Source organism: Eulemur rufifrons, chromosome 6 (genome assembly GCF_041146395.1).
Source record: "Eulemur rufifrons isolate Redbay chromosome 6, OSU_ERuf_1, whole genome shotgun sequence".
Classification (NCBI taxonomy): domain Eukaryota; kingdom Metazoa; phylum Chordata; class Mammalia; order Primates; family Lemuridae; genus Eulemur; species Eulemur rufifrons.
The window spans coordinates 17137091-17254637 of record NC_090988.1 but is presented as its reverse complement, the minus strand read 5'-3'; the positions used below and the strand labels follow the sequence as shown (position 1 = coordinate 17254637).

Sequence of the window (117547 nt, the reverse complement as noted above, 5' to 3'; positions counted from 1 at the left end):
TGCTGTTAACCAGTTCTTAGAGCTCAAGGGTCCTTGGGAAAGCCCCATATCCCAGTGAGGAAGAAAGAGGCTCAGAGAGGCAGAATACGTGGCTCAAGGTCACCTAGAGTTACTGCTAAAACAGGGTTAGAACTTCCCCCATTGTTTGATTTCCCGGTGCCACACCCCCAGCTCTCCTCTAAAGAACACTCGCAGGGCTCTGCAGCAGGGCAGAAAGAGCGCTTGAGAAATGCATTAGTGGCTGGAGGATTTTTACATTTATAGAGCACTTTCTTCAAAAATTCTCAAAAACCTAGGCCATTGATCTAGCTCAGAGGTTCCTCCCAAGGATGCCAAGATGTGGGTGGGGGTGATGAGTTTGAGTTCCTGCTCTCTCCCCTTTTGAAAACAATCTCTTGGAGGAACTCTCCCTGAGTTAGCTCCTCTTCACTCAGCTTAAAAGCCCACGGTCCCTGAGTGGGGACAGGAGGAAGCAGACACCACACCTTTGCCCCTGCCCCTGCCTTCTGCTGGAAGTCCCTTGAGCAAGGGCAGGGTGATGTCTTGGGACACAGCCCCCAGGTGTGGCCCCCCTGATTCCTGGTGATGGCTCTGGGGTGGCCTGGCTCGGAAATACCTTGATGAGCAAGTTTTCAGGGATGCAGAGATGGATTGGGCCCTGGGCCAAGGAGCTGTCAGAGGACTTTACACTCTGGAGGAACAGGGCCTAGATTTAAGGGGAAGGAGATCATTTCCTTGGGGATTCATGCAGGATTCTTTGCAGCAGTTAGACCAACAGACTTTTCAGAAACCAAGGGACCAGGCAACTGACTCAGTTGGTCGCCTCCTCCTGCCCTCCTAGGGAGCCGGACTGGAGCTGGGAAGGAGAAGGTCCCTGTTTCCCAGGAGGGGCCGGCCTAGAAAGGAGTCAGCGTGTGGTGGGAACGAGGCAGAGCTCCAGCTGCCTGCCTCTGCCAGCTGCCCTTCCACCGGAAGGCACTCGCCCCTGGAGGAGGATCACCTTCTACAGATGACCAGGGTGGGTACGTGGAGGGCTCCCTCCCCTGCAAGTCCTCTGAAAGCGGCCAAGACCCTGTGTGGGGCAGGAAGGGAAAGGAGAGCTCTGATGAGGTCTCGGGAGCTATTTTGAGAGGAGTTCCTCCTAAGTAACAAGAGCCTGGCAGGGAGCCTCCTCCCCCCCTGCCTCCCCCATTGCCCTTGCCTGCCCGCCTCCCTCTCCCGCCTCCTCCCCCATAAACCCTCGCGCTCCTTGGGGGCATCGCAGGTGACGGCGGGAGCTCCATGCGGCACTGACTCGGCTCCAGGAGCCAGAGGACACGGGGCTCTGCAGGGAGCGCCCCCCCCCACCTGCCGCCCCCCACACACCCACCTCACAGCTCCTCTCCTCTCTTGGACCAACACCAAGTGCAGCATCTGCTCTTCACCTTCCCTGAGCTACCCTCGGTCTCAGGACAGTGGACCTGCAGGCAGGAGATTCTCTGCCCTCACTAACTTAGGGTTAAATGCCCTCAAATCCTTCTGCCTCTGGGGTTGGGGGCATTTAACCCCAACTGTCTGGAACTTTGGGAGCCTCCTTCTAGGGCACCTAGGTCTGTCCTCTGCCCTCCCCCACTCCCCACCCCCTCCCTTGAGCTCAGAGTGCCGGCCTGTCCCCAGCCACAGTCTCAACATCCACTGAAGTTTGGCAGGTGCCGAGGGGGTTAACAGGATAGCATGCACCAAACCAGCCTGCAGGCACGTGGCTTAGCGGTCCAGCAAGGAACCGGGCACTGGCCGCTCAGCTTGATGGCTCCCCAAACCTCACATCAGCAAGCTGGAGTAAAGATAAACTTTCCAAACCCTCCTCCCAGGGGGAGTCGATCACTTCTCATTCATCTCCACTTTCTAAAGGCTCTGGACACAGGCAGGTAGGCAGCCACCTCCTCTGTCCCCTTCCTCTCTTTCTGTTTTCTGCCAGGTTCTGTCCAAACATCCCTTCAGGCAAAGGGAGTTAGGGAGCCCCAGACGGATGAGCTCATTGGGAGGAGGAGGGCAGAGGGAGGAGGGAGCTGAAATATCCTGACCAGAGAGATGCTCACCGGACAGTCCCAAATTGGAGAAGGTGTGTGCCCACTGCCAGGAACAGGCATATGCTTCCCCTGCAGGAGCTCGGAGATGGGGTGAGTCCCAGGCATCTCTTTGTTCTGGGCCATGGGTCACCATGCCCCACTGCCTGCCCATCCAGGGAGGATGGGGGCTCAGGAGGGCTGGGGGCTGGTGGCATTGGGAAGGTTTGTCATTCATTGCAGCCTGCTGCTCATGGGACTGCCTTGTCAGTTGAATGGCCAGATGTCCTCCTGGAACCCTAGACCTGGTCTTGCCCCTGAAAGGGGCACCTGAGACAGATTGACCAAGCCAGAAGCGCAGAATGGCATGGAATACCAGGCAGGGGAACACTGTAGTGTGGGAGCAGTGCGTCCTGCAGAGTGAGGGGCCAGGAGATGTGGCAGGGGCAGGGGAGGGGGAAGGCAAGGGAAAGGACCGTGGGAGCAGAAGAGAGTTGTCCTGGGGTAAAGGACAACTTGGAGGAGTTGGAGTGTGACTCAGGCTGAGAAGGAGGGGTAGGGGCAGGGCGACAACTGGCCAGTAGGTGAAGAGGAGGATTCACAGCCTTTGCTTCCGAAGGGAGAGGAGCCAGAAGCCAGCAGGGCACAAGGTGGCCAGCAGGGGCTGCCACTGTTTGTACAGAGCTGTGCAGTCAGGGCCAGGTCGTGCAGGGATGGGGTGTGAGGGGCCCACAGGGAGAGCTCGGCCTCCACTCCAGGACACTTTTGCCCTTACGTTATTGTCCATGGTCATTTTGAGGTTGGCTCCAAGTCACCCTTCCCCCAGCCACCCCTAAGCCTTGGGATTGCAAGAGGCCAGTCCACCGTCCTTTCTCAGAGTCTGATGTGATGGCTTTGGCTCCACCTGGCCCTGAGTGTGAATTTGGCTCTGCTGTTTCCTGGCCGTGTCACCCTGTTTGTGGCATACTTAGTCCACACATAGGAAAGATTGCATATTTTGGGGGTTTGTCCTGAAGATGAAGTAAGCTGACACACAGAGAATACCTAGCTCCATGCCAGGCACAGAGCAGCCACTCAGTAAATAGTGGCTGTTCTTACTGGTCTAGCCAGCTGCCCCTCCCCCATGCCCTCCAGGCCCCTTCAGGCTGGACACGAAAACCACGGCTCAGCCCTTCCAACGGGGCAGGCTCCAGTGGAGAGCCGCGTGGGTGCAAGCATGCTATGGGCAGGGATGGGGTACTGCAGACTTTGGCAAAGCTGGGAGGGCTCAGAGAGAGGGAGGCAAAGAGTCTAGACTGGAAGGACAGGGGAATCTTTGCCCCGGCTGCTGGGCCTAGGAAGGCAAGTTAGACTTGGCCTGATCTTTGGAAAGAAGCTCCCCAAGGACACCTGGCTTCACATTTCCCAGCCTCTCCCAGCCTATTTCCTGCTGTTCACAGGGGCTTGCCGACACCCCTCCCACATGCCCTGCTGTCCATAAATCAGGTAAAGGGGTCCCAGGGAACTGATGTGGCCTGGGGAAGACTGAGTAAGAAGGCAGAGGGTCGGGAGTTTGCTCATGTAGGTGTTATATTTATCTTCAGCCAAGCAAGAGTTAATCCCACTTCTATCATTTGAGCCCTAAAATAAGGACTGCAGAGGGCCATTGCCGGTAAACTTAAAGGCCATCTAAAGTATGCCATGATATATGAATCTTCTTGACAACACCCCCGAGCTATGCTTGAATGTCTTCTGGGATGGGGATCTCATTACCTCAAGAAACTCAACCCTCTGCACCACTCTGACTTATATTGGATCAATATCTGTCTCCACATGCCAGTCCTAATGTTTTGCCTTGGAACAGAATGGGACAAGTCTAATCTTTCTCCCTGTGGCCACAGCCCAGGCTACTGTATTGGCCAACTGCTGTGATACCCACTTCCCCTCCTGGCCGAACACACACTCTTTCTGCCCATCTGCCCACAGGAAAGGCTCTCAATATGCTGAAGCAAATAGTTCCTAGTGCCTTTGCCACCTGTTCACAAGGAATATGTCCCAGTGAGACGCAGAGGCAACTGTGGTTGGGATAAAGGTGACTTCACCAGGGCCATAAGGGAAAGCCCCTCCCATGGAATCTCAAGTAGCCAAGATGAGCGTTCAGTGTCCACTTGTCCTCCCCTCCCCAACACCTTCTGGACTCTCAAGGTCATTGTAGCAGAGAAAAGGAAAAGCAGCCTCACCAGACACCCATTCCCCCAGCCCCGGCTCATCTATTCCCACCACCTCTGTCCCCAGATGTCTCTGTCTCCCTTGTCTCCTAAGCTAGACCCCACTGACCTCCCCTACAAGTCTGTGTGCTGTGTCAGGACGCCAGGATGTGGTTCTCAGCTGGGCTTTCTCCCCCCAGACCCTCTGGAGTTCTCATCCACTGTGTGTCCGGAGCCCATGCTCAGAAGTGGCTGGCACCCGGGACATCAGCATGGGAGCAGGCAGCCAGGAACGACTGGAACCTGGTGGGCTTCGGGCTGAAAGTCTGTGGGAAGGGTGGGGGACAGCGCTACCGGGCTCTCTGAGAAGGGTTCCTGTGGGGCCCTTCCAGCATGGACCTTCTGAGCCCCCAAAGAGCATATGGAGAAGGCCAGGAAATCCCGTGGGGCTCACCCCTCGTCCTGCCTCCGCCTGCCCAGACTGCATCCCACCAGGCTCCTCTCATCTGAAATTTTTTCCATGCTATCCCCCACCCCTGCAAGATGGGAGGGAGATAAGTAGCCTAAGAGGGTCTGTGTACAACCCAACACGAGGCAAGTCACACCAACAGTGTGGGGGGAGACAGGACTCTGGGAGCTAGTGGCTAAAGGACCTGAGTCTTCTCGCCCAGGGACATCAGGTCAGCCCAGGGAAGGCCTTTACCGGGGAAAGAGAGACTTGGATTCCAGTCCTGGCTCTGTCATTAGCCAACTATGTGACTTTGGATAAATCACCTTCCTCTCTGAACCTCAGCTTTGAAAACTGAGCCCTTAAGGAAGCGCAAGTGCTTCTTTTAGATCAACGCAGGCCCAGCTGGCGAGGGTCAGGGCAGGAGCCTGGATGGTATGTACTGCTGTGTCGAGCATGAGGCCCGGTGCCAGCTGTGGGCTGGGAGAACAGCAGCCCCCGAGCCTGATGCGAGATCCTGTCTTTGCGCTTCATTCATCCTGCGGCCTTAAGCAAGTCACTTCCCTGTTCTGGCCCCGGGTTTCCCCTTCAGGGCAGCGAGGAGGTTTGACCAGGTTTTCCTTGGGGTCCTCCCATCTCTGATGTTGCGAAGGTTTACTCTCCCACCCCACTCCTTTTGGCAGCCAGCCGTGAGCAGGCCGATGGCTGTCCCGCTGGGGTATCCCATGGGTGGGAGGAGGCTCCAGTGGGAGTTGGGAGGCTCTTGTACAGGTGCTTCTACTTCAGCTGAGGGGCGTAGGAAACCAGTGACCAATAATCCTGAGCACCAGGGAGGGAGCTAGCCCTTTCCCCACAAGGCAGCTCATTCCACAGTCAAAATCACCCTACCCAGCCCCAAGCAGACTGGGCCAAAGAACATCAATCAAGGGGAGGCGCCTGAGCCACATCCAACTCTCCCAGAAGCCAGGCCCAGCTCGCGTTCTCGCTTTTTGGAGAAAAGCCCAATGAGGAAGATGCTGCTGCCCTGGCCGGATATCAGGCGCCTGCGTCTACCCGGGAAGGAACCAGCCAGAACCCCTGGTGCCTTCTGCTCGGTCCACATTTCCTGCCCCAGTGTCCCTATCTGTTAAGTAGAGAAGCACCCTCCCTGACGTCCCATCCTTGGAAGGACTCAGAGGCTCCCGGGGACAGACATCTTCTTAAAACAAGGGATCTTTGGTTTTGTTAAGTACCAGCCACCTTTGTTTAATGCTACCACCTCCTGTCTGCCTTCTAAGGTGGCAGCTGTAACCCTTGCAGGCATTAGGACTACCCGTCAGGACCCTCCTGGAATATTCCCGACCACTAACTGCTGGTGAAGGCTCCAGGTCACTGGGGAGCAGATGGAAATGAGAGAGAAACCAGGAGAAAAGTAGGAACCAACTGCTTAAGCATTTCCTTGCCATTCAGCAAATTGAGGCTTTTCTTGTCTGGCAAGCCTCCTCGACTTGTGTGTTGTGTGTGTGTGTGTGTGTGTGTGTACGTGTGCAAAAAAGAGAGAGAGAGATGCAAAATGCAAAGAGACAGAAGAATGGGGAGCAAGAGAGAAAAAGGGCAGAGTGGGTCCTGGATAGTGACACCCCTAGCCAGGGGGGTGGCTTTGGTCCTGAACTTCTTAGGGCTGATTCGGCAGCACATACATAGGATCCAGCAGTATGTAGATGGGAGAGGAGTCACCTGACCCTTCCCGCCAGCCACCTTCCTGCGTGAAGTTACACAAGGACAGACTCTGTCCTCTGTTTTTCCTGAGCCTGGAGCAGGCAAGAGAGACGTCTGTCTAATCAGAAACAGGGAGCAGATTCCGTCCACAGAGAGAATAGGCCATGTCCACATAACAGCCTTGGGGGCTTGCAGGATTGTCTTCATCGCAGAAATAATCAAGAGCCCACCAAGAAGTAGGTGTTCAGCCACCCTGTCCCAGGGTGCTTTCCACAGTGGGTAAAGTCCCCAGGGGCTTGGGGAAGTCAAAAGGATGAAACATCTGTCAACAATAATGAGGATGACCTCATCCTTGTGAGGCAAGAGCTTTGAGGGCCTTCGGTGGTGGCGATCTGGAGTGCAATGGGGTTCCCAGGAAGGGAGGCCAGAGGTCAAGATCCTGGCCAAGCTTCCCCCGACCCGGCCCTGCAACCCTGGATAAAGCCACACGTGAGGGCTGTTCGGGGGAGACCGTCTGTTTATTGTCACCAATAGATCCCAGGAATAAGACAAACTGCAAAAGAAACTCAGTCTGTGCCCAAAAGCAGACACATGCAGCAATCGGGTCGCAGAGGGCCATTTAAGTTTCTCTCCCCTTCCAACCACCCCTTCCAAACCACTACAGCACATAAAACCTAGAAAGTGCATAAGTAGTTGGGTTTCCCCTCCAAGCGCACAAAGAGCAATAAGGACATTCATTCCAGGATTTGCCTTTGGTGAATCAACTCAAAACATTGAGAAGTGATTACACCTCCCCCCCCACAATGTAACTTTTGGGGCGGGTGAAGTGAGATGTTTTATATTTGTATATATAATATATCTATAGCTCTATATATAGACTATGTACAATGCATCAGCAAGCTTCAAAACAGGAAGACATCAGCAAGAGACAAAGCAAGAGACACAGGCTGCCTATCCTTAAGACAAGTAGGAAGGAAAATTTCTTGATTCATCACCTGTTAACTGCACCAAGCCATTCCTGTTGGCCTGGGACTATCCTTTTGGACCTGGCCAGTATTTTCAATTGTCTTTCTGCTTAACCTGACCTTGTAAATATTTACCAGCCCAACCTCCTGAAGGAGACTCACAGAGAGAAATATGGATCCAATCAGCTTTTCCTTTTTATAAATTGGGAATAACTGGGATGAGTCCATAGCTAGGGGCGGATACCTATTTCCAAAGCCAGTTCCAAGGCACCTCAAGGCATTTCAGTCCTGAAAAATTGTGCTTTGTTCTTATAAGCTAAATCCCATGGGTTAGCCAGCCTGTCTCTCTTTGCAGTGGCCCTTAATGAGGAGGAGGAGAAGACGGGGGGAGGGTACTGAGAGACCTGGGAGAGGCAGGGGCGGTGGAGAAGCCAGCAGACTGGAACCAGCAGAGCACAGTGGTGAGAACATGCAGCCAGAAGTGGGGCTCGAACCCCACGGTGCAGGAAGAGGAAAAACTTGTCGGCATAAGGTAGTTAGAAAGCAGGGTAGAGAAATGCCGCTGTGGAAACGTCTCCCTGGTTTTCCACCTCTACTCACAGACGCCCCATTCTGCTCCCAACCTCACCGCCCTGGGGGAGGCAGCTCTGTGAGACCCCTGGAGGAGACTCCAAGAGGCTCGAGAAGAAAGTACATCCAAGGGCAGGGCCAGCACCTGGGCAGACACAGCTCCTGACCCAGCCCCGTCTATCGGAGAGGCATTGCTTTCCTTGGGCCCCACTCCATCAGGGCAGAGAAGGAAAAGACCCCAGAAGTCCTGGGCTTCTTGATGGAGAGTTAGGACTTCTTAGAATGAAATAGGGAATCTTGCAAATAATTCCCCCAAATGTTATGAGTCCTGCAAAAAGAAAAAGTTCCCAATATCAGCACAGATCCTCACTCATCCTGGGAGAGGAGGGCACTTAAAGGGTGACCAAAAAATGAAATCTGCAAGCTGCAGGAATGTATACAACCACCCTGGGTCTCGGCTGGCATGAGGTGCCCACCACCCACCTCTCGGCCCCCAGCTGGTCAGCTCAGAGGATGGGCAGTGTCCACCTGCTCCAGGCGTCCTGGTGGCTTAGCCCACCCCAGTTGGCAGTGTGTTGATTGGCAGTTAGGTACTGAGCTGATGAGTGAGAACTTTCAGAGGGGCTGGGCTCACCTCACCCAGGTGATATCAGTCTGGGTGCCCATCTCCCCTGGTCCCCCGTGCACACGCTGCATGGCCTCTGCACTCTCACCCCTGTTGTATCTTCCTTCTTTCCTCCCTTCCCAGGGCCAAGACTCTAGAATCTCTTCCTTCCCCCCAACTCTAGCCCTGGAAGCAGTGGCTGCAGAGGTGGAATTAGATGCACCAAAAAGTTAATCTTGGTCCCTACTTCCTACGATGCTGACCTGGCAGTCTCCAACTCTGTATGGCTTTGTGTGCATCCTAGCACCTGGCACGGTGCCTGGCACATAGCAGATGCTCAATAAATGGTTGTTGAACTGAAGTGAATTAAGCGGAACCTCCCATACACTATTGCTCTCTCCCCAGATTGGCCATCTGATAGGCAGAGGCAGGATTGGTCCCTGAGACTGTCACAGTCCTGTTTCCACTCTCTTTCCCCAGACTTGTTCCCTGCCCTGGGCACCTAACTCCCTGAGCAGGGGCAGGGGTGGGGGTGAGCTCTGGGAAGGCTGGGCCATGCTGGGGCTTTCCCGCCCCTGTCCTCCCTCCTCCTGGTCCAAGCCCTGAGAGGCTCCTGGGAGAGGTCAGGGCTGGGCGAGCCCACCCTTCACCTCACAGGGAAAGCTATGGCTCTGTTGATTCAGACTGGAGATGGAGGAGCCAGAGAAGAAAGCAGGACCCTCAGTATCTGTTGGTTGGAACCTCAGTTTCCCCACCTGTAGCATAAGTGACTTAGCTAGTTGATCTCTGAGAGTCTTCCAACGCGGTATTCTCTGAGTCAGCAGTTTCTGTCTCTGCCTTTCTCCCTCTCTCAGGCTTAAACAGTTCCCTTGGAATGTGAGTGTGGTGGCAGTGAAAGTTGGCTCCCCACAGATGCGACTTTGGTCCCCTCAAAGGGAGCTGTGGGCAGGGGAGCGTGGAACATGGTTGCAGATGGAACAGGGCTGGCTGCAGCTCTCGGAGGCTCCAAGGCCTCCCCTCCCCATTGCCTCGGGCCTTCCCTTCCCTGCTGTCTGGCCCACAGCCAGCTGGAAACCCCACTGAGGGCAGCTGAGAAAGTCCACACTGAGGGTGGTCTACACAAACCCCGTCTACGTGGAGCCCCACCCCTCCTGTCCTCAGCTGACTGTGAAACTGGTCTCCTGTTGGTGGTACCGGTGGTGGAACGTGACCCCTACCTGGAGCCGTTCTTCCAGCACTGTCCTCACCAACAGTCCCAAGGGACTAGCAGCCAGCAGAAGCCAGAGGAGGCTGCTGGCCATGGAAACGAGGCCAGAACAGAGCTCCCTGGGCCAAGGCCCCAGCCCTGGATTTCCTTCTGCGCCCTGGAAATGCCTAGTCATCCCCTTAACATGCCTCCCCACCCCCAAATTTTAGGGACCCATCACCACCCCCAGCCTGATGGGGCTGTTCTGGGAGCAGCAGGAGGAGCACAGCGATGCCACCCCCGAGGCCTTCATGAGGCAGCTCTGGTCAGCACAGGACAGCCCTCCCCTCCCCACCAGGTCCTCTCTGAAGCCACCACCAGACCAAGCACTGGGCAGGCTGGACAGCCGGCCTCGTCCCCCACCACTGCGCCTCCTCCCCTTCCCTCTGGGGACCCTCACACACGCCTCCTGCCTCCTCTCGAGGACTGGCAGGTTGGAGCCCCTTCTCTCCTCTCCCCAGGGCCCACACGTCCCAGATGCCATGGCAGGTTTCTCAGATGGAAGAGAGGTGGTCGCTCTTGGTGCAGGGTGGGGGATACGAAGTGTGAGGTTCAGGATGCCCCCGGCTGGCCCTGGGGGTCTTGGTCCAAGGGAAGCACACCAAGAGAGGGCAGGCAGGGTCACTGTACAGGGCGGAGAGTGGGAGGAGACAGGACACAGGAGGCTGCAGGGCGGCTGCCGCTACTTGGCGCCATCGTCCGCGTTGCCCTCGCCGTCGGTCTTGCCCTCTTCCTCCGTCTTCAGGTCGTCCGTGCTCAGCTTCTGCTCTTTTTTCCTCCTCACGCACTTGACCACCATCAGCACCAAGATGACCACAGCCAGGAAGCCCCCCACGGACGCACCCACAATCACTGCCACCGTGGAGTCCCGCTCGGGGGGCTCTGGAGAAAGAAAGGAAGCAGAGCCACTGGGCACTAGGGCTGAACAAGGGGCCCCCTGCTCCCCACAGCATGCGTGGGGTGGTCCCGACTTTACTCTCCTCCAAGGACAGGACTTTTGTCAAAGCCAAAAAGCAGCCCAGGCGACTGACCTCTAAGCACTCCCACCCTAAAACCTCAGGGCACACAAAGCCCCCAGAAGAGGCAGTATAATGGAGTATTTACGAGCATGGACTTTGAGATCAAACAGATCCATTTTGAGTCCTGATTGTACAATCTATGAATTGTGTGACCTTAGGCAACTTATCCTCTCTAACCCTGGTTTCCCCGTCTGTAAAATGGGGATAATAATAGTGCCTCCCTCATGAGGTTTTTGCCTGGATGAAATAAGATCACACATGAACAGAGTTTAGCCCTATAAAGACTGAGATATGGTAAGTGCCCGGCAAATGAAAGCTGCCATTATTATTGTTAAGGTGTGATCACCATCAATATGACTACCAGGACTCTCTGGGACATGTTGCAGGTGCCCAGGGATGAGAGGGAAGAGCGGGTGCCTTCCACCCAGCACACGCCGTCGCTCCCAGCGCCAGGAGGGTGCAGCCTCCCCAGCGGCCCTGGGCTAATACCATGGAGAGGGGGGTGGGTGGGAAAGATCGGGGTCCCCACAGCAGCTGCTCCCCACCCCTCACCTTCCATGAGGACCTGCAGGTAGATCTTGCCGTGGCCACGGTGGCGGTCGGGCGGGTTCATGATGTAGCAGTTGTAGATGCCCTCGTCCTCCAGCTGCACGTTCCTCAGCGTCACTGACACATCATACTTGCTGGGGTTCCCCGAGAACTCCACGCGGTCTCGGAACCGCTCCAGCTTCAGGTTAATGATCTTCATGCGAAACTGGAGGAACTGGGGAGTGGAGCAAAGGAAGGACAGTGGGGACACTCCCTCCTCCCCTGCACCCATTTACCAGGGAAAAGAGGCAGTCACCTCCCGAAGGGCCACCCAGGCACAGCAACACACCTTGTGCCAGAGCCCTCTGGGGCAGACAGCCCAGCCAGAGGCCTCTGGGGCGCTGGCCCGGTGCAGGGGCAGGCGGTGGGAAAGGGGCCTCCTCCCACGCCCCCACCCCAGGACTCACCATCTCCTCAGAGCAGTTACTACACTCCTGGTAAGTCCAGTTCAGGGAGAACTGCTTGTGGTTCACTGTGTAGCAGGAGTTGAAGGTGCAGGGCAGGCGGGCATCAGAGCCATTGAGGACATGGAGGGTGGTAGGTACTGTGACCTCCATGCTCTGCCCTGGTGGCACTGCAAACAAAGCCACAAGCTGGTGAGGGTTCTTGCCGACAGGGCCAGGGAGAGGCAAGCCTCTGTACTTGGTGGGGAGTGAGGCAGAGCAGAGCTGTGGGCAGCAGCTGGGTTCCTTATAGCCACAGTCAGTGAGGGGGTGGGGGGGAGTGGGCACAGCACCTAAGGGCCCCAGATGTGGCAGGTGGGGTGGAGAGAGACCAAGTCATCGGTCAAGCAGGGACAGCCAAATGACCCCAAGCCTTTCCCAGAACCACTGCCAGGCAGCCCCTCCACCTGCCCCAGACCTGCCAGTGCCACTTGCTAGCTAAAGACCGGGGACAAGGGGCTTCAGTCTGCTTGCCTCCATGTCCCCTTCCTCTGCACCACTGTTAGCCACCTGTGCTAGGCCAAAGCACTTCCAGCTGAAACCGCAGGGCCCTGCATGGAGCAGGCAGCCTGAAGACAGAGGGAGATTCAGAAGGCCACACTCTCCACAGCCTAGGGACAGAGCAAAGCTGTGTTCCCAGCCCAGCCCAGCCCCCTTACCTTCTCCAGGCTTCTGACAGGCAGGAAAGAGGGCAGATGAGCCGTGGGAGGGAAGCGGTGCCCCAAAAGAAGAGGCACCATTCCAAGCACCAGCTGTTGGGTCTACAGGGACAGGAGTCCCTTTTAGAAATGTCAGGCCTGGAGACACCACAGCAAGGAGCTGATACAGGCTGGCAGGGTGGCAGGGTGGGAACTGCAGGCTCCGTGGAGTCCTTTGAGGAGACCTGAGAGCTGGGGCTGAGAAAGGGCTGTCCCACTACCACTCTAGGCAGGGCAGAGTCTACAGGGAGGCGAGCAGGGTGCCTGTGACGTGACATCTGAGGGCATCTACTCTTAAGGTCATGTGAACACCTCCTTAAATGTCACACCCTAGCCACCTCACTGGACTCACTCTAGCCCTGGCCTTATCTCCAAGATTTCTCTGCCAATATTGTCAAAACTTTATCTCAAAATATTAGTTTTCTGTATGGAGGATAAATAGCAGTGTTCTGCATCATTCACTCACTCATTTACCAAATATTTGCAAATCACCTACTATGTGCCAGGTGCTTAGTCTAGGCCCTGGGGGTTAACTGCTGTGAACAAGACAGGCAGAGTCACTACATTATGAAGCTTCCATTCTGGGGACGGGCATGTCCCTATTCTGGGGACAGACATGAACAAGGAAAAAACATTGAAATTGTAGGTAGCGATGCATGATTACAAGAAATAAAGCAAAGGGTGCTGGTTACATAGGGTGCCCAGGGAAGACTGCTCTGAGGGGGTGACACTCAGGCAGCACCTGCCTAAAGAAAGGGAGCCAGCCGTTCGCAGTTCTGAGGGAATCGCGTTCCAAGGCAGGGGAGGATACGGAGCGCCCAGACCCAGTGGCGGGAATGAGCTTCATGTATCTGAGGCAGAAGGAGCACAGTGGCCAAAGGGGCGAATGATGAGACCTGCAGTCAGAGAGGTAGGCAGGGACCGGGTCACCAAGGGCCTTGCGGGCCAGAACACGGAGTTAGCAGCTTATTCTTCTGGGCATGATAGGAAGTTACTACAGGGATTGCGGGTGGAGGACGCAGCTAGGAGGCTGTCCGGGCAAGAATTATGGCTGCTGATATGGGAATAGCATAGACAGGGGATCTGATTAGACGTGAGTTCAATCCCAGCTCCGGCGTCAATCCACTGTGAGAGCGTGGGCAGGCTCCTTTTGCTCTCTGAGCCCCAGTCTCCCCCTCTGTGAAACGCAGATGATGACACCTACCTCTCAGGCTTGTCACGATGATTAATATAAGCGGTACGTGCTCAGCAAACGGTAGCTGTTATTATCCTAAATTCTATTCAAGTTCTACCTTGTATACAGGAAGGGCTTTGTGGGCCTGATGGCACCTTGGCGACAGACCCCTCAAGCCAGTTCCTTGGAATTCCCCCAGATCTGGCAAACACCCAGGCCTGCAGGGCTCCTGTTTTTCAAACTGATTTGTTGTGCAAAGCTGCTGAGCCCTGCCCCAGAAGCAGCAGCCCAACAGCCTGCAAGCAGGGAAGTCAATCTCGGTTCAGAGCCTCCTGCTCAGCCCAGGAGGGTGAGTGACCAGGGCAAGTGGCAGGACTTAGGAACAGGAGATGCTCTGAACTGCTCTAGATGGAGGGATAGGCTTGCAGACCTCACCTGCAGGGCCGAGGAGTCCAGGTGTGCATTTAAGTGCTCATTAGGGTAGTACCAATTGGGGAGGCTGAGTGGGCCCTGCCAGAAAGAACAAAGCCCAGTGCCCGGCACCTGCACTTTCACAGCCGTCCTGACAGCGCCTGGCCCAGTGCCAGGCCAGGGGGAGGTGTGCAGAAAATGCCAACACCACCCCCACGCTGCAGAGGCTGAGAGATCTGAGAGAGGGCGCTGACAGCAGCTTGTCCCGAGCTGACCTCCCATCCCAGGAGTGCTCTGTCGTTCTAGCCCCTTCCCTTGGAAGGTCTGCCACCTTCCCACGCACCGCCCCCCCCCCCATCACCACCAAAAAAAAATAAGCGGCCTGTGAAGCCTGGCTGCCCCTCAGGGTCGCGGTCCTCCGCGGGCCTGTCCCACCCCAGCCCAAGGCCGCACTCTGGCTTGGAACTTAAACCGCACCATCTGGAAGGGGACAGCAGCACCCTGCGGCGGGGAAGGGCAGAGCAGAGGGAGTGCGGGCCGTTTCTGGCTGGAGGGAGCGGGACGGACAGGTGCAAAGCGGACTCCCCCGCGCCACCCTGCAGCGCGGCTTCTGCAGAAGACACCATGCGGGGCGCGTGCGCCCCCTAGTGGTCACAGGGGGCAGACGCCAAGTCCCAACTGCAGAGAGGGGAAGAGGGGGAATCGCCGCATCCCAGGAAGCCGGAGCTGGGGCAGCCCCATTGTTCTAACGAAACAGAGGCCAGGGGAGAGAGACACACAGAGAAAGGGGCAAGCTGAGGCCAAAACCGTGGCTCCTGACCCCGATACCCACTTCAGAATCCCAGAATCGGAGGCCTCCCCAGAACCCCAGAGGCTCCAGGCTGACGGGCCTTCATTAAAGATAACGGAACCATTGCTCAGCAGAGTCAGAGGAGCCCGCAAGATCCTGGCCTCCTGATTATCTCTGCTGCCTCAGGAACGTAGCCAAATCCACAGCCAAGGCCACAGAAAGGATTTCATAACAGTCACAAACTCTCACAAGGTACTCACCATGTGCCAGGCACTGTTTAAGCCCTCTACGTATTACCTCATTTAATACTCACAAAAACCCTGTTATCACCTCCATTTTCCAGATGAAGAAATGGAGCACAAAGAAGCTAAATGAATAGCCCAAGTTCGTAAGTGACAAAGCTAGAATTTGAAGCCAGGCTGCCCAGCACCAGATGCGGCTGAAGGGTCAAAGGTAGGTGGGGACGTGATTGTCATTCCAAGGCATCCCAGGGACCAGGTCTCCTGCCATCTACCTGGCAGGTCCAGCCCCATCACTTCCAGCCCCCAGCTCCAGGCAGGCTCGCCAGCAGGGAATGGTCCTTTTTATAGAAGCCTTCATCCAAGGGGAGCCCACAGTCTTCCTGGCTGTCCCACTTGGGACCCTGTCTGGGGCCTGTGTCTCTTGATTGCCAACTCACAGAAAAGAAATGATGTTCAACAGGGCTGTATGAGGATGTAGCTTCTGATCTCAGTTCCAAAACATCACCACCCTCTGTCTCTCCAAGGCGCAACTGGCCCCGCATGCCCCATGTCATCCACTGTTCTAAGTGGCCCACCTTGCAGAAATCATGAAATTTGCTTATCTACCAAACACCATCTCTTGCAGAGACTGGAAGTTAATCTCTTCACTCCTCTTTCCAACCTCACAGCAACCTATGAGGTAGGTTATTTTCTTCTTGGTTAAAAAAACAAAACCCACACAAAAAAAAACCAAAGAATGTCTAAGCAGAGAAATTGTCTCTGGGGGAAGAAGCCCCCACCTCCCAGGTGAGAGTGGCATCCAGCCCGATCTCCTCACCTGCACTGCCTCACCGGCCAGACCCTGCCAGTCCGGTCCATCCCCACGCAGCCAGGAGCAACCCATCCTCATCACTCCACATCTTCCTCGGCTCCCTGCAGTCCAGGCTCCTGAGCATGGCCCCCCTTTGCCATCTGGGAACAGCCTACATCCCAGCCGCATCTGCCGGCTCCCATCCCCCCATGCATCCTTCACTCCAGTGACCCCGGTTCTGGCTTTTTCTGAAAACACTGCCTTCTTCCCCTCCTCCATGCCTTTGCACACGTGTTTGCTTCGGGTTGGGAAGCTTGTTCACCCTTCTGTCCCTGGGGCCCACCCACTTATCCTTCAGGTCCCAGCTCATAAGGCATAGCCTCGGTGACAGTTTCCTCAGTGTTCTTGTTCTTGCCCCAGTCCTGCTCCTGTCTCTTCCACATGACTTGGAGCCACATGACTTGGAACTGCATTGGGGCCAAGACCAGGGCTCTAATGCCCTTATCTTAGGCAGGATAGTTAACATTCCAGTGCCTCAGTTTCCTCATCTGTAACATAGGGGACAATAAGAAGACCTACCTCATAGGGCTGTTATGAGGATTAAATGACTTACTACGGATATAAAGCTCAGTGTGACACCTAGCACAGGCAGCCCTTAAAAGAGTTAAGGGCTATTCTTACTGTCATTATTACTGTTATTGTTATTACAGCACATACAATGTTGTATTATTGGTTTATGTGCCCCTGTTCCTCAAGAGGCTCCGGGGAACTGATTCTTATTCAGCTTGGTATCCCGAGCACCCAGGACAGTATATGGCACATAGTGGGCTCTCAATGAGAGTCTATTGCTACACAGCAAAGGAAACCATCAACAAAGGGAACAGACAACCCACAGAATGGGAGAAAATATTTGCAAACTACCCATCTGACAAGGCCTTAAGAACTAGAATATATAAGGAGCTCCCAAACTCAATGGGAAAAAAATCAAATAATCCAATTTAAAAATGGGCAAAGGATCTGAATAGACATTTCTCAAAAGAAGATACCCAGATGGCCAACAGGTATATGAAAAAATACTCAATATAATTAGTCATCAGAGAAATGCAAATCAAAACTTCAATGAAATATCATCTCACCCCAGTTAAAATGGCTTTCTTCAAAAACCACAGGCAATAATGAATGCTTGTGAGGATGTGGAGAAAGGGGAACCCTTGTACACCATTGGTGGGAATGTAAATTAGTGCAATCACTATGGAGAACAGTATGGAGGTTGCTCACAAAACTAAAAATAGAACTACCATATGACCCAGCAATCCCACTGCTGGGTATATATCCAAAGGAGGGGAATTCAATATATGGAAAAGATATCTGCACTCCTATGTTTATTGCAGCAGTATTCACAATAGCCAAGATCTGGAATCAGCCTAAGTGTCCATCGATGGACAAATGGATAAAGAATATTATATAGCCACAAAAAGGAATGAGATCCTGCTATTTGAAAGAACTTGGATATGGAACTGGAGCACATTATGTTAAGTGAAACAAGCCAAGCGCAGAAAGACAAATCTCATGTGTTCTCACTCATATGTGGGAGCTAAATATTAAAAACAATTGACCTCATGGAGACAGAGAGTAGAATGATGGTTACCAGAGGCTGGGAAGGGTAGCAGGAAGGCAGGGATAAAGTGGGGATAGTTAATGGGTGCAAATATATAGTTAGATAGGATGAACAATATTTGATAGCACAACAAAGTGACTATAATCAACAATAAGTTAGGGTATACTTTAAAATAACTAAAAGAGTGGAATTGGAATGTTCCTAACACAAAGAAATGATAAATGCCTGAGGTGATGGATACTCCAATTACCCTGATTTGATTAATTCACATTGTATGCCTGTATCAAAACATCACATGTATCCAATAAAGATATACAGTTATTATGTACCAATAATTTAAAAATTTAAAAATAGAAGATAGGCTGATACAACTATTAAAATTTTATATATTCATTTGGCAAAAAATAAATAAAATCAATAGATAAATAATCAGCCTGGAAAAATTGGTAATGTTGACAGAAAAAGGTTTATTTGCAATGATATTAAGAGAAGAAAATGTGTTAACAAGAGAAAACATATAACTCAATTTAAAAATGGAAAAAGAATATGGGAAAATCATTAAAAGAAATAAAAAGTCCAGTATGTAATGGCCACATTAAAAGTAGACGGGGAAATGCCAATTAAAATGACAGTAAGGCAAAATATTTTATTAATTTTGGTGGAAGCAAAAGAAAACCCTAATTACTGTTAAAATGGAGGTAAAATAATACTCTCATACTTCGCTTATAGCAATTTTAGAAAATATAATAACTAATGATCTAAAAACAGAAAATATTCCAAAATGGGATGATTTTATTTGGTCAGAAGCTGTTAAAAATTAAGTTGAAATGAAAAATAATTAAAATTTAAAATATTTTTAAAATATATTTTTTAAAAGTCTATTGAAGGGAGGGAAGACACCTTACCCACCATGTCTGAGTCCCTGCCCCAAGCAGCAAATATGTACAGTGGGCTTGAGTGTGACCAGGCTCCACTTTCTGAGCCTCCCCTAACACAATCTAGACTTTGACAACGAGGCCGGTGACCTCAAAGTCAACAGTCTTGAGAAAAACTCTAGGGAAACCCAATCATTCATCGCTTCTAGCTAAAACCTAGTTTCACATTCTTCTGCCATGTGTGCAACCAGTTGCCCACCTCCCCTTTCTTTTTGCCAGCTCTATAGTCATCCCAAGCCCAGCCCTAACACTGTCCCCTCCCTTGTCACTTGTGGCATCCCTCCTCCATCGTGGGGATCTATGCTACTACAACCACCAAAGTTCCATTGTCCACTCAGCCATGGAGTGCCAGGGACGTGCCTCATTACAGCACCAATCAAGGTCAAGTTCAAGGTCCCCATTCCTGCATCCTCCACCACCACCACCTCCCAGCCCCTTCACCCAGACCTCTCCATCCCAGACTCCATCTTCCCCTAAGCCACACCCTAGCCCAGGGCTCCTGGTCCTGGAGCCCCCTTTCTTCACTTAAATACGGCTCTCACCAGGCTGCCTCCCCTCCCCCAAGAAGCTCTCCCTAACTCCTGAGGGAGGGTGCCTGTCCTCCACCCTGGACTTACAGACAGGCCACACAGCCAATTCCCCTTCCTTTGGTCTGCTCTTGAGAGCCTTTGATCAATTCAGTGCAGTCTATATAGCAGTACCATTTCTTGAACGTTGGGGGCAGTAGAGTCCAACGTCAAAGAGAACATGCTGAAGTCCCACACATGGAGTTCAAATCTCAGCTCTCTTTATACTAGTCATGTGATCTTATTGGACAAGTTACTTAATTTCTCTGTGCCTCCTGTTTCCTCCCTGTAACATTAGTATAACAATAGTATCTACCTCATGCCATTGCTATGAGGACTAAACAAGATACACAGTGTGTGGGCTCACGGAAAGCACTCATAAATTAGCCATTGTTGAGCCCAGCTATGTATGTGTCAGACCCCAGACAGGCCAGGCAGTAGGCATTCTCCAGTGCTCCCGTGAGAGAACTGAAGCTCAGAGGGGTTGAGTAACTTGCCTATGGTCATTAAATAAATGACAAAGGTGGCTTTAAACCCAGGTCCGATTCCAAGGCTCATACTCTTTCTACTGTTGTCAACATGCCAAGTAGCTGAGCAAAGCTGACAGGCCTTACCCTGCAGGCTGCCAGGGGCCCTGCACTGCCTCTGTCCAGCAATTCCTGCCCAGCACCCAGCACATCACACCACAGAAAAAGAGACAGAGACTTTGAGATGGGGAATATCCCCACCAACAATCCTTGGACTTTTACCCTCAGTTGCTGCATCAGCAGTAAGTTTAGGAGCAAGCATGAAACTATCGATAAAGCAGGCTTGCAAATAACTTTCTAGCCCACCAAACCCCCAGGAAGTCTATGAGTGGTCAAATACGAAATTAATATTGGAGCCATTTCAAGGCAATCTGTAAGGCTGGGCTGGACAGTTCTGAGACTGGCTTTAAAGGGCCAGAGCCTCGCTCAGCCCATGGTTTTCACTTTTTTTTTTTTTTCCTATTTCCCTAAGTCCCTTCACCCTACCCCTCCTCCACTCCACCTGGCCCAAGCCGGAGGTGCCTTCTCCATCAGTGCCTGGCTCAGCAGGTCTCCTCCCAACCCAGAGATCGTTCCCCAAGCCTGCTTCCCACCTCCTCCCACACACATTCCAACAAATCAGTGGGACCAGGATTGCCAGGAAACCAGACTGACCCAGACTCAACTTTCTGCCCCCAGCTCCTTCGCACGCTCTCTCCTAATACCCTAAATCCACCAGACTCCAAGCATCAAGGCTCGCAAAAGAAGCCCCTTAAGGGAGCACGAAAGCCCAGGACCCCACGTTTGCAGCAACTAGAAAAAAAATCCGTGAAGAGACCCTGCAGATCAGTCTGCCCTCTGCCCACCCCCGCACACGTCCACTTCAGGGAAATCCCGAGAAAAACACCTCCCTTGACTATTTGCACCCCCGGAGCATCACTCAGATCCCCTGACTCAACATTGCTGTGACCAAGTCGTCCCGCCGGCGTTCTGCAGTCCCCAGCTACGTCCCTCCGGCCCCAGCACCTCCCACCCCAAGGACACGGAGAGAAGCGCTAGCAACGTCTTCTTTCCTGTCCCCTGCCCCCATCCGCTCCCAGCTGCGGCTGCACTTCTGAACCCTCGGGGAGCATGCAGATGTGAGTCTAACTTACCCAAAGAGAAAAAGAGACTGAGCCCCGTGAGACTGAAGGCAGGGCGAGGTAGCCAGGCATCTCTGTGCATTTTCAGAGACTGAGATGTTAGTCGGGTGGGCTTAGGGGAGAGCGTGATTAGAGGGGCTGAGGACTACGAGGGAGGAATGGTTAGATGCTAAAAAAAAAAATGCACAGATGTACTTCAAAGACATATACAACATTAAGGAGGCTTTATTTCCATCTCTCTAATATGGCCGGCTTGTATGTAGCGGCTAAAAGCAGAGAGAGAGAGGGAGTGTATAAGGGAGGGAGAGAGAGGGAGAGCGAGAGAAAAGGGGGAATGGAGTAAATATTGTGGTTGGTGGATTTCAAAAAGCAGGTGGGAGGGCATAAAAAAAGTCTTTCTGAAAAGAACAAAATCCTCAGAAATTTTTACCCTCTAAAACAAGAACCAAAGCAAATCTTGCCCTCCTACTACACTTGGATGATTGTTGGATTTAGAAAGCTATCAGAGGAATCCACTTATTTCAAAGCAGCTGTAAGGGAGGAACTCTCTTTTGTCATTAAAGATACTCCCAAAAAGCCCCCCCCCCCAAAAAAAGCGATGCTTGTTTTTGTGTTATTTGGAAAGGGTTCAGGGAAGTGAGTTGGAGAGACTTTCAGGAAGTAATGACTTCCTCATTCTAGCATTTCCACTGGAAACAGAACATGTCAAAGCAGGCTGGTGTAAAAACACCAAAGAGATCTTACAATCGAATGTAACACGAACCTTGTGAGAATCTTGATTCAAACAAATCAACAGGAAAGAGACATTTTTGAGAAAATTGGGAAAAAGTTAAATATGGACTGGGTATTCGATTGAATTAATGAATAATTGTTAATTTTGTCATGTGTCATAAAAATATTATGGTTATGTTCTTTAACATCTTTATCTGTTAAAGATATACACTAGAGTGTTTATAGGTTAGATGATATGAGGACTGAAATTTGTTTTAAAATATTTAAGGAAAAAAAGAGGTAGGAGACTTAGATGACACAGGACTAGATATCATGGTTGATTGTTGAAACTAATCGATGAGTATAAAGGGTTCATCATACAGTTCTCTCTTCTGTTGTTGGAAACTTTTCCTTTTGAAGAAGGAAGAAAAAAATCAGCTAATGTCACAAGTAGGAGAGCCTGGGGGTAGAGTACCAAGGTACCCCTGAGCAGAGAAGGTGACCCCATCCCCCAGTTCTCATGCAACAATCACATGCACTGCTCAAAGGCCATTTATGGCCAGGCACGGTGGCTCACGCCGGTAATCCTAGCACTCTGGGAGGCCGAGGCAGGATCGCTCGAGGTCAGGAGTTCGAGACCAGCCTGAGCAATGAGCAAGACCCCGTCTCTACTAAAAATAGAAAGAAATTATCTGGCCAACTAAAATATATATATATAGAAAAAATTAGCCGGGCATGGTGGCACATGCCTGTAGTCCCAGCTACTGGGGAGGCTGAGGCAGGAGGATCGCTTGAGCCCAGGAGTTTGAGGTTGCTGTGAGCTAGGCTGACGCCACCCCACTCACTCTAGCCTGGGCAACAGAGTGAGACTCTGTCTCAAAAAAAAAAAAAAAAAAAAAGGCCATTTACGTACCAAAGAAGGAGCAACTAATATTTTTGAGCATTAACTCTGTGCCAAGCACTTTACATGTGATATGTTAATTTAATCCTAACCCTGGGATAAGTGATTTTTTTGTTTTGTTTTTCTTTCTTTTCTTTTCTTTTCTTTTTTTTAAATTGCAGATGAGGAAACAGAGGCTCTTAGGGCTCAATCCACCCAAGTTGATATATGACAGTTAGGGGCAGAGTCAGTGTCAGGATTCACACCCAGGTCTCCATGAAACCCTGGGTGTCTCCAGTATGCCGCGTTGCTTACCACCAAGGGAAGGAGACGTAGAGCCTACCCACCCTCAGGTCATTTAGAGAGGCACTGGGAAGAGGAGATTAGCTAGACAGGTAAAGCCGTCAGCTTCTGGGATGACATAGAGAAGGTGCTGAGGGGCAGGAACAAGATGAGAGTCCAGCACAGCGCCTGGCTCAGAGCAGACACCCAATAAACAGGCGGTGAATGACTGCACAGAGGCATGCCCGAATGAATTAATGAATTTGGCGAGGGAATGGGGGAAAGTAGACACCCTGGGGGGGAGGGAAATCTAGCTGAGGCCTCTGAAGCTGTTCTAGGCTGGGGAAGAGCAGAGAGGGCCAGAGCGTCCAGGTAGAGTTGCCAGGAGGCAGGGGGTGGATGGTCTAAGCGCCCTCTGTGGTCATCCATGCCCAGACCATGCAGACTCTGTCCCCAAGTGCCTCTATCACATTGCTAGGGTTTGGCTCCGCTGGCTTATCCAGAGAGCACACACCCCACAGGATGGAACTGCAAGGAAGGAGAGGGGCTTTGCTGCCTGGGGAGAAAAGTGTCCTTCTGTGGCCACTTCCAGGCCCCGGTCCCCACCGCCCTGGGGCTCTGAGGCCTCGTCCACTGTCAGCAGCTCATAGATGTGCCCAGAGGGTTAGACCAGCACAAGCCAGGCCCCAGCTCCAGCCCTGCTGCCAAGTCCCAGGCTGCAGCACAGCCATCCATGCTGCAGCAGACACATGTCAGCCCAGCCCTGTTGCCAGAGATTTTTGGTTTGACGTAGCCGGCCTCCTCCTTTTTTCTTCATGCAGCTGAGGGTGCCTGTGAGGCCCAGAAACTGAAGGAAGCTGTCTACCTACCTTTCTCACTTGGTCTCACGTTGGATCCAGAAGCTTCTATTTTGGAGGCATCTGAGTAAAGAAATGGAGCCAGAAGTTCCGCTTCTATCCAGAATTCAGCTAAGAGAAACCAGGTATCCTGACTTAGAACAGCCTTTGTCCAATTTAGCCCTCAGAAACAAGGGTCAGTAGGAGCCAGGTCAAGGCCAGGGCCCTGGCAGGGTTGGAGGGCGAGGAGACAAGGGGAGAGTAACCCCATAACCCACTTGGGCCTCCAGATGCCCATTTGCTCTGAAAGAGTGAGCCTTCCTCAGGAGCCAACAAAAGCCTGGGAAGCAGAAACTCAGAGGTGTTTTGCAGAGTGAAGACACTAGTATCAAAGCTGGGCTTTGGGGGGAGTGAAGCCCTATGGTTTTGGCATTTCTGCCCAGTGCCATTTATCACTGAAGATTTTATTAGACAGCACTCAGTTACCTATGCTGCTGGGAGAAGCAGTGTTCCGATAACCCAGTAGAAGGTAGTTTCCTTTTGCCTTTGGAATGCCTAGCTGAGGCTATAGAGAGCCTCCCTAGTTACATTTATTTGCCTTTTAGAGCCTCACTTCTCAAAGTGTGGTCCCCAGACCAGCATCGTAGGTGTCACCTGGGAGCTGGTGGGAATTGCAGAGTCACAGGCCCCACTCCAGTCCCAAGGAATCAGAATTTGCATTTTTAACAAGATCTTCAGGTGATTCTTGAGCAATTAAAGTTGGAGAAGCGCTGCCTTCAGCCAATATTAAAAGGTTTTGCATACTATGAGCAAGGGGCAACAGAAGCTAGGTTCAGGGGCTCAGGGAGAGGGGAGTGGTCAGCAGAGCACACAGCAGTCTGCTCACGGGTTGCAAGGCAGGGATTCAGGTCACTCACCTCTCTGCTCTGCCCTGTACCCTTTTCAAGCCATTCCATACCAGGCGAGGTTTCTCTGACCTGACATCCAGCTTCACATCTCTGTGTCTTTGCCTCTACAATTTGCTTTTCTAGGAAGGCCCTTCCTCTCTGGCCTGCTCAGCAAGCTCATAGTCTTTCTTCAAAAGTCTGCTCCAAAGTCACCTACTCCTGATCTAAATACCTCTTCTCTCTGTGCTCCTGTAACCCTGGGAACATTCACTCATTTATCAGTCAAGTCTCTCATCCAGCAAACCCAGATATCTGGTTAGTAGCCCCTACGTGCCAGACATTGGGCTAGAAACTAGAGACCCAGAAATAAATGAGATACAGCTAACTCACTGAGAGCTCACATTCTAGATTGGGAGATAAATGTATAAACTCACAATACAGCATGACGAGCACAATCCCACCCACACAGGAGGTATGGGAACCAAGATGCACCCAGTATTGCTTGGGTCTGTGCTAACAGAATCAGAGGGTATTGTCATTATTTACACACCTGACCTCCCCAACTAGTAACTCTCTAAGGACAAAGATTGGATTTTATTCTTCTGAGCATGCGCTCGGCCTCTACTGATCCTGAGTGGATGAGACTGAATGAATGTCTATTTCACATCCAGATCCAGAGAAAGGGCAGAAATTCCATCGGCCTGACCTTGCCCAGCCAAGGTGTGGTAGAACTGGGACAGGGAGCCAGGCCCAGCAGCTCCCCGTGCATACGGTTCCCCTCCGCTCCCTGGGAACTTCATTCAACAAGAGATTGACTCACACGGGTCAGATGCTGCAAGGATTCCAGAAAAGGCCTAAAGCAGGATTTCTAAGAGTTTGAGATCTCTAAGAGAAAATAAAGCATCATACCCATAAAATAATTAGAGGACAATGGAAGATAAAATCTGATCAAGTGTAGAGACATCTAGGAAGATGTGAGAAATAGGAGATTACCCAGGAGGGACTACTCATGAAGAGGCTTCAAGGAATGTCAACTGGGCAGGTAAGAAGGGAAAGGGCATCCCAGGCAAGAATGCACCAAGAGCAAAGACTCCAAAGCAGCAAAGACAAAAATATATGGAGCAGAGTGTTCCTGTCATGAAAAAAAACAAAAAAGGGAAATATGGACGGGCAGACAAGATGCCAGCGGCACACAGAAGGCCATGAACATACGAGGCAGAGTTCAGATAGGTGCCTTTGAAAGTTCTAGGACAGGTATGTTACTATTGCTCTCACCATCTATAAAAGAGGAAATGTCTTAGCTTTCTGAGAAAACTCCAAGTTCCCTTATTTTTTGATGAAGGAGAGCTGTTTTGAGAGTCGGGTTTTACAGAAGTGGTGATGGATTGCCTGACCGCGCTTGAAGAAGACCGGATCGCATCTGCAAACCAGCTGGCCAGAACAGGAGGTCGGTGGTCCTGAGAAACTGTGTTTATGCTTAGTAAGAGGATAACTGGTCTGTGTTGAAATAAAACTTACAACCAAAGCTCTTCGGCTCTAAGTAACTGAGCTAATTCAGTGCCAGCATGACCTCCCCTCACACACGCACACGCAGAGCTAGTGTCTTATGAAAGAAAATTGTCAATGACCAATGTAAACGTGTGAGCATACTCACTAGTCAAGAGGGGGACAAATGGAGTGGCAACAAGGAACAAATGACAAAAGGGCTGGCAGAAGGCTGCGGCCTTTTAAAGTGGGCTCATCTTCTCCTGGTCCCCAGTGGATAGGCTGAACTGTTTTCAGTTCCAACAGCCAAATTCTGAAGCTGCTAGGTTCTCCATTATTCATGGGCGGCCCCACTCCCTCCACCCTTGGGGCTGCTTTCTGGTGGCAAAAGCCTGTGCACTTCTGGAAACCTTCAAATATGGGAGCATCTGGTAGTCTAGAGACCTAAAATACTGCAAACGCAAGTACCAAAACTGCTTGCTAAAGGATCTACGACAAGAATCTCCAGCAGCTTTCCCACCCCTCAGAGTTCTGCAAAGCCCTTGTCTAAGTAAGCTCAACTTCCTAACTCCCTCTCTCTTTGGATGGGAAAAGGGACTTAGGTATTTTGGTAAACGGCTTCCTGCCCATAGAAATCAAAATTAACAAGAGATGGGGACTGAATCACCAGAAGATATTGTCACCCATACTGCTTAATTATGTTATTAAGATTGAGTAGCACAAGCGGCTAGCATTAAACAGAAGATAAAAGAACCAGTTCCTGAGTGGCAGCGCTAAGAGCTGAGACGATAAATCCACCTGGGGAAAACACACTGGAAAGGGTTGGAGGGCTCAGACCAGGCACTATTCCTCAAACTACCTCATTTAGTCCTTGTAAAAAAAAAAAATACCATAAATCTCCATTTTATATATAGGGAAAAGGGCCTCAAAGAATTTAAGTAAACAGCACTAGTGAAGAGTAAGAGGCAGAGCCAGGATTTGAACCAGGCCTGTTTGACCTTGAAGGCCATTCCCTACGCCATACACTTCCATGCTCCTGGATTTCATAGACAACCCCCTCCAGAAGGAGGGCGTGAGAGGGCAAGCAGATCTTTTTCATGGTCCCCCACAGGGCTGTTCTGCCTTTAGCCACAGCTGGTATTTAACAGCTGTGGACCCTCAACCTTGACTTCACGCCTGTGTGTAAGAGGAAGGTTTGTGGGGAGGTGGGATTGGAGCAGAGAGGTAGGCTTCCTCCTTCCCCTCCCCAGTCACAACTGCTGAACCCAGAATGGGAACTCAACGCTGAATGAATCAAGTTCAAATTTGGGCGTACCTACATCTCCATGGTCACAGTGCCTTCTGAGGATCATGAGGGTAAGCTGTCCAGCCCACCCTCCAGCTCTTATCCCACTTACTTTCTTAGACCCAGATAAAAGATGTGAAATCACCATCCATCCATTTAACTCTGTACGCTGAAGGCCATCCTCCAATGTATATACTTGAGGCAGTAGAAAGGCAGTGTCCCTTATCAAGGAAAGAATGTTACTTAGTAGCCCAGAAATGAAACCACTTCCTCTCCATGAACACTTAGGATATGAAAGAGCCCTCCTCCTCCTCTACGTATCACACCAAAGTGTCCCTGGTACGTCTTAGACAGAATACTGCCTTCAAGACGCATATGGTGAATCAATGACATGCTCCTCATTTAAAGCAAACAGGTGAGAAGGAAACATTTAATGACTCTTACCCATGGCTAACCCAGAAGAGTTGGTAAAAGAGAAAGAGTTCATAACGGGTGTGTTATGAGAGGTTCCTAATGTCTGAAGAGCTAAGGGAATTGTTCAAAAATGTAGCCCCATTTGAGACCGGATAAGATACCAGAGAACCAGAAAAGACCTCCTGTCCATGCGGGCCCGAATGGCTAAGTGGGAAGAAAGTGCAGCAGAGAACGAGAAAGAGCTGTAGCAGTCAGGAAAGGGGGCTGGCGCCGAGTCCAGGCTGACCCCGGAGGTGAGAAGTCATTTAGAACCAAAGGACTTTTAAGACTAAACTTACCAAATCTTAAAATAGTAACTAAAAAGTATAGGAACCTCACATTTCGGACCAAGAATTAAATCAGTGGCTGTCCACTCTGGCAACCCATGAACACCACTTTTGAAAGACAGATGCCCAACCTCCACCTAGAAATTCCAAATCAGGAGTCCCCTGTGGGGAGGTCCAGCAAGGAGCCACCAGCAATGCCAACCCCCAGCAGGAATGAAGGGCCACTGGGTTAAATTCCAGAGCTGTATTCACACCCCACTTCCCACCCATTCACCCCCCGGACCTTTCCCAGGACCTAAACCAGCCTCTAGTGTGTCGAGTCACCGTCTGACTTTCCTCCAGGAACTTCAGTTGTTCCAGAAGTTCCTGACTGCAAATTCCTCACCAGGACTCCATCTGCCCCTCAGCGGGGGCACAAAAATGGGACGATTTCCACAAACCACATTTATTTAGAGATGATATGTACCGAAGGAATTGTTTGGATTGGTTTCTACATCTGTGATTCTTCCCAGTAATGCATCCACAACGAACACCACCTGCACAAAGGGTCTGATCCGATGGAGTGCTTGAGGCCACTGCAGCAGCTCAGCCAGGTCCCCCAGAGCTAGTGTCCCATTCCAGAGGGGCCACATCTGTGTTCCCCTCCCCTCATCGAGGCCTGTTCCTCCAGAGCCGTCCAGTCTTCCTGCAGGCTCCGAACGCTCCATCTTCAGCCCTCTGACCAAGCAAGGAGGCAGGAGGACAGCTGGGAGGGCAGAGTGTAGAATAACAGGCAGAGCAGCTCAGGACACACAGAGGAGAGAGTCTCTGTTACCCCAACAATGAAGGGAACTCTCCTTTCTTCTCAAAATGCTTGCTCTGTCTTTGGCACTCCCCCAGCTGACTTATTTTCAGGTGGGTTTTTCGGATCTGATCTCTGAGAAGGCCAGACCGGGTGCTGTGGGGAAGAGAAGAAAGAAACAAAGCACACTTGTAAGAAGCAGTGCAGTGACAACAGCAGCGCCATTCACTGAGCTCTGTTCGTGAGCCTGGCCCAATTCTGAATTTCACACGCACTCTCTCATTTGCAGGTATTATTATTCCCATTTTAAAGGTAAAGAAACTGAGGCTCAGAGAGGCTAAGCTACCTGCCCAAGACCATCCAGCTGTTAGGTCACAGACTCGAGATTTGGACCCAGGTCTGCCCAACTACAAAGCTTGTGATCTTAGCCATTGAGTGTATGGCCTCAGAAAGGAGAAACAGCAGGGTGCTCACTATATTTCTGTAAATTCAATCAATTCAACCACAAAAACAAAGATGGAAAGTCCTTTGTGCCCCCCAGAGAACACCTCTATACCTGAAGTCTCAAGCGGCCTACAGTCCCGATTCACCCATAGGCTTATCTAACTTGACACAGAGTGTTTTAAAGTAATCTGGCCAGCCCCTGAAGGCCTTTGAGTTTGTGGCCTGGGCCTCTTACCACACTCCCTCTATTGGATCCACTTCAAGAGGACAGAGATGTTCTTTTCCACAGAGTCTAAACCACAAGCACCTAGCACTGAACCTGGGAAAGGTAGCTGGGAAGACAAGTGTCACTCCTATGTCCTATCTACCTCAGAGACTTTCTGTAAACAGTGTCACCCTGGCTGGTGACACACTCAGCAGTAGCCACAAGGCAGCTGTATCAGCAGGTTTCTAGAAGCCAGGACGAGGCCTAGCAGGTGACTGCAGCATCACATGGCAATGATGAGGGAAGGATGCAGGGGGGAAATGCCTCTATTCAACTGCAGCTGCAGAGTGGAGCTCACGTTTCACTTGGCGGATCCAGGCCAGGTCTCTGAGCTCACACTTCCCTGGCAGACCTTTCTCTGCTGCAATCAGCTGGGAGTCATGTGTCCTCCGTGCTGGTGCGACAGGAACAAACACAGCCCATCATTCCACAAGTAGAGGAGGCCAGCCTTCCTGAACCCAGTGGAACCCTGCTCCTTAATGGGCTGGGTGCCTATAATTAGTCTACAAATAGCGTCAAGCTCATTGCCAGCTCACTCCTTTTGTCCCTACCCCTACTCACTACACAGGCGAGGTGCTGTGCTTCCCTGGGGAGCTACAGAAGTCGGAACAAAGTGAAAGTAGAAATCAGACTCCATACTCTGGTATGAAATCCAGCATGAGGCCTGCCCGGCAGTTAGATTACATGAAGGTATGAAAAGTCACAGATTCTAAAACCTCTAAGAATTGGAAGGAACTTTATTTTGACCTTTTGACAGGAGGGAAAACAATTCCTTGCAACACAATACTTGCCCCAGGATTTTCTCATACTCTCTTTATTAGGTTTTGTTTAATCAGGGCTGAACTGGTGAGGCAGAGGCGTCCTTCCTCCTCATAGGGAAGGCCACTCTTCACCTCTTTGCACCATTAAAATCAATAATCTCGGCAGAAGACCTTTAATCCTCAAGATTGGGAAGGAAGGCAACAAGTTTGAGAGACGTACTCTTCTCTCCAGCACAGCTGTGGTTTCCCAGACTTTCCTACTGCTTAGAAAGATCTCTGCCCTCAGCCGCCTCCCCAGGTGGCCTGGCCACATCCACCACCCACTTTTCCAGCTCCTTCCTCCACCTCTAGACACCTGGCTCAGCTGGGGCCGGAATCATCCTCACCATGGTCATGTAGGTGGCCTCTGATTTTCCATTTGGGTCTTCTTCCTCGATCACCTCCCGTGTAGCTATCGAGGTATAAATGTGTTTCTAGAGGGGGAAAAAATGGTACGAAAGATCCTAAAAATCAAGTGAATCTTATATACCAGAGCAAAGGCTCCCTACTCACTGGGCATCAACCACCCAAACTGGTAAGTTCAGAGGGTTACTGAGGGCTACAGAATTATCATCAATAATGATAATTTAGCCTTTAGTCTTCTTGAAAATTAACTGTCAGCAAAGAGCACTATTTTAAGAACCAAACTCAAGGCTTCAAAAGCCAAACATCTTTGTTTAGATGGGTGTCTAGGTAGCAGCAGGAAATCCTTATCTTGCTAAATTACTTGTATTCTGTGGTTATTTCCTTCTAATTAGAGTCATGGCAGGATAGCATTAATCAGCGGCTAATTGTCATCATCCCCCTCAGAGGGTTTACATGTCTGGGCCAGCCCTCGCTGAACCTGGCATCTCTGAGGTTGGTGGCACTTTGTGATTCACGGTCCTGTCACGCTTCGGGAAAGCAGTATTATTCAGTGACAAATTCTGGGGCTTCTGGGGGTCCCCACACCATGTTGGGAAAAAATCCTACTCTTGGGACAAACATAGCCCAAAAGATAGGGGAAAATATTCACAGAGGAGTTTTAAAAAATTAAAAAAAGAAAAAGGAATAGGAGTTAAAGGAAATTAATCCATTTCTCAGTCACTAGTAGCAAAGTCCCTGAATATTTAACTTTAACCATTAACTTCTTAACTCCTGAATGTAGCATGATTCTTTGTTATATTTACACAGTGCCTCATAGATTACAAAGCATTCGCATATCATCATTTTATTCGAGCCTTACAACAACCCCGTGAGGCAGGCTGGGCGAATGTGCTTGCCCTTTCCCTCACTTTGCTGGTGAGGCTCAGGGAGGTGGCTCAGGTTTCTGACTCCAAGTCCAGTGCTCTTTCCGCAGCCCACTACCAGGACCTGCTGCCCAGGGCTGGGCTGGCCCCGCCCATTCCCACCCACTCTACTCCTCAGAGGCTCTCATTTCAGTGGTAAAGCTTTCCTGGGCCCCTGTTCTGTGCCCATCACTGGCCTACGAGCTGAGACATACTTTGAGGAAGACACAGTTTCCAGGGGATGCTGACAGCCCAGGCCCGCATCTACTTAGTGTTTGGTGCTGAAGCGTGTGTCCACCTCCCTCCCTCCTCCCGTGGCACAGGGCAGGACAGCAAGAGGGCAGAGCTATCACCTACCTCTGGATTAGCTTTCTTTGTGTTCTCCAGGCTATTCAACGAGGTTGTGGAATATACTGACCTGCAAGGCGGGAAAAGCATATGGAATTAACCAGTCTGCACTCCTTATTCAAGGGTGCCTACCTGAGACCCCTACCTAGCTTGGTGAAGAGCAGCCCCCAAAAAAGGAACTATTTTCTCCAGACTCCTACAGCCAGTGCTACCTGGCTCACCTTGAAACCTGAGAAGTGCATCTCTCCTCATGAAGAACAAGAAGCATTCTGGAGATAGTTTAGGCTGAAAAACAGCTTCAACTTCTCTGTTACCGCTCTAGCAACCTTCAGTCCATAAAGGGAGACGTCATTTTAAGTGAACGAGCAGAGTAGCATTTACGAGGATGAGGGAGGTACAGCCGAACCAGCAGGGGGCAGCAGAGGCTCAGCAGGACCCCACTCCAGAGGGCTCCTGGGCTCTACCGGGGGCCAAGCAGAGTTATCCCCACAAACACCGCCCCAAGCTGGGAGTCTGGCCGCGCCCCGGTCCAGCCCTTGGCCCTTGATCTCTTGTCCGGTTGCCTTCTGCATAGGCCACCTTTTGGCCTAAGGCAAAGCTAAAAAAAAGAAGGAAAGAGACAGAGAGGACTGGAGAAGAGAGGAGAGGGGAGAGGGGAAAGGAGAGGAAAGGAACGGGAAGAGGAGAGGGGACAGGAAAGGAAAGGGAAGAGGAGAGGGAAGGGGAAGGAAGGGAAGAGGAGAGGGGAAGGCAGCAGAGGGGAGGAAAAACTAAGGGTTAAAGCTTAGAAAAGAAACCATACATTTTTTGGGGGGGGGGTCTCAAAGTGAACTTTTCCCCCATATTTTCTGATGATAAAGTTGTATATTCTCGTTGTAAAATAATTTAGATAACACAGAAATGTTGGAAGTTGAAGCTCTCAGTAAACCCCTCACCTCACGGGATCCCCCTTCTCCTTTACCTCAAATACCACTCTTGGTATTTTAGAATTATCCTCCCAATCCTCTCTCAGTGCAAGCGTACGTAAACTCACATGAAATATATTTAGTATCTATGTTGCTGAAGTGAGCACTATATTATTTTCTCTTTTATAAAAATGAGATCATACTCTATATTCTGTATTATCACCCCTTGGCTACCTCTCCATGTCATTACATACAGGGCTGTGCAGTGTGTCATTGAGTGAAATGCTGATTCACTGAATCACTGCCTTTCTGACAGGCACTGACGATGATTCCAATTTTTAATTATAAGCGATGCTGCAGTGACCATGTTTATGCACAAATCTCAGTGTCTTCATCTGATTATTTCTTTAGAATAACCTACTAGACATGGAAATGCTGCCATTTCTTTTGAGGGAAACTGAGGCCCAGAGAGGGCAAGTAAGCTGATAATGGAACCCAGTTTTCCAGCTCTCCATTCAGTGCTGTCAGCGTGCCCAGAGCAAAGACCCTCAGAGAGGCCAACCACGTTCAAAACCAAATCAGAGAGCAAATCAGGACACTCAAAAGTCAGCATTATTTCATGGAGTACCTTTCCCATTGACACATTTCAACAAGAGGGTCAATCTGCCCTACTGGCATATGTCATCAACAGTTGGGTCAACTGAGGGACAGGGATCTGCCAACAGCCAGTGAAATACTAGTGTCCATGTCAGAGCATCTGAGTGTCCCCTAGACCCTGGGAGAACTGATGAAATTCAGGCCTTTAAAAACACATTTCAGCAATAATTTATTTAGAACCTGAGGGCATCCATTCAAAAACAGCCTCTCATAATTGGAATGTGGTGCTTTAAATAAAACCACTGGCAACCCTCAAGATCCTAGCTTCTATGTGAAACATACAGTATGGATAATTCAAACATCATTTGTGTCAGGCAATGAATGGTACCATGATAACTCTTGCATAAGATTTATACTCTTAATTATGTTCTACATAGAGCCCCACTTGGAAGGGAGTTTGTAATCTTTGCATAACACCAAAGTGAATGAGGTTGGTGGAGGAATGTCCAAGTATTTTCAGGGGCACAGTGAGCAAAGGGGTTGGGGTTACTATACAATGACATCTAATGTGGCAACCACAGATAATTCCATTGAAAAATCCCCCTTCTGTGAGGATGGCACAGTTAGGACCCTATACTCTCTTCCACTTAGCGTTAGAGGCAGCCCTGCACCCCCAGCCTCCCAACCCAAGGGGTGAGGGCAGCCCTGTACCTCTTATTCCCATGGGTCTTCTTCACAATCAGTATCAAAACAGGGAGGAGCAGGATGGTGCCACAGACGATCCCCACGATGATCACCACATGATTACCGCCCAGGACCACAGGCCCAAGGGCTGCTGGGGTCACCAATGCTTGGGAAAGGAGAAAAGCAACAAGAGGGTCTCAATACCTCAGAAAAGAGCTGGGAGCACCATCAGTTCTATACCAAGTAGCAACAGCCAGGTCAGGAAGCAGGGGGAGAAGGCCAGACTCCACCTTGTATCAGGACAGTGGGGATACTGTCTCCATTAGTTTGAGAACCAAAAGTCTGACTCCCTTGCTTACCCCAAAATGTAGATTAAGGTGGGTGGGAGAAGAGGCTAGCAATTCATCTATACCACAGTCTCCTTTTACATCAACAATTCTATTTTAAAATTTAGTTTGCCAAATGACCTAGAAATAACAGGCATCTTAGAGGCTGCTGATCTTTCTATAGGCAAGTGATTGTATTCAAAAGAACACGTGCTACAACTCTCAGCCCCATAGTCATGATACCAAGTAAAGCCTTCAGAGGCACTTCTGCCCATATGGTACCCTTTACTCATCTCCTCAGTTCACTCTAAATATATATATCAAACACCTCCTCAGTGGCGGCCAGCACTAGGCACAGAGGATTCAAAGATGAGTGATGCCTGGTCCCTGCCTCCAAGGAGGGAAGCAAACATGTAAACAGAAAACCACAGGCTGCCATAGGTATGACAGAAGTCTGTGTGGGGCACAGAGGGACACAGAGAAAAGGGTGCTCAATTCTACATGGAGCAGAAGATGAGAATTTGCCAGCAAAGGTTTTAAAGTTTAACCTGAATCTTAAAGGGAACATCCAGTTTTTTTGGCAGACAATATGGGGAAGGACAGAGGGGATGTTATGCACAAGGTCTGGAGGCCTGACGGGTGGTGCTTTTAGGAACTAGAAACAGTTCAGTGGGTCTGGCACAAAGGTTGCATCTGTGGGTATGGTGGGGAATTAGGCTGAAGAGATGACAGGATCCAATTTAGGAAGGATCTTGAGTATCTCAGCCAAGAGTTTGGCTTTCTCTCTGTACGCAAGGGAAAAACCACTGAAAGATTATAAGCTGTGGAACAGAAAGTTCTGATTTGTGATTTAGAAAGATGGCACCAAGAGCCATGATGAATGGCATGAAGAACGAGGGGCGGTGGCTGAGATTGAAGGCAGAGATTTGTTGGAGGCCTACAGTCCAAGACAGAGACGGCCAGAACTGAGGTAGGGGCAACGGACTGGAAGGAAGACAGCTTCAGGAGTGAGTAGCAGGAATGGAGGGCTTGTAGACCTGTTAGATTAGGGGTCATGGGAAGAATCAAATCCACCCCCAGGCATCTGGTTAGACAACTGTGTACAGGCTGGTGCACTCACTGACACTGGAGAGATGGGCTGGGGAGAGGGGAGCGGGGTAGGTTTGGACTCACTGTATTTGGAGGGTTTATGGAGAATTTGGGTGGAGTTCATACACACACACATAATTGTGTCCAACACTGAATGTATATATGGTGTCCACTACTGCCGGGGTGGAGAAGCCTGAGGATGGTAATTAGAATGCCACTGGTGATGTAGGCGAGTGCAGAGGTAGAAGGAGCCAGAATGCAGCACAGCGGGGAGTTAACGGGAGAGGGACTGGAAGACAGGAAGCATAAGCTATCTGGCTTTGTTGAGAAAGAAACACATACCTGGTTAGGGGGATGGTTGTACACTGTGAATATACTAAAAACCACTGACTTGTGCATCTTAAGTGGGTAAATTGTATGGTTTGTGAATTATATCTCAGGAAAACTGTTTTAAGAGAAAGAAAGATATAGGATGAGAGCTGAAGTAAGGACATAGGTAAGAGGAAGAACTGGGCAAAGGTACACGCTGAATTACAGAAGCCAACAGAAAGTGAGAGCTTTAAAGAGCCATGTGGTGAGGTTCCTGAGAACAATGCCACCTGAGCACAGGGGCCAGATAAGCCCAGGGAAGAAGGGACAGAGGTAGGAATGGGGGAGGTGTGGATATGTTTGCGGGTGGGGTATTTTCTCTATGAAGAGAGGGGAAGACTCCTGAGAGTAAAGCACACACAGAGACGATGGTTCTTTAAGAAACCCACCTGTCCTGCTTCCCTGTGCTAGTAACAAGAAGGTGCCTCCATAGATTTCAGCCTCTGGCCTGGGGGACCGAGGTATGTTCCACCCTCACCCCCATCTCCCCGGCCCCCAGCCAACCCCTGAAGGCCCTAGCGAGAGGCAAAGTCCACAGGCCACATCCTGACTGCTAACTGGGTTGTGGTTTAACTTTAACCCCTCACTTATCAACCTCTCTCCGTCAACACAGTTGAGTCTTTATTCTCCTGCATGCCACTGGCCTTGATGCACACTGTTTGCTAGAATACAGAACCTTTGGCCAGAAAACCCCTCCATTTTTGGTTCTGGTACCTTCCTCTTTTCTCTCTGTCCCTTGCTGTCTCCCACCAGCTCAGGGTCGCTTTCCCTTCCACTACAGAGCAGAGTGTCTCCCTTAATGCCAAGTAAAATGACTGCATGTCAATCAACCCCAGTCCGTCTCTGAGCTCCTGTATCTTCATATCAGTTGACTACGCTGGCAATAAGTGGCGTGTGGGAGAGGGTTGGTGTTCACTAAATATTAGCTCCCTTTGCCTTGGCCTAGCAGCAGGGCCAGAACTAGGGAGGCAGGCAAGGCACCTACGGAGCCAAATATAAGCAGGCATCACTCTCAGGGTTGTGCGTGTACAGGGTCAGCACCTGAGTGATGCCCCCTTCCGTTCTGCATCCTAGGAGCTCTCTGGCCTCACTCTAGTCCTGGCCCTGCTTACCAGCTAGCAGGTCCCTCAGCCCTCCCCGACCAGATGTACATACGTTGAGACTCTTCCTGCATCACATGCAGCACAACAGTTTTCCTGAACACCAGGTTCCCCAGGTGGATGGTGCAGGTGTAGGTTCCTCTGTCAGACTCCTTCACTCCTTGAAGCATGATGGAACCGTCATTTTGGGAAATGTCCCCCAGCAGGTTTACACGGTTCTGGAAGCGGCCTTGGTTCTGGAAGTTGCCCCAGTTCTGGGGGGACCCCACAGGTATCTTGAGTTTGTGGTGATAGCGTAACACTGCCTCCTCCTGGAAGGGAAAGGCAAAAGGTATGCGATGGTGAGACTGGCCGGGGGAGCAGGGAGGAGAGGGAGGAGGGGGGCTCTCAGGATGCACAAGGGCCTGTTGGTGAAGGCAGGAAAGGTGTTACCAGAAAGCATCAGGTGACACACAGTCACCACACACATACGTGTGTGCATGCATGTGTACTTGTGAAGGACATCACCAAGCCACGAACAATTGTTCCATCTGGAGAGACGAGTATAAAGTGGCAATGAAGGACTTTCGCTTTTTGCACTTCTCCAGTTAAAAAAAAGAAAAAAGTACACTTTTACTTTTCATGACATTTCCAGTTGGATTTCCACAGGCACCTGAAACACATCTAAAACTGAACTCATTTTTCCCCCAGACCAGTTCTTTCCCATCCATCCCATTTTAGTAAATGGCAGTGCCTTCTTCCAGATGCGCAGGCTAAAAGTCTTGGAGTCATCCTTAATTCCTCCCTCTCTTGAACAACTCACATCTAACCCCTCAGCAGATCCTATCACCTCTACCTTGAAAATGCGTCCCCAGTCCAGCCACCTCTCCCTCCTCCACTGTCAGCATTCTGGTCCGAGCCACCTCATCTCACACCTGAGTCCCTGCAACAGCTTCCTGACTTGTCTCCTGCCTTCTCTCTGCCACAACCTGTTCTCAGCTGATGAGCCTTTAAAGACGTCACGTACATCATGTTACTCCTCGCTCAAAACCCTTCAACAGCACCCCCATTTCTACTAAAAGTACAAGGCCCTACTGATCGACCCCGTGCCCCTTCTCCTCCCTGACTCCATCTTATCTTCTACGTGCTCTTCTCTCACTACTTGAGTCACTTCACTCCAGCCACGCCGACCTCCTTGCTGCTCCTTAAATACTGGCCAGAGGACCTTTGTACCTGCTACTCTCTATGACTGGAACACTCTTCCTCCGAGACATACACAGGTTCACCCCCTAACTCCCTTCACACCTCTGATCAGTGTCACCTTCTCAGCGAGGCCTCCCTGACCACCTATATAAAATAATAACCACGTGGCCGGGCGTGGTGGCTCACGCCTATAATCCTAGCACTCTGGGAGGCTGAGGTTGGAGGATCGCTTGAGCTCAGGAGTTCGAGACCAGCCTGAGCAAGAGCAAGACCCCGTCTCTACTAAAAATAGAAAGAAATTATCTGGACAACTAAAAATACATAGAAATAATTAGCCGGGCATGATGGCACATGCCTGTAGTCCCAGCTACTCTGGAGGCTGAGGCAGAAGGATTGCTTGAGCCCAGTAGTTTGAGGTTGAGGTTGCTATGAGCTAGGCTGATGCCACAGCACTCTAGCCGGGGCAACAGAGTGAGGCTCTGTCTCAAAAAATAAAAATAACAATCACAAAGCCCTGCTTTGTTCTTCTCCACAGCTCTATTACCTGATGCATTGTGCATTTATTATTTTACTGTGTATCTCCCTCCATTTTGACTGCAAGTCCCCTATCAGGACAGGGGCTTTGAGTAGTCATTCGTATAACCAATGCTTAAAAAAATACTTGTTAAATGAATGAGTATTGGAATTTTTATAAAGGTATGCAGATTAAAAAAAAAAAAAAAAAAAAAGCTTTAACTAGGAGCAGCGGCAGCAGCGTGCACCTGCAGGGCCAGCTGCTAGGAAAGCTGAGAATCATTTGAGCCCAGGAGTTCAAGGCCAAGCTGGGCAACATAACAAGACCTCATCTCTAAAAGGAAATAAAAAATAAATAAAACAGCTTTTAAGAAAAGGTACTGCAGATGCAGGTGCAAACCCAAATGGAGAGACCTGGCCCCTAACCTGTCTCTTGTGATTCAAATTTAAAACCTCAAAATGTCAACCCTCATCCTATTTTCTGCTGTGAATCACTTGATGGCTGACATTTAAATGCATGACAAGCTCTGAGGGCTGAACTTGGAACTGCATATAATTCCCCAGACTCCACCATCACGCCACCCTTTCTGCCCCACTCGGACAGCACATAGGAATTCTTACGCCTCGCCCATCGCTTTCCTGGCTAGGCCACAAAAATCATTGCCCTCATTCTCCCATGGACTCTATAAAGAGAAAAGGGAGAAAGAAGGAAACTAAAAGGCAGTGGCCAAGTCATGGACAGAATGTTTTGCAGGTACAATCTCATATCAGCATCTAAAAGTTAAGTATCATCATCATCATCATCTTTATTAGAGTCATCTTTCTAACCAGGAAGCTGAAGTTGCCCAGCTAAGTGGCTGAGCTAGGAGAAAACCAGTTCTGAGAAACTCCAAAGCCCAGGCTCTTGCAACACCCCCTCATGGCACCTGATGCCTGATTCTTCCTCCCCTGTGTGTCCTGATGCCACCAGCCAAGGGCTTCGACGACACAGTGACGTTTCCTCCTCGTTACCTTAGCAGGCTCTCCCGGTGAGAACATCCAGTCTACCTTGGTCACTTGTTTCTTGTCTGTGCTCTGGAAAACACATCCCATCCGAGTCGAATCACCCACATGGACCGTGAACTCTGAGGATAAAAGAGTAAATCAAGTCAGGCCCAAGGTATAATCTAGAGAAGTCAAAGAATTTCTATAAAAGATAGTATTTAGCCAAAGACCCTCAGCAGCAAAAATCACTGTTGCCACCAAACACTGCACATATTCCATCCGTAGATGACCCAGACGGGTCCATGTGGACAAAGCACTCAGAGGCTCCTCACTCAAACCAACATGGCATCATCCCCAAGGGTGACAGAATACCCTCATAATGCCCACACATGCCAAGCCGGAGGGTTTCTGCAGTCTTCATAATGCAATAAACATTTACTGGTCCCCTTTAATTCCCTCCTCTTTCCTCTTCTCCAGAATTCCTCCCATGAACCCCAATTCCACATCATGTTTGTGCTAAAGGAAGTATGAAAAATCTCAAAGCCCCCGCTTTCTGTTCATCAGCTTAGATACCCATATCTGCTTAGCATAAGCAGGAAGTGGAAAGTTATAAAACTCTCATTCTTACATGTAACCCACCAATCCTCCTAACTGAATCATGGGTGACTTTCTTGGACTTCTTTTATTCCTTTTACAAGTTGTCTTAGGACTTGCTTAAGACTTCTGGCTTCAGTGCAGGTCATAGGACTCCTTGCTAATTAGTCCAAGACAGTAGACAGCTCTCTCCTGACTTTTCTTTCTGTTTCAATGCTGCCTTCTCCTGCTGCACCCTCCCCACATGACCGCCTTGCCTGCTTCTGGCTTCCCAACTCCTAGGCTCTCCCGCTGCCGATCTGTATAAGCAGCTGACCCGTCATGTACCTAATGCGTAACTCAGAGGTCCCTGAAAACAAAACGAAGTAGAAAGAGCTTTCTGATTTCTCAGTAATGCTCTGCACAAATCAACCCTAAAGTTGATTAAGAGATGAAAGGCAGGATGGTGTACAGGGACACACAAGCCTAGGTCTTAACTGGACAGAGTCCCTTCAAAAGACCATTCAGCAAAGCTCATGAGGGAAGGAACAGAGTGCATAAACCGGCCTTTCACCCAATCTGTTTCCCTGGGAGAACATTAACTTCCTGCCCAGCAGGCAAGATGCAAAGTGGGAGGAAAACAAAAGAAAATATTATGAACTCTAAACTCTATGAAGAGAATTATTTTTAAAGCAATAAAAATGTACTCCAAAGAATACAAGAAAGGAAAGAAACTCCCTCTAAATCCACTAGCACATTAAGAACTAAACTCTATTTTTAAAATGCAATAATAATAACTGAACATTCTGAGGGCTTTCAATGCACCAGGCATGTGCTAGACACCTTACCCACAGTGTATCAGTTAGTCTTCACAATATTTTGAGATATGCACTATTACTCTCCCATTTTACAGAAGAAGAAAGTGAAAGAGCCCAAAGCGACGTGGCCAGTAAAAGGTAGAGCCAGCACTCAAACCCAGCCCTGAGTGCAAACAAAGCCTGAGTTTTCTCACTCACTAGAATGTACCACGTCACATAAGCAGAAGGATGGCTGATTCCAGAGCAAAAGTGTAGGAAGTTAATATTATTATTATTTTGACCTATAGTATTTAGAATAAGAACTAAGAAAAAGGAATTAAAGTAGTAGAATCACAGAAGAATTATATATTGATGAGTAAACTTTGTAGAGAAAATTATAGATGACTGCAAAAATGGAGTTTCCACAAGGACGGAGGCTACCTACGTAAAGTAGGTTGAACAACTTTGCGCTAGGACACGTGGCAGAATTGTCAGGGGTGGGACCTATTCCCACTCTGGCTGGAAGAAAAAAATAAATACAGATTGCTCACTAGCTGCTGAGGAAATGTCTAATTACCCCTAACATTGTTCTAGACTGTTTCCATGGATTCTTCATCTCTTAAAAGTAGCTCCTTTGGTTTCTTCTGTGTCACTTCTAAGCAAGAAAAGGCTATGCTTGTAAAGACAGGTGTTCAGGCACGAACAAAGGCAGAAAAAGGAAGCATAAAGACACTCCTTCGGAGAACAAAGGCATCTGATTTAATTCCTCTTCTTGGAGAACCACAGCTTTGGAATTAAGAGGAAAATGGCAACAAGAAAAGTAGAAAAAATTCAGAGAGGGGCCGAGGTCACCCTCTACAACACTATTTTTTAGAAATCAGATTCAAGTGAAGGATGCTGATTCAATAATTTCATTCATTAGACAAATGTTTATTGATTGATTACTCTGTGCCAGGCACTGTGGCCAGGGCTGGCCAGGGGACAAGAACATAGCTCCAGGTGAGCAGGGAAGACACAACTGTCTGCGTGTGAGGAGTGTCATAGAAGAGGAGGTCAGGCTGCTCTGGAGGGTCTCAGCAGTAGAGCTGAGAGGCTGAGGCCCTAAGCTAGCTGGGAAGAGGAGGCCCCAGATTCTAGCTCCCTAACTAGACTGCAAGCTTTGCTGAGGCCGCAGACTGTTCCTTCTATTCCACACCCTTAAAGAATGCATCTAGGCAGGGCTCGGTGGCTCACACCTACAATCCTAGCACTCTGGGAGGCTGAGGCAGGAGGATCGCTTGAGGTCAGGAGTTCAAGACCAGCCTGAGAAAGAGCGAGACCCTGTCTCTACTAAAAATAGAAAAAATTAGCCGGGCACCATGGCTCACACCTGTAATCCTAGCACTCTGGGAGGCTGAAGTGGGAGGATCTTAGCACTCTGGGAGGCCAAGGCGGGAGGATCGCTTGAGCTCAGGAGTTCGAGACCAGCCTGAGAAAGAGCGAGACCCTATCTTTACTAAAAAAAAAAATTAGCCAAGCATGGTAGTGCATGTCTGTAGTCCTAGCTACTGGATAGGCTGAGGCAGGAGGATCACTTGAGCCCAGGAGTTTGAGGTTGCTGTGAGCTAGGTTGATGCCACGGCACTCTAGCCTGGGCAACAGAGCAAGACTCTTGTCTCAGGGGAAAAAAAAAAAAAAGAATACATCTAGTTCTGTGGCTTGTAAACTTTTTTTTCAGTTATAATATTTGTATTATAAATGTTTATATCAATACAGCAAAATTAAATTTTAGAGACACTGGATGTCATTAATTTGGATGTCACTAGTTGATTATAAAAGAGAGACATGGAAATTATTTACGTGATGAAAGATTTCAGAACTTCAGTGGAGTGGACGGCTTCTCATGAGGCCACTTCAATAGTGATTTCAGCCTACATACTTCCCAAGAATGTCGCCATCTCTAAATAAGAAATGATCACTGTCATCTAGAACTACTTTGGCACCTCCATAGTCTGGATTCTGGGAGAAGAATTTTATCTCCAACTTCCACGTTAACCGGTTGAATCTCTCCACCCTTTCCTTTAGAGCCTGATCCAACAGCTCCTACTATTGCTTGTAATACTCTTCCTTGAGATTTTCTTGGAAGCATCATGCCCCTTTTGGTTAAAGTCTCAACTGCATTCCTTTCAACTAAAACTCAGTCAAAGAGGGCAAAGAACTTGGGCCTAACCTGCCCTGCCATGACTTGGGCCACCACAGCTCATACGCTCACTTTTAAACTGTTTTAAAGCAGCATGAATCCTTTCTTCAAACAGAATCTTACCTGACAGCTCAATTGAATTAAGCAGGAAAAAGGAAAAGGACTTCAGTTGCAGTGGAGGTGGGAGCCTGGGGTCCCATCTGAGTCTTCTACCCACCCTGCCCTACCCTTTGTGCCACTGAGGTTCCCTGGAGCTTAAGGGTTGTGCAGAGCATGATGCTAAAACCACCCACCTACCAGCACCACGCCCTGCATTCACAAATGGGAAAATGAGGTGCAAAGAAGTTAGAAAGATCTGCTCATTTCTTTCATAACCCCTAGAACACCTAACACGGGTATGTGGCATAAAACATGGATGGGGCGTCAGTGTGAACAACTGATGGGAGTATCAGGGTTTAGTAAAAAGAACATGGACTTTGTTGTCAGAGAAGCCAGGATTCCAGTACTGGTCGTGCCATTTAATAAATACGTGTCCTTAAGCAAGTCACTTAACTTCTCCAAGCCTCAGTTACCTCATCTGTAAAATGGAAAGAACAATGCGTCTTTCACAGCACAAGGCTTTCGTGAGGAGGAAATATATTTAAAGTAATGATTAAATAATAATTATTCTTTTTAGTTAATAAAATAATTATCATCATTTATTGAAGACTCACTTTGTGGTAAGTACTTAGCCCAAAGGCTGGCATTTGCTTAACAAAATCAGCACCTTTGCATCCTGCACGTCAAATCTCTTGCCCGTCGGCCCCTGTCTAAGGAAGCATCGCGGTACCTTTGGGCTCCTCTGGTAGCACATGCAGCACCACTATTTTCTTGAACACCAAGCTCTCCCCTTTGAGGCGCATTTCACAGGTGTAGTTTCCCTGGTCAGCCTCTTGCACATCTTGGAGCAGGAGAGAACCATCATGGCGCGAGATGTCCCCCACCAACCGCGCACGGTTCTGGAAGCGCCCCACAGATACGTTAAGGTCGGCATAATAGTAGAGCACATATTCATCCTGGAGGGCAACACGACATTGGAGAAAATCAAAGGAGGTGCCAGACCTAGGAGTCTGGATCCAAAAGACCCTGTTTTGTGGAGGCAGCATAGTTATCATTGTCATGATGATCAAAAATACTCAGTACTCAGTTCATAGTAATAATGTACCAGGCAATATTCTCACTCGCACAAGGTCTGTGACTCATTTTCTACAAAGACGAGTGGAGAGATATGGTCCACACATTTTTATTTCTTACACTTTGAGGTTAAATGTAATACCCACTCTGAAGATCACTCTGGGGTTTCAAACTCACAGCCTTTGAAAACCGTCTTTCATTTTCACCCTGTTTTCTGCAGTGGCCCCAGCTTAGATGTCATTCAAATGCATGATCTACCCCTGGCAAGGCCTGCTGGCAGCGTACCATTAACAGAAAGAAGTCATCAACAGGAAATGATTCCAGGCTGGGAGGGGGAGTCCTGGGGAATTCTTATTTCTACTTGCACCATGGGTCTATTCCTCTTATAATAATAAACAGTAATATAAATTTGAGTGAGAATAGCATTATAGGGATCGCTTGGAATATGCTCTAAACTACAAAAACAATATTTCATTTGCAAATGTCAGGACTTTATTGTTAGTAACAAAGTACTTGCAACATATTTCACAAATGATCCTGACGTACAAGTATCTTCACAGAATCTCTGATGAGGGTGAATATGTTGTTTCCTACTCCAAAGAGCTCTATGAAAGAACCTCCCCCAGCCACGCTGCATCTACAATCCTGACAATTCAAGCAGCCACAAAGGAGAAAAAGACGATTCTGTAGCACATACATGGGGCAGTAGAATGCTGAAAAAACTCGTCCTCCTCCCCACCCCAAAATAGATAACTGTGACATTGTTCTATGCCTAGGTGAGAGCTCTTCTGTCTAGACCCCGGGAATCACCCCCTTCACCCACCCATGCTACTCTAGAAAGGGCAGAAGGTAGAGGAAGGAAACTAAGGGAACTTCATGTGCATGTCCATAGGCCCCCAACCACCTGAAAGTGAAGCAACATCATCGTTACTATTACCTTTCTCTTGGCAAATCAGGAAGCTGAAGCTCAGCGAGGTTGAGTAACTTGCCCGGCTGATTAGGCAGCCAAGTGGCTGAGCTAGGAGAAGGCCCGATTCTGACAAGCTCCAAAGCCCAGACTCTTGCAACACCGCCCTCCCCATGGCACCTGATGCCTGGTTCTCTCTCTCCCCACTGTCCTGACACCACAGGCCAGGGGCTTCTACTACACGGCGATGTTTCCTCCTCCTTACCTGGGCAGGCTCTCCCGACGAGAGCATCCAGTCTACCTTGGTCACTTGTTTCTCTTCTGTGCTCTGCAAAACACATCCCATCAGAGCCGAATCACCCACGTGGACTGTTAGCTCAGAGAGGGAAACAGTCAAGTCATTCAGGCCTGTCAACGGAAAAGAAGCCAAACTCTGTAAAATGATTTTAGAGATTTATTCTGAGCCAAACTTGAGGACCATGATCCGGAGCCACACCCAAGAAACCTTGAGCAAGTGGACTCGCTGTGGTTTGGTTACAGTCTGGTTTTATACATTTCAGGGAGACAGGAATTACAGGTAAAGTCATAAATCAATATGTGGAAGACATACATTGGAAGGCATACATATTTTGGCCCAAAAAGATGGGCCATCTTGAAGGTGGGAACTTACGGGTTATAGAAGGGTTTAAAGATTCTTTGACGTGTAATTGGTTAAAGACAAGAAGCTTTGTCTAAAGGCTTGGGGTGTTTTAAGATAAGCAGCTCCGTTAATCAGAGACAGGCCACAGGGCATATATTTGGTGTGTAAATTGAGGACCTGCAGGTTTGTCTGGCATACCCTTAGGCCTGTTAATGGGTTACAAAGGATGTCTCCAAAAGGGAGGGGGGCATGATGCGGCATGTCTGACCTCCCTTGGCATGTCTGACCTCTCTTCCTGCGTGACAGGCAATTTAGTTTTAGGATATCCCCTTGGCCAAGAGGGGCTCCATTTGGTCAGCCAGTGTGGGGGAGCCTTAAGATTTTATTTTAGTTCACAGGCCCAAGGAATAATCTATAGAAGTCAAAGCCAAAAAGACATATCATTTAAACAAATACCCTCAACAACAAAATCAATCACCAAGTACTAAACACCCCCTTCCCTCGAGAATCCAACATAGACAAAGTACTCAGAGGCCACTCACTCAAACCAACACGACATCCCCCAGGCTAAGAGAAACATCCTCTAGTTACTCATTTGGCTTAAGTCAGAAGGGTTCTGCAATCTTCATCCTGCAAACCCTTCCTTCTCCTATCCAAACCCTTCCCCTTTTCCAGAATTCCTCCTCCGAACCTTTCTAAAGAAAGAAGGGAAACCCTGAAGTCCCTCCTTTCTGGTCATCAATTTAGAAACCCAAACCCACTCACCATAAACAGGAAATGAGGTGTTTCTTGCTCTTAATTTTCCCATTGGTTCCCTATTTGAAAAGCCAATTCATGGTACCTTTTGTTTACTTCCTCCTTTTCCTTTCTTTAGTTCCTTTACAAAGGCAATATATGTAACCAAAATGTTTGTACCCCCATGATATTCTGAAATTTAAAAAAAAAGAAAAATTAAATAAAAATTTTTTTTTAAAAAAAGCTTATCTCTGCATTTGCTGGCTGCTTTTGGCGGCAGTGCAGTTCCCTGTAATTATTAGGCCAATACAGAGCACAGCTTTCTCCGCGAATGTCCTTTGTGTTGGCCCTCTCCCCCGTGGTTCCCCTCTAGCTTTGCCAAAGTTGCAGCTTTCCAGCCTCAGGGCAGCTCACACATGGACCTCCGTCCTTATCTGCATGTTGCCCAAGCAATTTCAAGAAGTCACTAAAAAAGCAAACAATTACATTTCTGTTTCCATGCAAAGAGACAACAAAATCAAGAAAGACACATTTAGAAGCTGCCCAGCTCATATCAAAGAAGAGCCAAGGGAACACATTTGGGAACTAACAGAAAATGTACCCGAATTTTCATCCAAGCTGTTTCCCTGAGAGAAGCGAGTTCACTTCCTGCCCAACAGCAGGCTCACCCAGCAGGGAGGACGCAAAAGAAAACATGAACTCTAAAGCCTTGGGAGGGAATTATTTTCACAGAAATCAAAATTAGCTCCAACAACTCTTTGGAATTTTCCATGAGGAAGAAGTGAGTGAAAGCGGTTAAAAGTGTAAGAAACAAATTTCACTGAATGTTAAGAGCATTGTATGTAGGATTAAATGGAGGACGGCCAGAAAGCAACAGCAGCAACCACAGCGAAGAGAACCTGATGTCTGAAGGGCAATCTCAGCAGAGATACGGCTGGAGAAAATGAGACTTTCTACAGAAAAGGAGAACCTCTCCACACAGAAGTACAAACCCTGATGCCACTACGCTGCTATAGACAGAAGTAGGCCAGCTCTCTGCATAGAAGACAGCTTGCAAAAAACCCTGCAAGCTGCTTCCCAGACCTCTGGGAAAATGTCTAAATACCCTCTGAGATCATCCTTCCCCTGCTTCTGTGGGAAAAGTTCTCCAACACGTACCATTTTCACGTGTGTGTGTTTTGCTCCTGGAATTGGAGCAAAGGCAACCCGTTTGTGTACTTTGCTGAGTCAGTGGTTAGCTCACCATCCACAGTTCAAAAACTAATAATAAAGAGAAGAATAACAGGCTATGAGCAAAACACCTACGAATTTTTTCTCCCTACAGAGCTGTATCCATGGAATAAAGAGAAAGACAGCGAGGGAAAGGATGAAAACGTTAGGAAGACGTGGAGATGAGCAGTAGTAAGCGGCCCTGAACCCTCAGGTAAGGTGTGAACAGGAGACTCCAACCTGGTCTGAGCAGGCAGCCAGGAGAGGCTCCGCAGGAGGAAGAGAGTGTGAGGGAAACCCAAGGATAAGGAAGCCGTGGGCAGCTTGCTGGGCCGGCTTGCTGGGGTGAGGTGTCGGAAGGAAGTTTGCAGGCAAAGGAAACCATCGCAAATTGGGAAAGAGTTCAGTGCATTTGAGGAACCACAAGAAGGCCCATGTGACTACAGCACGAAAACAATGACAGGGGCTCTGGGCCTCTCTTTCTCTCTTTAATTTCAGTTCCTTATCTGAAACCAACTGCGGTTTTTAAAGACAGCAATTTAAAGTGCAGGAATGCCATAGAGAAGCTTCCTTTGTGTCACAGAAGAGGGTCCTAGAATACCTGCTAAGGACCCAAAGGCATTTTGTTTCCAATAGAAACAGAGGAAAATTCGGCTTTCCAAGAACATGGATGTTAACTGGCTTCTAAAACAGCTATTTCAGCAAAACTATGAAGTTCCACGTTAGGGTTTCCATTTTCAGCAAACCCAGGGGAATTGAAAATATGTGTAATTGGCTTTTAAAAATACACAAGACTTACAAGAAATCAAATACCCACCCCTCAGTCCCTTGGCTTCTACTTACCCAGTAACACTGGAATCAGGATGAGTTTCAGTGGGCAAAACATGCTGCTCTCAACTTTTCAATCTTAAGATAAAAGAACAAAAATCAGAAAATCATGTCAAGATGAGTTCATTAATTTAACAAACCAACAGTGAGTGCCTGTGTGGGCCAGCCTCTGTCTGAGTACCAGGATGAGCACTGAACAGGGAAGACAAGGTCCTGGCTCACTTGCAGTTCACATGTAGGGGGAGATGGGAAAAAAATCAAACGAATGAATGAATATGAAAATACTGGATGTCAGTAAGTGCTATGACGAAACAAAACAGTGGTGTTTGGAAAGTCACTTGGGGGCTGCTTTAGATTGGTCATAAGGGAAGATTAAATGAAAACTGCTTTTCAAGAGAAAAAAAGCAAATGATTACAGGAGGCCCTTGAGATGACAACCCTAGACGCTCCACAACCTGCACATTTCACGCCAACAAAATATTATGGATACCTAGCCTGAAATTTTCACCCATCTCTCCAACTAAATTAGAATGACTACTTTTGAACATATAAAGAATGTTCAGGCCGTGTGAGAAAGGACATACAACAAATAAGGGGAAATTTATTTATTTATTTATTTATTTTCTTTTTTGAGACAGAGTCTCACTCTGTCACACTGGGTAGAGTGTAGTGGCGTCATCATAGCTCACAGCAACCTCAAACTTCTGGGCTCGAGTGATCCTCCTGCCTCAGGCTCCTGAGTAGCTGGGACTACAGACCCGGCTAATTTTTCTATGTTTAGTAGAGATGGGGTCTTACTCCTGACCTTAAGCAATCCTCCCACCTCAGCCTTCCAGAGTGCTAGGATTATAGGTGTGAGCCACTGCACCCAGCCAATAAGGGGAAACTTTTAAACTCAATTAAGGTATTAACTAAGCTCTATGACACAAAAAAGCCACATGAAAGGTCCCTAGTGAACTTTTGGTTTTGTTTTGTTTTGTTTTTTTACTTTTTTAGGGAAGGGCAGCATGGATAGAATGAGAATTTGGCTGTGTGGTGGCAAAAGTATTTCTTTAAGGTCTATCTTATCTCTGTGGTACTAATTTCACTACATTTGCCGGCTCCTGGAAAAGGATTCACTGATCTACACAATGCCCCCAAATTTTCTTAGCCCAACAGAAGAACCCTAGCTCTGAGTTACAATTCAACCAGTCTTAGGTTCCTACCTACTACTGTGCTGGTCTCAGCCATGATCCCTGTACCCCTAGCCACCCTGCCACTGGAGGAATTCCACCTCAGAATCTGCTAAAAGGAAAGGTCTCTTTATTGCCTTAACGTGAAGGTACCCCACCTGGCTCTGTTGGGACATCTGGTACATATAGCGGCCATTTGAATTTGTAAAAATTGATTACCTAAGAGATTCCCTACCTGTGTTTAAATCAACAAAATCTTCCACCTGGAAAACTAGGGTCAAACGGTTCCCACTTATGCAAAGAGGTCAGTTGAGTTTGCTGGCCTCAGTTTCCTCGCCTATAACATGGGGATAATAACACACCCAGGGAGTTGGTTGTGCTCTCTTCTCTGCCCCCAAATGGCACGTAGCCCTGGGGCATTTCCCCCAGCAGCTCACCACCTGCATGGAGCGGTAACCACTGACTTACACATCTGCCACCAGCCCCTACTCGAGTCTGCCCGCGCTCAAGGGCAGCACAGGATGTGTCTTGTTTATATTTGCGTCCCATTCCTCTGCTACAGCACCTATAAAGTGCCTGGCACATACTAGATGAAGGCTCATAGCTGCCAATGTGACCATTAAACTAAAATCAACTTAAAGCCATGCTGCAACTCCGCCACTCCATTCTAAGAGGAAACCGGCGACTCTTCAAAGATTCTGAATGTCGTCACCAAACCCAAGTTGCTCAGAGCCACACCCAAGCCATCTTCAAAGAAATTCTAAGAAATGTGCAATCTGATAAATAGAAAGTACCCATTTTCAGCCCTGAATAGTCAAATGCACCATTAGAACTCTGCGAATGAAGAGAGAAACAATGATTTTAGCAGAAAAAGCACTGAATCAGAGTTTTAAAAAAAATTCACTTCTGGGCTCCGATCTTTCATTAACTAACTCTTTGATCTTTGGGAAAATCACTCAACCTCTCTGGGCCTCATTTTTAACATTAAAGGATCAGGCCGGGTGCGGTGGCTCACGCCTGTAATCCTAGCACTCTGGGAGGCCGAGGCGGGTGGATTGCTCAAGGTCAGGAGTTCGAGACCAGCCTGAGCGAGACCCCGTCTCTACTAAAAATAGAAAGACATTATATGGACAACTAAAAATCTATATAGAAAAAATTAGCCGGGCATAGTGGCGCATGCCTGTAGTCCCAGCTACTCGGGAGGCTGAGGCAGTAGGATCGCTTAAGCCCAGGAGTCTGAGGTTGCTGTGAGCTAAGCTGACGCCACGGCACTCACTCTAGCCTGGGCAACAAAGTGAGACTCTGTCTCAACAAAAAAAAAAAAAAAAAAACATTAAAGGATCAGACTGTTTTTTCCTCCTAGTTAATAAAGCAGCACACTAGAAAACCAGCGTTGATACGTGATAAACCAAAGGTGATCATATGCCAGACACTGTCTGAGTGCTTTACACATTAACTCATTTAATCCTCACAATAACCCTAGGAAGTTTTACAGATGAGGAAACTGAGGCACAGATTGGCAAAGTGACTTGCCTAAGAACACGCAGCAAGTGGCAGAGCCAGGATTTAGACCCAGACATTCCGGATCTGAGCCTGCGTCTTTGCCACACTATACTGTTTCTCCATGTTTGTGAATGTAATCAATGTTTTAGAGCAAAGCTTCTCTGTCTGAACTTTGTCAAAACAAGATAAATCTGCTCCTTCTCCTGTTCTTCCAGTCCCCATTGCTCACGCCTTCACCCAGTTAACTCTACTCAACGCTCAGATCTCAAGTTCAATATCATGTCCTCGGGAAACCTCTCCTCAACCATTCATCCCAGGTCAGATCCTCTAGCCACATGTCTTAATGGTACTGTTTTCCTTTCCTTTGGGCCATTGGTCACAACTTCTAATTATCTATTTATTTGTGTGCTCACATGATTAAGGTCCTCCTCCCCACCCCCACCCCCAAGACTATAAGCTCCAGGAGGCCAAGAGAGGTGGGTGCTAGGAGCCACCACATCTCCAGGGCCAGCATGGGGCAAGGTACAGGGAAGCGCTCAGCAACTACTTGTCAACTGAGTTCATAATACCTTGGACATTTACCGAGAAAACTAGTCAAGTTTAAATTTCCTAGTTAGTTGGCAAATATTTGAAAATTCCTATCTATATATCTAAACACACAGACACAGATGCACACAAATTCTGAACTTTATGCGTATATATATATCTGAATAAAATTGTGATTTCATATATATAAATAAAATGAATCTGTTTTTAAAAATCCAACAAAAGCATTCAGAAGGACCTTAAGCACCTTGAAAATAGACATCATTTAAATTCTCAAGTTCTACGCTGCTTCCTTCTCTTTCCAGATCCTGATTTATCTCCTCAGCAGATGTTCTTGAGATGATACTGCATAGTAAATTATCTCCTATGTTGGCCAAATATTTTGATGTGAGCTCATGGCTCTTTCATAATATAACTCCTGGCAAATATCTTATATCACTTCTGGGGGGTTGTAACTATCAGGATCCCCTTTCCTATAATTAATAGTGTAGGGGATTAAAAATGGGCAAATGATCTGAACAGACATTTCTCAAAAGAACACCCACAAACGGCCAAGAAATATATGAAGAAATGCTCAATATCACTAATAAGGGAAATGCAAATCAAAACCACAATGAGATATCATCTTACCCCAGTTAGGATGGCTATGATCGAACAGACAAAAATAACAAATGCTGGTGAAAATGCGGAGAAAAGGGAACTTTTATACACTGTTGTTGGGAATGTAAACTAGTACAGCCGCTACGGAGAACAGTATGGAGATTCCTTGAAAAACTACAAGTAAAAGCACCATATGATCCAGCAATCCCACTACTTGACATTTATCCAAAGGAAAGGAAATCAGTATAGAGAAGAGACCTCTGCACCCCATTATCGCAGCACTATTCATAACAGCCAAGATATGGAATCAACCCAGTGTCCAACAACAAATGACTGGATAAAGAAAATGTGGTGTGTATAAATATATATATTTATACACACACACACACACACACACACACACAATGGAATTCTATTCAGCCACTAAAAAAGAATGATATCCTGTCATTCGTGGCAATGTGGATGGAACTAGGGGACATTCTGCTAAGTGAAATAAGCCAGGAACAGAAAGTTAAACACTGTATGTCTCACTCATATGTGAAAGCTAAAAAAAAGTTGATCTCCCAGAGGCAAAAAAATTGAACAGAGGATACTAGAAGCTGTGTGTGGCGGGTAGGGAGAGATTTGTTAAAAGATATAAAATTACAGTTAAATAGGAGATAGCTAGAAGGAGGATATTGAATGTTTCCTAAACAAAGAAATGATAAATATTTGAGGTGATGGATACGCTGTTTACCGTGATTTGATCAGTACACATTGTATGTAGTGAAACATCACTAGGTACCCTATAAATATGTACAATTAATGTGTCAATTAAAATAATGTAGGAGAATCCTTTATTAAAAGGATTTGTTCTGTAAAATTTGGATTCAGTCAAAAGTTCACACTCAAGGATCCAGAAGGCCACATGTGGCCCCAAGGCCGCAGGTTCCCCACCCCTGAATCGGTCTTTCCTGAGGTCAGGGCTATTGTCAAGGTGTAACAAGTATGGACAATAGTCTAGTTCTCTTGGGAGATTTAAGTTCCTGGCTTCTAAATGTTAAATACTGGCTGGTCTAGAATGGGGAGGAGGAAAACAGTGGGGTAACTATGTGAGATAATGTATATGTCAGTCTGCTTTTTACTATCTATATGTACCCATAACACCATGTTTTATACCTTACATATATACAATAAAACTTATTTAAAAATAAAACAAAATAGTCTGCTCTAAAAATAAAAAAGAAACACAGTGAAGAAACAGGCTCTGCCATGAGTGCAAGGACGGCCAGTCACAGCTCTAGCAAAAGCCACAGCAGACCTAAAAGCTAAAGCCTCATCATCCTTATCATCACATACTCTTATTATGAGCAAACCTGGCTCCTCTTTTCTCTCTCTCTTTAACATAGGTTACTCTACACTATAGAAACTAAAACTGCACCCACTAGACCACCTTGTGACAGTCCCCATGCAGAGATTGTGCCCTCAAAATCCTAAAGAATTGCCAATGAAAGCAGCCTTCCTCTGAGTGGGACCCAGCCTTCAGAACCAGCCTTCTTCTGAGTGAGGAAAGTCTAAACAATGTCTTGAGAAATAAAAGCACGCACTTACCCACGATGAAGAGTGCCTAGGAGGGGCAATGCGCTGGAATCTTCCACAGCTGCAGTTCCCAAGCCCAGCTAAAGAGACTTCTGTCAGCACACTGAGTCAGGCTCAGAGTAAACGGAATGCGTGCCTTCTGAGGTGGCTGCAGAGATGCAAACAGGAACCTCGAAATCAAGGTTCTCGTTTCAGTGGTCTGGCCCCGTTACCCAATTTTATTTATACTTTCATTCTAAAAAGAGTTAACAAACTCAACTTACTGGGGCATGCCTCACACTCCAGACCTCTGCGGGTATCATCTCCCCTTCTAGATTGCAAGCTCTCCGAGGGTAGGGTCTTGAGTGGCATCAGGCAAACATTTGCTGAGAAAGAAGCCAGCGTCATGCAAACAAAATATAATAAATTCAAGATTAACACAAAACATTTGCCTCTGTGTTTAAGATACAGGAATCTCTCTTAGTTTTTTCTCTCAATGCAGAGGTACAATATAGTCAGGCAACCACCCAATCTCTGCTTCCAAAGACGCCTGCCCCATCCTCCAACTCATCACTACATGTGTAGATTTCCTCTGACTGTGACATCAGCATTTCCAGAATACATCCAGCAATTTATTCCCTCTAGAGAAACCCTTGGGTGACTTGGACATCCTAGATAAGAACTCATGGCTTCTTCACTTCACGATACCACTCAGTCTTCAGTCACCACTTCAAAATAAGTGTTTTTAATATACACGCCTTCAACGCTGGCTAGACATAGGCATGGACAGACTAGTCGCATGCAACTTGCCTGTATCATTTGAAAAGCGGTTGAATGTTTGCTGTCCTCAAGGATTATGCTGCAATGTCCTTGAGAAGTGATAAACCAGCAATTTGCATGTAAATATTCCCATCATGGCCTATTTTGAGTTATTAACAGTTTAACAACTCGCTCGCAAAACTCCTAAAAATGTAATACAGGTGGAGTATCCCTTATCCAAAATGCTTGGGACCAGAAGTGCTTTGGATTTCAGATGTTTTCAGATTTTGGAATATTTGCAGAGTACATAACAGTTCAGTATTCCTAATATGAAAATCCAAGCTCTGAAATGCTCCAGTGAGCAATTCCTTTCAGTGTCACGTTGTCACTGGAAAAGTTTCGGATTTCAGAGCATTTCAGAGTTTGGATTTTCAGACTAGGGATACTCAACCTGTAATCAGCTATCTCTATGTGTGTGCTGGCTCCAGCATACCACCAAATCTATGCAGGTTCTTCCTGGGGTACAGCTCAGACGTGACTAGTTGGGTGATGCTGAAAACCACAATCCCCCCTCTCTTTCACATGACAACTCACATCAAATATGTAAATACGTAGACATCAAAAGGTAGCCAGAAGATGCAAGGAAGTTTATTAACTGTAGTAAAGATACAAGAGTTACAATGTCTGTGTATATGGCCCAACAGCGCATATCCTCCTACAAAAAACAAAAAAGTCAACGAGATGCAGCAGTTAGCAGTCCAACACTGGTGTCAAAGGAACGGAGCTGCCTCTTCTGGCAGCAAAGTTTTGAGTTGTGCAATTAAATAACAGTCTTGTTCCACTCCTTAAGGGTCTTCTTACAGCTTCCCTTTAGAACCATAATTCAGTGACAGTAGAATATCCATATTCAGGATTTGGCCTCCAGAATATTTTTAAACAAAATTTTTTAAAAAATTCCTCTTCCCTCTTGAAGTGTCAGTGCCCGATTCAGAAGCTGCAGAGGACTAAGATGTTCCCCAAGCAGCCCGAAGTAACAGGTCACACGAGAAACAAAGCACTTTATAAGCTCACATTTTGTAGCAGAATTAAGAGCCTAATGCATAAAACCCATAAGGTAATGTAACCAAAAGTAAAGACTTCAGCAGCCAAAGAAAAATTCTGAAAGGCATTTAACCCCTTGTGAATTACATTCCCTTTCTAGATAAGGCCAATCTCTGTATGGGGTGACAAAAGTTCATGGAGGAGCAAAAAGACAGAGAAGGAGAGAATAGCACCTTAGAAGATATTAAAATAGCAGGTTCAACAAACAAACAAAAAACCACTCTATCTTCCTTCCATCCTCTAAGAATGCAGGTGTCCACATCCTGCTTTGCGCTCCTTTGAAGAAAAAAACTGCAACCCAAACCCCAATATAAGGGATCAAGAAGGAAACTGACATCAGCCCATGACTGGGATGTGACCACAAACCCACGGAAGAAACTATTAATAAGTTATCAACTTACGCCCTTATCATAAAGGACTCTATTGTTCCGTCATTTAAAAAGGAAGGCACTGGTTCAAATCATGATTAAGGCTACACAATAACACGACTGAGTATTCACAGAGCACCATTTACCTAAAATGACAGACATACCACACTGCACTAATCCTCACAGCACACCTGTGAGGAAATTGCAAGAAGGCCTGGCCAAAACTGGTTCCTAAATTAACGGGATGTGGCTTTCAATGGGTTCCCGGAATATCTTTTTTTTTGGAGAAACAAGAACCCACAAAAAGTCACTCTCACAATTCAATCTCTATCTTCAAATCTCTGAGAGCTCAAATTATTTACTGTCATTGCTCAAATTGTTTTCTTCTCTGGGTTCAGGTGTCAGCACTGGTTGTGTTAGATTGGCCTCAGACAACCACATATATCACCAGGGGCCCAAAGAACTGTGAGTCTAACCACTGGAGATGTAAACTGCCCATCCTGTCTCTGCCTCCTCTGCTTCCTTATGTGACCAGAGGTAAATCACAATGTCTAGCAACTAACCAGATTCTCTAATCTGTGGACTAGGTTAGCAAAGAGGCCAGGCCAAATCTACGAGACAGATTTAACAACTCAAATTTTAAAAATTGGATCTTGGCAAAAAATATGAAAGAAAAATGATTCTTAAAATAACATACATAGTCTATAATGCTGTAATAAACCTCTTGAGCCATCTGATGGAAAACCGTAGAAAGGGACCATCCTGTTGAAAATCTAAAGATGGGAGGGGGATAATTTTTGTCTCTCACAATTGAGATGTGAACCCTATCACTAATACAGAGGACTACTTAAGTATAGACTGTCAATCCTTCTTGACATGTCATACATATGTCTTAATGGCTTACAGAAAATCCTATAGAAATTAAAATTTGAACTAGGTTAATGTAGCAAAATGAAGGAGCCTATTGCAAGTATTGAGAGAACAGAAGTGAGAAGTATAGGTTATGTACAACCTCACTTCCTCATCTCAAATATTATGTAAAAACCGCTTGCACATACCATAGTTTTGTTTATTCATAGCAGGTATATTTTAGAAATAAAAAAAAGTTTTGAAGAACAAGTAAAAAGATGATTTAATTGCAATGAATTGCTAAAGTATTCCATAAGCCCCCACTAAAAACCTTTTGAAGAGTTTTTCTTGCCTCTAACCTGAAAAGTGAAAAAGGAAAACACAGATTTTTCAGCTATAAGAAAGTAAAATAACAAAGATTCCTTGGCCCAAATTGCACATAACAAGACAAGAGAAAAGAATTCCTCTACCTCACCATTCCTTTCCCTAATTGCAAATTGATGACATTTATTTAATACTTTAAAAACCTAGTCAAAGCAAATCAATGACTCCTGATCTTACCAACTCTAAGGAAATTAACACATTGACTGCCACACTAGAAAAAAATTTTTTTCCCCTGGGGCCATGGTGTTTTATTAAAACAAAATAATCCTTTCTAATTCGTTATTTTTTATTGTTTTCTGTGCATTAGTTATATGCAATGCAATCCGCATTTTTAGAATTAAATTGTCAAATTAATTGTAACAATAAGAACATCAACGAGTAAGACTTTTACAAACTAACTTCAGGGTTTTGCTTCATGCAGCCCGTTGGCTCAAAACTAGCCTGAGTTAAATACAACTCACATGGCAGTCAATGTGTTAAGGTTATACACCCAAATACAATTAAGGATGAGACCATTAAACCAATGAGTACACGTTTTATACTAACTCAAAATTGAAAATGTACATGGAGCAAAAAACAAAGAACACCTATCCCAAACAAACATTTTGTTCAATAGCATATCCAGAAGCTACAAGCTCCATTTTATTTTTAAAAAAAAAAATTATTTTGGCATCAGTAGTGTGGCAAACATTTAGAATTCTCCTTCAAATAATTGGAAGAAAACATATAATACATTCAAGAGCAAAGGAGAACCAAAAAGTATCTTTTTGCTCAGGAAAAGAGCAACTTCATTCGGTCAGAGCATAACTTATTAAAAGGGGAAGTCATGGTTCTCTTCTGAGAGTTTTTAAACAGTTTATAAATACAAGAACATTTCTTCAATAAATAAATGGTTCCTGCTGGGTACAGTGGCTCACATCTGTAATCCTAGCACTTTGAGAAGCCAAGGCAGAAGGATTGCTTGAGGCCAGGAGTTCGAGACCAGCCTGAGCAACATAGCAAGACCTCCATCTCTACAAAAAATTTGAAAATTAGCTGGGCATGGTGGTGCATGCCTGTAGTCCCAGCTACTCAGAAGTCTGAAGCAGAAGGATCACTTTGAGGTTGCTGTGAGCTATGATGGCACCTCTACATTCTAGCCCTGTTTCAAACAAAAAAAAAAAAAAAAAGGTTCCTAAAGTCTTTACTGATGATCTCCAGGATCCTCCATCACTGCTGTTCAGGCCAGCTTCACTTCTCTGAGAGGCTTTAGCTGCCAGTGGAATGGGATGTTTTCTGTTGTTATGTGATTCTTCTTATATCACGCAGACTTTCATCAATATGTCTCTTCATAGTCTGAATCCTGGAGGGGAAAGAACAGTAGGTGTGGTGTGTATGTGAAGTACAATACCACAGTCAGAATTTAGGTGAAGACCACAGGTTAGGATCCTCCAAATGGAACTTGGCTTGGGGAGACAACGACAGTGAAATGCCACTGGCTCAACACATCTAAATTCCCATGAAGCATCACAGGACCTCAATATAATCAGTGTATATTGGCCAAATTTCTGCTTTGAAGCCCTAGCGGTTTCCTTTTCCTTGGTGAATATTTTTTAAAACCTCAACACACAAGAAAGGGTGCCTGTCTACAACAGAATGTGCAGGATTGTGGTTAGGAGTTTAGGCTAGGAGTCAGTCCATCTCTTAGTTCCACTTCTTGCTGGCTGTGTGACCTTAGGTAAAGTTATTTAACTTCATTACGCCTCAGTTTCCTCATCTATAAGATGGGTGTAATAGAAATACATCTCATAGGACTGTTACGAGAATTAAATGAGACAATATACGTAAATTACTTAGCACTGTGCCTGGTACTTTATAAGCACTCATTTAAAATTACCTCCTATTACCATTATTCTTATTCAAACTCATATTCATTATTTCTAACATCAAGTGGGCCATTAGCTCTACCTGGCATACCACATTTCTCTAGTCCATTCATTCTCCTATTCTCCTAGATGACTATTTCATACCTTTCCCTCTTTCCCCAAACTTCCAGCACCTCGTCTTCCCATCATTCTCAGCTGATGGCCTTGCTTTCTCCCGTCACTGAGAACAGAGAAGCAGTTGGTAGAGCATTTGCACAAGCTCCATCATCATTTCTGCCCACTCACACGCATCTGGGCCCATCGATTTGGCCTTCCCTACCGTTCTTATGCACTCTCACTGCCTTTGCTAAGGCCATCTCCTCCTGTGTGCTAGAGCCTGGTGTCACTCTCAGCAATTCTCCCCTCTCTTTCCTGCAGCATCAATTTTTCCTTCTTTACTGGATCATTCCCATTAGCATACAAATGTGCTCAATTTCTCCCATCTTAAAAAGAAAAGCAACTCTTGATATGCACCTTCCTCTGGCTAGCACCCTATTTCTCTGCATCTCTGCACAGCAAAACTCTGGAAGAGCTGTTTATACCCACTGTCTCCAAAGCATCTTTCACAATCTTTCTTGACCCTCCCCCAGTCAGGCTTTCATCTCCACTACTCCACTGAAGCTCCTTTTGCCAAGGTCACCAGTGACCTCCACATTACCAGATCATGCAGTAATCCATTCTCAGCTCTCATTATACTTCACCTGACTCAGCAGCAATTGACAGTTAATCACTGTCTTTTCCTTGAAACACTTCCTTCACTTGGCTTCCAGAATACCAGACTCCCCTGATTTTCTTCCTAACTCACTGACCATTCCTTCTCAGCCTCCTTCACTACTTCCTCTTCATCTCCCTATCCTAGAAACCTTGGAGAGCTCCAGACTCAGTCTTTTGACCTCTTCTCTATCTACGCTCATTTCCTTGGTGGAAATGTCTCTATCAGTCTCTATCTGCTAATGGCTTCTAGATTTTTATCTCCAGTCTAGACCTCTGTTCTGAATTCCACGCCCACAGTTGCCTACTCCACATCTCCACTTGGAATTTTAATAAGTATTTCAAACTTAGCATGTCCAAATCCAACTCCTGATCTTCCTCCTAAAGCTTGTTCTATCACAGAATTCCACATATTAGAAAGTGGCAACTCCCTTCTACCAGTGGCTCAAGTCAAGAATCTTGGAATTATCCTTGACTCCTCTCATTTTTTTCACATATATGTATATGTGAAATATCAGTAAATCCTTTTGGCTTTACCTACAACCAATTCTTACACTTCTACCAACACCACCACCACCACCACCACCCTGATCCAAAACACCAGCACCTTCTCCCACCTGGGTTATTGCAAACACCTCCTAATTGGGCTCTCTGTCTCTGTCAGTGTCCCTTACCCCTCATTCTCAACACAAAAGCCAGAGTAATGCTTTTAAAATATACATCAGTTCACAGTGCTTCTTTTCGCAAACCCTCCAATGGATTCCACTTCATTAAGAGTAAAGGCCCAGCTCATTATAATCTTCTATAACATCCAGATGCCGCATTATTGCTCTGATTCAACAAACACTATTCTTTGACTTGCTCTCTTCATTCCTGCCACGCTGCCTCCTTGCTATTCCTAGAACATGCCAATCATGGCCCCTCCTCAAAACCTTTGCACCTGCCATTTCTTCTGCCTGGAATACTCTTCCACAATAACCATATGGCTTGCTTCTTTTAGCTGCTTGCTCAAATATCATCTCACTAAGGTCCCTAGCCATCCTATTTAATATCACACCCCCTCTTCCCAGCCATCCCTTCCCCCTTTGTTTTATTTTTCTCCATAGAATTAAGCACCATCTGATATATTAATACTATATATTTTACTTATTTTTAAAATTTAGTTAGTATTTGTACTCTAATTTAAAAGAAGGTGACATTTAAAATAGTTCTTAAAAGATGAGAAAGAGTATTCCAGGCAAAGAATGTTAAGTTCTTTGAGGGTAGACATTTTTGTCAGTTTTGTTCATTACTGTTTCCTAAGTACCTAGAATAGTGATTATGGCACATGTCAGATGCTCAATAAATAGCCATTGCATGAATTAATGTCTGAAATGTGAATAATAGCCATACAAACATTAACTTGTTTCATGCTATCAAAATATTCAAACCCCAAAGGGTTGGTATTAGGCCCTCTCTACTGGCACTATCAGCCTTTCTCTCATCTTACCTACAATGCCCAAGTACATGAGAGAAAAAGAAACAAAGAACATGAGCAATTGCGCTGGGGTCATCTGGCCAGTGCTAAGCTTGGCACTAAGTACAAAGGCAGCTCAGGTTTAAACCCTGCAATGACAGGTATATTTCATATTAGATCATAAGTTGCTTTTGATCTATTTCCAACTTCACCACCTCAGAGAGTCTTTCCTCCTTCTAGGATCCTAGGACAGCCACACAAGCCTGTTAGTCACAGTAGGTACTCAAAGCGGGAAGGATGATAGCCTTTTGGAGATTTAAGTCAAAACTTGGGCCTTCCAATGTGGTATTTCTTATTGATAAAAGGTATCAAGTTGCCTAAAAGGTTATATCACTCTAACTCCCTGGAAAATACCAAGGCTCAGCAGAAAAGTTAAATTCAGGGTCTGGGTCTAGCCAGTTGAAGTCTCCTGGTATGAATTCAGTGGCAGACGTTCCTCTTTCAGGATTTTCTGTCAACCAGCATAGACTGCTCCACACAGCCCCCTTCCCTAACCTAAGAACACCACTCTATGCCCACGAGACAGAAAACAAGGTCATGGTTAGAACTAGTAGGGGTCCCCTGAGACCAAAATGCTTTAGAGGAAGACATTGGTTCATACCTGGCTTAGAGCTACCTGCATATTCTCTGCTGCCTTGGAGGGCAAAGGATCAATCCACTTAAGCACGCAGGAAAGTGAGATATCAACAGTAAACAGAAGGAATGGCATGGACTTACCAGGCACTCAGCACAACGGACACAAAGCCTTCCCATGCACGTATCTTCTTCCTCCTGGTCAGTGCTGTAGAAAGAGGACAAACCAAATCTGAATCATCACTATCCTCAGTATAGTATAGACAGGTTTGCTTTTAGATTCCAGTTCTGCCACTTAGTAGCTAGGTGACTGGGCAAATTACTTAAGTTCCAGGAGCCTGTTTCCTCATCTATAAAATGCAGATATTACCACCTAACCTTAAAGCATAGTTGTTAGAAGTAAGTAAAAAATAAACACGTGTGAAGCACAGACCATAGTGCCCAGCACATAGCAAGTGCTCGATAAATAGGAGCCAGTCATACTCATTCCTTCAGAAAGGTACTGAGTACCACAATGTCTGAGGCACTGTGATAGGCTGGGGCTAAAGGGATAGATAAACCTGGGCTTGTTTAGAGCTCACAATCTCCTGGGATGAGAGACCTGTTAAAATTTAACCAGTATATTATAATACAATGTGATAAATGTTTTAATAGAATTATGGTCAAGCCACTGTGGCAGCAAAGAGCAGGGAGTGACTAATTCTCCCTGGAGGACTCAGGAAACTCAAGAGAAGGGGCTATTTCAGCTGGGGCTTGAAGGATAAGAAAGAATTTCCAGGCAAGCAAGAGAGGGTGTGAGGGCATACCAGGCAAGAGAGAAGGATGGTGGGGGGTGGGGAGAAAAGATTTCAATAAGTATAGTATGTTTAGGGGGGGAAATAAGCTCTCTGTAACTAGAATGTGGGGAGAACAAAAAGAAATGTCAGGAAACAATGTGACTTAGAAATAAGGTCATAAAAGTTTTGTGAACCATGCTTAGAAACAGACATTAGTGTTTTTATCAAGAGCTGTCCATCTTTTTTGGGCCACAGATTCCTTGTAAAAGGTACAGGGCACTCTTTCCATTAAATAAATGGGCGTACACACACACACACACACACACACACACGCACACACACACACACAGGGAAAAGAAATTTTGCAATCTCTTAACATAGACCTTTCCTCCCCAGGTTAAAAACCCCTGATATAAACAATGGAGAACCAACAGGGGTTTTACATAGATTTTTGCTACCATTTTAAGTACATTTGTTTTTAGGGAATACACTGGATCATGCCTATTCACTGGCAGAACGATGTTCAATAAATCCTTTTGATAACCACAATCCATTTAGCCCCTCCTTTCAGAACATATGCTGAACAAGAATAGATCCTGCTTATTCAAATCGTTTTTGCCCTCCACAGCTATTCTTAAAGCCTCTCTCATTGCTTAGGCATTTTCTGTCAGGAGATATCAGCTCAATGCCAAAAACAGAGAGAAAGGGAAATAACTGAGTTGGAATTTCCTTTTAATCTTGAAAGAATGAAATATCTACTTCAGAATTTATATTCAGAACCTTGACATTGTACAATTTGATTTCCAAAGCAGAAGACTAGGACCACACTATCAACTCCTCCATCTCTCTCCTACAAGTTTCGCTTTCAACCTTCCTTTTTCTTACCCCTTGGCAGAACTATTGTCTTTAAAAGGAAATTTCACCAGCAGAACTAAACTTGTCCTGGAAGAAAGGAAGGCGTGGATGTAGGGGTCTGGGTACTGTCCACAAAGCAGGGCTCTGAAGAGGAAATGGGCTCACTGCTTAGGGCACCAGCTGTACTTACTCATCTGAAACCTCAATAGACGACTTCTTATAGCCAGACTTGCTCCTCTTCTTGAGCCCGGCGGCCTTCCGCCCCATTCTCACCAGCAGCAGAACCACCACCACTGCGGAGGGCACAAAGACGAGGATGGAAAGGAGGGCCACAGAGGAGAGCATGGTGCCAAAACCTGGGAGTGGAGAGACAGAAGGTGAAGGAGAGGGATGTGCCAAAGTGCTTCCTGCAACATGAGCTAGGTTCTATTTTGCATTCGTATTTCTTCTGATTACAAAAGGAGTGTATTCATTGTGAAAATGGCAGAAGAACACAAAAGTACAATGAGGAATAAAAGTTTACCCATAGTCCCACTAGCCAAGAATATCACTTCGGCATCTACCTGTTTGATCTTTTCTCAAGAGGTATTGGGTATGGGTGTGCATGTGGGGGTGGGGTGTATATTTTTGGAAGTATGGATGGTATTTTACATACTATTTTTAACCTTTTAAACTTACGATATGATACATATTTTAATGATGGCTTCCAGATGTGATGGTTAATGGCTGCATATCATTCTACCATATTGAATAATTTATTGAATCAATCCCCTAATGATGGACATTCATGTTGTTTCAAATTCTTTGAACCTATAAGTCATATTAGGATGACAATCCTTGTACATAAATCTTCACGTTTAGCTCTACTTCTTTAAGATGAAATTTAAAATGGAATTACTGGATCAAAGGGCATACACTTTAAAGGCACTTGATTCATACTAACAAACTGTCTTCCAAAAAAACTGTATCAGTTTCTATTCCTGCCAGCAGTATGAATGTGCCCATGTCTTTGAAACCTACGAGTTACTGTCTTTAAAAAAAAAGAAGGAAGAAAGAAAGAGAGAAAGAGAGGGAGAGAGACAGGAAGGGAAGGAAGGAAGGGGGAAGACAGGGAAGGAAGACAAAGAGGGAAGGAAGCGAGGGAGGGAGGGAGGAAAACTTGAAAAAGACTTGAGAAGTGATAAGGCATCTATAATGAACCATAATGTATCTCTAAATCTTTGGTTCAAATCCAATTAAGCACTAGAATGACCACTTAATAGCCACCAGGGAATAGTGAAGAAAAAAAGATCAGTCCTTAACATATTTGCCTCCTATTTCACACTAAAAGGAATCTGCTGCTCTTTGCAGCATAAAAGCAATGCACTACCTCCCATCACTAGAGGGGTATCCTTCCAAGACATAGGCAAGAACACTGACTCAAAGCTGGGAAACTGGAATGACGTCTATTTCACAGAGACAACAACCCTACATTTACTCAGGGGTTTGCCGTACATTCCACAAGACATTTGGTCACCTAAAGTTAAAATGAAAAGGCGATAATGGAAAAACTATGACAATATTTGAAAATAAAATTCAGTTTTCAAAATAAAAATAAAAAATTCATCCTAACAGACATATCAGGATGGCAGAAAAACTATTTTGACACAATGATCCAATGACCCAACTGGCTTACAAATATAGATAGCTTTGCTTATCACTGAGCTCTCCAGCAAGCACCCTAGCAGACACAGAGCACTGTGGAAGAAGGTTGTTGGCAGGTAGCTTACCCCTTTCTGTGACTGTTAGCTCTGTCACGGGAATATTGTGGTGCACATCTGGGGGATTCTTCACAGCACAGCTGAATGTCCCATTGTCCTTTATGGTAGGGTTGCTTATGCTTATAGATGCATCCCCTTTGTATACATTTCCAACCCAGGAAATCCGATCCCGAAACGTGCCTGCTGTGCTTGGGTACTGGAAAGACTGGTAATGAAAAATCTAAGAAAGCAACACCATGAGAGAAAAAGTCAATTTGAAGAATGCAACGAAAAAGTAAAGCTAAGCAGGTCCAAAATAAAATACAACCGTATCATTAGGGTTTTTTTTTTTTCCATTTGGGCAATTTTTTAATGCTTTTTCCACCTGCATCCTACAGGTAAAAAGACAGCTCAATAAAACTGGTATCAGAAAAAGGCCTGATGAGAGAATCCTGGAATCCTAACCCTTGAATCTCTTCTAAGTTCTCCCTGAAGTCCTAAAGCACTAGTTCTCACCCAGAGGCAGTTTCACCCTCCGGGAAACATTTGGAAATATCTGGAGACATTTTTGGTTGTCACAACTGGGGAGATGAGCTTCTGGCATCTAGTGTCCTACAATGCAGAGGACAACTCCCCACAACAAGAGTCATCTGGCTCCAAATGTCAACAGTCCCAAGGTGGGGAAACCTCATTTTAAAGTAACATCTAATATTTGTGTAGCACTTTAGAGCGTGCAATGACTTCCACACATCCACTCACTTGAGCCACATAACAACACTGAACTACATGAGGCAGGTATAATTATTCCAAATTTGTAGAAAAGGAAACAAAGCCCAAAACAAAAACCTAAGTGAATTACTCAAAGGTACACAACTAGTGAGTGTCAAATTGGAGATTTTTTTAATTCTTAGAATCATCAAGAGGGTATAATACAATTCAGCCTTTCTCAAGTGATCTACCTTGGCCATTAATATAAACCCTAAGTCAAATGCATGGTAAGTACTCAATGAATGTATGTGGAATCAAAGCAAAGCTGCTTCAGACTTGGTGACCTCAGACCCTTCATCACCAAAAGCACCTAATTATATCTGGAGGTAGCCTGAGCAGGTACACAATACAATGACTTTTCTCTCTTATGCAAGATACAGGTTTTCCTCTTTCTTTGTTTACTTGGGACCTTCCCACATAGGAACCCAGGCATTTATAACCACTGAATTGCTCAATTTTAAAGAGCCACTTCCCAGAGAAGATGCTGAATCACTTATTGGTTGAGTTGTTCATGAATTCATTCAACAAATATTTGATACACACCCATAATGTGCTAGGCACTGTGTTAAGCAAAAGGATATAGTGGGAGCCACACAGGCGCAGTCTCTACTCTCACAGACCTTACATTCTTTTTTCTTTTCTTTCTTTTTTTTTTTTTTTTTGAGACAGAGTTTCACTCTGTTGCCCGGGCTAGAGTGCCCTGGCATCAGATTAACTCACAGCAACCTCAAACCCCTGGGCTCAAGCAATCCTCCTGCCTCAGCCTTCAGAGTAGCTGGGACTACAGGCATGCGCCACCATGCCCAGCTAATTTTTTCTATATATTTTAGTTGCCCAGCTAATTTCTTTCTATTTTTAGTAGAGACGGGGTCTCACTCTTGCTCAGGCTGGTCTCGAACTCCTGAGCTCAAACGATCCACCAGCCTCGGCCTCCCAGAGTGCTAGGATTACAGGCGTGAGCCACCGCGCTCAGCCAGAACTTACATTCTTGTGGTAAATACAGATAATAAGAAATAATATGTGTGATGATTGTTCCAAAGAGGAAGGGAAGGAATGCCTACCACTGATGATCAGCATCAGTGTGAAAGAGTTTGAAACTCCTTATTGACAAAACAAAGCCTGTGGTGTATCTTTAAGATGAATCTAACCTGTAAGTTTCATGTTAAATTCATGATACTCAAGTCCTTGCTAATTGATTAATCTGACAGAATCCTGACTGACAAATCATATAACTGCAACATGATGTTATGTGACTTTAATTCCAACTCGGGTGAGTGTGCCGATTCTCTGACCAGCTTCACTGAGAGTAGCACTAGAAGAGAACTGCTGTTTGCATTTAAGGTTTCTGACACAACGAGCTCCCCAGTGCTTGCTGTGTCCTAATTTGGACCAAGGAGGCAGAGCCAAATAAGGCCAGCCACAGTTTCCTGACCGCTCAGAATAAAGTGAACTATTTCAAGCCTAAAGAAAAAGGGGCCATGAATACAACCTAGCTTTCTTCACTGGAGTCACCTACCTAGCTCCAAGCTATGTGGCATTCCATAATGGCTCCTAAAAGAGAATTCAAAGCTTATACACTACAATCAAACAGAAAGTTTTTCCCATGAAGGAAACAGGATAAATAAATGAAGGTTACTTTCAAAAATACAATCTTATATACAGCTATGACATTCACATTCTTGAATAACATCTGTCCTGAGCTAAGGATACCGCTGGAAGCATAAAGAGAGTTTTTATAGCATTGTAATCTTCAATTAGACACCCACAATGGGATGTGGACCATAAATGTGTTTTATATGTGTGACTAAAGTATATTGCAAGACCATCTGTCACCAACAACATCTGACGCCAACACAGGGTGCCCCCATTTCCTTCAAAAGCAGCTGTATAAATCAATGCAGATGTTTACACACAGAGAAGATGCCAAGATAAATCTACAGAGCACAGATATACAAACAGGCATACCCACTGAGACAACTTATAACAGAAAACAAGCAGCCTTAAGAGAAAGGATGTCTGTGACTCGGACCTATAGAATTTTCCTATCTAACAGTCCTGGAGGTGCCCTTTTTAGCACATCAAATCTGAAAATGAGTCTATGAAACCATGTCAAGAAACGACAAAGAGGAAACAAAATTAAACCACATTTCCTCTGAGTTTCTGACAATTTTTTTCTACAGCTTATTTGCAAGATTCTTACATAGAAGAAGAAAAAGCCATACATGACCAAAAAAAAAAAAAATGTCACAGAGGGTAAAAGCTCATCTCCTTCTCTTTCAGTTGAAACCCAACTTCTACTCTAAGATGAGAAAGCCTCACATGACTTCCAATAAAAGGATTCCGGAACTGTTGACCACAGGAGACTCAAACTTTCTGAAAAGCACCCACTTACTGATTCTGTGCGACTGCTGGTGGGAGGGCGGTATGTCCAGTCTATGGTAAGCTTGTCAGTGACAGCTGAAGTCGACTTGAAGGTACACTTCAACTTGATCTTTTCTCCAACATAACCTTGGACATGGGCATCTGCTTTAATCTCCAAGGAAAGGACGATGTAAACACCTAATAAAAGCAAGCCCAAACACTTAAAATGCATTCGTTTGGGTGGAACATACAGATGTGAGTGAATAATACAGATGCTATTTATCGTTTTTAAGACTCTCATCAAAAAGACAGAGAAATAACTATTTCTTTTTTTTTTTTTTTTCCGAGACAGAGTCTCACTCTGTTGCCCAGGCTAGAGTGAGTGCCGTGGCGTCAGCCTAGCTCACAGCAACCTCAAACTCCTGGGCTCAAGCGATCCTACTGCCTCAGCCTCCCGAGTAGCTGGGACTACAGGCATGCGCCACCATGCCCGGCTAATTTTTTCTATATATATATTTAGCTGTCTATATAATTTCTTTCTATTTTTAGTAGAGATGGGGTCTCGCTCTTGCTCAGGCTGGTCTCGAACTCCTGAGCTCAAACGATCCGCCCACCTCGGCCTCCCAGAGTGCTAGGATTACAGGCGTGAGCCACCGCGCCCGGCCTAGAAATAACTATTTCTGAGGCAAGCCGACAAGGAACAAGGAGCTGATATAGGCATTAATCAAGGATAGTATTTTTATCATTTTGCAATCATAAATCACAGACTGAATGCTTGGATAGAAATTTAAAACCTGGTCATACCAGCATTTTTCCAAATACAGACTTGTGGTTCAAATAAGTACAAACAAGTGGGTCTGCCCACAGCAAGCTAAAAGGCAACGTCCCCCACCCTTTTCTACCTCCCCAAGACACATACACCCACACACACACACATATACACACATACACTTGGGAATTTGGCAGCTTTTGTCATCTAAGGCAGCAGACCCCAATCTTTTTGGCACCAAGGACCAGTTTCATAGAAGACAATTTTTCCACAGATGGGGCAGGGGAGGGGGGACTGGTGATGGGGAACAGTTATAAATACAGATGAAGCTTCACTCCTGCTGTGTGGCCAGGTTCCTAAGTTTCAAGGAAGACAATTTTTCCATGGAGGGGAGGAGTGGCAGGTGTGGGGGGTGAGGGGGGAGGGGCGGGAGTTGGAGCTCCAGCGGTGATGCGGCCAGGTTCCTAATAGGCCACAGACCAGTACCGGTCGCAGGTCCGAGGGTTGGGGACCTCACGCAGGTCTAAGGGACTTATCCTAAGTACAGCATGGTTGCAACATGAAGCTACCACTGCCTCAATCACCAGCAAAATGAGAATAGAACGTAAGAATGGCAAACATTTTTTCAAAGAATTTTTTTTAAACTGCCCCAAGGTTCTATCTAGTTTTCCTCTTTTTTTTTTTAATTTTTAGTTTTTAATTATTATGGGTACATAATAGTTGTATATCTTTATAGGGTTCCTCACTTTCTTAAAGCCAGTTAACGAATCACTCAACCATTAAATCATGGGAAGGAAAATAGAATAAGTAAATGCATTCTACAATGTAAAAATAAGACATCGTTTTTAAACCCTCTCTAGAGCATTTAAAAGTAAGTCTCTAGACTTACTCTTTCCAAAATGACTCATACATCCAACTTGACACTCCATCTCTTCCAAAAGAGCTGGTGAAATAAGCAACTGGCAGGCACTGCTTTGGGCATTGCTGCAGCATTGCCCCAGCATCGCCTAACTGAGTCAGGAAGTCTCAAAAACAAAGTTTCAAATTGCCCTGATAGAGGATGGAGGCAAGGCAAGTTCCAACCGGTTAGAACCAAGATGGTGGAGGAATAGAGGGTGTCCCTCTGATTCCAGGAAAAACACCGCCCCTGCCATGAATATTCCTCCCCTTGTTAATTAAGCCGTAGTTTAAATAGAGGGGCAATAGGAGCCTGGGGACAGGTTCTCTTCTGCATGGAGAACTTGCTTCTACTCTGTCTGTGGAGTAGATTTTCTACAGTTTCTGAATAAATCTCACTTTGACTTTATACCGTTGGCTTGCTCCTGAATTCTTTCTGGCGAGAAGCCAAGGACTCACTTGGACCTCAAGTAGCTCCCAGCACTGGGAGTCACTTTCTTGTGTCGCTGGTACTTTCTTCTGTCCAATCCCTTCTGCTTTCAGAGAACAGTAAATGGAAACTTGTCTTCCACTAAGGAGCCATATTTTAGGAAATTAAGTCACCAGCACTGTGTTTTTCCTGCTTCCTATCCACCTCAGTAAGCCACGATTCTCCTGGTGACTTCTGTTGCCAAAGGTAAACAGAGCAGCAAGATTTCAGAAAACAGCAAACCCACACACTGTCCTGAAACCCAGTAGTCCCTCTGGCACAGACAGGATGGTGTAGTGATTGAGCACACAGCCCCCTAAGCCAGAGGGTCTGGATTCAAATCCCCGCCCCATTACCTGCTGGTTCTGCAGCCTTAGCAAGTTACTGTCCTTCTTCAGTTTCCTAACCCAGAGTAATTCTCAATGCATGTTAGATAGCATCATCATCATTGCCACCTCTTCGGTTCTGCCTACACTCTTTCAACCTTTCCTGTCTCCGGCAGTTATGAGTCATTAGTTCTACTGCCTTTACCTCTGCCTGCTTTGAATTATTTTTCCAGCTCCTGTCTAGATAATCTAGTCTGTTCACATTCCTCTTAAAAGGAGGATCCCAAGACTGAACTCACTAATAAGAACTCATAAGAATCTGACCCATCCCAAAGACAAGGATTACTTCTGGTTCATCCATCACACCCTTTCTGACTTTGCCATGCTAAACTTGTCATTCCTTCTACGTCTTCCCAAATGCTGTTCCTCTGCCTGAAAAGTCTTTAACCCCCAGTCCCCATTCTCTTAAGCCCTCACTCCGAAGCCATCCATGTGAAAAAAATCGTTATCCATCACTCAAGATCCAGCTCTAAAAACTGGAAGGTGGAAATGAATTTAAGGAGATTTTAAAGTACAGATTTAGAATTTGCCAGACCCGGACTTGAGTTCTAGCTCAGCTACTTTTGGGCTGTGAGACCTCGATCGCAGTTACCTAGCCTGTTCAAGCTTCAATTTGCTCACTTGGTAAATGGGAATAGTAACAAGACCTACTTCCTTGGATCACTGTGAAGATCCACTATAATTTGAAAAGATAACATGTGAAAGCTTAACACAGCACCTGGAATAAAAACTTTCAATAAATGTTTGCTTTTATTATTAAAATGAACACTACATATCCAAAAGCTTTTAATAATTCCCTATTGGGCTATGAAATAAAATCCAAATAGTGACAATGTGGCTCCAAACTTCTGCCGCTCTGCCCACCTACCCGTCCCATCTCCTTCACTATGCCTGGAATGTCCTGCCATTTCCCAAATGTTCTGTGTCCTTTCATGCCACTGTGCCTTTCCTTGAATATGGCTTTGTCTGGAAGGTCCTTCCCATCCCGACCAATCCTGTCTGGGTTGTTCCCCACCACAGCACACCCCAGGTGCTCATACACCTCCAAATTTCAGCCCCCTTTGTGATGCCTTCCCAAATTTCCTGAGATAGTTCATTGCTCTTTCTTTGCCTAAGTACACGATGTTACTCAAGCACATATGCCATTGATTACACCTAATTTTTAAGGGCTAGTTCCTCCATTAAGTGCAAACACCTTCAGAGCAAAAGTTCAGAGGGAGGGGAACAGGCAGAGAGAGACTGAGGAGAAAAAAAAATGGCCAGGTCACCAAAAATTCCAATATAGGAACAAAGTGTGCTCATTAGCCACTCACTCTGTTCCTATCATCTTTGTTGCTGTATTTCAACACTTTTAACTCCCTTACACTCCTCTTTCCATCGCACCCATGCAGGCAGTGCTCAGCTCTAGATGACTGCTCCTAGGCTGGGCTGATATACCCTGAAGGAGAAAAATCACACAACTGCACAGAAAGTTACCATCAGAAATTCATGAATTTCACCCACAACCAAGCCGTCAAGGAGACCTGCCTGGCAAATCTTTAACTGGTCTTGCTTAGCTTCCATTACATGATTCCTCAAGCTCTTGTCATTCTCTTTTAATCTATGCAACCTCCAAACCCCTCATTCTCAGAAGAAAATGTCCCCTTTTACTTGTTCAAGAAACTTAAAGCCATACAAACCGCCCAGCTATACACCTTCCTACACCTGCACCCATCCTTACTTCTGATCTGAAAGGATGTGATGTCCCTTTTCCCATGCAAGGCCAACCTCTTTGCTCTGCCCTTGATCTCTCCCCTCCAAGCCCTGCTTCAGCACAAAAATCCTCTCCAGTCTCCACCCGCTCCCCTTCAGGAGGGGGTCTCTCTCCCCTTGGCCTCTAAACACACAGAAGTCTCCCTTATCCTTAAAAACAAATAGCAATTTTTAAAAAACAATCTTTCCTTAGCCCTGTAAAACTATTCTAGTTGCCAACTACTGCCTTCTCTGTCCTTTCTAAACCAAGTCTGTGAAAGAGTAGTCTCTACCTGAGGTCTCCATTTCCTCTCTTCCCATTCACTTTTGGACTCTACAGTACAACTGGACTCCACTACCACTTCTGGAAAAAGTCTTCACAGATCTTAAAACTTCAAAATCCAAGGAATGAAATCGCCAATAGACACTTTTCTAGCTTTATGTTATTGGATCCCTCTGCAGCTGTGACTACTTCTTCCTTGAACTTCTCTATCTCGAGGCTTACATGACAATACTCTCATTCATGCACTTAGTCTTCAAACATACATTTATTGAGTGTCTGTTTTGTGCCATGCTCTGGGTTTGGGATTGAATGTGAACAAAATAAATATGCCCCCTTGCATGCTTGAATTACAGCAGAAGTTTGATACATTAGTTAAATAACCACAAAGACCAATAACCATAAAGACCAATGCACACCATTACAAACCCTGATAACGACTATGAAGGAAGGATAAAGAGAGTGACTATGAGAACTGCACCTGTTATGGTGGGGGAGAGGGGAATGGTTAATTAATGCTTCCCTGAAAGTTACTTTTGGGCTAAGATCTGAAGGAAGGGTAACAAGTTAGGAGAAGGAGAGCATTCCAGGCAGAGAATATAGCATATGCAAAGGGCCTGCACCAGGAAGGCAACCAGTCAGTCAAGGGACTAAAAAGCAGTAAGGCTGCAATACAGCATGAAAGAGAGACAGACAGAAGGATAAGATGCAGGTAGGAGGTAAACAGGAACCAACCAGACAGGACCTTAGAGATTTGGGTCTTTATCCTTAGGGTAATAGGAAGTCATGGAAAGTACTTAAATGTGGGACTAAGAAGAGACAGGATGAAATTTGCATTTTTAAAATATCACTTTAGAGAAGACACTTAGGAGTCAAGAGTGAATATGGGGAGGTTACCTAGGAGGCTGCTACAATAGTCAAGTGAGAAAGAAGGGAAGCCTGCACTAAGTTGGTGACAGCGGACATGGAGAGAACTGGACATGAAGGCAACAATACTTACAAAGTAAAATCAACAAGCATTGGTGATAGAGCAGATGTGGAATGTTGGAAAAGGGAGGTGTCAAGGATGACTCTGAGGTTACCTACTTGGTGATGCCATTCACTGAGAGAGGGAAGACTAGAAAAGTACCAGGCTTGGGAGGGGAACATGAGTTTGATTCTGGATGAGGTTAAGACGCCTTTGAGATACCCAAGAGTTAAGGACAAGGAAGCAGGTGGTTTAGGGTAGGGGTCAGAAAACTACAGCCCACAGGCCAAATGGAAGCACATGGATCTCATGGGAGGGGAGCAAACTAAAAATAACTAGCAACTGATCCTACTTTCAGCTCTGCTGGTAACCAGATTGGCCTAAACTGATCATTACATCCAGTGGTCTCCTGGCAAACAGCTAAAAAAAGGTACATCATCTTTTTGTAAATAAAGCTTTATTAGAACACCTCATGTTCCTTTGTTTATGTATCGTCTATGGCTGCTTTTGTACTTTTTGCAGAATTGAGTAGTTGCTACAGAGATCGTGTGGCCCACTAAGCCTAAAATATTTACTTTGTGGTCCTTTTTGGAAAAGGTTTGCCAACCTCTGATTTAGAGCAAAGAAGAGATCTGGGTTAGAGTTATAAATCAGAATCTCCTTAGTCTCCCTCCAACCAGCTCTCCACACTGATAGTATTACACACACACAGACACACACACACAAATTCCACATCTATGACAGTTTCAAGCAAATCTGTTTCTAAGGCTTCTCCTTTCCTACCCATCCTTTAAACACTGGTATTCCTTAGAGCTCCATTCTAAGCCCATGGTCATTCTACAAGTTCTCCTTGGACAATCCTATCCACTTTTATAGATTTAGCAACCACTGCCGGAGGTAATGGATACCCTAATTACTCTGATTTGATTACTTCACATTGCATCCCTGTATCAAAACATCACCTATACCCTAAAAAGATATACAACTATTATATACCCATAATAATTAAAAATAGATTTAGCAACCACTAATAGGCTAGTGATTTCCCAATCTATATTGCTAGTCATGACCTGCCTCTGGGTGTTCAAACATTACTGGATATATCCACTTGAACATCACCACCACAGAACCTCACACTGGATGTAGTAAACATCTGTTTGTTGCCAGATTAATATCCATTTCCCCTCATCTCCTTTCCTAACAATACCAAGATTTTCTCTGGATGGCTACCATATCTATCCTTTCCCATGTAAACCAAGCAAGGGGGAAGATGATCCTATCAATCAGCATCCAGACAGGAAATCAAAGGCACAATCAGCTGAGATTCTGAAAGATGTATGGGTCACTTTTCAAAGGGAATTTTCCCAGGGTCAAGGGAACCAATAAAGGCACAAAGCCTTTACCAACCGCAGGCCTGAAGGGGTAGAGGGAAGAAATGGTGTTAGTGGATCCCGGCGAGAGTAGGAGCTGTATACCACGGGATGGGAGCTGTAGTCTTAGAGGGATATAGGCACTACAGACCATGGCACTAAGACAAGGCGGGAGCAGGGAAAAAATACCTGCCTCTCTCTCCTCCTGCCCTCCAGTCTCCTGCTAATGTCTCCCACTGGCCAAACCAAACTGGAAGCCAGAGGAAGAGAGGCTAAATGACAGTCTACAGAGTCAGCTTTCCAGAGAGTAAAGAACAGAGGGGGAAAAAATGAATGAATCTGCTGGGAGGGAAGCAAACTGAAAATAACTAGCAACTTATCCTACTTCCAACTGAAGCTGAGAGAGCTTGGCCTAAACCAGTCATGACATCCAGTAATCTCCTGGTAAACAGCTAAAAAAAAAAAAAAAGCCCAGATATGTAGTGTTGAACAATTTCTGTGGTGCAAATACATCTACCATGGTTATTTTCAAGCTACAAAGATAAAGTCCCTGAATGCTGAATTAGGAAGGGATGCACTTAATTGGCCCTTGAGAGTCAGAGGAACTGGTTCCAGCACACCATTCTCCTGATCAAAGAGATAGGTTCAGGGTCAATATGTGCTCTAAGCTAATTCAATCAAAGTAAGTTTCAGAAAACTTGCTTGGAAAGTTTTTTAATGCCTCCATGCCTACTGTATGCTCCTTTCTACCTAGAACTTTCCTCTCTCCCTACCTCTCATGAACTCTTATTCCTCTTTCAAGATTTAACTCTGGTTATACCTCCAGGAAATCTATCCTTTATCCTCATGGCAGATGAAGGGCATCTCCTCTGCATGCCCATAGTTTCTAGCACCTTCCTTTCTTAGTACCAAACTCTAAAATTATTTGTTGACTTATCTGTCTTCTCCAATAGACCCTAAGTTCATCAAAACAGAGCCTAGCACATTGCAGATGCTCAGTAATATTTATTCAACTAGACCAAACCAACAAAAATTGTTACAAAATAATCGTAAAAATTATACATTCAGAGCAAATTTGGTTACTGAATTATAGTAAGTACCATCAGTTAACCTACTTACCTACCAACATCTTCCTTGTTAATATATCTGAACTCCATATTTATGAGCATGATTTTGCCACAAAGTAATCAACATTTAAAATCATTTTGTTGAAATCTAAACACTGGATAAGTGGGCCTTAAATGTATAGTAACAGAAAAGTAAGATCCACAGATGAACTAAACTAATCTACACTTTTAGACATTAGGATTTTGGCTCCTGTTGGAGGAGAAAGGACAATGACTGGAAGGAAGCACAAGGAAGGTTTCTGTAATGTCAGGAATATTCTATATATCCTGATTTGGGTGCTGGTTACCCAGGTGTGTTATGTTTCTGAAAATTCATTCAGCTATATATACTTACAATATGTGCACTTTTCTGTCTATGTAGTATACTGAAATTAAAAGCATTTTAAAATCAATAGGTGTAAGAGAGTTTGTTTCCTCCACTCACAAAAATAAAACAGAAGAAAAAAATACCAGTCCAGTGTTAATTCATTCAGAACTGTCCATCCTAGGCCTAATGTCCTTACAGATATTTATCTTTTCATCTAAATAAAAAGGTATTCTTGCCAGATAAAAACAGCCAGCTACAGAAATATTCATAATAATTAACAAAAAAAATTTAATCTTTGGAAAAACAAGAAAATCAAATTTTGACATAAGTAATTTTATACATGGAGGAACCTAAATATGTCAAAACAAAGCTCCCAGTTTTGTACATCCCATTTCCCAAAACATAAGTCTCACATCTTTGATTCATATAATTACACACTTAAATGGAAAAGAAAAAAGTGTAAGAACCCTAGGCTCCCTCATGTACTGTTTCTACATACTTAGACAATTGACATAGCAGGTCCAGACTTATAACTTCAGAAGAATTCAAATAAACTAATAATTTAAGGGGCCCTATCTTTGAAAATGAAAGGCAATTTACACACTGGTATGAAACCACAGTCTATCACCTAATAGATTCAAAAGTAAAAACAAAAAATGGATGAACCTTGCAAACATGCTAAGTGAAAGAAGCCAGTCACAAAGAAGCACATGATTGCATGATTCCATTTATAAGAAATGTCCACAATAGGCAAATTCATAGAGACAGAAAGTAGATTGGTAGTTGTCAGGGGCTGGGGAAAATGGGGAGTGGGAGTGACTGTTAATGAGTATGTGATTTCTCTTTGGAGTGATGAAAATGTTCTAAAGTTGATTGTGGTAATAATTGTATAACTCTGTGAATATACTAAAAACCAATTAATTGTATACTTTAAATGGGTAAATTGCCATGTAAATTATATCTCAATAAAGCTGTTATTTTTAAAAGGCAAAAGATCTATTCAAATAGTACATGGAGATCATAAAATCAACTTTTAATGTTTGATTGGATGATTTGGTCTGCTAGATTTGACAGATGCTCTTCAATGCAAAATGACATTAGGTGTAATAAAACATTCACTATTTCTAGAAATTTTTTTCTCAATAGGACAATATTTGAACATTTCCCACATATATGTGTATGCAGTGCCCACAAGAGTGAAAAGGGGAGACAGAGACAGAGAACTAGGTTTATTTGGAGTGACAGTAGGCCAGTCTAAATACTATATTGCAAAATAATTTAACTAAAAAACTGGACACTTATAATGACACAGGCAGCTGGGAGGGATCAGGGAGTGTGCCGGCAGCATGAATATTAGTCACTAGTTAAATTAAAAACTCCCCAGCCTTACCTGCTGAGATTTAGGACACCTGAAGCCTTTAAAGTCTTTATATAATATTAAAAGTCCCTTTCAGAAATCCCCATTGCCCCCAGGGAAATTTTATAAAGTTAACAATTCACTCTTTTGCTTTTTCCTCAACAATATGATTCTCTATTATAACGAAATCACATCACATCCCTTCTGTGACTAACAAACGTTTTATTTCACAGCCCCTGATAATCATCTACAAAAACCAAAATTACCAACAGTCATGATTTTGTTACCCAAAGTCCCTGGGACAAGCTACCGAACACTAGAATACAGTGCACAAAACCACAGCAGAGTCAACCACTGATATCTCATCACAAGTTAACACCAGCTGCCCCGAAAGCCAGAGCTCTTGTGGTTCCATCAAGTTATGCCATCACCAGAACATAATACCAAGTCACGCAAGGTGGTCGAGCTCCCAAGGCTCAGCAAAGGCCTGACGTGTTACCAGCTCCCCTCAGTGGGTGGTGACAACAAGAAGCTAACACCCTCCCTACAACCTACCCCCTCCTTCCTTCCCAGAGCGGAGCGGGGGCTTTCCGGAGACCCCCCACCCGGAACCGGAAAAGCGACCATCTTCCCTAACACCCCCTCCCAGCCGGAAGTGGAGTGTAGCCAGCCTGCGCGCTCACCCTGGAAGAACAGGACGCTCAGCAGTGGGAAAAGAGCGCAGCCACGGCCTCCAGCCGCTCCGCTCTGCTGCATCCCGACAGCTCTCTAGGTGGTTGCACACCTTGTTTACGGGTCCCAGTAACGACACAGGTAACACCGGAAGTGACGTCGGGCGGGAGGCAGCCAGAAAACTAAATGGCGATCCGAAGTTGCCATGGAAACATGGCTTCTTTCCAGAACCGCACCTGGTTTCACTGACCATCTATTTCTTAACTCTCAAGTGGGAGCTAATTGCTCGCTCTTGCTTGAAAAGACGTAAGCTACAGACTTGGAAAATTTTTAATTTTGCTTTTATGGAATTCTGCAGGACTAGATAAGCTTGATCCTCTGTATTCCAGACATCGTTTTCATCTCTAAAGATTATTTTAGTTGAATGCTCTCAGAATAGATTTACATAGAGTTCAAAGAGACCTAGGAAGTCATACGGGATCACTCAGTCGGCAGATAAATATGTATTAAGCCCTTGTGATAATGTGCCACAGGTCTCTTTGATTCCTGTCCTCTTTAGTGTAGCTATTATAACATCCAGAATTGGGTGTTTATTAAATTGTTATTGACAGTGGCAATAATGATCAAATCACTACAGCCTATTATAGAGGAAAAGGAGAACTGGGATTTGTGTATCTTTTGGTTGGAAAAGTAAGAAAGTTATGTTATCACAGCACTTTAAGTGAAATGAGATGGTGTCACATCCTTCTGGAAAGGAAAAGGTACAGTACCCTGCTTTGGTTATCAGGAAGCCTATTCTCCAGGATTGCCACATATTTAATGAAAGCATTATGAAAAGTATGCTTCAGCTTTTGGGAAGAATTAATAACTCTCCGTTTTTCAACTCCCACCTCTTTACTAGACTAAAAAGCTGGTAGTTTTCGCTATTGAAACTGTAATGCAAGAGTACCACATAGAATCTTTGATATGTTCCATTGAAAAAGTCCCCAAACTAACTAAGTGGTGTTGGTATGCCCAATTCCCAGCTATCCAAAGTGATGTGAAAATTCTGTGGAAATCCATATACTTTTATTTATCCAGTAGAAACTAATGCTATCCATTATTGACTTCCAGGTTGTCTCTACTAAAAAAACTTTTCAGTGAAGATAAAATATATATCCATCTGTTTTCTGTTACCTGCTGTGTGGAATTTTTAGATTTGTATATAAGCAAATTATATAATTGATAATTCTTTATTTCTGAAGGTTTATTTACATAGCATTTAAGGCATAATAAAAAATAAATTACAATACAAAAGTGCTCTTTAGGAAGGAGACACTAAACAACAGGCTGTATTATCCCTTGAGTATTTAGCCAAGACACAAAGTACAGGTTTTGCTGGAAAAACTGTCCATGAGTTTTAACTAATTCTTCGTTATATTTATGGAACATCATCCAGGCCATCTGTTTGAAGAAATATCCAGTTATTATATTTTCAAAGGTTGGATTTTGAAGAAAAATACAAGATGTGGATTAAAGGTAATACAGACTTCAAATCTAATTTTTAGTTTCAAATGAATGTTGAAACTTTAATTTTTTTTTTTTTTTTTTTTTTTGAGACAGAGTCTCACTCTGTTGCCCAGGCTAGAGTGAGTGCCGTGGCGTCAGCCTAGCTCACAGCAACCTCAAACTCCTGAGCTCAGGCGATCCTACTGCCTCAGCCTCCCGAGTAGCTGGGACTACAGGCATGCACCACCATGCCCGGCTAATTTTTTTCTATATATATTTTTAGCTGTCCATATAATTTCTTTCTATTTTTAGTAGAGATGGGGTCTCGCTCTTGCTCAGGCTGGTCTCGAACTCCTGAGCTCAAACGATCCGCCCACCTCGGCCTCCCAGAGTGCTAGGATTACAGGCGTGAGCCACCGCGCCCGGCCTAAACTTTAATTTTTTAGACAGTATAAAAGTCAGAATGAGACAGGTATGCAATGAATTTCAGAATGAAGGTTTATATGTAAATAATACCAACTTTTAAAAAATAGTATTGGAAAATATCAGAGTCCATTAACTTTAAATACAGATAATCTGTTTGAAAATTCCAGTTTGTTAAAAGAAGTAACATCTGTAGCCCAGTTGATGGAAACTGAAGATATCAGGTTGTGAAGATTGATCTTGAGCCTAAACTTTTAGACATTTTCTATCCTTTGAACAAATGCTACTGTAGCTTAAGTTTGGAAAGACACTAGAAAACACAATTTTTAAAAGACACTCTTTCCATAGCCTACTTAAAACGTTTGCTTTATCTACCAGTATAAGGGAGGAAAGAATAACATTGGTTTCATTCAGTTTAAGTAGTTTGGTATTTCTTTACTCCATACCAAATTCTGCCCCTCCCCACAAAATAAGCAAGTGAATTACAACCAAAAAAAATAAAGAAGAAAAAACTTACTCTTGCAGTTCTCAGAGCTTTCTATAATACTGTAAAAAGTTATTTAGGGCTGGTTTTTTTCATCAGCCCTAAATTTTCAAAGTTGTAATGTACTATTTCAGAATCCTTACATGAAACTGCTTAATGATTCCAGTCTGAAAATGAGCATAGACTTTGCTCTGTTGTTATAGATCATTGAACTAGGGGGGAAAATAGTAAGCTAAATAGTCAATCACTGCTCATGGAAGACCTACACTGTTTATTTTTTGCAACATAGAAAAAAAGTAACAAGTAATCCATCCTGAGGTGGCATTTGCCAATCTGTTAGCATTCATGTAACCTTTTGTAGTTACTGTATGATTGACAACAGCAGCAGCAAAACCTATCACCTGGGATATTAAAAGAAATTCAATACAACAAGATGTGTACCATACTTAAGGGGAGCCATAATAATCAAAATGTTCTTTAACAGTTTGAATTTAGAATTTACTGTTAATCAATCAAAAACAGCTGGGAGACTTAGCTCACCTTTTAATGGAAAATGTAGGAAGGAAAGAGAGTAAACACATTAACTTTAGTAGTAAGAGTGTTGCTCTAAAGAAACTAATATGTGAAAGGAAATGTCATGACAGACAATTAGGCTTCTAGCCCCTTTAATGCCAATACATGCATATACAAGTCATAATCTATAAGGAGTGTTTAAGGGCAAAAATGTAGTTTCTTAGTTTACAAAAGCTAATGAGCATTTTAAAAATATCTGCACTCTGAAATTAAATAAAACCTTAATAATGAGGTTGTGTGCGAGTCTGGTGGTACCTGCCCGAGAATAACTCTATGCTGGCTCTAGAGGAATGTTGCTTATCTAGGTGGATATGTGCTGCAGAATTGGTTGGAAGACAGGTCACAAATGGAAAAGCCAAAGAAAAGTCTCCATTAACTTCAAGAATACTAGAGTTCTTGTTCTTGGAAATCTTCAGCTTCCTAAAACACAAAACAAAATTTAAATGGATGATATATTTGGGAAGAGTGCAATAAGGAGTACTTGGCATTATGAATTGCATATATATTTTACTAGATCTGTTTCCGATTCTAAAGGAACATATTCTTAAACTTATTCTCCCCCAATTTCATTTTTTTTTTTTTTTTTTTTTTTTTTTTTTTTTTTTTTTTTTTTTTTTTTGTTGTTGAGACAGCGTCTCACTTTGTTGCCAAGGCTAGAGTGAGTGCCGTGGCGTCAGCTTAGCTCACAGCAACCTCAGACTCCTCGGCTTAAGCAATCCTACTGCCTCAGCCTCCCGAGTAGCTGGGACTACAGGCATGCGCCACTATGCCCGGCTAATTTTTTCTATATAGATTTTTAGTTGTCCATATAATGTCTTTCTATTTTTAGTAGAGACGGGGGTCTCACTCAGGCTGGTTTCGAACTTCTGACCTTGAGCAATCCACCCGCCTCGGCCTCCCAGAGTGCTAGGATTACAGGCGTGAGCCACCACGCCCGGCCCCCAATTTCATTTTTAAAAGAAGTTTCCCAACTCTTATTACATAGTTCTCCGAGTCAATATCCTTAATTCATAGCCTCTAAGTGCCTTGCATGGACACTTGGATGATCCACAACTTGCTTGCATACATACATTCCATATCCTTCCCTCTTCTCTCTCTTAGTATAAACAAAATCAACAAAATCAAACATACAGAAAAGTAGAGAAGACAGTGTATGGAATTCACCCATCATCTAATTTTGAAGCCTTTTTTTGGCTAAAGTTTTTAAAGCAAATTGCTGACATTTACCCCTGAAATACTCCAGTGAACATTTTTAAAATAGGGACATTTTCCTTATAACCACAATACTGAGATTACACATAAAACTAACAGTAATTCCCTACTATATTCATATATTCAACATTTTCATATTGAAGACTTTCACAATTGCCCCTCCAAGTTTTTTAACAAATAGTTTTTTCAGACTGATACCCATCTAGTCAGAGATCACACATTGCACGTTGATTGGGTTAGTCTCTTAAGTTTCTTTTAATCTAAAACAGCTCCCATCTTTATTTGGTGGGACCACAATTTGTTAGACAATCCACTTATTTTTAAAAAGACAATGGCCCTTGGTAAAAACTCCCTAATACCAAATTTTGTTTCCTGGTTTTACAAGACAATCATTTTTCTCCATATCTATATTATAAATCCTTGAGATCTTTCACTGGCACTTTAGCCTATAAAAGTGTGACCCTCATCCCTTCCACCATGTGAGGACACAGTGAGAAGACAGCCATTTTGAACCAAGAATCTAGCCCTCACCAGACACTGAATCTGCTGATGCTTTGATCTAGGACTTCCCAGGCTCTGGAACTGTGACAAATAAATTTCCAGTGTTTATAAGCCAAAAAAAAAAATGTGATCCTCTTTGCAACTATCAGTGGTCTATAAAAATTTCCTCCCATTTAGAAGAGTCAAAGAGAATTTTACAGGTAAAAGTCATTAATGTCAAGAATTTTCTTACATTATCAGTAATCAGTATAAAGTTCAAGTTTGCATGTCTTGATTTACAACATCTAGAAATTAAATGTGTGGACCTACTCCAGAGAATGGGATAAATCCTGAGCATATGAAAAATAAATCATCACCTTTTAAGCCTGATGAACCTGAAAACTGGAAAAATAAACTTACACACTACTGAAACTGGATTCATAGTCCCAACAACTGACAGGAGAAGTTGAAATCAGTTCCAGATAACACAAAAGCTCTGTCAAAATGTCAGGCATATCGATTGAGTCACTCTCTTAATGCAATGATTTATTTAAAATAAAAAAAACCAAAACAAGCAGATGTTAATCTTTTCACTTAAAAAAAGATTTATTTACATGTTGAACGTTTATTATTATTGGTGGTGATAAATACAACCACAAAGCCGCAAATAACCTTAGAATTCTCTCAGTTTTGATGGCAGTAGAATCTAGCTTCATAAGACTAATAGAAGACTTTTCTCTCCCTGACCCAGCTCCTCTAATTTCAAATAGGAAACTCTCAACCTTATAAAGTAATCTGGGGGGAGATCCACTTTAGAGATGGACCAGACAGGTCAGAAAGCTGAAGAAAGAAATCAACCTATTTTTGCATCTTACCATCTAAAAATGTTAGTCTGTGTCTTCTAAATAAACAGAGACCTTTTTTTCTTGGTTGAGCCTTTCCTCCTCTTTTCTGTAACAAAGAAGCAGAAACCAAATGTCAGGTGAACAAGATAAGAAACAAGGGAGGCAAATCCTACAGAGGTTTCAGGTAAGGTATTTTCTCCCCCGTATTTTGGGAATAATTACATGTACATGGGAGTAGATTGAAGCTTACAGAGAGCTAAACTAGTACCATCTAACTAATAATACACCTCCATTACATGACCCTGGATAGCTGAACTTCAGACAGTTTCAAAATGTAAAGGTTCTGATTTGGGAATTCCAAAGACTTAAAGCAGATACTTCACCATTAGTATCCTACCTCTAATTTCTACTCTTTATTCAAAAAAAGTTTTGTGTTGACCTAGAATTTATCTGCATTGATTATATTCTATTCAAACCAGAACCTCGAGTTGGGTTTGTTTAGGCTTTCTTAAAATCAATTCAATTTATTTTAGTAAATATTTATTAAGGAAAAGAAAGAAATGGTGCTGGGACAACTAGATATCCATGTGCAAAAGAATGACCTTGGACTCCTACCTCAACCACATACAAAAGGAAGCTCAAAATGAATCAAAGACCTAAATGTAAGAACTAAAACTATAAAACTCTTAGAAAAAAAATAGGCATAAATCTTCATGACTTTGGAGATTAGACAGTGTTGTTTTTTTTTTTAGCTAAGACACAAAAGCACTAGCAACAAAAGAAAAAAATAAATTGGGTGTTATCAAAATTTAAAACTTTTGTTCTTCAAAGGACATTATTACAAACATGAAAAGACAACTTACAGAATGGGAGAAAATAATTGCAAGTTGTATATCTCATAAGGGACTAGTATCCCTTAAAGAACTCTTATGACTCAACAATAAAAAGACAACAACCCTACTTTAAAATGGGGAAACGATCTGAATAGAAACATCTCCAAATAAGATATACAAATGGCCCATAAACACGTGGAAAGGTGCTCAACATCATCAGTCATTAGGAAAATGCAAATCGAAACCTCAGTGATATACCACTTCATATCCACTAGATGGCTATAATAAAAAAGACAGACAATAACAATTGTTGAGGAGAATGTGGAAAAACTGGAGCCCTCATACATTGCTGATGGCAGTGTAAAACGGTCCAGCTGTTTTGGGAAACAGTTTGGCAGTTCCTCCAAAACTTAAGCAGAGTTACCATATGACCCAACACTCCACTCCTAGGAAAATTGAAGACATATGTCTACACAAAAACTTGTAGATGAATGTTCATAGCAGCACTAGTCATAATAGCCAAAATAGAAAAAACCTAAATGCCCATCAATTAATAAACAATATGTGGTATATTCGTACAATGGAATATTATGCAACCATAAAAAGGAATGAAGTGCCAATGCATGCTACAATGGGGATGAACCTTGAAAACATTATACTAAATAAAAGAAGCTGGACATAGAAGGCCACATATTATCTGATTCCATTTAAATGAAATGTCCAGAATAATGGTTAAATAGTTGTCAGGGGCTGGTGGGAGGGGAAAATATGGAGTGATGGCTCCATAGGGGGTTTCTTTTGAGGAAGGGAGGTTAAAAAGGTTCTGGAATTAATGATGACTATTGCACAACTTTGTGAATATTAAAAGGGGTGAATTTTATGGTATGTAAATTTTATCTTAACTTTAAAATATATTCCATGAGCACCTACTATCAGCACAGCAGACTTTCCTAGTCACTGATTCATAGTGGCCCTGCCGGCTGCCTAGCCCAGTGGTTCTTACAAATATGTGCCTCACTTTAAAGGTATTAAGGGATATTTTAGAAAAACTTTACATAAACAGATTTTTATAAAATCAAATCCCACAAAGAAGTCTGATAATGAAATCTTTTGTAAAATTACTAATTCACACCTAATTTATCTGTCCTGTGAATCTGAATCCTTTTATGTAGGATTTACTCAAAGGAAAGAACATCTGTTCGACAACTATTTAGCCCCATTGCATAACACTCCGAGTCACCATCAGATTATTGGAAGACTTTCCCAGAACTGCCCAGCCTTACGATTTTATCTCCACCACTTTATGAGCTCTTTCAGCCCATCGCTTTTTCCGGAAATGCTGGAAGAGGACCACCACAATTACTATTATGACCATTATTGCACAGGCAGAGCCAATGGCTAGAGCCAGGAAGTAGATCTCAGAGAAGCGAACTGTAAGGAGAAAAAGATCAAGTTAGGATTCTAAAAAGAGGACTATGATGAAATCTAAAGGCATAATAGGAATGCATTTCATCAGTAGATGGAATCTTACTTTCTCCTACCTCTATGCATAAAACACCGTATTACCTTGTAAACCCTAGCAGCAGTAGGAAAACCATACAGATACTTTACTGGTTCTCAAAGTGTGGTCCTAGAAATAGCAACAGTAATATCGCTTGAGAACTTTGAAATGTAAAATCTCAGGCCCCACCCCAGACCTATTGAATTAGAAACACTAGTGGTGGGGTCCAGCAATCCTGTATTTTAACATTTCCTCCAGGTGATTCTGAAGCAGTTCTGAAAACCACTGGGTGGGTCGAAGTACCTATGGGGTAAGATTATCATTAACCTCATCAAACCCAGTGCCCAGCCAATTTTTCCCTGACTCCCAGATTTATTAAGCGCCTACTATGTTCCAGGCACTGTGATAGAAATGCAAAGCCAAAAACACCATCCTCAAGGAACTCATTCCCCCTGGGAATTTAGGCAAGTTAATGGGTAACGACAGTCTAGTGGATAAATAATGAAAGAGGAAACCCAGACTAGAGTCTGTGAACCCTGACTCTCCTGTCCATTAGCTTGATTTCTCATTTAAACTGCAGTAAGCTCTCAGAGTCAGGACATTAGAGAATGTCTACCAAGGGTTCCCACCCTTTAGTCCATGAAAGAGGATGGGGGTGGTCCACAAGCCCACAAAATCCATGTCTTATTGTGTATGTCTCCATTTTTTATAGGAAGCACAGCTGTGTCTTTCATTCAATTCTCAAAAAATAATGATCTGCACGTGTTAAGAACAATTGATTTTTTTTTTTTTGTCCAGCCTATTTATTTTGCAGATAAAGACACTAAGGTCCAGAAACATTACATTATTTCTTTAAAACTCAAATGACTTCTCTAGGGTCACACAGTTCTCTACTGTTAGGGCCTTGAGGAATAGTTTTAAACTGCACTAGGAACGAAAGGAGGGAATCATAGCATATTACAGGCTTATACGTTTGGGGTAGTAATATTGCATGTTGTTTAAAAGTACACAGCAGAGAGTGCTAGGTTAAAATATGAGCTTTGAGGGGTAAAGGATAAAAACTTATTTATTGGGCACATGAACACTATTCTGGTGACAGACACACCAAAAGCCCTGACTTAAGCATCACACAAGGTATCCACGTACCTTTGTACCCCCTTTATATTTTGAAATTTAAAAAAAAAAAGGTGAAAGGTATAGAAAAAATAGTTTTATTTTTTAAAAGAGCAGTAAGAGAAATAGCTCTACCATTTACTAGCTGTGTGATTTGGAGTAATTAACTTTTTTGAGCCTCAGTTTTCTCATGTATGAAACAAATGATGATATTCATTCCTTGAGTTCTTATTAAAAAAATAATTCATGTAAATTGTTCCATGCTGCGCCTGTACATAAACACTCAATATATGGTAGCTATTATAATTTTCAGTACAATTCAGAGTTGGGGGATTTTCCCGTGTATTGTTATTTTGTCCTCACCATAATCCTTGCTATATTATTCTCACTTTACAGATGAGAAAAATTAGGTTTATTTATAGCTGGCAAATGGTAACAGTGACTCAAAGCTAGATCTACAACTCCTAAGTTTCACGTACTTTGCTCTTTGTTATCTGGCGTAGTCCTCCAGGTTGTCCTTTATAGGGATGCAGACAATACAACGCACCAGTTTGGAGCACAGTTTTGGAGTCAAAGATGATTGGGTTTAAGTCCTAAGTTACTCCATTTATCAGCTGCATGACTTTGGGAAAGTGACTTAATCTCTATGAGCCTCAGTTTCCTCATTGGTAAAATGAGGGGCACTAAATGCGTGATAAACTGATAAGACAGGTAAAGATTAAACGTGCCACATGCAGCCCTGACATTTGGGAAGTCCTCAGTAAGCATCAGCTACCATTATTGGTATTTGCCTCCCAGGGTGGTGTGAGGATTAAATGAGATAGTGCATGTCAAGCACTTTGGACAGTGCCTAGCACCGAGTAGGTACTCAGCAAGTACCTAGAATACATAAGTGAATGAACAGACCCATTGTTAGCCTTTTATCAGAGAGTTGCTTCCTTTCCCTTTCACAATCTCAATGCCATTTTTGTAACAGATTCCGAGTCCTTTTGCTTTACTCTCTGTTTCTTTCCACAACCAAACAAAGCCTTTCTTTTTTTTACCCCAGGACTTTTCAGTCTCCCTCTGAGGCTCTCAGCTCTGAAGGGCTAGTCCCTCTCTGCCCCTTTCAGCCATCACAAAAGACTGCCCTTCTCTCTTCTACAAGCTCTCACACTTCCCCAAACCACTGTTCCCTGCATAACCTACCAGTGTGCACGACGCTGAGCCGGATCTCCCCTATCACCCCGTCAACATCGGGTGGATTCTTCACCTGGCAGGTGTATGTCCCATTGTCATCGAACTGCAGTTTCCAGAGCATGATGGAGACGTCATTCCGCTCAGGGTTCCCATCCCAGACCACCCGGTCCTTAAACCGCCCACTCATGGGTTTGAAGGGATCCACGTGGTAGTAGAATACCTAGAGAGGAGAAACGGTGAAAGATCTTTCTTATTCAGTCCCTGGGCAAGGAGGCTGAGATGGTGGGAGCAGAAGAGAAATACCAGCGAGCCTAACTGCGCATCTGCAGCTCTCTCACTTGCTTCCCCCCTTGCCAGGCCTCTCAGTTTCTGTCAGTCTCTGTCCCTAGAATTGTTTCCCCACTTAACCCTGGGCTTGTTGCTAAGAAAACTACTGGAAGAGCAAAGAGAGATAGAATGGCTTATTATTTTCCTAACCAAGGGCCCCCTGGAAAATGACAATAATCTACTTACAAACTGCTCAGGCCCTCCATCTAGAGGACGGAAATTCCAGGTCACTGTTAGAGCATCACCCACGGGGGCAAAGCTGGAGAAGGTGCATTTTAACCGAGCATCTGTCCCATTAACAGCCTCCAGCACCCGGGGAGTATAAATTTCCACAGCTGCTATGGGCCAAAGAGCTGCAATGAAGAAAAAGAAAAAGAAGGGTTAACAGAGTATAGAGTATTGTGAGAACTTTTGCTGACACTGCCAAAATAAAGATCTGAGTAGAGCATAAAGTGGAAATGAGATGCCCCAGCTCCCAAACTTACTTTACCCAGAGTCTGCATACTCCTAGCCATATGCAACCTTGACCCTCCCATTCCATACGATGACTAAAAATACCACACAGCCAGCCTTCTCTTACTTTCTCCGCAGCATGATATCCTAGTCTTGTGGTGCCAACTTCAAAACTGTAATAACGAACTATAAACATCAGCAAATAAAATTGAAAGCAGAAACAAAAAATTCAAATGAATCATAACATTGACTAGACATTATGTATTAAGATTAAGCATTATGTGTTGTATGGAAAATGGTCTCCTAGCAGGTAAGTTTTCCAGAAAGGGTCCTTCTGTGGATTTCATACTGTTACTCGTCTTCTGCAGAAATTGAGTTAATCAACTCCAGACAGCTTATGCTTGCCTGCACCCTGAACCTTTATACCACGTGGCTTTTTTTTTTTCCATATTTACATTTAGAATGTGTGTGTTGGGACAGTTTCAAAACCACAGTGGGCCTCTCTCTTTAACAATCTCGGCTTTCCCAGTACTGCTAAGAGTCCCAGACAAGACCCACACACAGAAATACAAGCGCCAAGTTCTGCCAGCAGCGGGAGGTTGAGAGCAGCCACCAAAAAAAAAAAAAAAAAAAATGTGTGTAACCTGAGATTAGAAAGCTCTCTCTGTGCTTGAATCACTGGCGGCCAAACACACCTAAACCTGTTTGTCCAAAAGCAATTCCCCAAAAACAACCCACTAACTTTAGTTTCAGTAAAATCCAAACTAAAACAAACTGCAACTATGGCTCAGGCTCCCAAACAAAACTTTTGCAACTTCTAAGACAATCAGCTATCTTTACAGGACAGGAAGTGCAGGAGGGAATGCTGAGAGAAGCCTGCCGGCTCTTACCTGTGAGCTGTATGCCAAGGAGAAGCAGCACCACACGAGTAGGGCTCTTGCCATACATGAGGGAAACCCAGCCCTGGCCCCAGAGACCAGACCGGGCAGACCAAGGGCTCCAACACCCTGCCAAGGCCACTCCAGGAGGAGCGAGCACAGCGTTTTCCCAGACAGAGGAGTCCAAGTCCCTTACCTATGCCCGTGACTCATCCTGCTCTGCCGGTGCACTTTGCAGAAATGAAAGGTGGGGCCTCAGCTCCCAACGCCCTCCTTCTCTCCCTCGCTCCCGCCCTCTACACTAGAGCACGTCTACACAAAGGTCCCAAACGCTGCAGTCCTCTCTTTACTTTTCCGTGAATCTAACTGGGCTCTGGCCTCTAGATGGCCTCGGAAACAGCCAGAGGAGGTGGTGCCAGCCTGAAATGTCCCAGGCTGCTTTGGGTTTGGCCCCCACACACCCGTTTTAAAAGAAGCTTTAGACTTGCCTGGGAAGCGAGTGTTGAAACCACCTTGCAGTGATTCTTCTTCCCAAAGCACCGCCCCGGGGCCACATCAGCCTGGGACTGGATTCACTGCAACTCCCAACAGGAATCAGAATTCCCCAGGACCCCCCCCCCCCGTGGGCAAAAAGTCCTCCAGCTGACACCCTCAGTTTTAGCCCCATGTTATCACAAGGATTTCGCGCCTTTCTGAGAGACCCAGCTGAAACAAACTGACCAAATCAAATCTCAGTGTTTAATGATCCTTTTGAAACATTTGCAGAAGAATCAGGACACCATCCTGGCTCATTTACCCTACAATCCCAATGAAGTTTGCAAAGTGCTTTCCAGCTGACAATGTCATCTCCATGACACCCCTGTGAAACGTTCCCATTTTGCCAGTGAGGACACTAAGAGCCCAGGGAACGTAAATGATTAGCCCAAGGTTCACCTCTACGAGGTGGCAAAGCCGGAACTTTTTTTTAAAAAGTGTAGTGCTCTTTCTGCCAAAAAACAGCTAATATGAATAACCAGACAGAGGGCTCTCAAGGAAAAGGTTTTCATGATAACTTTTTGGTGCCTAAGATTTCATCTGCCGTTTTTTTAGGGCAGCCTACTGTCTGACAAGTCTAAAGAGCTGAGGAATTTAAATGCAAAGGTGCCTCCTTGTCTGGAAAGAGGGTGGGTCATCCTTACAGATTACTGAAGGTGCGCGGACACAGCAGTAGGAGCAGGAGGAAGATCACATAGGCAGTTAAGAAGTAGGCTTGGCCAAGAATTGCCCTTATCCCCAGATTAGCAGCCTAGAAACTCTCCAGTGATTGTAACATCTACCAGCTGAACCCGGAACAGAGAGGTTCCCAGGAGCAGGAGAAAGGGGGCAGGCTGAGTAGAAAAACAAAATAAAACATCATAAAGAGGGAAGAAAAGAGAAAATTCCACCAAAAGAGAAGCAAAATACAGAAGTGAATTAAAAGAAAAGCAACAGGAAAAGCACAGCGTGAACATGGAACAAAAACTACTAGACAACCACGAAAATCTGTCGTTAGAACTGAGAAACCTAGAAGCTGCCCCAAGGGAACAAGCAGCTGTGTGCTAGCACGAACGTATTGCTACGATGAGCGCTTCTGAAAACAGTGTGGCTCCTTTGTCAGCTTCCAGGCCAGAGAGGAACCTAAACTCAGACTGCTGGGGGAACCTTTGCAACGGGGAAGAGGGAGGAGAAGGTACAGCCTTTCTGGTATGTAGGTCAGAGGAGTTCAGCTCCAGGAGCCTGGCGGACAAAGAGTTAAGGAAACTCAATCTTGGTTGGCTTTGGACATCGCAGGAAAATGCAGCTCCGGAGAAAGGCTAGGTAGAGGCCTGGGGTTTTGAAGTCTAGGACAAATTGCAAAATTTGGTGAGAGGTAGAGTTACCGAAGAGCTCAGGGATACAGGGGAAGCAGCAGGAGAGGAGTGAGGGCAGCGAGAGCTGGACAGACTGCCTGTTGTGCGGGGCAGAAGGATCCCGCCGCAGGGAGCCAGACGCCCGTGAGCCGGCTGCCAGCCTTGCTCTGAGGGGCAGCCCGGTGCCCGGATCCCATTCCTCAGCGGAGTTCAAGTTCCTGACTGTGTGCCCGGGAACGCCCAATTCCTTCCAGTTAGCAGGAGTGGCCCCAGCGTCACCGGTTCCCCTCCCTGGGTGAGGAAGGAGGCCAAGGGCAGAACTTGTTAGGAAGAGAAAATGCAAAATAAAAAGGATCTTTGCCCCTGAGAATTCCCTGGATGCCGACCAGCAGGACTTTGATCAAAACTGAAGGCACCTACACAAAGGCCTACGTTACAGTTTGTGTCTAGGCAAGTGAGAGAAAAGGAAGAGGAATTCTAGAGATTCAAAAGAAGTAAAGTTTTCAGAGATGCCACTTTCTTTCTAAACTTGTCCAGAGAAAAAGCCGGATTGGCATTAAAATTTGTGACACGCCTATAGTTTTGAAAGCACCTCCTCTGTCCCAACCCTTTACACATTTCCCAAAAATATTTCTAGTGGATTTCTAGACCTTGGCCAGTAAGAAACTCACTGGGGGCTCGGGAAGACAGCTGGCCTGTATCAACATTTGTAAGAATTGTCCTTCTCAACATCCTAGGCAAAAATGCGGGTTTTTACCACAAGATGAAATCAGCATTGTCTGAAGTAAAACAAATAATTTAGCTTTTAGGGTGGTTAGAATAAGGCATTTGTTTACTCAAAAGTTTCTGTCCATATGTCTTCCTAGGAAAAATTTAGACACAGTAGAATAAGGCATTTCTGCCTGGGAGTAAATCATAATCTAAGGAGGATGGGGAGGTGGAGTGTCTTTGTAAATAAATAATTGCCATATTTGTGATTTTTTAATTCTGTCCTTAAAGGATATATAGGAATTCTGGAAAGAGAGAGGAGAAACAAAGGCCTTCCTATTGGTGCAAATGGGTGGGAATGCAAGCAAGTCCTCAAACCTGGAGCACCTGGAGGCCAGGTGAGAGGCTGGGCCCACTTGGGCAGGGCCCTCATTTGCCATCATAAGGAGTGTGGACTTGATCCTGACAGATATACCAGTTGGAGGTGGCTACTCTGTTACCTGAGAAAAGTCTCCCTGGAGTGGAATTACTTTTGTATTTCCCAGAACCATTTTATTTTTTTTTTTTTTTTTTTTTTGTTGAGACAGAGTCTCACTTTGTTGCCCAGGCTAGAGTGAGTGCCGTGGCGTCAGCTTAGCTCACAGCAACCTCAAACTCCTGGGCTCAAGCGATCCTACTGCCTCAGCCTCCCGAGTAGCTGAGACTACAGGCATGCGCCACTATGCCCGGCTAATTTTTTCTATATAGATTTTTTTAGGTGTCCATATAATGTCTTTCTATTTTTAGTAGAGACGGGGTCTCGCTCAGGCTGGTCTCGAACTCCTGACCTTGAGCAATCCACCCGCCTCGGCCTCCCAGAGTGCTAGGATTACAGGCGTGAGCCACCGCGCCCGGCCCCCAGAACCATTTTAAAAAGAAGAAGGAGGGAAGCCTTGAGATACCAACCACCACTTATTCTCCTGGCTTTCTCATGGGCCCCTGACTCAGGAGCCAGAATGAAATTACAGACCTAATACCTGTTTTTGGAAGACTCAGGGACTCCCAGCCTTTAACTAACAACTCCAATCCGTTGCATCCTATTTTGAAACTTCCTTACTGATGTAGAGAGCTTTACCCACATGAGAGAGGGAGGTTAGGATGCCAGAGTCCTAGATGAGAGGTGGCCCCTCAGCACAAAAGAATATGTGTGTTCCCTTGGGTTCTGCTCCTCACCTCAGGTGTCCTAGAGACATCCCCAAACAAAGACCGAGCTATGAGTTTAGAAAAGGTGTGGGAGAGAAAGCTTTCCGCCTCCCCACCTCATTACAGCTTACACACACCTCTCCAGTAAAGCCTCAGGCTCCTGTCTCGATTATAGAGGAGACATCATGCCCTTATTAACCTGCCCAAACAAGAGGCTCTGAAGTTTAACCCTTCACTTGTTCTCAAGGGAAGCTAGATAGATTGTGCAGGGCTGGAGAGAGGGGGCCTTTTTGAAGATAACTTTGAAAATCTTTCAGGAGGATAAAGGGACCTTGATAGATGAAATTTCTAACTCCTTTTTAACCATACATACCACATCTAAATAATGAGTAAGAATTTACATTTATACCGTGTTTATTGATGAACACAGTATCTCATTACTCTTGTTCCAGTTATCTCTTGTTAAAATTGGTTACCATGACCAATTTTCATTCTTAGAAAGTTAATTCATTTCCTAATAAAAGAAATAGCCACTTCTTCTTTTTACTACTATATTCTAGGAGGCATGAGGCATAGGAGCTGGAGTCCAACCTGCTTAGATCGAAATCCAAGCTCAGCCACTTACCAGCTGTGTGACACTGGGCAGTTATTTAATCCTCTGTGCCTCAATTATCTCGTGTGTAAAATGGGAAGAATAATATCTGCCTCATAGGCTTGGTATAAGAATCAGGTGAAATACTGTATTTAAGTAAAGCTCTATGCTCAGCACAAACAGAAAACTCAGTAAATTTTAGTTGTTTGTGGCTACGTTAATTAAGATGTTGAAAAACTATTCCCATGACCACTTTGGGAAAAGGTCTGGCAGTTTCTTATAAAGGTAAACATACAACCACCCTAGCAATTCCACTCCAAGAGAAATGAAATTATATATCCACAAAGATATTTGTAGTAGAATAGTCATGGAAGCTTTATTCATAATAGCCCCAAACTGGAAACAGCCTAGGGGGTCTATCAACAACAACAAAAAAAGAGTAAATACTCCATAGGATATTCATACAATGAATACTATACTCAGCAATAAAAAGCAACAAGCTACTGGTACATATGTGATGAATCTCAAAAATACATTGAGCAAAATCACTCAGACACAAAATAGTACATATTCTTTGATTCCATTTATAAGAGCTTCTAGAACAGGCAAAATTACCCTTTGGTAAAAAACTCACAAAAACAGTGTTAGCCCCTGGGGGAATGCAGGCAGGCATTGACAGTAGGGGCAGGAGGGAACTTTCTAGAATAATATTAATGTTCTGCATCTTGATAGAGGGTTGGGTTATGCATTTGTCAAAACACTTCAAATGGCATGCACTTAAGATTTGTGCATTTCAATGAATGTAAATTTTACTTCAATATTTTGAAAAAGTTATAAACAAATACTGAATTCTCATGAATGCTGAAGTATTTACGAAGAAACATCCTGATGTCTGCAGTTTAATTTGAAAATGCATCAAAAATAAGATGTGTTGATAAATGGATGGATGGAGGGAGGGAGGGAGGGAGGGATAGAGGGAGGGATAGGTATGTGATAAAGCAAGTATAGTAAAATGTTAATTGAAGAACCTAGGTGAGGTATACAGGTGTTCAGTGTAAAATTCTTTCAACTTTTCTGCATGTTTGAAATTTTTTGTAAGATGTTGAAGGGAAATCTGCTCCCTCATTCATCAAGTTTCTTCAGCTTTAAGTATATAACACCACCAAATTTAATAATAAAGTGCTTACAATTCATTACTTTATATCTTTCTAGTTTAGACATCATTCCTTAGAATACTGGTACTTTTTAACAAATAAAAATTCCCATTAATTAATTTAAATTACCATTTATCAGGTGACTAACATGTAGCCAGCACTATGGTAGGCATGTTACATATATTATTTCTGATCTCCATACCTGTAACATTTTATAGACAAAGAAATTGAGACTCAGAGAGACTGTCATTCTAACACCTATTGAGGCCTGTTGTTAGATATCATGCTAGGTGCTAAACAAGAAATTAGTCTGTGCCCACAAGTTGCTATGTATCTGTTGGGAAGCACAGTCAAATAAATAGGCAATTACAGTACAGTGTGACAAAAAGAAGAAACACAGAAGCTGGGGTCCTTCAGTGAGCCATGCAGGCCTTAGGAAGCCTTCCCAAAAGAGAAAACACCCGATGTAGTTGGCTAGGAGCTATAAGCTCTGGAGTCAGACAAACATTGGTGTGAATCACAAGTCTCCATCATTCGTTCATTCATTCATTTAACAAGCATGGTTTGGACATGCCAGGCATCTTCTTAGGCACAAGGAATAGAATAGTGAACCAAAGGGGCAGGGGGTGGTCAGGGAAGACCTTTCTGATAAGGTGACACTTAAGAAAAATCTGAATGAAGTAGAGTAGTGAACCATGTGGAGCAGGAGGAAGAACATTCCAGGCAGAGGAAAGAGTTCAGTGCAAAGGACCTGAGGTGAGAGCATGCTTGGAGTATTTGAAGAAATGCAAAGTGTCCAGTGTTTCTGGAGCAGAGTGAAGGGGCAGTGGCTAGGGGCTGAGGATGGAGGGGTACGGGGAAGACCAGGCCACGCAGGACCTTGTGGGTCTCAGAGAGGACTTTGCCTTTATTCAGGGCAGCCATTGAAAAGTTAAGAAAGGCAACCCATGGAATGGGAGAAAATCATATTTCATATCTATAAATCATATTTCTGCTATAGAATACAGAAAAAATCCCTGCAATTCAACAACAACAAAAAACAAATGACCTAACTAAAAATGGGCAAAGGACTTGAATAGACATTTTTCCAAAGGAGGTATAAAATGGCCAATAAGCACAGAGAAAGATGCTCAACATCACTAATGATTAGGGAAATACAAATCAAAACCACAATGAAATATGACTTCACACCCATTAGGCTGGCTACTGTAAAAGAAGAAAAAGAAACGAAGGAAGGAAGGAAGGAAGGAAGGAAATAAGAAATTGGAATCTTTGTGTGTTTCTGGGGGAATGTAAAATGATGCAGTTGCTGCGGAAAACAGTATGACAGTTCCTAAAAAAAAATTAAACATAGAATGACAGTATGACCCAGCAGTTCCACTTGTGGGTATATACACAAAAGGACTGGAAGGAGGGACTCAAACAGATATTTGTACACCAATGGTCATAGCAGCATTAATCACAATAGCCAAAAGGTGGAAACCACTCAGATATCCATCAAATAAAACATGGTATATGCATACAATGTGATATTTTAAGCCTCAGAAAGGAATAAGGATGAACTTTGAAGACATTATGCTAAGTGAAATAAGACAGTTACAAAAGCACTGTATAATTTCACTTGTACGAGAGCACCAAGAATAGTCAAATTCATAGAGACAGAAGGTAGAATGGTGGTTGCCAGGGGCTGGGGGAAGGGGGAAAGGGAAAATGAGAAGTATTGTTTAATGGGTACAGAGTCTCAGTTTGGGAAGATGAAAAAGTTGTAGAGATCAATGGTGGTGATGGTTGCACAAGAATGTGAATGGACTTAATTCCACTGAACTGTACACTTAAAAGTAGTTAAAATGGTAAATTTTATGTATATATTTTTACTACAATACCAAAAAGAAAGGTTATGAGACAAGAAGTAAAATTATGTGACTCATGATTAAAATGGTCATTCTGAGTACTCTGTGGGTATCTGGGTCTCAATCTCTTCAACTATTCAATGAGGATAATGAAGCCTTCTTTATGGGGTGTTTGTGAGGATTGAATAAAACAATGCAAGTAAATCACTTATCAACGAAATGTCCAATTTTCTTAAGTACTAAGTTTGACAGTTGATATCCCTAACATTTCACCTCGACAGTTCTTGTTTTATTTTTATTATCAAGGTACATCCTCATTCTTTCAAACTCACCGTTTGGCTTGTTGTTATCTTTCAAAATTTTTTAAGAGCAATTTTTGTGAAACCATGGGTAAGTCAAAAATACCTGTTATTTTTGAATATGAGTTCCATCATGGAACCAATGAAGCACAGACAGCTCAAAATATCAATGAAGTGTTTGGGAAGGATGTGGCTATGGAACACATAGTATATCAGTGGTTTGAGAAGTTCCGTTCTGGTGATTTTAATCTTGAAAATGAGCCATATGGAGACCAAGGTGGATAATGATGAGCTGAAAGCTACAGTGATAGCAAATCCATCTCATCCTGCGCATGAATTAGCAGCAAGGTTTGACGTTACTATTCCGACAATATTAGACCATGTGAAACAAATGGGCAAGGTAAAGAAGCTGGACAGATGGGTACTGCATGAATTAAACGAGTGACAAAAGAAAAATCCTCTCGAAGCTTGCCTTTCTTTGCTGTCAGGACATAAAGGTGAACCATTTCTACACTGTATTGTTACGTGTGATTAAAAATGGATTCTTTTTGACAATCACAAGCATTCGGCACAATGGTTGGATAAAGATGAAGTGCCAAAACACAGCCTGAAACCAAATATCCATCCAAAAAAGCTAATGGTGTCTGTTTGGTGGTCCAGCATTGGTATCATCCACTACAGCTTCATGAAACCTGGTCAGTTGATTACAGCAGATGTCTACTGCAACCAATTGGATGAAGTGATAAGGATGTTTTTGATTAAGCAGCTGAGACTGGTCAATAGAGACAGGCCAATCCTCTTGCAAGACAACGCTCAAACACATGTCACACAAACAATGCTGCTCAGACTGCAGAGGCTAGACTTGGAAACTCTCTGTCATCTACTGTATTCACCAGACCTTGCACCTACTGACTACCACTTCTTCCAGGCTGTGGACCACTTCTTGCAAGGAAAAATATTGAATTCTCAACAAGCTGTGGAAAACGCCTTTTGAGATTTCATGGCTGCTCGCTCTCCAGGCTTCTTTGCTGCTGGCATAAACAAACAACTGTTAAGTTGGCAAAACTGTCTCGATAGTTTAGGCGCATACTTTGATTCATTGTACTGCTTCTTGTTTGAGATATAATAAACTGCACTTTTGATTTGAAATCGGACATTTCATATTTAATGGCCCAATATTACCTATTCTTGCAATAATTATTATGTCCAATTCTGAAGACACATACAAGGTGGGCATTTGTGAGGTGATCCCTGGTAGAGGACGGGGTAGGTACAACACCCAAGAAAGAAGAAAAGCATGGCCTTTCTGGCAATTAAAAAAGTTGAGTGTGGGTGGAGAGAAAGGATAAAAAGAAAGGAGAATGGCCAGAATAGAGGCTGAAGATATAATCAGGGGCTGGACCTTAAAGGCCCTTGATAAGGATTAAGGAGTTTGGACTTTGTCCTGAGGGCAAAGAGAAAACACTGAAAATGTTTAAGCAGAAAGTGACTTGATCAGATTTGTGTATTAAAAAGATCACTCGGTTCCCACAGTGTGGAGAAAGACACTGGAGAGGAAGAAGGCATGGCGAGAGGCTGCTTCCGGGAAGCCAGGCAGGAGATGAATTGACCTGAACGGAAACAGGGGCAGAAGGAATAGAGAGAAGTCGAGGGTCTGGGAGAGCTTGAGAGAATGGAAGGAGGCTGGTACATGTTTGGACGTGGCAATGAGAGAAAGTAAGTATTGGAAGATTATTCTCAAATTTCTAGCATAGGTAACTGGGTGGAGGGTGGCTGCCTTTCTCTGAAATAGAGAGCTGAAGAGCAGTTACCTCTCATGTTCCTGTGGGACAGCCAGGCAGAGGTGTTCAGCACAATACTGGTAAACAAAGCTATGGGTGCCCATTGTTTTGGACTAGCCTCCTGCACTGGGCCCCAGCAGACCAGACCAGACCAGTGCTAGGTGCCTCGTTATCAAACTGCGCTATGAAATGGGCCAATTCAAAACAAACGAACAAACCAAAAAAAACAGGATATTCACAGCAACCAATCAAAAGGAGGCCAGTTCATCTGTGCTGGCATGATAAGGAAGTCCCCTCTGTTTTAACCCTGTAAGGAAAGTCACTTGAAAACTGCCCATCTACTTTCTGCTGCCTGGTTCTGCTTTCTTCAGCCCTTTTCTGCCTATAAAGCCAAACTTCTCTGCTCAGCTCATAAGAACACTCTATGTGATAGAATGAGGTGTTGACTGATTCTAGAATCTCAAATAAAAGCCAATTCGATTTTTCAACTACATTTGTGGTAATTTTGTCTATTGATAAGACCCAATGGGACACATGGATCTGACCTCTGAAGAGAGTTCTGGACTGGAGATTTCAGTTTGAGGCCTTTAGGCCTTCTAGAAGGTAATTGCAGGATGAGAAATGACGAGATGTCCCGCGGCCACAGTAGAGTGGGAAAGGACAAGGTCCTAGCACAGAATCTGGAGGCTGACCAATGCCTAAGGGACAAGGAGAAGAGATCTCTAAAGAAACTGAATAAGTATGTCCAGAATAAAGGGAGAGAGGGAAAAATCATCAGGAGAGAGTGGTGTCATGGAAGGCAAGGGAGAGAGGTATTTCAAAAGTGAGCAAATATACAAAATATCAAATGCTGCTAAAGTCAGATAAAATAAGGACTGAAAGTGTCCACCAGATCCTCCAACTGGTGACCTTGGCAAAAGCAATTTCACCAGAAACGTTGTGAAGACAGAGGTCATTTCCCAGTAGATGGAGGGGCATTTGGGAGCTGAGGAAGTGGTTTACTCTTCAAAGGACAGGCTTTATAAAGGGGAACAGAGAAGTAGGCAGCTGGAAGGGAACCCATGTAGGAAGGGGCTTTTTAGTTTCTGGTTTATTTGTTGATTTTAAGAAGGGAAAGACTTTAGCATGTTAAAATGCTTATAGGAATGAGGCCGTGGACAGGAGGAAGTGTATCACTTTCGTTGTTAACAAGAGGTAAAGAATGTTCCGGACATTCTTAGGACAGCCCTGGCTTATACCTGTTATTCCACTATGATAACTAATAGGACTCCTTTTGCACTCCAGTGTAGTTTGGAAGATAATTCATATGTTCAATCTATATAAAGAGGAACCCCAGGATGGGCACAGGTGTGGCTACTTTGAAGGTAAAAGGGTTGGATCAGAAAGTTGGGCTTTTCATCTGTGTGTGTGTGTGTGTGTGTGTGTGTGTGTGTGTGTGATTTTATAGAGTTTTCCCCTCCCCCACGAGAGAGTTCTCATCTAGTGATTTCTACTTTACTTGCATAGTAGGGAAGGAAGGCCACTGTGAGAGAAAGAGAGGAGGAATAGAAGTCTTGAAGAAAGAGGAGATCTGACACAGTTCTTGACAGGAATGAGAGAAGAAATTGGTCAAAGTCTGAGACTTAAAGACCAAGCGGCATAACCAAGGTCACCTAGCTAGTGACACAGTCAGATTCCAAACCAGGCCTGCCTAACTCACAAGTCAACTCCAGAGCCAACTTAAACTCCTTCAACAACATCAGTCTCCCTTCCTCATCAGGATCTGCCAAATGTGTCTAGGGTCAGCCCTCAGTTGTATAGACAGCCACTCTGACCAGCAGTGCCTCCCTTCCCTCCCCGCCACTGCCACCTCCACCATTCAGGGAGACTTCTGAAGCAAAAGTAAATGAAATAAACATCAGGAATTCTCTTTTCAGCATCTCTTCTGAAAGAAAAGCTTCGACAGCAAAACACTTGGAAATTTTGTCTAAAATGAGGTTTGGATTATGCCCAAATCTCATCATTTTGTTCCTTCTGTCTCCTGTTACTCTTTTTTTTTTTAATAGTTCTGAGCAACTACCAATTGTTAGGGCCTAACCTCAGCAATTCAAGAGTGAAAATAAGATCTCAGCTCTCAAGGGAGCTCTCAGGCTGAAAAAACAAAAAAAAAATTAGTCACAACACAGGACATAGCAGCCATAAGCGAAAGGACAAAAAGAAGAACAGACTCTACCTGGGAGCACTGAGGCAGCCTCCTCCAAAATGGCTAAATATACGTGGCATCCTGAAAAATGAAGACCAGTTGACAAAAGAACATGGCACTCCAGCCAAGGCCTGGAGTTAGGGTGAAACAGCGTGGCCCAGGCAGGAACTCCAAGTGGGATGCCGGAGCATGGGAGTAGGAAATAACTGCCACTTTTCAAATAATTTTCTTTTAATGTCTTTACATCTCACAACAACCTTAGAAAGTACTTTATTAATATCTCCATTTCATAGATGAGGAGAATGACACTAGGACATTTAGTAACTAGCCCAAGATTGCATAGCTAGGAAGTCGTATAACTGGATTTTCATTCCAAACTCTGTGATCCTTCATCCACAAAACAAGCTTAAGATGGAAGAGGCATAACAGCAGCAAAGGAGCTATCGAAAGTGAGATTCTTGGGCCGGGCGCGGTGGCTCACACCTGTAATCCTAGCACTCTGGGAGGCTGAGGCCGGCGGATCGTTTGAGCTCAGGAGTTGGAGAGCAGCCTGAGCAAGAGTGAGACCCTGCCTCTAAAAGAAAAAGAAAATTTAAAAAAAAAAGTGAGATTCTTTTGTCTCCATTGTGTTTCAAGGGTTTTTCATTAAATTCTCATAATGTCATGAAAATTCTAATAAGCAATGGAAATTTTAAGTAAGAGGAAGGCAACAGAGATTTGTCAGGAATGCTAAAAAGGTTTTACTTTGTTTCCCAAATATAATAGGGATTATTAAGCGTTTCACACACGTGTAAGGACTTAAGCATAGATAAGCAAAAGTGGTTGCATGAAGCACTTACTGACTAGGACAGGAAGAGGGATGGAGGAGAACCTGATGGTTGGGTGGAGTCTCCACAGAGCTGCACTGTGCCAGGCAGAGTGGACAAAGGCTTCACCTTTTCCAACACCATCAAACATTCTGCTCCGGCAGCACCTCTGAGACAGCACACTTACATTTGAAAACAGACATAAGGTTTTTGGAGGAAAGCTGAACTTGCAATTAGCCTGCTTGTAGAACAACAGCAAGTGCAGGCTTAGAAGCCCGAGGCAAGACCTGACTTGTAATCCTCATCAGCGATTCTTGTTTGCCCTGGCCTCACCCTCAGCAACTTTCTGTCTAGAGTCCTTGATTTACTTTAACTCTACCTCTCGTTCTTTGCTCTTTTCACAGCAGTCATATCTGGGGAGAAAAAGGGATTGCAGACACACTTGGTTTCAGATGACGTCATAAGCAGAAGTATGAAAGCTGTAACTCAAGCAATAGGAAGGGCTGGCCTCGGCCAAGGGGTAAAGGTGGAAAGAAAGAGTGCACAGCATCTGGGGGTCAAACTCAGAATTTCGAGAAACCCTGGAGACCTGTTACTCTAACATCCCCTAAATTGGCATCCGGACAAACACCCGCCCTCAAGGTATTAGTAGGTATCAAACAAACAAACAAACAAAGATTCTGTACTCAAGAGGAAATGCTAGGTTAAATAAAATGAAACAGATTTTTGTTTTTTTTTGTTTTTAGCTACAGTCTTTCTCAAGGCTGTAAGGTTTTTTGGATTGGCCGGCGCCAGAGAAAGAAAGACGAGCAGAGTTGAAAGGGGTAAGTAAAGAGGCTTTATTGGGGCGCTCCTGGGTGAGGGTAACTGGTCCCAAGAGAGGGACCCGGGCGAGATTTTCGGGTCCCAGGAGAGAGAGAGAGACCCGAAAAGTCGCATCGCCCAGAAGTCTGAGTGGGTTTACATATGTTTTTAGGGCTGAGGGTAGTGGTTTTCTTGGCGGGAAGATTTATGGTGGGGAGAACAAGGAATTGTCCTTTGCAGTTTTAGGGCGGGTATTGAGAAATAGGAGGGGGCAGTGGCATGTGTGGACTCCAGGAACCGAGACTCTTATCAGGGTAACCATCCAGGTGTGGTCGTCCTTTAACTTAGCTGGGCCTTGCAGGCATTGTCCTTGGCAGGTCGTGGGCTTCTTCTTTTTCCATTAGGGAGGGGAGGGGTGCCTGCCACCAGCCTTACAAAGGCCTTTATCATGGAATCAGGTTTTTTATACCTTACCTATTAATCTTTCCAGAACTTTCTGTTTACTGAAAAAATTTGGGACAATACATCTCCAAAGGCTATCTGGAAACTGTCACTGGTCCTCAAGGAGATAATTTAAAAACCTGACAGTAAGCATTTAAAGTTATTGTAAATCGTTTGGCATTGCCACAACATCCAAGGCCATGAGCAGAGGACTCATTGGACAGGGTTTAGAACAGTGCAGGTGTTGCAAATTGCATGGCAGGAGGTGTATAGTGTGAGCCTTGTACTAGTCGCACACAGTAAAACCACATATCAGTCCACAATGGATTTGAAAAAATTTGGTCCTACGTGAGAGTTTACCGAGTACTGGTTTAGGAAACACGAATGACCCCAATCCTTATTGTACACATGGCATGTTGACACCCAGAGAGAGAAAGTTACTTGTTCAAAGTCACAAAGTGTCAGTATCAAAGGACTGACCCTAAGGGTTGCCAACTGGGCATCCAGATAGAAGAAGAGGCAGTTAAGGAACTAGAAAAATTAAAAATAGGAGAATAATGTTACTGAAAATCATTTTATGATGATAATTCTGATATTAAATGTCATCCAACTAGCAGAGCTCCATGGGCCCCTCTCAGGATCCCTACGAAGATGTAAAATGAAAATGAAATCAGGCAGGGCATGGTGGCTCATGCCTGTAATCCCAGCACATCGGGAGGCCAAGGCAGGAGGATTACGTGAGGCCAGAAAATAGAGACCAGCCTGGGCAACATAGCAAGACCGTCTCTACAAAAAAATTTAAAATTGCCTGGGGCAAGCCTGTAGTCCTAGCTCTTGGGAAGGCTGAGGCAGGAGTTCAAGGCTGCAGTGAGCTATGACATGACACTGTACTCTAGCCTGGGTGACAGAGCAAGACCTTGTCTCTGAAAAAAAAAAAAAGGAAAGAAAGAAAAGAAAAGAAAACTAAGTCAATACTAAGTCAATAGACAAGGCTCATGCCAAAATCTTGTGAGACCCTCCATGGCAAGCTGGATTGAGAAAATTCAATCCTGAAAAAGTACATCCCTGAAAAAAGTAGGAAAACAGTTTATAACTCCCCCTTCTGTCTGGCATTTACCCAGACCTGGGAGTAGGCAGGTAATAAATGAGTGCAACTAGCCAAGTGCGAGACAGTTAAAAAGTGAGTGAGGACGGCTGCAAATGACAGGGAACACGTCCCCCTCCACAGGCCCATCTGCTCTGCAGCTCCAGCCAGTTTTTGCCATGAGAAGTGGCAAGTCTAGTATTTCACATCATTTTGTTTTGTTTTGTTTTTACTTTTAGTATATTATATTTAGCTAAACTTTTTATTTTGAGATACTTGTACATTTACATGCAGCTACAAGAAATAATACAGAGAGATTCCCTGTACCCTCTTCCCAGTTCCCCCAATGGCAATCTTCCCCCAATCCTGCAAAACCCTAGTGCAATATCACAACCAGGGTGTTAACACTGATTCAGTCAAGACACAGAAAATTTCATCACCGTAAGGATCTTGTTGCGGCTATTTTAATTTTTATTTTTCCTCCTCTTCTTCCTTTTTTTTTTTTTTTTTTTTTTTTTAAACTCCTTGGTCAATTTGCAAGCAGGTATTTTGAAAGAAACAGAAAATCTGGACTTTTATGTGAAATATCTCATTCTAAATATTGGCAATGAATTCACATGCTTTTAAAACCCAATGAATATTCACTATATGATTTCATGTATAGCAAGTTCAACAACAGGCAAAACTAATTTATGGTGGTAAACGGTTAGGACAGTGGTTATCCTTGGGGTGAGGACAGTGATCAGAAGGAGGCACAGGGTAGCTTCTGGGGTTTTTAAACTACAATCTCTTGATCTTGGTGCTTGTTTCATAGGTATGGTCACTTCAAGAAAATGCTTCGCCTGAAGCATTCTGATTTGTACACTTTTTTAGGTATGTGAATAAAAACTTGACTGGAAACAAAAAAGATGGAGTCTCTACACTAATGATTTACATTTTAATTGAAAATACAGTGGAACAAAGAGAATTCCAAGCCACAAGACCGATGCAACATTCTTTTTTTTTTTTTTTTTTGAGACAGAGTCTCACTTTGTTGCCCAGGCTAGAGTGAGTGCCGTGGCGTCAGCCTAGCTCACAGCAACCTCAAACTCCTGGGCTCAAGTGATCCTCCTGCCTCAGCCTCCCGAGTAGCTGGGACTACAGGCATGCGCCACTATGCCCGGCTAATTTTTCTATATATATATTTTTAGTTGTCCATATAATTTCTTTCTATTTTTAGTAGAGACGGGGTCTCACTCTTGCTCAGGCTGGTCTCGAACTCCTGACCTTGAGCGATCCACCCGCCTCGGCCTCCCAGAGTGCTAGGATTACAGGCGTGAGCCACCGTGCCCGGCCGCAACATTCTTTTAAAATATCTGTAATAGTTCACTGAAACAGACAGAGTCACTGAAACTTTATCAGCTTTTTGAAAAGAGATGCCCGGTCTTATTGATAAAACACAGTATTTGACAGACAGCAGGTGTGCAGTAAACATTTGTGAGCAAACTGATTCTGGGTTAGCAGAAGTGAGTACTTTTAGGATAATGCTGAAAGCAAAAGTTTTGACTAAAACTCTTCTTGGCAAAACCAAAGTCTGGTTTGGTTTTTTCCCCCAAAATACTACCGTTTTGAGTTTTTCCCTAATCTACTTTGTTTCTTCAGTATTTTATATGAATGAATTGTAGTAATTTGTTTTTAACAGCCAAACAGAATTTAACCATAGTACTACTACTAAGAAACTCCAAGTTAACCAAGATTTTTAAATTTATATTTATATGTACATTTATTGTTCCCTATTTTATCTTGAGAAGCACTATATATATTGCTATATAGAGAGCTATATATTTTATACTGTTTCTTCACTCTCACATTCCTTCTTCACTGCTGTCCACCTATTCATACCCCTTCTTTTCTCCTAAGGTAGGGTGTGGATGACCATATAATTTATTCTCCAAACTGGGACACTTTTGAGAGTGCAAGTGGCGTTATTGATATTTACACTGGAAAAACAAGCATAAACCAGGACTGTCCCTAGGTCACCCTATGTCAAACTCTCAGGTCCTCAGTTTCCACATTTATAAAATGATGGGATTGGACCAGGTAACTTCTAAGGACCCTTCTAGCCCTTCAGATGCTAAGAGTTTATTGTTCTGATTTAAAATGTTTCACAGGCTAAAAATCCATAACACCCTTAAAACTCAGTCATACTCAGAAACCCTGCAGATGCCACCTTTTTCATCATGGATATGTCAAATGCTGAAAAGCAGCAAAGGTGCTGAGTTAGCCAAGGCGGTTCCGCCTCCCTAGCTTCCCCTCCGCTTCCCATTGCGGCCTGATGCCTGCAAGGGAACAAGCAGGTTGGACTTGTCGGGTCAGAAGCCTTTCTGGGTGGAAAGGGCAGCTAGCTGCTTGTCCAGGCGAACAGGATGTGACTCTTCTCATATGAGTCAGAGCCAAAAAGCCCTCCTGCCTGGCTCGGTGGGGTGCCTACTGCCAGCTTCGGAAAGGGGAAGACTCAGGGAAATGTCTGAGCAACATCGGTCTTCCAGTTTGTCCCAGTGTTAACTGTCAACGTCTGCTGAGCTACACGAGCAGGAACCAAGGGCGAAGGAGATTTTTAAAGAAAGACAGAGCAAAAAAGTGTCATTTAAAGTTGTCACCTTGGGTATGGCTTTTAGTCTAATGATGCTGACATTATTCCACACATTCCTAGAACATTTTTAGAATTGCCTTAGAAACGTGAATCATAATATTTCTGAGATGCTTAATGATGGTAAGTCTTCATGCTTTTGACAGTAGGCTTGATTTTTGAACACATTTAAAAGTCACATAGATCAAATCCAAAGAAAATGAGAGAGTGAATGACCACACTGGGCACAGATTATAAAATCATGAGAATGAAGATCTTGTGAAGTACATAAATGGTCCCTGAGGATCCCTTAAAAAACAAATTCCCTGAAAAACTATTTTGTGCATACTATGATAGGGGCATCATCCTCCAGAGAGTTTACTTTACATCTCTCATCTTTTTGAGTTGTATGTGTATATTAACCAGCTCTTCTCTTTTCATGGATTAAGGCCTTTCATGATCGAGCCCCTGCCAACTATCCAGCCCCTCCTCCCCCATTTTCCAGGCTCCTTAAACCTTATTCTTCACCACGACAAACTAATTGAATGCTCGTTCTTACCTCCACATAAGTATTTGTGCATACTGTTCTGTCTACTTTGTCCACCTGATGAACTCTTATCTGCCTTTCAAAATTAAGTCCATACTGGGCGGGGTCCTGTAATCCTAGCACTTTGAGGGGCCAGGGCAGGAGGATCACTTGAGGCCAGGAGTTCAAGACCAGCCTGAAGAGCATAGCAAGACCCCATCTCTACAAAAAATAGAAAAATTAGCCCAGCGTGGTGGTGCGTGCCTGTAGTCCCAGCTACTCGAAAGGCTGAGGCAGGAGGTTCGCTTGAGCCCAGGAGTTTAAGGTTGCAGTGAGCTATGGTACCCACAGCACTTCAGCCTGGGCAACAGTGCCAGACCCTGTCTGGAAAAAAAAAAAAAAATTAAGCTCACATTCTGTGAAGCTTTCCCTGACCCCTAGAGCCAGAGTTAATGGTTCCCTTAGTAGCTTGGAACACATTATGGCCTTTGCTGCACTATAGGGTAATTTTTTGTTTCATGTCTGCCTCCACTCTAAACTGAGTCCCTTCGGGGCAGGGTTCATGTCTTATTTGTCTCTGTGTCCCCAGCACCTAAAACTACTAGGCACATAGTAGGTGCTCAATACACATTTGCTTACTGAGTGAATGCATACTTACTGAATCATCTCCTGTGTACCCCACACCTCGGTGAGGCTGAGCACTATGGCGCTCCCTCTGGTGGAGTCTAAAGGAATTTACTAAAGAAGTGGGGTAGCTAAAACTTAGTCCCTGCTTTAACTTGGCTTATTTTCGTATCTCTAAGACTGAGATATCTACCCTGAACAAGGGCTTCCCACCTTCCACTGTTTTCAGACTAGGAGCAACCATGAAGGAAAAGGAGAGACTATAATCTATAGTATATTATAATAGATTCTATTTGAATGTATAACATGTTCAAATTAAACTAATCGATAAAATATTAACTATTAATATATAATATTAACTACATATGTTATTAACTAAATAATAATTTCAAATTATGTCTCCTACTTTTATTCATTCATTATAAGTGTTAATCATTGAATGAATGATCAAGATGATACTGTGTTGAAATCTGAAACCTAGAATTTGGAATGTATCCATTCAGTTATCTATTTAATAAATAATGTTTTAATTGAATTTAAAAACCAAGGCTAAACACTTATGGAGCACTTGTTACATGCCCAACACCTTGCTGAAAAAATATTCAAAGATGCCATATTGGCTTGAAGGAACTCACAGTCTGGGTAATAGAACCTTCTATCAGCAAAGCTCTTTGCAAACCATTTGAATACATTGTATCATTTAATTCTCACTACTCTATTTTACAGATGAGTAAAATGAGGATGACAGAGATGAAACAATTTACCCAGCTCCTCAGCTCACTCTGGCTAGAAAATAAACGGAAAAATTAGGGCTCAATCAGGGGGTTCTGTCTCTAAATGTAAAACTCTTTTCACAAACCCCTCAATGTTATCTTTTTTTTTTTTTTAGCTTTTTACTATGGAAAATTTCAAATCTATACAAATGTAGACAAAATAGTATAATGGACCCCATGTACCTGTCATCCAGCCCTAATTACTAGCATCTCATGGTCAACTTTTTTTTTTTTTTTTTTTTTTTTTTTTGAGACAGAATCTCACTCTGTTGCCCAGGCTAGAGTGCCGTGGCATCGTCATAGCTCACTGCAACTTCAAACTCCTGGGCTCAAGCCATCCTCCCGCCTCAGCCTCCCAGAATGCTAGGATTATGGTCGTGAGCCACCGCTCCTGGCCAACCTTTTTTCATTTATACCTTCATCCACCCACCCAATACGATTTTGAAGCAAATTGAAGATAGCCTATCATTTTGCCAATAACTATAACTTCTGTTTAAAAAGAAACTTTGGCACATTAAAATTTTGGACAGTTTATTTGAGCAGACAGCAATGTATTAATATGAATTGGGCAGCTCCAAACTGGAGTTGGTTCAGCATCTGCCAAAGGAGCAAGAGAGGAAGGCTTTAATAGGGTGAATCTGGAAGCAGGGCAAAGAAATTATTTGATTGGTTAAGATTTGAATGATTGCCTTTTATTTTATTTTATTTTTTTTTATTTTTTATTTTCGTGTCATCCTTGTGCAGGGGCCATGCTAATCTTCTCTGTATCGTTCCAATTTTAGTATATGTGCTGCCGAAGCGAGCACTGAATGATTGCCTTTTAGACTATCCAGTGGGAAGTTCAAGACAAACTAATGCCCAGTTGGCCTCCTGTGATTGACTATCTTTTAAATTAGCTACTTATAGGACATGAGTCTGAGTTAGGTTTCAGTTTCCTTAATATTATAGGAATTCAGTGGTTAGAGCCACCTCAGTCTAATGGTCTCCCATTTAATTATTTTAACACATCAATGATGTTATCATGTTTAAAAAGAATGAACATTTCCTAAGTATCAAATTACCAGGACTATCTCAAAAATTTTATAAAATGTTTTTACAATTTGTTTATTTGAGTTAAGATCCAAATAAGGTCTAAAATTTGCAATTGGTCGGTATGTTTCCTAAGTCTCTCTCTTGATAGAGACTTTACCTTTCATTTCTTTTTTATTTCCTTGCAATTTACATTTAAAAGAACTGGATCATTTGTCTGCTAGTTTCCCATAGTATGTTTTTTTCTCCCGCATCACCAGGGTGTTGTTTAGTATGTTCCTCTGTATTTCCTATAAATTGGTTTTGCATTTAGAGCAGCAGTTTTCTGTCTTTAATGGGATCAGAATCACCTGAATGGCATGTTACGACAGACTGCCAGGCCTCACCCTCAGAATTTCTGATTCTTGTCTGGGATAAATCCCAAAAATTTGCATTTGTGACAAGTCCCATGTGATGCTGACCACACCTTGAGAGCCATTGATGTTGACTAGACTGAGGCTCAATCAGGTTCAAGTTTGACTTTTTTAAAGCAGTACTGCCTCAAAGGTGGTACCATATTCTTCCTACTTTATTTATGAGCTAGACTAATTCTAGGCAGAAAAACTGCCTCATCTACCAAATAGTTACTCACTGGAAGAGTCCATATAGGAAAGACTAGTTTAGAAAATGATGAGTTGGTTCACTAACATCTTCCGATGAGAGGTTTTAGTCTGTATTTGAGGCTGTGCATTTACATTGATTATGCATACATAGACATAGGCAAGCATCTGACTCTTATTGTCTTCTAATGTAATCATTCCAAAGGGTTTATTTTATTGTACACTTCTTTCCTTGTACCTCTTCTTTACATAGGACATTGTATTAATTTAGGGGGAAATTGTCTGTGCAGGTGGGCCTGATTTTCTATGATTTCCTTTCAGCCTAGTAAAAACGATGTTACAAAATAGTTGTTATACAAAGGGGACATCTGTCTTACGAGTTGAAAAGCACTACATTACACAAGGATGGCCAGTTATTGTTCTAGGCTGTGTGATCTCAACTGACTGGGAACTATTTGGTGCTAGAAGGGAAAGGACCTCAAGCTCAGGAGAGGACCTGGGAACAGAAGCATGAACAATGGGAAAAGCAGGATGGGTATTTCTACATGCAGATAGTAAAAATATATGCACATTACATTCATACCTATTTGAAAATTAGCACCAATTATTCTTTTCTTTAAAAATACTTATCTTTAGCTAGTTATATAAGTAATAAATATTCATTACAGAAAATTTCAAACATGTAGAAAAGTATAGGAAGAAAATTTAAATTGTTTTATTTATATTCCTGTGCTATCTTTGTAGGAATTTTGCTATAGTTTTTTTCTAGCCATTTTCCAAAATATATATTCCCATTTTACATGGCAAACATTACACTGTGCAATTCTGTCTTTTTTATATTATTAAACTGCTTTGGGAATTTTGTGTAGATTTAACTTGCTAATTCCTTTTGGTTCTATAATTATATAAGAGCTATAAGCATAATAGGTTCACGTCCAATTTTATGTATCTATCATTAAAAAAAAGAATTCCCATGAAATCACATCTTCTCCAACTAAAGCCCAATTCTCCGCTCTCCTTCACTACTAAACTTCTCAAAAGAGTTGTCTACATTCTGACTCTGCCTCCTTACCTCTCTTTTATGCCTAACTTTTTCTAGTAAAGACATATAAGGACATACCTTTTAAAAATCAAGTTGCTAAAGGTTTAGAAAGAAGAAACAAAAACAAAACCTAAACCATGCCCCTCTCCTTCCACTCTATCCTCTTTTACTTTAGCATTGTTTTATAGTCACTTTCCTGTGTCTGTATATGTGTGTATGTGTTTGGTCATTTATTTGTTGAAATATGATTTACATACAATAAAATGCACCCTTTTAAATACACAGTTTGGTAATTTTGACAAACATATACACTCATGTAACTGCCACCCCAGTTAAGATAGAGAATATTTCCATCACCCCTAAAAGTTCCCTAAAGGCCCTTTGCCATCATTCTTCCACCTACCTCCAGCTCCAACCAACCAATAATCTCCTTTCTGTCACTATACATTAAATTTTACTGTTCTAGAAGGGCATCTAAAAGGAAACATACTGTACATACTCTTTTGTGTCTGGCTTCTTTTGCTTAAAACAAAGTTTTTAGCATCACCCATAGTAGTGATTTGCTCCTTTTTATTGCTTAGTAGTATTCTTTTATATGAATATACTAAAACTTATTTATTCATTTATCTATTGTTGGACATTCAGGCTGTTTTTAGGTTTTGGCTATTATGATTAAAAACTGCAATGAACACTCATGTATGTCTTTTTGTGTACACATGTTTTCACTTCTCTTGCAGTTACCTCGGTATAGTACTGCTGAGTCATAATGTAAGAGTATGTTAACTTTGTAAGAAACTGCCAAACAGTTTTTCCATTGTTATTTCAAGTGGTTGTACCATTCCACACTCCCACCATCAATGTATAGAAGTTCCAGCTGCTCCACATCCTCTCCAACTCTTAGTATTGTCAGTCATCCCAATTTTAGGCATTCTGGTGGGTACATAGTGGTATCTCACTGTGATTTGAATGTGCATTTCCATGATAATTAATTAATAGTGTTGAGAATATTTTCATGTGTTTACTGGCTCTTTATATGTCTTTCTTTGTGAAGTATGTATTTATATCCTATCCCCAATTTTTTATTGTTTTTTTGTCTTCTTATTAAGTTGTAAGAGTTATTTGTATATTTTGAATACAAATCCTTTGTCAGATACAGGTATTGTGACTCTTTTCTTCCCATCTGTGGCTTATCTTTTTATTTTCTCAACAGAGTCTTTAAAAAAGAGAAAATTATTAATTTTATTATATAATTAATTTTTATTATTAATTTATTCTTTTTTTCCTTTTATGATTATTATTTTTGTGTCCTAAGATATCTTTGCCTACTCCAAAGTCATAGAGATATTATCCTATGTTTTTGTCTAAAAGTTTTATAGTTTTAGCTTTTACATTTAGTTCTGACTCATTTCAAGTTAGATTTTTTTTGCATGGTTTGAGGTAAGGGTTAAAATTCATTTTTTTTCCTTGCAGATATCTATCTAGTTTTTCCAAGACCATGTATTGAAAAGACTATCCTTTCCCCTATTGTATTATCCTGTCACCTTCCTTGAAAATCAATTGATTATATATGTTAGGGTCTTTTTCTGGGTTCTCTACTCTGTTCTATTGAATTATGTCTATTCTTATGCTAACTCCAGCAATATGCTTCAAAATATCCTATGGGTCAAAGATAAATCAATGGAAATTAGAATTTATTTTAACTGAATAAGTAAACATAACATATTAAAATTTGTGGAATGTAACCAAAGCAATACTTATTTATAGGTTCAAATGCATATGTTAGGAAACAACCTTCACATAAAGAAATCCCAGGGCTTAGTGGGCTCACCAATTAGTTAATCAAGTAGTCAGCAAAAGCAATAATCTCATAAAACTCTTCCAAACCTTAATAAAAGAGAAAACATTTCCCCGCTAGCTTTATGAGGCTAGCGTAGCCTTGATACCAAAACTTAATAAAGATACTCAAGAAAAAAATCACAGGCCAGTCTCACACATGAATGTACATGAAAAATATTTTTTAAAATATTAAAAACAAAGCACCACATGTACTCACCAGCAAACTGGTTTCCCTGAGTGCACATTTGGGATTCACACCAATTGGGTATCGGACAGAGGTCGGGGCTGGGTGGAAGGGATGGGTGTATACCTACTTGATGAGTGGGATGCGCACTGCCTGAGGAATGGACACGATTGAAGTTCTGACTGGGGGGGATGGGGTGGGGGGAGGGGAGGAGTGCACACCTACATGATGAGTGTGATGTGCACTGTCTAGGGAATGGACACAACTGAAGCTCAGACTCGGGGGGATGGGGAGGCATGGGCAATGTATATAGCCTGATCTTTTGTACCCCCTTAATGAGCTGAAAAACAAACAAAAAATTAAAAAAATATATATTAAAAACAAAACCTGTAATACATAAAAACAATAATACATAACACCCAAAGTGGATTTATTGTAGGAACACAAGGTTAGTTCAACATTAGAAAATCAAACAATATAATACACTAACAAAATGAAGTAGAAATATCATTGATTATCTTAATAGGTACAGAAAAAATGCATTTAATAAGATCAAGTATTTATGAGAAAACCCTTAGTCAACCAGGAATGGAATGGAACTTCCCTGATATAATAAAGAATATTTACAAAAATAAGGGGGAAAAAACCCTATAGCAAACATCATACCTAATGATTAAATGAGACAAAAATTCCCACCATCATCATTTCTCTTCAACATTGGAGGTCCTGGCCTATAGTATAAGGCAAGAAAAAAAATTAAAGTGTAAGGATTGGAAAGATTCTCAGGTAATATGATTGTGCATTTAAGAAATCCAAAATACTTTTGAGATAAATTATGAGAATTAGTACCTGGATTTAGCAAAGTTCCTGGATATAAGGTCAATATATCAGAAAGAGTTTGATCAGAGAACCAGAACCATAGGAGTACTATAGAATAAAGGATTTATTTTAGGGATTTGATCTTACATAATTGTGAACTAGTAAACTGTCCATCTGGCTGCTGCTTCTGCAACTGGTGCTGAGCCTGTACTTACAGGACAAGTGGTTGGGAAGGAAAAATGAACATGAAGTGGGGAAGAGAAAGGACAACCGGAACCCATAAGGATCAGTCTGGAGCCTATTTATCTCTCTTTCACAAGACCCCACCCTGGCCTTATTCAATCCCCAGGCCTCCAACGTCACTGCCCTGGATGACCTGCCATGGAACCACAGTCACACTCTGCCCAGTATTTGAAGAAGCCAAAGGAAAAGATCCCATAGGAATCCAAGGAGCTGCGGATCTAGCGGCTGCCCAATACCAACAGGGTAAGCCAGCAGAGCTGCAAAAACTCGCTTGAACTGCAAAAAGGCCTGACCTACCTCAATCTTTAGAGAGTAAGCATGGCCACTGCTTTAATTTTGCCTTCCAAATTTGGGACAGTCTTCTCCTATGGCTAGCCCTAACGGGAAGTCATTACACTCAATATACAAAATTCCAACTTATCTCTACACGTTTGTATCAAATAGGAAATGGAAAATTTTAAATAAAATTTATAATATCATCAAAAACAATATGCCTAGGCTCAATTCTAACAAAAGATATGTAAAAATTCTACACAGAAAGCTATAAAACTTTTTTTTTTGAGACAGGATCTCACTCTGTCATCCAGGCTGTGCTCAAGTGTTCTTCCCACCTCAGCCTCCCTGGTAGCTGGAGCTATAGGCACACAGAATTGTGCCTGGCTTTTTTTTTTTTTTTTTTTTTTGTACAGACAAGTTCTCACTTGTTGCCCAGACTGGTCTCGAACTCCTGGCCTCAAGCGATCTCCTGCCTTGGCCTCCCAAAGTACTAGGATTACAGGTGCACACCACCACACCTGGCTAATTTTTTGTTTCTATTTTTAATTGTCTGGCTATTTATTTTTTTTTTTTTAGTAAAGATGGGGTCTTACTCTTGCTCAGGCTGGTCTCAAACTCCTGAGCTCAAGCAATGATTCTGCCTCGGCCTCCCAAAGTACCAGGATTACAGGTGTGAGCCACTGTGCACAGCCAGGAGAACATAATTATAATACAACTAAGTGACACAGGGTTAATATTAAAAATTTATTAAGAACTCCTTCAGGCCGGGCGCGGTGGCTCACGCCTGTAATCCTAGCACTCTGGGAGGCCGAGGCGGGTGGATAGCTCGAGGTCAGGAGTTTGAGACCAGCCTGAGCAACAGCGAGACCCTGTCTCTACTATAAATAGAAAGAAATTATCTGGCCAACTAAAATATATATAGAAAAAATTAGCCGGGCATGGTGGCGCATGCCTGTAGTCCCAGCTACCTGGGAGGCTGAGGCAGTAGGATCACTTAAGCCCAGAAGTTTGAGGCTGCTGTAAGCTAGGCTGACACCACGGCACTCACTCTAGCCCAGGCAACAAAGCGAGACTCTGTCTCAAAAAAAAAAAAAGAAAAAGAAAAAAAGAACTCCTTCAAATAATATTAATAAGAAGAGAATCAACAATCTAATAGAAAAGTGGACAATAAACTTGAACAGTCTCATCACGAAAGAGGATGTCGAAATATTCAAAATTATATAAAAAGCTGCTCCACCCCACTAGTCACCAGAGAAATAAAAATTAAAACCACAATGTGATATCACTACATACCTACAAAGATGGCTGACGTTAAAAAGACTGAAAATACCGAGTACTGACAAAGATGTGCAACTGGAATTCTCATACAGTAATATTAATAAAAATAATGTAAATTGGTACAATCACTTTGGACAGTTGTTATTTTCTACTGAAGTTGAACATATGTATACTATATGACCCAGCAACACCTCTCCTAAGTAAACACCCAGCATCACTGTTTAGAGCAGCCCCAAACCGGAAACAACCCAGTGTCCTTGAAGAGTAGAACAGAAAATAAATTGTGGCATAGTCATTTAGCAGAATATTA

The 117547-nt window shown here is 44.1% G+C and overlaps 4 protein-coding genes and 1 non-coding gene across 6 annotated transcripts; all 5 read right to left on the bottom strand.

Moving 5' to 3' along the window:
- Positions 1-10444: 10444 nt before the first annotated feature.
- Positions 10445-20766, bottom strand: SCN2B (sodium voltage-gated channel beta subunit 2). Its single transcript, XM_069468881.1, has 4 exons — positions 20697-20766; positions 11777-11943; positions 11334-11544; positions 10445-10644 (listed from the first exon to the last, which is right to left on the bottom strand). The coding sequence occupies exons 1-4, from the start codon at positions 20764-20766 to the stop codon at positions 10445-10447; spliced, it is 648 nt and encodes a 215-aa protein (XP_069324982.1).
- Positions 20767-28273: 7507 nt separating this feature from the next.
- Positions 28274-53957, bottom strand: JAML (junction adhesion molecule like). Its single transcript, XM_069468886.1, has 12 exons — positions 53890-53957; positions 48502-48555; positions 46115-46126; positions 45340-45482; positions 43824-44049; positions 39473-39585; positions 36822-37077; positions 33910-34048; positions 31691-31766; positions 30925-30948; positions 30428-30514; positions 28274-28727 (listed from the first exon to the last, which is right to left on the bottom strand). Exons 2-12 carry the CDS (start codon positions 48542-48544, stop codon positions 28635-28637), a joined length of 1212 nt encoding a protein of 403 aa, XP_069324987.1. The 5' UTR covers positions 48545-48555; positions 53890-53957; the 3' UTR covers positions 28274-28634.
- A 4288-nt stretch (positions 53958-58245) lies between these two features.
- On the bottom strand, positions 58246-78972 carry MPZL3 (myelin protein zero like 3). Of its 2 annotated transcripts, none has more exons than XM_069468878.1 (6): positions 78872-78972; positions 68560-68726; positions 65430-65640; positions 63851-64016; positions 62174-62237; positions 58246-58667 (listed from the first exon to the last, which is right to left on the bottom strand). In XM_069468878.1, the coding sequence occupies exons 1-6, from the start codon at positions 78942-78944 to the stop codon at positions 58641-58643; spliced, it is 708 nt and encodes a 235-aa protein (XP_069324979.1). In that variant the 5' UTR covers positions 78945-78972; the 3' UTR covers positions 58246-58640. The 2 variants fall into 2 exon arrangements, with proteins under 2 accessions (XP_069324979.1, XP_069324980.1); XM_069468879.1 differs by having other exon boundaries at positions 68560-68690.
- A 1855-nt stretch (positions 78973-80827) lies between these two features.
- On the bottom strand, positions 80828-91010 carry MPZL2 (myelin protein zero like 2). The gene is made up of 6 exons (XM_069468877.1): positions 90662-91010; positions 89505-89671; positions 89001-89211; positions 86482-86629; positions 84396-84471; positions 80828-82248 (listed from the first exon to the last, which is right to left on the bottom strand). Exons 1-5 carry the CDS (start codon positions 90717-90719, stop codon positions 84408-84410), a joined length of 648 nt encoding a protein of 215 aa, XP_069324978.1. The 5' UTR covers positions 90720-91010; the 3' UTR covers positions 80828-82248; positions 84396-84407.
- Positions 91011-110630: 19620 nt separating this feature from the next.
- Positions 110631-110737, bottom strand: LOC138385520 (U6 spliceosomal RNA). Its single transcript, XR_011233754.1, has one exon. It is a non-coding gene; the product is annotated as a U6 spliceosomal RNA (small nuclear RNA).
- Between the last annotated feature and the right edge of the window lie 6810 nt (positions 110738-117547).

Coding starts and splice junctions, on each gene's coding strand:
- JAML (XM_069468886.1), bottom strand. CDS start 48,544: ATGTTTTGCCCACTGAAACTCATCCTGATTCCAGTGTTACTGG. Junction 44,050..45,339: donor CGTCGGGAGAGCCTGCCCAG/GTAAGGAGGAGG, acceptor GTTGCCCTCCAG/GATGAATATGTGCTCTACTA. Junction 30,949..31,690: donor CAGAGGTAGGTGATAGCTCT/GCCCTCTTGCTG, acceptor TGAATCACAAAG/TGCCACCAACCTCAGAGATG.
- MPZL2 (XM_069468877.1), bottom strand. CDS start 90,719: ATGTATGGCAAGAGCCCTACTCGTGTGGTGCTGCTTCTCCTTGGCATA. Junction 89,212..89,504: donor ATGGAGGGCCTGAGCAGTTT/GTAAGTAGATTA, acceptor TCTCCTCTCTAG/GTATTCTACTACCACGTGGA. Junction 86,630..89,000: donor GCTCAGCGTCGTGCACACTG/GTAGGTTATGCA, acceptor TTCTCCTTACAG/TTCGCTTCTCTGAGATCTAC.
- MPZL3 (XM_069468878.1), bottom strand. CDS start 78,944: ATGCAGCAGAGCGGAGCGGCTGGAGGCCGTGGCTGCGCTCTTTTCCCA. Junction 68,727..78,871: donor GAGCGTCCTGTTCTTCCAGG/GTGAGCGCGCAG, acceptor TGCTTTTATTAG/GTGTTTACATCGTCCTTTCC. Junction 58,668..62,173: donor TCCGTTGTGCTGAGTGCCTG/GTAAGTCCATGC, acceptor TTTCCCCTCCAG/GATTCAGACTATGAAGAGAC.
- SCN2B (XM_069468881.1), bottom strand. CDS start 20,766: ATGCACAGAGATGCCTGGCTACCTCGCCCTGCCTTCAGTCTCACGGGG. Junction 11,545..11,776: donor GTAACTGCTCTGAGGAGATG/GTGAGTCCTGGG, acceptor TCCACTCCCCAG/TTCCTCCAGTTTCGCATGAA. Junction 10,645..11,333: donor CCTGCAGGTCCTCATGGAAG/GTGAGGGGTGGG, acceptor TTCTTTCTCCAG/AGCCCCCCGAGCGGGACTCC.